Source organism: Hypanus sabinus, chromosome 16 (assembly GCF_030144855.1).
Source record: "Hypanus sabinus isolate sHypSab1 chromosome 16, sHypSab1.hap1, whole genome shotgun sequence".
Classification (NCBI taxonomy): domain Eukaryota; kingdom Metazoa; phylum Chordata; class Chondrichthyes; order Myliobatiformes; family Dasyatidae; genus Hypanus; species Hypanus sabinus.
In genome coordinates, this window is record NC_082721.1 from 30,074,287 (window position 1) to 30,218,465 (window position 144,179).

At 40.4% G+C, this 144,179-nt stretch overlaps 5 protein-coding genes across 6 annotated transcripts; 1 reads left to right on the plus strand and 4 right to left on the minus strand.

Moving 5' to 3' along the window:
• Nucleotides 1–56,346: 56,346 nt before the first annotated feature.
• ndufa11 (NADH:ubiquinone oxidoreductase subunit A11) lies at nt 56,347–68,233 on the minus strand. The gene is made up of 4 exons (XM_059991461.1): nt 68,047–68,233; nt 63,542–63,634; nt 62,244–62,366; nt 56,347–56,522 (listed from the first exon to the last, which is right to left on the minus strand). Exons 1-4 carry the CDS (start codon nt 68,216–68,218, stop codon nt 56,410–56,412), a joined length of 501 nt encoding a protein of 166 aa, XP_059847444.1. The 5' UTR covers nt 68,219–68,233; the 3' UTR covers nt 56,347–56,409.
• On the plus strand, nt 68,161–96,294 carry pole4 (polymerase (DNA-directed), epsilon 4, accessory subunit). Of its 2 annotated transcripts, XM_059991463.1 has the most exons (5): nt 68,161–68,272; nt 92,001–92,232; nt 93,566–93,650; nt 93,809–93,850; nt 96,107–96,294. In XM_059991463.1, exons 1-5 carry the CDS (start codon nt 68,268–68,270, stop codon nt 96,118–96,120), a joined length of 378 nt encoding a protein of 125 aa, XP_059847446.1. In that variant the 5' UTR covers nt 68,161–68,267; the 3' UTR covers nt 96,121–96,294. The 2 variants fall into 2 exon arrangements, with proteins under 2 accessions (XP_059847446.1, XP_059847445.1); XM_059991462.1 differs by lacking the exon at nt 96,107–96,294 and having other exon boundaries at nt 93,809–96,100.
• Nucleotides 81,260–87,589, minus strand: LOC132405808 (serine/threonine-protein kinase NIM1-like). The gene is made up of 3 exons (XM_059990807.1): nt 87,199–87,589; nt 83,569–83,837; nt 81,260–82,065 (listed from the first exon to the last, which is right to left on the minus strand). The coding sequence occupies exons 1-3, from the start codon at nt 87,485–87,487 to the stop codon at nt 81,316–81,318; spliced, it is 1,308 nt and encodes a 435-aa protein (XP_059846790.1). The 5' UTR covers nt 87,488–87,589; the 3' UTR covers nt 81,260–81,315.
• Nucleotides 96,295–104,541: 8,247 nt separating the features above from the next.
• On the minus strand, nt 104,542–114,603 carry admp (anti-dorsalizing morphogenic protein). The gene is made up of 5 exons (XM_059992406.1): nt 114,267–114,603; nt 114,024–114,166; nt 109,262–109,381; nt 107,247–107,450; nt 104,542–104,931 (listed from the first exon to the last, which is right to left on the minus strand). Exons 1-5 carry the CDS (start codon nt 114,601–114,603, stop codon nt 104,542–104,544), a joined length of 1,194 nt encoding a protein of 397 aa, XP_059848389.1.
• A 9,397-nt stretch (nt 114,604–124,000) lies between these two features.
• Nucleotides 124,001–138,532, minus strand: pnhd (pinhead). The gene is given in 5 exon segments (XM_059992407.1): nt 124,001–124,059; nt 124,062–124,159; nt 125,760–125,818; nt 125,927–126,120; nt 138,310–138,532. Coding segments are annotated over 5 exon segments (633 nt in total).
• Between the last annotated feature and the right edge of the window lie 5,647 nt (nt 138,533–144,179).

Sequence of the window (144,179 nt, forward strand, 5' to 3'; positions counted from 1 at the left end):
AGGGAAAGACACTCTCTGGCCTGCCAAACTGTGAAATCTCATTTGTGTGGTTGCTGCGTGATGGTTTCCCCTGTTACAAATCAGTACCACAAAATAACACAGTAAACCGTATGCAATTAAATGATTTAGCTTTATAATTCTTAATTTGACCAGAGGGTTAGTAAAGAAAACAAAAAGAAAAAGGGCCCATTTTAATGAAACTGTCTAATGTGCCCATTGGAGCTCATGATTTTCCCATCTGTTTGTTCTCCATCGATTTTCCCAGGGCATTGTCGACTCCTGACCCCATTCCACGTCCACTCAGTCCTGCAGTCTACGACCCCTCTGTTCTGGCATCTTCTCTCTCCATCTTCTGCTAAATGAAAGCCCATGAATTCCTTGCTCTCGACACACAGAAAGAAAAACATTCCCCTCATTGGACAGTCTAAAGCCCCCGTTATCTCTAGTCATAACCCAAACACTGCTGCTATAGAGCAACCATTACATTAACAGTGAAACCTTTCCCCATTACACCCATTTACATTTCACAATTATGGGGCCTATGATCAGCCAGGATTTTAAGCCACCATCTAGTGACATTAGGATATTAAGACAAAAAGCCACATACACCCATTTCCCAAGCTATTAATGAAGCAAAGCAACTAAATGAGAAACTGGAAACATCAAAGTCCTGATATGTTTTGCTAACATGGAATATAAAATACATCCACTGCCAGGATTGGCCAAGACTTACAGAAGTATGGTAGGATGCTGAAAGTTATAAAGAAGGCAAGACAGTAACTATACTTCATTAGGAGTTTGAAGAGATTTGGTATGTCAACAAGTACACTCAAAAACTTCTGTAGATGTACCGTGGACAGCATTTCGACAGGCTGCATCACTGTCTAGTATGGAGGAGCTACTGCACAGGAGCGAAAGAAGCTGCAGAGGGTTGTACATTTAGTCGGCTCCACCTTGGGAACTGGCCTAAAAAGTACCCAAGGCATCTTCAAGGAGCAGCATCTCAGAAAGGCAGCATTCATTATTATGGACCTCCAGCACCCAGGGCATGCCCTTTTCTCTCTGTTATCATCAGGTAGGAGGTACAGAAGCCTGAAGGCACACACTCAATGATTCAGTAACAGCTTCTTCCCCTCTGCCATCCAATTCCTAAATGGACATTGAATCCGTGAACATTACCTCACTTTTTAAATATATATTATTTCTGTTTTTGCATGATTTTAATCTATACAATATACGTATACTATAATTAATTGATTGATTTAATTATCTTCTTCTTCTTCTAGATTATGTATTGCATTGAACTGCTGCTGCTAAGTTAACAAATTTCACGGCACATGCCGGTGATAATAAACCTGATTCTGATTCTGAAGTTTGGTTAGTGGTGTTCAGAGGAAGGAATGACTTGGTTTAATTAAAATCTATTGAGTTTGTGCAGCCTTGATTCTGCTTCTAACTGTCTGAGGAAGAGTGAGGGGTGAGATCACTGGAAGATGTTAAGTAATTCCCCAACACCATACTAAAGACTCATAATGGATAGAAATTTCTTTACTTCTTATGCTAGTATCATACCAAATGAAAGCAGAGGCAAGAAGAGAGGTTGAATTGGATGTTTTTGAACAGATATTCCCTGATCCCCTGAGAAAATTTTAATGACTTCTATACTAGAACATAGTGAACATTTTATATTAAGGAAGGAATCAAAGTAATTTAAACATGTGTTTTTTAAATGATAGCAGAGATAATAAGAGAACAGTTCAAATATTCTCCCAAAATTTAGGATTCCTAGGGATATGGAAAGAATTAGAAATTACAGATGTGATGGCCATGATTTTCTAAACCCTTCCCAAGTCATGAAATGCACCCCAGGATGGAAAATTGCTATTTCCTTATTTAAAAGAGAGTGATCAAATAAGAAATGCCAATTTAACTTTACCCCATGCAATGTCTGCCTAACGTCAAGTGGGAAAACAGTGGCAGAAGGAGGTTCAGAGTGAAGGTATCTTCTTTGAATTCAATAAAGACAAAGCAGGGACTCTTTACTGGTATGCAATAGCTGGGATGGACACACCACCCAAGAAAAGGTCTGGACGTGATTACAGTTTGCAAGGGACAAACTGTTAAACATGGATGTGATGAAAGAACATGAGGAATACTCAGTTTCTCTAGTTAGTGTTGAGCTACAGCAAAATGTGGGTAGGTGGAAAGTATTATATTTGGTTGCATGCAGCATAAAAAGTAAAATAGACGATCTTGAACTTCAGCTACAGATTGGCAAATATGACGTTGTGGCCATCTCTGAAACTTGGCTAAAGGATGGCTGCCATTGGGAGCTGAACATCCAAGGATATACGGTGTATCAGAAAGATAGGTTAGTAGGCAGAAAGGGTGATGTGGCTCTGTGTATAAGAAATAATGTTAAATCATTAGAAAGGGATGACAGAAGATTTGAAGGTGTAGAGTGTCTATGAGTTGAGTTAAGAAATAGCAAGGGTAAAAGGACTCTAATGGCAGTTGTATACATGCCTCCAAACAGCAGCTGGGATGTGGATTACAAATTACAGCACGAGATAGAAAAGGCATGTCCGAAAGGCATGATAATCATTGGGATTTTAACATGAGAGAGGATTGGGAAAACCAGGCCAGTACTGGACCTCAAGAGAGAGAGTTTGTAGAATGTCCAATGGATGGCTTTTTAGAACAGCTTGTTTTTGAGCCCACTAGGGGATCAGCTGTGCTAGATTGGGTGTTGTGCAATGATCGGGAGGTGGTAAAAGAGCTTAAGGTTAAGGAACCCTTAGGGAACAATGATCACAAAATGATCAACAACTGCATTGGCGCTGCCTCCTGCACGTATGCTGAGCTCGTTGACTTCATTAACTTTGCCTACAACTTTCACCCTTTCTTGATCTTTCTGTCTCCATCTCTGGAGACGGCTTATCTACTGATATCTACTATAAGCCTACAGATTCTCACAGCTACCTGAACTATTCCTCTTCCCACCCTGTCTCTTGCAAAAATGCTATCCCCTTCTCACAATTCCTCTGTCTCTGCCGCATCTGCTCTCAGGATGAGGCTTTTCATTCCAGGACGAAGGAGATGTCTTCATTTTTTTAAAGAAAGGGGCTTCCCTTCTTCCACCATCAACTCTGCTCTCAAACGCATCTCTCCCATTTCCCGCACATCTGCCCACACCCCATCCGCCCACCACCCCACTCGGGATAGGGTTCCCCTTGTCCTCACCTACTACCCCACCAGCCTCCAGGTCCAACATATAATTCTCCGTAACTTCTGCCACCTCCAATGGGATCCCACTACCAAGCACATCTTTCCCTCCCCCCATTCTGCTTTCCACAGGGATTGCTCCCTACGCGACTCCCTTGTCTACTCGTCCCCCCCCATCCCTTCCCACTGATCTCCCTCCTGGCACTTATCCTTGTAAGTGGAACAAGTGCTACACCTGCCCTTACATTTCCTCCCTCACCACCATTCAGGGCCCCAGACAGTCCTTCCAGGTGAGGCGACACTTCACCTGTGAGTCGGCTGGTGTGGTATACTGCGTCCGGTGCTCCTGGTGTGACATTTTATATATTGGTGAGAACCGATGCAGACTGGGAGACTGTTTCACTGAACACCTACGCTCAGTCCGCCAGAGAAAGCAGGATCTCCCAATGGCCACACATTTTAATTCCATGTCCCATTCCCATTCTGATATGTCTATCCATGGCCTCCTCTACTGTCAAGATGAATCCACACTCAGGTTGGAGGAACAACACCTTATATACCGGCTGGGTAGCCTCCAACCTGATGGCATGAACATTGACTTCTCTAACTTCCGTTAATGCCCCTCCTCCCCTTCTTACCCCATCCCTTACATATTTAGTTGTTCTTTTTTTTCTCTCTCTCTCTGCCCATCACTCTGCCTGTTCTCCATCTCCCTCTGGTGCTCCTCTCCACCTTTCTTTCTCCCGAGGCCTCCTGTCCCATGATCCTTTCCCTTCTTCCAGCTCTCTATCACTTTCGCCAATCACCTTTCCAGCTCTTAGCTTCATCCCACCCCCTCCGGTCTTCTCCTATCATTTTCCCCCTCCCCCCACTACTTTCAAATCTCTTTGTATCTTTCCTTTCAGTTAGTCCTGATGAAGGGTCTCGGCCCGAAACATCAACAGTGCTTCTCCTTAAAGATGCTGCCTGGCCTGCTGTGTTCCACCAGCATTTTGTGTGTGTTGTTTGAATTTCCAGCATTTGCAGATTTCCTCGTGTTTGCACAATGTGATCAAGTTCACTTTGAAATTTGAGAAGGAGAAACTAAATTCCAATGTGTTGGTATTTCAGTGGAATAAAGGAAATTACAATGGCATGAGAGGGGAACTGGCCAAAGCTGACTGGAAAGGGACACTAGCAAGAAGGATAGTAGAGCTGGAGTTTCTGTGAAAAATGAGGGAAGTGCAAGACAGATATATTCCAAATAAGAAGAAATTTTCGAATGGAAGGAGGACTACTGTGGTCGACAAGTGAAGTCAAAGTCAAAGTAAAAGATAAAGAGAGGGCATACAAGGAAGCCAAAGCTAGTGGAGAGATAGAGGATTATAAAAACTTATAAAAGCTTATAAAAACTTGCAGAAGGAAACTAAGAAGGTTATTAGAAAGGAAAAGATGAATTATGAAAGAAAGCTGGCAACTAATATCAAAGAAGATACTAAAAGCTTTTTTTAAGCATATAAAGGGTAAAAGAGAGTTGAGGGTAGATATAGGACCAATAGAAAATGTGGAGATATTGTAATGAGAGACACAGAGATGGCAGAGGAACTGAATATGTATTTTGCATCAGTCTTCACAATGGAATTCATCTGCAGTATACCGGACATTCAAGAGTGTCAGGGAAGTGAAGTATGTGCAGTGAAAATTACAACTGAGAAGGTGCTCAGGAAGCTTAATGGTCAGAGGGTGGATAAATCTCCAGGACCTGATGGAATGCACCCTCGGGTTCTGAAGGAAGTAGCTGGAGAGATTGCAGAGGCATTAACAATGATCTTTCAAGAATCAATTAATTCTAGCATTGTACCGGATGACTGGAAAATTGCAAATGTTACTTAGCTATTTAAGAAGGGTGGGAGGTAGCAGAAAGGAAACTACAAACCTGTTAACCTAACATCAGTAGCTGGGAAGTTGTTGGAATCGATTGTTAGGGATGAGATTATGGAGTACCTGGAGGCAGATGACAAGATAGGCCAAAGCCAGCATGGTTTCCTGACAGGAAAATCCTGCCTGACAAACCTACTGCAATTTTTTGAGGAAGTTACAAGCAGTGTAGACAAAGGAGTTGTAGTAGATGTGGTGTACTTGGATTTTCAGAAGGCCTTTGACAAGGTGCCGCACGTGAGGCTGCTTAGCAAGATTGGAACCCATGGAATTACAAGGAAGTTACTAGCTTGGGTGGAGCATTGGCTGATTGGCAGAAAATGAAGAGTGGGAATAAAGGGATCCTCTTTTGGCTGGCTGCCAGTTATCAGTGGAGTTCCACAGGAGGCTGGTGTTGGGACTGCTGCTTTTTACGATGTATGTCAATGATTTGGACTATGGGATTAATGGTTTGTGGTTAAATTTGCCAATGATACAAAGATAGGTGGAGGAGCGGGTAGTGCTGAGGAAACAGAATCTCTGCAGGGGAATGGGCAAAGAAGTGGCAAATGAAATACATCGTTGAAAAGTGTATGGTCATGCACCTCAGTGGAAAAAATAAATGGACAGACTATTATTTAGATGGGGAAAGAATTCAAAATGCAGAGATGCAAAGGGACTTCGGAGTCCCTGTGCAGGATACCCTAAAGCAGGGGTAGACAACCTACGGCCTGCAAAGGTAATTGACCAGACCGCAAGCAAATATTGGGATACTATGCTTATCCGGCTTGCGAGCGATATTTCCTTATTCTGAGTGTTTCATGTGACCACACTGATGGACATGCATGGCATCTTGTTACACTGGCCCCAGGTTCCGTTTTGTTCCAAACCAACAGTGGTATATACGAATGGGAAGGCAGACTACTTTATTAATATGTGATAGATCCTCTCCATGCACGCACAGGTTTTCAGATGGGATCGTTCAAATTTGTAAACAGAAAAAGCGTCACTGTATTTTACAAGAAATCCACGCTAAATATCCAGGTATTTACATGTGCTACGATACTTGTTGAATAACTTGTGTTTCGAAATAAAATTGAAAAAAAATATTCCAAAGGCAATGAATACAAAATGCAGGAAGGTAGACACTGAGTGCTGAAATTTCCAAGACGCTTGGACACTAAATTACTTCTTCATCGAGCAAGCTGGGAAACTAGTTTGTCTCATTTGCCTAGAAAATGTTGCTGTGAAGAAGGTAGCAAGTATCAGGTGACATTACGAGACCCGCCATAGTGGAAATTTTAACAAGTTTACTGGGCAAGCAAGAAAAGGTGGCATCATTGTTTGGCAGCACTTATCTGTGTGAGCAATTATTTTCAAAAATGAAGCACACCAAGAAACATTTGAGAACAAGATTGACTGATGCCCATCTGGATAATGTCTGCTCTTGGGATCAACAAGTCTGACACCCAATATTGAGAAGCTTTCAAGCAACAAACAGCATCAGGTTTCACATTGACTTATCGACCGTTTGCATTAAAATTTTCTTTTTTTATTGTACTTAATTTATCACCATTCAATGCATCACGTTCATACATTTTATGTTTAAAGATTCTTTGTGTCCTGTTAATAGATTCAAAAGATGCCTTGATTGAAATAAATTGCAACTAAACTGAGTTCTTTGATCACTAATTGGCATCCTTGGTTAAGCACAAATGATTTTCTAGCATGTGTTATTCATTAATTTGAGGCAAAACATAACTGGATGTATTTAAATGGATAGTTCCCATATTTCAAGTTTTTTATGGCATTTATCTGGCCCACCATCCACTTATTAATATGCGATCTGGCCCACAGAAGCAAAAAGGTTGTCAACCCCTGCCCTAAAGGTTAACTTCCAGGTTGAGTCGAGGTGAAGAAGGTGAATGCAATGTTGCCATTCATTTCTAGAGGTATAGAATATAAGAGCAGGGATGTGATGTTGAGGCTCTATAAGGCACTCATGAGACCACACGGAGTATTGTGTGCAGTTTTAGGTTCCTTTTGTTAGAAAGGATATACTGACGTTGGAGAGGGTTCAGAGAAGATTCAGAAGAATGATTCCAGGAATGAAAGGGTTACTGTATGAGAAACATCTGGCAGTTCTTGGGCTGTATTCCCTGGAGTTCAGGAAAATGAGGGGGCATCTCATAGAAACATTCTGAATGTTAAAAGGCCTGAACAGATTAGATACAGTAAAGTTATTTCCCATGGTAGGGAAGTCTAGGACAAGAGGGCACGACTTCAGGATTGAAGGATGTCCATTTAGAACTGAGATACAGAGAAATTACTTTAGTCAGAGGGTGGCAAATCTGTGGAATTTGTTGCCACGAGTGGCTGTGGAGGCCAAGTCATTGGGTGTATTTAAGTCAGAGATAGATAGGTTCTTGATTAGCCAGGGCATTAAAGGGTACGGGGAGAAGACAGGGGAGTGGGAATGACTGGAAGAATTGGATCAGCCTATGATTGAGCAGACTCAATGGGCTGAATGGCCTACTGCTGCTCTTATATCCTATGGTCTTATGGAGGGATAGAAGTGCTAAGTCAAGTGAATTCAATGGCAGCAAAGAATTGTTATCTTCCAAACACTCCCCCCCCCCCCCCCAAATCAGCCCTACTCAAAGTACCAGTGTCTCTACTTCCTCAGGATGTTTGGCATGTCCTCTTTGACCCTCACCAATTTTTATTGATATACCACAGAAAGCATCGGATCTGGAATACATCACAACTGCTATACCCAAGACAGTTACAAACTGCAGAGAGATGTAGACATAACTCAGCACATCATGGAAGACAGTGTCCCTCCATGGCCTCTGCCTATACTTCTCACTGCCTTGGTAGAGCAACCAGCATAATCAAAGATCCCACACACCTCAGACAATCTTCTCTTCCCTTCCTATTGGGCAGAATATATAAAATCCAGAAAGCAACTCCCACCAGGCTCAAGGATAACTTCCATGCTGCTGTTGTGATATTGAACAGACCTCAGTAGGGTAAGATGGAATCTTGACCTCATGATCCATTTCGTTATGGCCGTGGACTTTATTGTGTGCCTGAACTGCACTTTCTCTGTAGCCATAACACTTCATTCTGCATTCTGTTATCGTTTTATCTTGTACTACCTCAGTGCACGGTGCAACAGGAAGATCTGTATGGATGGCATGCAAAACAAAGTTTTTCATGTACTTTAGTACATGTGCCAATAAATTAATTTACTAATTTACACTCCAACTCCCCAAAGCAGCCACAGCACAGACATGTGGGATGACCCCTGACACTGTCACCCTCACTAACTATAAAATATAAACAGAATTCTGCAGCAACATTTAAAGGCCAATACTCAATAGCAGGATGAGAAAATGACTCCTGATGAAGGGTTCTGCCAGCATTTTGTGTTTTTTGAGAAATTTATACTTGGCTCTTGCACTAATCAAGTGTGATGTTTTTTTCAGCCAGAAGTTATACTCATTTCCCACACACTGAGGTCAATAGAACCAAGAGTGGTTAGGTGACATACTGTAGCACACATTTAACACTAGCAATCAAAGAGTAACTTCTTCCCCAGCACCCAATAACAACACTGCAGTAAGCAAGTGCTACATTTTATTCTTTGAACAGTTTCCCCCTGAACTCAATTCAGTGGAAGCATGAATGAAACAGTCTCTGAATTAGATTAGGTTCAAATTTCCACAGCTGCATGTTTTACAGGAACAGTCATGAGCAGTTACCAGGAAAATTTATGCACAGCAATTTTCGAGATCAAAAGCCAAACGTCACTTTTGCTTTCCTCTCCACTCGACTTTCAGCCTACTTTGGAGCACTGTTTGGGACCACGGCAAAGGAAAATCAACCATTCTGAACAGAATCAGTTGACAATGAGAGCTAAATACGACCCATGATTAATAGACTAAGTTTCATTGAAACATTACAGTGAAATGCATCATTCACATTAACAACCAACACACCTGAGGGTGCGTTGGGGCAGCCTGCAAGTGTTACCACACATCCCGGCAGAAACTTAGCATGCCCACCATTCTTGGCAGAACAACACAGAATACCACAAGCAACAAAACAGCAACAGCCAAACAAGTCCAGTTCTTCCCTCCCACCCACACGGATACACTGTCCTTTAACCCCAAGACGGGCCTCCATCCTCCAGCAGACTCAGACTTGCAGACACTGGGCTTTGACTCCCCAGTGGAGGTTCACAGTCTCAGCTCTGGCCAATGGACCTCGACACTTGGACTTCCAATTCAACCTTCTGTCTTGACCTCTGTGCTGGCTTTAAGTGAATGTAATCAGGATGGTACTGAGGCACCAGATCCTCGCTGCTCTTCCACACCAAACATTACAGACTTCCGCACCCTCTGCACACAAGCAGACCACTTGGATGAAAACCAGCCTGCCTGCTTTTAATAAAGTTTGCTTGAACTGTACCTGGTGCAGAACTCTGCTGGAATGGGAAACTGATACAAGTTCATTGTTCTAACAACAAGCAGGTATATAAACTGAAAATTAAAGTACCTGAAATATTTTTCCACCAACTCCTGTGGTTCCTACACCTAACTTAAAAGCATCTACAAAGAGAGAAGTTCACCCTAGAAAGGTGTTACAGTATAAACTAGAATGCTTGGCTGAAATATCTGTTTCCATTATAAAAATGGAGCATTGCCAACTGAGTTGATCATGATTAAAAGAGTGTGGGATTTTTCCACTGAATGGCAACATTTCAATGTGTGATATGTGCTCAAGCTGCCATTTACATCGTGGTAATCAGTGACGCTACATTTTGAGTTAAGTTAGTTTGAGCAATTACAAGGAACCTGGCATACAATACCGACATATGCCTGAATCATTCCAAACCCCAGGCAGCTCCTTGGATGGGCTGAATAAACAAAGGAATGAACCAGTTGGTGCAGAGCTTGCACATCCGTCCCGTGACCACGTGGGATTCCTCCCACTTCTCTAAAGTACATTGGTTGCTAGGTTAATTGGTCACTGTATATTGCCCCTAGCAAGTAACCTGAGGGAATTTAGAACAATGTATGAAGAATAAAGACAGATGAGAATTTCTGTAAGACAAGGGTTCCCAACCTTTTTTATGCCGTGGACTCCCATCAGTAACCAAGGGATCTGTGGACCCCACTTTGGGAATTCTACTGTAAGATTAGTGTAAATAGTTGTCAGTCTGGACTCAGTGGGCTGAAGGACCTGTTTTGATGCTGTATCTCTCTCTGACTCAATAATTCTAATGTGGAAACCTTGGGATCCTCAGCCACAGCCGGAGTGACGTTGTGATTCTTAACCAGAGGGCTGAGGTCTACTTGGACATTAGTTACATCCTCGAACATGATAGAATCTTGTCCAAGCCATTTTGAATAAGGATCAGGTGCTGAACATTGCTGGCAATTGTTTCCACCCATTCTCTACTGCATGGTAAGGAAAAGGTCCTTCAAAGTACCACAGCTTGGCTGAGACACTTCTCAGAAGAAAATGGATAAATGAATGAAGGAAAAAAGGAAGAGACAGAGCAGCAGATATAATTGTATGATGGGAGGAAATGTGTAGAGCATAATTGAGTATGGATTATTTGAGTCAAATAGCTCTGGTCTGATCTACAAACCTGTATAATCAGTGTCTTTGCTGCACCGATGCATTACGTACCTCACTGCTCTGCTAGATGTTCCCTGTGGCATGTTGAAAGTTATCAATGCTGGTAACTTAATTGTTGACATAGCAGTGCTAATTGAGGAGGTGGTCTGTGAGTATGGCCTGCAAGAGAAGATTTAGCTCATTGGTTTCCCCTTTCGTAATCTTGGATCTTCAGTGACACCATTTCTGTGATATTCTAGAAGGCCAACTCCTTGGATACTCCATCCCATTTTGCCAATGCCTTTGCACTACTATATCACTTCCTCTTCAGTTGAAAGCTGATGAAGCTGTTATGCTTTGGATTGGATCTCACAGGCAAGGGAACAGGTGACTGGCAAGTAGTCTCAAAGAGTGGCTAAAAGCAGAACGTCTAATAAGTGCCATTGACTTGCTATAAAGCTAAGAACTTCATCTTTCATTACTTATTGCAAACAACAAATCAGACCTTTGCTCCTGAATTATGAAATATGAACCTTATTGGAAGGCTATGTTTCTGCATCGAGAGCTGTACAAATTTGACTCTTGCCTCTGTGAAGACCCAGTACCAAAATCAAGATCAAGGGATAGAATTGTCATAGGGAGCAAATTTTCCATATTCTGTTTTCTGTGTCTCCAGTTCAGGATTGAAACCAGGTCGATGGTAGTTTGAGACAGTGGCTCGACTAGCTCTGTCACTGTGCCAGTCTCTTTTAGGTATTTTCTATGATAAACAATTCCTTAAAACCACCCCACAACACCACTCCCACGTATCTCATCCCTTTTTTCCGGTTCCTTTGTCACAGGATCATTGAGCTTGGCTGAGTTGGGGAAAGGACATGGTGATCCAAAGTTCACGTGCCGTAGAATATCTGATCCTTACCTTCAGGAGTCTTCACTTCCAGTGGGCCAAGACAAGTGTAGCGCCCCTACAGACGGGGTGGCCAACCATGGAGAGATATCTTGAGAGGAGTTGTAAAAACTTCTACACCCAGTGAAAGATGATTCACTGAGGCCCGTCCTGCCACAAGACAACACAGAGCATCTCATCAGATCTACATCTGCAAACTTGCTGCCTCACACTAGTTTTACTACAGTCAGACACTGATACTTTCTAAATTTACGCATCATAATCCCCGTTGGCAATCTATACTGGAGCTTCCATCTAACATATGTCTTTCCATTTAGTCCCTTACAATCACACGGAATCTGGAAACATTTCTTGATTAAAGCATTTACACTGATGAATCTTGTCTGAGAATATGCCAAAACATCAAAAGTTTATGAACTTGCTCCCTTTCCATATGCCCTTTGCTTTGTGTCATTTTCCTGCAATCTGGTTGCCTGTCAATTGTGCACACTTCCTGCACATATCCCATGAGAGATTTCAGTAAACAGTTAAATCCCAAGATGTAAAAATCTGTCTTGGTGCAGGAGTATTGTCAGCCCGGTTAACTGTTAACCTTCCAATCCTGCTGCACAGCATCTCAGGCACTGAGTGCAAATGGGTTTGAAGGCAGGATCCAAGGATCAAATAGCCTCTGTTCTGCAAATGGAAAAGAAATAATGGTAACCCAGAGAATGTGGATGCAGAGTGAGCCCTATAATATCACATGGCATTCATTTCTGCTTACTTCATTAGAGGAAGGAAGTGAAAGCTTTAGAGAGGGTGCAGAGAAGATTTACCAGGATGCTGCCTGGATCAGAGAGCATCTCTTATGAGGATAGGTTGAGTGAACTAGGGTTGTCCTCTTTAGAGTGAAGGAAGATGTGAGGTGACTTGATAGAGGTGTACAAGGTAATAAGAGGCATACTGTAGATAGATCAAGTGGATGGCCAGAGACTTTTCCCGAGGGTGGAAATGGCTAACACCAAGGGGCATAATTTTGAGGTGACTGGAGGAAAGTAAATAGATAGTCAGGGGTAAGTTTTTTTAAACAGAGCTTAGTGGGTGCATGGAACACCCTGCCAGGGGTGATAGAGGCAGATACATTAGGGACATTTAAGGCTCTCAGATAGGCACATGGATGATAGAAAAATGGAGGGTTGTGTAGGAGGGAAGGGATAGATTGATCTTAGAATAGGTGAAAAGGTTGGCACAACTATGAACCAAAGGGCCTGTACTGTGCTTTTAAGTTCTGTGTTCTGTTTTTTATCTGAGCAACAAAATGGGAGATACAGTCAAGTGATGAGCACATGTATTGTGCTGTAGGTTTTCTATGGATTGTAATTACTGACTCATTATACACAGCCGTATGCTATGGGAGAACACGGGGTTGCTCGGAATTCCTGTGGCACGATTACTTAGAACGTGAATCCAACTCATGTGAGATCTGGAGGACAAACAAATCCCCACCCATAGGAAAGGAGTCATTTACAACTGCTTGTCCTTTTGCTCATGGTAAACAGCAGGTCATATCAGTTTCCTGAGAAACATCCACTGAGGTCATTGAATTGAAATAATAAACCTGCTTTCTTCTCTGCGGATGCTGCCTGACATGCAGGGAATCTGCCGCATCTGTAAATTTTAATTTTTCAATACTTGTTAATAAACATTTGTTTTCAACATTTGTTAATTTGTTAATGTCCATAGTATCCAGGACATCTTCAAGAAGTGGTGCCTCAAAAGGCAGCATCCATCTTTAAGGACCCCCATCACCCTGGACATGCCCTCTTCTCATTGTTACCATCTGGAAGGCAGTACAGAATCCTGAAGGCACACACTCAACAAGTCAGGAATAGCTTCTTCCCCTCTGCCATCCGGTTTCTGAATGGACATTGAACCAGTGAACATTATCTCACTACTTTTTATTTTATTTTTTGCACTTTATTTAATTTAACTATTTTATATATATATTTACTATAATTTATAGTACTTTTTCTCAATATTATCATGTATTGCATTATACTGCTGCCACAAAGTTAACATATTTTACGACACACACAGTAGTGATATTAAACCTGATTCTGAAATCCTGACAACCTCTTTGTATCGTCGTCATTTGTGGAAAAAAAATGTGCAAGAACATCAAGGAAGCACAGTGGAGGAGCTGCCAAAGACACAGATTCAATCCTGACTTCTGCCGCTGTCTGTGTGGAGTTTGCATGCCCTGCCTGTGATTGTGTGGGTTTCTTCGAGGTCTTTTACACATTCGCTGGCTGGTAGGTTCAGTGGACACGGTAGTTTGCCTCCAGAGTGATGGGTGAGTGGTAGAATCTTGGGAGAGTTGTGGGCAGTGTGGGGAGAATAAATAAATTGATTAATGTAGGATGGGTGTAAAGTAAATGTTTGATGCTTGGTGTGTACTTACTAAGCCAAAGAGCCTACTTTGGGATTTTATCCCTCTATGACTCGAACAGGAAGGACTTGTCTGAAATAAAGCGATGTGTGATGGCTGAGTGTTTTAAAGTCAGTGGTATAACATGACAGCAAACTCCTAATATAACTGATTGATTACCAGAATGGAACAATGAACAATATTATTATATGTTGACAAATGAATTTCTATCTTTTTATAGTGGGGAGCTTCTGCCTCAACTTTAACAAACTTCAGCTGGGATCTGTGAGCAGTTTGTAACAATGAAAAGTTAACATCTAGTAAGCTCACATTGCAAGAAGGACTGGAGCAGTAAAAGAACATATTCACGACATTGGGCTTTCAGGGTGGCCAAGTGGTTTAAGGCGCCAGACTCAAGGAATGAAAGTCCTTCTCTAAAAAAGTGCGTGCTCTGGTCCCTGACCTGGGGGTACGGATTCAAATCCTACTCCTGATATCTGTTGGTTTGGTAGTGTAGCTACTTTTCCAGCTTGGGCATCGGTGTTCAAAGTTCAATTCCGGGATGATTCTGGGATTGAAAGGCTTAACATATGAGGAGCGTTTGATGAGTCTGGCCTGTATTCACTGGAATTCAGAAGAATGAGAGAGGACCTTATTGAAACATATCAAATGTTGAATGGCCTCGATAGAGTGTATGTGGAGAAGACGTTTCTCATGGTAAGGGAGTCTAAGACCAGAGGACACCACCTCAAAAATAGAGGATTGTCTATTTAGTATGGAGAAGAGGAAAAATTTCTTTAGCCAGAGAGTGGTGCATCTGTGGAATTCATTGCCACAGGCGGCTGTGGAGAATAAGATATTGGGTATATTTAAAGAAGAGGTTGGTAGATTCTTGATTAGTCAGGGCACAGAGGGACACAGGGAGAAGGCAGGAGATTAGGGCTGAGAGGGAAAATGGATTAGTCACGATGAAATGGCAGAGCCAACTCGCTGGGCCAAATGGCCTAATTCTGCTCGTATATTTTATGATCTTGTGGTCATCTGTATGGAGTCTGTACATTCTCCCTGTGGAATACATGGGTTTTCTCTGTGTCCTCCAGTTTCCTCTCTTAGTCGAAAGGCATGCCAGTTAGTAGGTTAGCTGGTCATTGTAAATTGTCCCATGATTAGGCTGGGGTTAAATCTGGGTTGAAGCTTGAAGGGCCAGAAAGGCCAATATCCCGCTATATTTCTAAATAAAATAAAATTTAATTCAAAATCTTTTCTATTTGTCATTGAAACATACAGTGAAATACACCATTTTGCGCCAACAACCAGCGCAGTCCAGGATTATGCTGGGGGCAGCCCACAAAAGTCGCCACACTTCCAGAACCAAATAGCATGCCCACAACCATCAAATCCCAACCCCAACTGTCCCTCTTTGGAATATGGAAGGAAACTGGAGCACCCGGATGAAATCTACACGGTCACAATAAGAACACGCAAACGCCTTACTGACAGCAGCAGGAATTTGAACCCCAGTTGATGATCTCTGGTGCCGTCAAGTGATTGCACTAACCACTACACAGCACATATTGATAATAACATTGCATCCTCAGGGCAGAAGGTTATCTGCATGTAATAAATAAGTAGCTAAAATTATAAAATGATAACAGTAATTTGATTTTAAAATAAGATGATTTTTTTAAGTGAAATTGGTATTTCATTCAAAATTTAAACATAAAAATGTGTGCTCAGTTTTTACTGCCAAATCACTCTTCAGGCTTCATAAGTCACAGATCCATTAACAATACTGGAGAGTTCAGGCGCGTTTTAGATAAAACAAAACAGGCCCAATTTTCCAATCAGGGATGAATTCCATTCACAATTCTCATAAAGCACAAACGGCACCAATACTGAGCCATAGTTATTAGCACAGAAAACTCTAAATTGTGTGAGAAATGGTTCTGAATGGGAGTTCATCCATGGCTGAGCAGTGTTTAAACTGCAACAGTTTTAAAATGCGGCAGGCACCATCATGATTATTTTTGAGGCAAAAAAAAAGAATTTTGAGAAAAATGTCCCTCCCTCCCTTCACCAATCCTCATTCCTGTTTCCCTCTCTCACCTTATCTCCTTACCTGTCCATCACTTCCCCCTTCCCTTTCATAAGACATAGGAGCGATATAGTGATATCTAATCAGAGGAGCTCAGGAGATGACAGGCACATGAACAGTGGTCTTTGAAGAGTAAAATATTCAGATATTATCAACTATAGATCTATATTTGAGAAGTTCCAAGCATAAATGAACAGCCCTCATACTAAAATTCTCAACAGGTTTCTGTTTATCTTAAGTGCATTCTAGCTTATATTAAAATAAGTTCTACCTGAAACTATTATCAAATATACAGAAGCTTTGTTTTATTGTGCCAGTTTATTTGCCACATTTATCTGTTGCCTGTCCTACTTATCATTAATCTCTGATCCTTTCTGCAATAACATTGTAAGAAAAGACCCAAAAAAACACCTTCCTAATGAGAACAATTCTGAAAACGAGATAATATTTTGGACGTGGTTAGAGTTGTGAAAGGGTGAAATGAAGTGGAATGGCTTCCAGTGGTTGAAGAGTCAGTAACAAGACTAAATGTCAAATTAAGAAGAGGAGTGGGAGATGTTGTGGAATTTATTTCCGCAGTTAGTGTCTGAGCCAGCAATCATGTCAACAATTGCAGTCGCAATTGACATATGGGTAAAAGAGAAAAATATCTATGTGTACAGAGTACAGAATAAATAGATGTGATAACAGTGTGAAAACGCCAATCTGCACTGTTGTTAAGCCTACTTTTTTTCTTTTGTCTGAGCTCTTTCAGTCAAAGTCAATTCTGGCGACAGAGAAAAATCAGATAGAAGTACCTATTGCAATTATTCTTCTCAAAAATATCCAAATGCACTTTTCTAAAGTTCCTCACAGCCACAGCATTCTCACCACTCCACATACAAGTATCAGTGGCTGGGTGGAGACAATTCAGGGCCACCTTTGTTTTGGATACCACCCACTATTGCTGGTCTGTGATAATCCAAAACCAGAGGCTATCCAGGCACACAAAATCAACATCAATATTATTCAAAGTTGACATGAAGTATTTCAAGTTCACATGTTGTTTTTATAAAGGTTTTAAGATCCCTGAGTATTTCAAAAATAAAGTATCAATCTCAAGTTTGTTTCAGTATCTCTGATTTTCCCACATGCTGTCCGTTCATTTTATTTTCTTATGGGGAATAATACTCCTAACCTAGTCCAAGACATTTTACATGACCATGACCGCCTTCTCATTTTCCTCAGCTTTTGATAAGCCTAAGATAGTTTTAACCACCATGCTCCCTCAACAATAGTGGTGAGATTATTTATAAATGACAACACAGTTACCTGATTATAACCAAAGGATCTCCCTTCCGGCAACACAATGTCACTGCTGGAACAAATGCAAATCCACCACTCTCTTCCTTGTCTTTAGGTTTCTGCAGAAAAGTTCTGGACATTATGTAGCTCTCTGAAATCTAGGCTAGGCCATTCTTGTAATACGGTGCTGAGTTCTGGTCGCCTCATTATAGGACGGATGTAGAAGCTTCATAGAGAGTGCAGGGAATACTGCATGGATGAGAGAGCCTGTCTTGTGAGTATGTTTTAGTGAGCTGGGGCTTTTACTTTGGAGAGAAGGAAGATGAGAGCTGATTTGTACAAGATGATAAGAGGCATAGATTGAATGGATAGCCAGAGACCTTTTCCTAGAGCAGAAATAGCTGCTATTGGGGAACATAATTTTAAGGTAATTGAGGGAAAGTGTGTGTGTGTGTGTGTGTGGGGGGGGGGGATATCAGAGGTCAGTTTTTTACATATTAAGTAGTGAGTGTGTGAAATACCCTGCCAGACTGGTGGTAGAGGCAGATTCATTTAGGCATTTATGAAATTCTTAGATAGACACGTGGATGACAGAAAAATGAAGGGCTATCTAGGAGGGAAGGATTAGACTGATCTTAGAGTAGGTTAAATGGTTGACACAACATATTGGACCAAAGGACTTGTACTGTGCTATAGTGTTCTATGCTTTATGTTTCTATAATGGATACACAATGCAAAAGTATTGCAAAAATCAATCAGCCATCTTTTATACTTAACTTTAATGCCCTGTTATATATCAGCAAAATCCTCTTCCTTCCTCATCTAGTCTCCAGTTAAATACTAATGTACTATTACCTTAAATACTCCTTGGCTGTGATTTCCACATTCCCTCTGTTTTGGGTGAAGATCTCAATTTTTTAATTCTCTACTAGATTTTGTGGTAACTGTCCTCTACTGAAAGCCTCCAGCTATTCTTTTCCCCAAGACTGAAGGCATTCTCTGCATCTACTCAATCAAAACATTTCATAATTTTAAAGACAAAAGAAACTTCAGAAATAAAAGAAAGAGAAAAGACCAAGGACAAATTCTTTCTTCTTCTTCTAATGAAAATCTATGGCTCATACTGCAATGTCATACATGTACAGAATTGTCCCCTAATTAATTAAGCATGACATGCGTATTCATATTCTTTTCTATTGAAAATCATGATCTAGTGACAGCGCACTGATAGAATTCAAAGCATGAAGAGTTGTTGCAATTCTGTCAGATGCCCAGTCAGCTCATGTCCTGCATGGGTAGAGATGAGATGAAATTAAAAAAAAATTATGACTGTACGGGTCCTAGCTAATTGCAGAACTTAAGTGGCCTTTGCAAAACTTGTTAAGCTGGCTGAAATCACTTTCCAGGCAAGCGAATGGTATGTGTTAAGGGAAAGAATGTGTGCTACAAGGCTTTCTTACATCTGCTTGCTTGGCCTGCCTGTCTTAAGTTTAGAAACAGGGAAACCAGCAGAAAATGAAGGGAACAGTTAGCAGCACCTGTGGGCTGGGGGGTGGTGGGGGGGAAGGGAACAACTGATTCCACTCAATTTCAATCAAGTTCTCAGTGAAGAATTGCATCTGACAAATTTATGGAAAAAGCTGGATTAAACTGGTGCCTTTCCTTCTTGTAGTACTGAACATTTTTGCCTGAAAATGCTGTAACTGGTTGCCTGTTCTTTAGATGGTTCTATGGCATATTTGCAATGTGGACCATTAAGCTAAAAAAACCAAAACAATTATACTTTACCATCATAATCCTTTTGGTCTTTAAAATAAGGAAATAATAAGTAAAGGTTTCTCCAAAAGAAAATAGTGCTCCTTATTGTCTGAGCTGGTGTACATTTGCTCTTGGCTTCAATAAGGAGATGGAATAGCTCCTGTCAGGGGAGAAATCATATTACCTGGCAGCTACATGGCTGATAAATTAGCTTACCTCATCTACTAGACGTTTTGATTTGTTGACAGAGGTCAAATAGAAATTGTCCAAGAATTTTCCCTTTTGGCCTTGCATTTTTCCGCTATCTTAGTGGTTGTTATATAGCCCAGCATTGAGGAGGAATGAAAAGTACTTAATATTAATTTCCCTGAATATTAACCACTTGAGATGCGTAATGTATCACTTATTTTTTTCTCGCTACCAATTTCCCATGTTCATTGTCGCACAAGACAGTAATCACATCAGGATTTAGATGTGGAATAGTTCAACTGCATGAATTTCTCACAGGAAAATGTGCTTCTCTGTTAACTTGGAAAGACTTGTTGGATGGGGGTGTAAAATCATTTCCTTGTTGTTCAACTTTCTTATGGTTAATTGCATTTTTATGTAATCACCTACAGTATATACTGTACATATGATTGTTCAATGAATTTTTCAGGGGCTACAGTTGCCTCTGTATTTTTCTTAGTTTCAGCAGCAGGTGTCACATTACTTGAATCTGGCCATTTCATTGGTTAATACTGTCAATGGAATTCCAATAAAATTTACTGTTATCAGCAGTCTGCTATAAGAAGACCATGCTACTTTGAGTCTTTCTCATTGAGCCTCCAGCCTAATGGCATGAACATTCATTTCTCCTTCCAGAATTATTTTTCACTCCTATTCCTTCTTCTTTCAAACCTCTCTTGCCCTCTTACCTCTTGTCTTCACATGCCTATCACCTCCTCATGGTGACCCTGCTTCTTCCCTTTCTGCCATGGTCCACTCTCCTCACCTATCAGACTCCTCCTTCCCCAGCCCTCTACCTTTCCCACCCACCTGGCTTCACCTATTACCATCGAGCTTATCCTCCTTCCCCCGAACTTTTTATTCTGGCATCTTTCCCCTTTCTTTTCAGTTCTGATGAAGGCTCAGCTTGAAACATCAGCTGTTCATTCATTTTTACAGGTGCTGCCTGACCTGCTAAGTTCCTCCAGCACTTTGTGTGTGATGTTTCCCTTTCTCTGATCTTTATCCATCCTCTCATTTCCTCTTTGTCCCTCACCAGACTTTCTCCCCCTTTTTCTCCTTTGTTCTAACAATACTTCATAAAATAATTGTAAGTAACAAATTTTTTGCCTCATTCTTAACTTCCAAAGAACTGTTGGATCGCAAAAGCACCAGGATTCAACAGACCCACCTGTTGGAATTATTTTCTTAGGATCTGAATTTCCAACTCTTGGCTTTCTACAAAAGATAAAGTTACATGTAGTAGCAGCATCAGAGCTAGAAACACTGAAGGAAATTACACCTAAATGAAGCATTTCTGAATTGTTTTCAGAAATCTAGAAACCATGATATTAACCAATTGCATCATTGGTTACATTTTATTCACTTTCCTTTCAGGCCCAAGGACCTAATTTGCTAGCTTTAACTGCAGCATTCCTTTTTCATTGCAATCCATGGGATATAAAGTTAGTACTGGAAATCAGTGCAGAGGCACAATATCTTACAGGGTGGCAGAGCAAATACCAAGGGCTGACTGACCCGCTCCTGTTTTATTTCTTATGGTCCTTCGTACTTAACTAGTCAATGAGCCAACAACTTTAATAACTTCTCCAATATCTACTGAGTCCTAGTCTAGCTTATACCCTTTATTGGCATTCAAAGGCGTCCAAAAGGAATTCATTAGGCCAATTTTTGAATGAGAGGATTATCCTATCACAAGCACCAAAATTAATTAGATCAATATTCTTTAAAGTTTAGAAGAATCGGGAATTGGTTTATTATTGTCACATGTATTGAGGCACAGTGAAAAGATTGTTTTGCATGCTGTTCATACGGATCAATTCATTATACAGTGAATTGAGGTAAAACAAGGTAAAACAATAACAGAATTCAGAATAAAGATTGACAGCTACAGAAAAAGAGCTGTGCAGATAGAGGATAAGGTGCAAGATCATAACAAGGCTTATCAAAATGTATGATCCGCAGAATAGATTCCCAGCTATTTTGAATGAGGGACAGAACTGCAAGACAGGGGGTCAGTCATTAAAACTAAGTTGCTTACAGTGGTGAATCTCTGGAATTATCTACCCCAGGGTGTTTTCAAGGCTAGGGTTTCTGGGAGTATTTAAAAACAAAGTTGGTAAGTTTTTTGAAAGTTTGGAGATCTTTGGGCAATGGGGAACTGACCTGGAAGAGGAGATACAGCATATGGGCAAATCAGCCTTGATTGCATTGAATGGCAGGTCAAGCTTCAAGGACCAAGTGTCTTACTCCTGATCCCAGTTTCTTAAGCTCTTTTGATGCTGAATTCCTATCTTATATGATTCCTACTCCAGCCATAAAGCAGAAAAGAAACTAGAACAGCTAGAAAGCAGGAGACAGAGCAGGTAGCAGAGTGTGGAAAGTACAGCAAACAGAAGAACAGCCAGGTAGAGGCAGAAAACTAAGACACAAGAGACTGCAGATGCTAAAATCTGAAATATCAACAAATCCGGTAAAGGAACTGAATGGGTCGAGAAGCATCATTTTGGGGGCGGGAGGGAGGAAATACTGAAATCCTGCATCAGGTCTGGTCATCAATTCTTCCTCCAGATTCTGCTTGACACATTGAGTTCTGCCAGCAGGGATAGAATATTGATATAAGCAGCAATGATCAGCTCAAAGGTCAAAATTCAAAGTAAATTTATTATCATAGCATACATACATCACCCATACACCATCCTGAGATTTGTTTTCTTGCAGGCATACTCAGTAAATTTAAGAACCATAATAGGTTCAATGAAAGGTCGTACCCAACAGAGCAGACAAGCAACCAATGAGCAAAAGACAATAAGCTGTTGCAAATGCAAAAGGGATAATAATAATATAATAAGTAAGCAATAAATATCAAGAACATGAGATGAAGAGATCTTGAAAGTGAGCCCATTGCTTGCGGGAGGGGTAAATGAAGTTGAATGTAGTTACCCCCACTGGTTCAAGAGCCTGATGGTTGAGGGATGATAACTGTTCCAGAACATGGTAGTGAGAGTCCTGGGGCTCCTGACCCTTCTTCCCGATGGCAGCAGTGGGAAGAGAGCATGTTCTGGGTGGTGAGGATCCCTGATAGTGGATGCTGCTTTCCTGCAACAATGCTCCTGTAGATGTTCTCAATAGAGGGGAAGGCTTTACTTGCGATGGACTGGGCCATATCCACTATTTTTCATAGGATTTTCTGTTAATGTGTTCCCATACCAGGCTGTGATACAATCAGTCAATGTACTCTCCACCACACATCTATAGAGGTTTGCTAAAGTATTAGATGTTGTGCCAACTTTACACAAACTTTGAAGGAAGTAGAGGTGCTGCCATGCTTTATTCATAATTGCAATTATGTGCCAGGCTCAGGAAATGTCCTCTGAAATGAAAACACCAAGGAATTTAAAGTTGCTGACCCTCGCCACTTCTGATCACCCATTGAAGACTGGTTCATGGACCTCTAGTTTTCCCTCCTGAAATCATAATCAGCTCCTTGGTCTTGGTGACATTGAGTGCAAGGTTGCTGTTGTGGTACCACTCAGCCAGATTTTCACCTCTTTCCTATATGCAGATTTGCCACCATCTTTGATTCAGCCAACAACAGTGGTGTTGTCAGCAAACTTAAATATGGCATTGGAGCTATGTTTAGCCACAGTCATAGGTGGAAAGAAGGTAGAGCAGGGGGCTAAGCACACAGCCTTGTGGTGCACCTGTGCGGATGGAGGAAATGTTGTTGCCAATCCAAACTGACTGCGAGTGAGGAAATTGAGGATCCAATGGCATAAGGAGGTATTGAGGTCAAAGTATTGAAGCTTATTTATTAGTTTTGAGGGGATAATAGTATTGAAGGCTGAGCTATAGTCAATGACGAGCGTCTTGATGTATGCATCTTTGCTTCAGATATTCCAGGGTTGAGTGAAGAACCAATGAAATGTCTTCTGTTGTGCTTCTGTTATGAGTCTGTCTGAAGCCAGAGTTGATCATGGATATTATGTCCTAGCTGTCTAGATATGTAAGCCATGGCAGTACGAAATGGAGAGCAAGCTACTGTCCATGTAGCAAGCTCCCCCTCTCCACGCATCTGATGAACCTAAAGGAATGGCAGAGACCAATACAGTTTGGTTCCAGCAGTGTCACAGGAGTTGCCAGTCAGCATTGAACTCAACAAAGAACTGCCTTAGGACTCCAGTTCTGGATTTTTCTCTCGGGGTTTACGCCTGAAGCCTTCCTCATGAGTAAGTGTTGCCGAAAGGCAGCACAGGTTTGACATCAGAGTTTTCCTTCACCTAGATGAGCTGACAACCACGGCTGATGAGCCCCGTCTGCCCAAAGAACCTGCTCAGGTGATCCATCCTGGACACTGTGAGTTCATAGCCACTGGATGAAGATACAGCTGAGATCCTTTCTTGATAGGTGAAGAGTAGTCAGCTGGGTGAGGTTCCACAGTATGGTCAGTACTTGTGGAAACATAGCCCTGAGGTGTTCAGCATTGTAGAGTGCAGAGAAAGCATTAATTTACTTTATAATCTTTCACTGTTTCCTTAACAGCACGTGAGGTTGAACCAAGCATTGTAACTAACAGCGGCTTTAACAAGCTCTGATTAAATCAAATTTGTTTTGACTTTAGTACATATTCAATGTTTTTCTGTTAAGACAAACAGGCACTGAAGAATTCCTGGAATTTTGTGAGCTTTGTGTAAGTGCTTCCAGAGCACTGAATCATGGAGCACCTGGGCTTAATAATGGTTCCCTCTTTACCCTTCAACAATCTAATTTCCTGTTTCTCAGTTAGGCACAGGTCCGACTACACACATAACAGACACTGATCTCGGAGACTCATCCACCCCAAATGACACACATTACACGTACCAGCAACCTGTGCGGAAATCCTGGGCAGCAGTGAGAATATATTTTTGTTATTGAGAAACCAGTGAAAGCCAAGCAGCCTGATGTTGGGCAATTCAAAACAGAGAAAAATAAGACAAAGAACACATATGCACTGTATGTGAGGTGAAGGAGGGGCAGAGAAGGTTCTGCAGTTTTGTAGGTCTAAGAAGAAACGAGCTGGAATGCCAAATTGTGAAAGGATTTTAAGAGAGCAGGAAAGCCATATTGAAAGCATTATTTACAGATTAGGAAGGAGAAGAACTAGGATTTTTAAAGGAGTTGACTGATTCCTTATGATCATTTATGACCAATTGAAGTAACTCCTCCAGTTGGTCCACCAAATGCTTAGCTTGTAATTTTACCTGATCAATTAGTAACAGGAAACTAAACTTTTGTTGCTGGACTTTCAAATATCTAAAAACACTGAGATCCTTTTACTGGAGCAATGTTGCAAGACTTAAATTCCAGAACTGCATGGCAAGGATCAATTTTTCAAAAATTAGAATGTTCACAGAATTAGAGTCACAGAGTCTGACAGAATGGAAACAAACCCTTCGGCCCACAATGTCCAAGTTAACAGTCAAGCACCCATTTGTACTAAGCTAGTTTAATTCTCTCATGAAACCATTCCCAACCCCTTTGCAATTCTGCCATTTATATTTTTAATTAATAGTACTTTCATCTTTACTCTTATCTTCCATACACAATCTCTTTTCAAAGTGATGCACTGAAAGCAGTAGCAACCAAATGGACAGTTGAAGGGAGAAACATTACTTATCTGATACCTGCTGAGGTAAAATGCTACATATTACTGTGTGAGACAAGAGGACAAAGGAACAGGCTAGCTAGCATATAAACAGACAAAATCTTAAATCAAATAAACTCACTTTAATTAGAAAGATTACATAGCATAATATTTTCAATTACCCAAACCAATATTTTCTGTATATCTTAACTAATGTTCCCTTTGTATTAGACAATATTAGTAGAAGCATCTAATCTTCCACACTGAATCCATAATCTGACACACGAAGGAACAAGAAAAGTAAATGTGGGCTGCATGTGAACTAGAACCTCAACTTGTTCTGTGGTCCACCCAATCAAAACCAATCAAAGAGTCCAACCAAAATACGTGCAGAGGCTGCTTCAATCTTAAGTTCTCATTTCACGGCAGTTGCTTACCAGCAGCCCAATTATTGTCTGCAGGGATCATCTCAGCTTTTTGATCCATCAAGCATGTATTCCTGACTTTCACACAGTAATGGAATAGATGGTTGATATCTGTATCCAACAGTTCCCTTAGAAATGCCTATGAGTTACAAGAGACAATTTAAGATATTTGATTTTGTTAGGACACCATTTTTTGTGAAAATAACAGAGGAATCATTACCACACCATAAGCTTTCAACTCTCCATCCATTAACCCACCCTATCACCACTACTTTATCATTTCCTCTCAGTCACATTATATACAAATACTAGCATAACATTATGTTCATACAATCCGTCTATGTATATAAGGTAATCTTATGTATTTATACTTATTGTGATTTCCTTATTGTGTGTGTATGGAGTAACAATAATTACATTCTCCTTTACACTGGTGTCCTGAAGAATGACAACAAACAATCCTGAATATTAATCTTTCATTCTTGTAAGCTTCAATATGTTAACTTGTCCTAATGCCTCTTTTCTTGAGTTGTATTAATTTTTGTCTGTTGGCTCTTCTGCATCCTATGTATTACATGAAGTTTCATGGAGCATAACACAATCTTATATATATATATTTTTTTAACATTCTGAATCATTTAGCTTACATGTAATTATGAAATTAGGCATTAAAAAGCAAATTACGTGAAAACTGCTTCAAGCCAAAGAGACTATGATCAGACTCTTGTCTCAGAGGGCTATGAATCTTTGGAATTCTCAGCCACGGAAAGTCAAGGATACTGAGTCGTTAAATATATTCAAGGCTGAGACAGACAGATTTTTGGAATTCAGTGAGGGTCATGGGTTGTGGGAATCAGGCAAAAAAGTAGAGCTGAGCACAATTATCAAATCAATCATGGCGGTTTTGAATGATTGAACAGGTTTGAGGGTCTGAGTAGTTTCCTCCTCCGCCTATTTCTAATCCTCTTTTATTATTTAAGTGCCCAGTTTGTGATGGAATGTGGATGGAAGTTGGTTGCTGTGTGGTCAGTCATCAGTCTGAACATCACTCACAGTGAATGATTGCAAGGGTCAATTTTGGTCTTAGAACCAGTCTTATTTCACAGATTTTTTGCCAATTTGATGTGTAGATTCCCTCTCACAGAAAGCGGAGGGGTTAGATCATTGTTTCTTTAATTCCAGGTGTTGCTGCTTAATCCTGGGACAACTGTGATTGTTTATCTCAGTGTCCTGTACAGTAACAAAATAAACTTTCATGTGCACTGTTGGACAGTCTTTGGCACAATTTCTAAAGGTAAGTAGACCTACATATGCTTTAGATACAATTCATCCTTAAGAGTTGCAGCAGCGGGCAGAGCACTTGGAATTAACTAAAGTTGTTCTGGCTTACATTGGTCCAAATGCAGCACGTCAGGTGCAGCACATCTAAAAAGAGCCTTTCCTGACTCAACCAGGAGGCACTCCACTTTGAGGATGAAGCTCAACCTAACCACCCCAACTTTGCATGAGGTTGCACCTGATATCCAGATAGAATTCAAGTCACTGCTGGTCTAATGGGCTCAGACTCATGCCTACCAGCTGTAGGGCTTCTGGCCTCAGTCCAAAATCCACAGGTAGTAAGCCTTTGGTCTCAAAGATTGGTTGAAGTATCTGAGAAATAAATACCTTCAAGCTGGCTCCACGTCACCTCTGCTTTATCAGATGTTGCAAACCAAATGGAGCTGGGCACATTCCATTTCAACTCAGCACCCAGCTGGAGTACTTAAAGAAAATTGACGTGAAAGCTGGTTTTACCTATGCATAAAGATCTTTATTCTTAACCTTACTGCCATAAAATACCTCTTTCTCTTTACATCTTTCTTCTTTCTCTAGGGTGTTATTTTGACTCCCCCTCCTCCACCTTGAGCCTGGTGTTTAAATGCACTGGAGACATTGATTCTGCTCTCCTGGTCTAGAAGAGCTACAGACAAGGTGTCTTAGAGTAATACAACGGGGACATAGGTCCTTTGGCTAAACTTACCTATGCTGACCAAGATACCCATCTAAGGCTGCATTTGGCCCACATCTGTCTATGCCTTTCCTATCTACGTACCTGTCCGTGTCTCTTTTAAATGTCGTTATTATACCTGTCTCTACCATATAAAATTCACTGTAGCCCATAAGTAGATATTTACACTGAGCAATTGTTAGTCAAGCTCATAACATATTCAAAGAAGGTATGCATTGAATCATTTGACACAAAGGAAACTAAGTTCGACAACAGGTACCCAAGACATTGTTGATTAGAGTGTAGAATTGTTATTTTTATTGTATATTTTGTACTTTAACTTTCCTATGCTTGCTTGTATTGTTATATAATTACCTATATATGTATAATTTGTCAGTGAATTTTCCAGTAATTGTGGTATAGCTGCTTCAACATTTTTTCTAGAATCTTCTTAGCTTTTCTGTAGCAGGTGTTACACCATCTGAATCTGACTGCTTTATAGGTTAATTGTTATCACTGGAAGTCTAAGCATGAGACAATCACAATTTCTTTTTCTCTGTCTTTTGATGTTCATTCTTCATTCTTGTAATGCTTAATAAAAAGGCTGTAAGCAGCAGCTTTAGGCCTCATTCTTGACCTCTGAAGAACCTCTGGATCACAAAAGCACCAGGATCTGACAACATCTATATTGCTCAGTATATTAACTATGTCTCAAAATTATGCACAATCAGCATCTAAGTCTGATAGTTCACAGAAATACTTCCTATTAATTTTAAATTCTGTCTTCTGTCATTGTTATTAATTATTTTCCCTCTATAGATATCATCTGCCGTTCTTTGACTGCTGAGGATCAAATTCATCACCATAGAACTTTCTTTTAGCTTCTCAAAGATCTTTATTCCAAATGATCACTGAATGATTACCTTACTTACTACTTCCTACTCTCTCTGTTATTTGTCCTTTCTGGCTATTCTTCTCTCTTGCTGCTCTTTATTAACATCCTTCTCTGATTGCTGGTAGTAATCCTCATTTGTTATCTGTTAATCCCCCTTTCTCTTGGACCCAATGTCTTGGGGAACTCTTGTTATTCATTGAGCTTGTCTGTTCGGATTTTGAACTAGAAAAAAAATTGTTGCTCAGTATTTTTTCACCATTATATTCTGAAATATTTGCAAATTCTAGTACAGTCCATGCTAATAGTAATCATCAGAATTAAATTGTATACTTTAATAATCATCTCAACAAATAGACAACAATGTTGCCAAGGAATTGTCAACATTCCTACTGATAAACTGGGAAAAATATCAAGCTTGAAAATTTTAGCCAGAGACAAAACAATGCAAAACATTGAACAAACAAAATAATCTGGCTCAGTTTCTGCTGATACAAGTTATCTTGTGATAACAGCTGGCAGACAATCAGTGAATTATGAGTAATACCAGAAGAAATTGGAATCTTCCATTCTTTGTCAGGATTTGACCTATCAATATTATGCTTGGATCGATGATTCTCAAGAAGAGGATAATTGGGAAGTGATATTGATCTTTGGAATTAGCACTTGGTTCAAACCTTTGTTAATCTGGAAGCAGATGTAGTTGCTCTGCTGTTAACTTTGATTACCAACCAGAGATGTTCTGACATTGTGTTGCTTCAGAGAAACAAAAACCATGGCAACTATTTTTAAACTACAAAGCATCAAGACAAAGCTTAATCCAAAACTAGTCCAAGCTATAGAGCCAAGACTCAATGAATTTCTCTAGAACTTACTTATTTCAAACTCATGCTCTCTTAGTGAACATATTCTTCCTAATGATCAGACTTTCTGAAGAGCTGAAGTGTAAAGTATAACCCTACATAATGAATCAAGACCATTGATTGATACACATGTGATACACATGAAATGATCAAGTGATACACATGAAACACCTTTCCAGCAATCATGTTCTTTCTACCCATTTATAAGTTGATACTGGATGAAATATCCATACGAATGCTGACAAGTAGTAATTTTTATCTCAAGTATCTCAAGTGGAGAAATACAGTCTTCTCATGGATAGTCAACATGGCTTTGTGAAGGGAAGATCGTGCCTCTTGAGCCTGATTGAGTTTTTTGAAGAGGTAACAAAAAAAGTTGATGAGGGTAGGGCAGTGGATGTTGTCTACATGGACTTTTGCAAGGCATTTGACAAGGTTCTTCATGAGAGACTCATCCAGAAAGTCATGAGGCATGTGTTAAGTGGAACCTCGGCTGTTTGGACAAAAAAATTGGCTTAAAGGAAGAAAGCAGAGGGTAGTTGTGGAAGGGAAGTATTCTGCCTGGAGGTCGGTGACTAGTGGAGTGCCGCAGGGATCTGTCCTGGGACCCCTGCTACTTGTGATTTTTATAAATGACCTGGATGTAGAGGCAGAAGGATGGGTGAGTAAGTTTGCGGATGACACGAAGATCGGAGGAGTTGTGGATGGAGCTGCAGGTTGTTGAAGGTTACAAGAGGATATAGACAGGCTGTAGAGTTGGGCAGAAAAATGGCAGATGGAATTCAATCCGGATAAGTGTGAGGTGATGCATTTTGGAAGGACAAACCAGAAGACTGAGTACAGGATTAATGATCAGTTACTTAAGAATGTGGATGAACAAAGGGACCTTGGGGTTCAAATCCATACATCCCTCAAGGTCGCTGCGCAGGTTGATAGGGTAGTTAAGAAGGCCTATGGGATGCTAGGCTTCATTAACAGGGGGATTGAGTTGAAGAGTAGAGAGGTCATGTTGCAACTTTACAAATCTCTGGTGAGACCGCACTTAGATTATTGTGTTCAATTCTGGTCACTTCATTATAGGAAGGATGTGGAAGCTATGGACAGGGTGCAGAGGAGATTTACCAGGATGTTGCCTGGATTGGAGAACAAGTCATATGAAGGAAGGTTTGTAGAGCTGGGACTTTTCTCTTTGGAGTGTAGAAGAATGAGAGGGGACTTGATAGAGGTCTACAGGCATAGATACGGTGGATAGTCAGTACCTGTTTCCCAGGGCACCAATAGCAAACTCCAGAGGACATATGTACAAAATTAAGGGAGGGAAGTTTAGGGGAGACATCAGGGGTAAGTTTTTTTTTTTTACACAGAGGGTTGTGAGTGCCTGGAATGACTTGCCAGGGATGGTGGTGGAGGCTAAAACATTAGGGGTATTTAAGAGCCTCTCAGACAGGCACATGGATGAAAGAAAAATAGAGGGCTATGGGGTGGTGTGGGTTTAGTACTTTTTTTTTTAAGGATTATATGAGTCAGCACAACATGGAGGGCTGAAGGGCCTGTATTGTGCTGTAGTTTTCTATGGTTCTATGTTCTATGCACACTACTTGATGTAATTCTACTGGAAAGCTTTCATGCTGCAGTCTTCTCAAAGCCTGCCATTATCATCATGTTGAGCAGATAATTTAGTGCCTGGCTGCAACCTCCTGCTGGGGCATTTACTCTGCAGGGTAAAATTCATGTACTCATTCAACTGTCTCTCCTTTATCCTGGATGGGGGCTTGGCAGCTGCTCTTCTCCATCGGATGTTTACCAAAACAATTGTTTTCTGTCTCTAGCTTTTTGTGGTCTTCCTGTTCTTTGGTTGTTGTTCACTTTGCCCTCCTGCTGTATCTAGTCATCCACATAACTCCTGTGTTCCTATAAATGATTGCTCAACTTAAAACAGCTGTAACAGAATTGAAAAAGGTGAATAGCTGACCTCAGCATATTGGAGCTTATGGAATAGACTCTTAAAAATTCAAAAAAAATTTATTATCGAAGTACATAAATGTCACCACATACAACCCTGAGATTCACTTTCTTATGGGCATGCACAGTAAATTCAAGAAACACAACAGAATCAATGAAAAATTGCATTCAACAGGACAGACTAACAGCTAATGCGTGAAAGACAACAAATTGTGCAAGTACAAAAGGGAATAATAATAATATTAAAAATAAATAAGCAATAAATATCAAGAACATGAGATGAAAAGTCCTTAAAAGTGATTCCATAGGTTGTGGGAACAGTAGAGTGATGGGGTGAGGAACCGAGTAACACCTGGTGGTGTGGGTCCTGAGGCTCCTGTACTTTCTTCCTGATAGCAGCAGTGAGAATGTCTGGGTCGCAGAGGTCCTTGATGACAGATGCTGCTTTCCTATGACAGCATTCCATGTAGATGTGCTCAATTGTGAGGAGGGCTTTACCTGTGATGAACCAGGACGTATCCACTACTTTTTGTAGGATTATCCTGGTGTTTCCTTACCAGGCAAGTGATGCAACTTGTCAATATACTTGCCATCAAACATCTATTGTTGGTTAAAGCTTTATATGGCGTGCAAATCTTCAAAAACTTCCATGGAAGTAAAAGTGCTGCCGTGCTTCCTTTATGTGCGCTGGGCCCGGGACAGGACCTCTGAAATGATAACACTGAGGAATCTAACGTTGCTGACCCTCTCCACTTCAGATCCCCCAGTGAAGAACGGCTCATGGACCTCTGGTTTCCTCCTCCTGAAGTCAATAATCAGCTCCTTGGTCTTGCTGACATTGAATAAGAGGATGTTGTTGTGGCATCCCTCAGCCAATTTTTCAATCTCGCTCCTAAATGCTGACTTGTCACAACCTTTGATTCAGCCAACAACAGTGATGTCATCAGCAAACAAATATGGCATTGGAGCTGTGCTTAGCCTCAGACATAAGTATAAAGAGACTACATCACGGGGCTAAGCACATAGGCTTGTGGTGGTACTCCACACATTTTGAGTACTCCACAAATGATAGGTACTCCATTTTGAGTACTGCTGGGGGGAAATGACCAACTAGGAAAAGTAACAGTGGCCATGCCTCTGGCACTGAGTCTGGCCCTGTGGCTCAAAAGGGTAGGGAACGGAAGAGGATGGCGTCAGTAATAGGGGACTCCATGGTTAGAGGGACAGATAGGCCATTCTGGGGACGCATAAAAGAAACATGTAGTAGTTTGCCTCCTGAGTGCCAGGATCCGCGATGTTTCTGAACGCATCCACAATATCCTGAAAAGGGAGAGCAAGCAGACAGAAGTTGTACATATTGGTACCAATGACATAGATAGAAAAAGGGAGGAGATCCTGAAAAAAGAATACAGGGAGTTAGGAAGGAAGCTAAGAAGCAGGATCTCAAGGGTAGTAATCTCGGGAATGCTGTCTGTGCCATGTGACAGTGAGGACAGGAATAGATTGAGGTAACAGATAAACGTGTGGCTGAAGAATTGGAGCAGGGGGCAGGGATTTAGATTTCTGGATAATTGGGATCTCTTCTGGGGCAGTTGTGACCTGTACAAAAAGGAAGTGTTGCACTTGAATCTGAGGGGGCCCAATATTCTTGCAGGCAGGTTTACTATAGCTGTTTGGGGGGGGGGGGGTTTAAACTAATATGACAGGGGAATGGGAATCAGGATGATAGAGCTGAGGATAGATAATGGTTGTAACATGAATGTTAAGGAAGGACAAACCAATAATTGGGTACAAATGCAAACAGAACAAAGAGTTAAATTGTACAACAGAGGCAAAATTCAAAATGGCAAAGAATGCAGGACTGAAAGTGCTGTATTTAAATGCATGTAGCATTCAGAATAAGGTGGACAAACTCATGGCGCAGTTAGAGGATAACATTATGGGTCGTGGCAGAAAGAAGGCCATAGTTGGGAGCTTAACATCAAAGGATGTACTTTGTATCGAAAGGACAGGCAGGAGGGCATAGGCAGTGGTGTGGCTCTGTTGGTAAGAGATGGAATTACATCTTTAGAAAGAGATGACGTAGGGTCAGAGAATGTTGAATCTTTATGGGCAGAGTTAAGAAATTGCAAGGATAAAAAAAAAACCATTATGGGAATCATATATCAGCCTCCAAATAGTAGCCAAGATGCGAGGTTGAGATTGCAAGGGGAGTTGGAAAAATCATGTAATAAAGGTAATGTCACAATTGAAGTGGGGGATTTCAATATGCAAGGGGATTAGGAAAATCAGTATGGTGTTAGCTTGCAAGACAGGGAATTTGTTGAATGCCTATGAGGTGGTTTTTAGAGCAGCTTGTACTTGAGCCTACTCTGGGAAAGGCTATCTTAGACTGGGTGTTGTGTAATAATCCAGATCTTATTAGGGTGCTTAATGTAAAGGAACCTCCTAGGAGGCAGTGATCATAATGTGATTGAATTCATACTGTAATTTGAGAGGGAGAAGCACAAGTCACATGTTTCAGTATCACAAAGGGAATTACAGAGGCATGAGAGAGGAACTTGCCCAGGTGGATTGGTGGAAGATACTGGCAGGGATCACAGCAGAGCAGAGGTGGCTGAAGTTTCTGGGAATAGTTCAGAAGGCGCAGGATTGATAGCCCAATAGAAGTTGTTCTCAAATGGCAGGAATAGGTAACCGTGGTTGACAAGGGAAGTTAACGACTGCATCAAAGCCAAGGAAAGGGCTTAAAAGGTAGCAAAGGAGAGTGGGAAGTTGGATGATTGATAAACTTATAAAATCCAACAAAAGGCAACTTTAAAAAAAATAAGGAGGGAAAAGTTGAAATATGAGGGAAACTAGCTGACAATAGCAGGACACTAAAAGTTCTTTCAGTTACATGAAAGTAAAAGGGAGATGAGAGTTGATATTGGACCATTGACCATTGTCAGTGACTAGTGTTCTCCTTAGGGATCAGTATTGGGACCACTAGTTTTCACATTGTTTGTCAGTGATTTGGATAATGGAATTGATGGTTTTGTGGCAAAGTTTGCAAATGATACAAAGTTAAGTGGAGGGGTAGGTGGTGCTGAGGAAGCAATATGATTGCAACAGGACTTAGACAAAGTGGAAGAATGGGAAAAAAGTGGCGGATGGAATGGTGTTGGGAAATGTGCAATAAACGGAACAATAGTGCAGACTTATCTAAATGGGGAGAAGGTTCAAACATCAGAGGTTCGTAGGCACTTGGGAGACCTTGTGCAAGACTCCCAGAAGGTTAATTTACTGGTTGAGTCTGTGGAAAAGAAGGCAAATGCAATGTTGGCATTTATTTTAAGGGGATTAGAATATAAAAACCAAGGAGATAATGCTGAACCTTTATAAGACACTAGTCAGGCTGCACTTGGAGTATTATCAACAGGTTTGGGACCCATATCTCAGAAAGGATGCGTTGTCATTGGAGAGAGTCCAGCGAAGGTTTACAAGGATGATTCTGGGAATGAAGAGGTTAACATATAGGAGCATTTGGCAGCTTTGGACCTGTACTCAATGTTAATTAGAAGAATGTTGGAGGGGGGATCTCAATGAGCCCTACTGAATGTTGAAAGGAATAGATAGTGTGGACGTGGAGAGGATGTTTCCTATGGTGGGGTAGCCAGAACTAGAGGACACAGCCTCAAAACTGAGCGCTGACCTTTTAAAACAGAGGTAAGGAGGAATTTTTTTCAGCCAGATAGTAATAATCTGAAAAATGCTCTACCACAGATTGTGATAGAGGTCAAGTCCGTGCATATATTTAAGGCAGAACTTGATAGTTTCCTGATCAGTCAGGTTATCAAAGAATATGGCGACAAGACTGGTATACAATCAAAGAAAAGCAGAGATAAAAATATCCAGTGAATAGGATCAGCATGACAATTGAAAATATTTTCTCTTTACTTGAATTAGTAGGTTGAAAAGTGGGATCCTTTTGTATAAGAATGGAACTTATCCCTTTGGCTTCTTACTACCTTTCAACATTTACCACCAATTTGAATTGATGCTCAACACTCAGATTTACCGGGGGGGGGGGGGGTGCGTGGTGGATTTTGAGCAGCTTAAGGTATTTCAAAGCTGATAGCCTTGCAACAAATAGACTTCAGCCATAGTTCAGCCCTCCAACTATAGAGCCATGAACATTCCAATACATCTGCCAGAGATGTATTTTCCTTGGCTTTGCAGAGAAAAAAAAAATGCTCAGAAGAAAAAGATGACAAATTTCAAAGGAGAGTCAGGTCAACCAGCCAATTATTCACAGGGCACAAAGAATGAAAGATCATTCACTAAAGTTTTATCATGGCAGGGCCAATGCCCTGCATTTCACATTCGAGTCTGTGGCCTAGTTGCACTATGTGCTGAAATGAACTCTACAGGCAACATACAGGTTAGAGCAGCACACACACAAATGCTTCAGGAACTCCAGCATGTCAAGCATCATCCGTGGAAATGAATAAACAGATAATGTTTTCGGCTGTGACCTTTCATCAGGACTGGAAGCTGAGGGGGAAGATGCCTGAATAATAAGGTGGGGAAGGAGAAGGCAATAAGCTAGGTGATTAGTGAAACCCGGTGGGTGGGGTACCGGGGATAAAGTAAGAAGCTGGGAAATGATAGGTGGAAGAGGTAAAGGGCTGAAGAAGGAACCTGATAGGAGATGAGAATGGACAATGGGAAACGAGAAGGAGGAGGGACACCAGGGGGAGGTGATAGGCAGGTGAGGAGAAGGTGCAAGAAGCCACATTGGGGAATTGAAGAGGAGGGAAGGGGAAGGGGGGAAAAAGTACCAGAATTTGGAGAAACCAATTAGGTTGGAGGCCACCTAGACAGAATATGAGACATTGGTCCTCTAATCTGAGAGTGGTCCTAGCGTGGCAGAAAAGGTGACCGTGGACCAACCTGTCAGAATGAGAATGGGTTTAGGAATCTATGATGTGTCTCACCAATAAAGCGAAGACCACATCAGGAACACTGGATATAGTAGACGACCCCAACAGTTTCACAAAGTGGAGTGTTGTCTCACCTGGAAGGACTGCTCGGGGCCCTGGAGGTGAGGGAGGAGGTAAATAAGCAGGTGTTGCACTTCTACCATTTGCAGGGATAAGTGCCGAAAGGTAGATTAGTGGGTAGGGACGACCGGACAATTGAGTCATGGTGAGAGCAATCCCTGCGGAAGATGGACTGTGGGGAGTAGGGGGAAGGTAAAAATGTCCCGTTGAAGATGGTGGAAGTTTCGGAGAATGATGTGTTTAATGCAGAAGCTTGTGGTGTAGTGGGTGAGGAGGAACTCTATCCCTGTAAAGGAGGCAGGTAGAAGGGGAGAGCATGGATGTGGGTGAAGGCAAGTCAGAGAACACGTAATGTAGCTAAAGTCCCCATTAAACTGAAATCAGAATAACAGAATATTTATGGACTTTCTGTATCATTTTCTTTCTCTTTGCACAAGCATCCATTTGCCTCAGTCTGACTAGAGTGGATTTATTTTTTGCATTAGTTATGTCATCACATTATAAATTCATAACATCACTTTCAATTGGTCTCATAACTGGAGACTTGGGTTATGTTTTACAAGTGATATATTGCAGTAACTGAGAAAACCTTACAAGCTTTTGAACAATAAAGGATTAGCTTTATTTGTCACATTTGCATCAAAACAAAATGCATTGTTTTGCATCAAATCAAATCAGCAAGGATTGTGCTGGGCAGAATGCAAATATCAGACCAAGAGAGGAAGTTTGAAGAAGGCCTACAAGATGACTTTTTAGATCAGCTTGTGGCTGAGCCCACTAGGAGAAAGGCAACGCTGGACTGGGTGTTGTGTAATCACCAAATTTGTGTAGAGAGCTTAAGATAAAGAAATGCTTAGGAAGCAGTGATCACAATATGATTCACCTTCCAGTTTGAGAGGGAGAAGATGAAGTCAGATGTATCAGTATTACAGTGCAGTAAAGGGAATTACAGAGGCATGGGAGAGGTGCTGGCAAAATTTGATTGGAAGGGGACACTAGCAGGGATGATGACAGAACAGCAATGGCTGGAATTTCTGGGAATAATTAAGAAGGGGCAGGATAGGTACATCCCAAAGATGAAGAAATATTCTAAAGGGAGGATGAGGCAACTGTGGCTGACAAGGGAAGTCAAAGACAGCATAAAAGCAAAGAAGAGAGCACACAATGCAGTAAAAATTAGTGGGAAGCTAGTAGTAGCAAGTAGTAGTAAAAAAATTATCAAAGTACATACACATCACCACATACAATCCTGAGATTCTTTTTCTGTGGACATACTTAAATGAGAGGGAGGCAGAAGAAAGAAAATTACAGCTGACTGTTTACTCTTTTCCATAGATGCTGTCTGGCCTGCTGAGTTCCTCCAGCATTTTATGCATGTTACAAGTTTCGTATGTTAGCTTTTTCTCTTTTATGAATTGCAAAATTAAATCAGTGTTTATGGAAGCTCTGCATTTGTTTACTTCATAAACTAAATTTATATCTGTCTTGCTATTAAAATGCCTTGAGTACACCTACTGAAAAATAGTTAGAGCTTTATTGTCATTGCTGAGGACAATGAGATTGCAATATAAAACAACATACTAGCAATTCAATTACTGAAAACACAATGACTAACTTTAAAATAAAGTCTGAGTTTTTTAGAGTGACATCTAAGTTATAACTGAATTAAAAACAAACAACTCTAAAATGGAGCATCGTTCAGTTGCACAACAGTCTTAAGGGAAAAAGCTGTTTTCCAGTCTAGATGTCCATGCACAGTGGTTTCTGCATCTCCTGCCAGATGGTCGGAGATTGAACCGATGGGATGAGCCCACCGTGATTTTGCAAGTCCAACCTAGACATTGTGAGTTGTAGTTGGCACCTGTGTATGTAGTTGTGTCCAAAGATGTTCTGTGCAGTTCTGATCATTCATTGAAGTGCTCTTTGGTCAATCTTGTTGCAGCTAGTGTACATACAGTCATACAGTAGGTCAGTATGCACTCAGTTACATATTGATAAAGGTTTACCAGCAGCTTTTGGGGCAGGTTACCTCTCTTTAATCTAAGGTAGCCTTCCCCAAGATCAAGGAAGTGTTGGTGGTCCAAGAGAGCTCCTTTGTGATGCTCACTCCAAAGAACTAAAAGCTGGAGACCCTTTCCACTGCTTCACTGGTGAGTAGTGGAGCTTGTTCATTATTGATTTCAGAAAATTAAAAAGGTATAATTTCTTTGCTTTCTTTTGAGTGAAAGGTTATGGTTCTTGCATTATTCAAACAGTTCCTGCCCCTCCTCGCTGTATGCTGTTTCACTGTTATTTGTAATTAATTCAATCACTGCGGTGTCATCTGCAGATTTGTTGATGGAGTTGGTGGCATAGGCAGGGGCACGGTCATGGGTGAAAAGAGTGTGAAGGACTGGGCTCAGTACACATCCCTGCAGTGTACTGGGGTTCCGAGTCAGGGAGGTTGATGCATTCAGTTTGACTGTCTGCGTGCAATAGGGAAGAACGTCCAGAATCCAGTTGCAAATTGAAATATTCAGTCCCAGGTTGTGTAGTTTAACAGTCAACTTGTTGGGGAGTATGGTGTTGAAGGCAGAACTGTAGTCAATAAAAAGCATTCTGGCATAGGTGTCCTTATGCTTCAGGTATTCCATACAATGTGGAGAGCGACGGAGTTTGGCATTCTCAGTTGTCCTCGTCCTCATAAGCTAAATGGTGCTGGTCCAGAGTAGCGGGGATGGCTTTCTTGATGTGTGACAAAACCAGTTGCTCCAGGCTCTTGGCAGCTATGCAGATGAATGCAACCTGTCTGTGGTCATTAAGGTATATTACCACAAAATGCCTTGGATTGGTAGGATCCTTGATATTTTGAAGCATGCAGGGACCACAGCAAGGGACAGAGGGAGGTAATAGATTTCAATAAAAACCTCTGCCCACTAGTCGGCAATGTCCCTGAGGACCCACCCAGGTACCCAGTCTGGTCCAGCTGCCCTGTGTGTGCGGTTACTGCAGAGTGTACACCTCACCTTGTGGGTGCTCAGTGTCAGTGCTGTGTCTTCCTTGGGTCTCAGGCCTTCATCACTGGTTCGTCGCTGTCCCTGTCAAACAGAGCAAATAAGTAGTTTAGTTCCTCAGCTAGTGTGGTGTCACTGTTTGCAGGGCAGGATTCTTTCCCTCTGCTTGTCAGTGATGGACCTGTTGCCTTCCCATGTGCGTTGGGAGGTTTTTGACATTAACGAAGTGTGTATCAATCTGTTGTTTGTAAATGAGGTTTTAATGCCCCTTAAGTTTTGACCTGGCTCACTGCATGCTGCAGTGTCACTGGATCCAGAGTCCTGAGTCAGTTCTGGACTTCATTGTTCATCCATGGCTTCTAATTTGGGGATACACATAGGGTTTTATTGCTGGTGACACTGTCTGCACAGTATTTAATAAAGTGCATGACCAGGGTGGTGTATTCCTCCAAGTTAATTCCCGAATCATGCATTGCTTGGCATGCAAATAGATTCCAGTCTGTGCACTCAAAGCAGTCCTGAAGTTGAGAGCAACATACACAAAATGCTGGTGAAATGCAGTGGGCCAGGTAGCACCGACAGGGAGAAATACAGTTGACGTTTCGGGCTGTGACCCTTCGTCAGGACTCGGCCCGAAACGTCAACTGTACTTCTTCCTGCAGATGCTGCCTGGCCTGCTGCATTCCACCAGCATTTTGTATGTGTTGCTTGAATTTCCAGCATCTGCAGATTTCCTCCTGAAGCTGAGAGACAGCTCTCTCGGGCCATGCTGTTATTAATTGGGTTTGCCTTCCTTATCACTGGTCTGTAGGCTGGGGTTATGACAGCCAGACAGTCCCAGATGAAGGCCCTGTATGTGTCTGAAATATTGGTGTAAACCTGGTTCAGTGTATCATTGCCCCAATGGGGCTTTTCACTTTCCAGCAAAATTTAGGGAATACAGTCTTAAGGATGGCTTGACTGAAATCACAGGCTATGATGAAGGCACCATCAGGGTGGCCAGACGGTTGACAGAGACAGAACGTGAAGACACATGTGAAAGTCCCTAACTATAATCCTAATTTAGTTCAGATCACAAGGGGTTTAGTTGCTAAAATTTAGAAATAAAAAAGTCTGAGCCAAAAAAAATAAAATTTAAACCAAAGTTAAACAGAAAACAATCCCAAAGAACATAATTATACTTAAGGAAACCATGGAAACAAGCAGAAACAGAATAATAGGACTAGAGTGTGAGAGACATCACAGAATCTGCAAACTATCACAATGGAATGAAGTATAGGCAGTGTGCAGGAGACAATGAATCAATGACTGGCAATACAATAAAGGGGTTTACACCAAACTTACATACAAGGTCAGGATTTATTTGTGCATTCCATCTTTCTTAGTTACAACATTCAAAGAAGAAATGCATTTGAATGTTACTTCTTGTGAAAGTCTGCTGTCTGCAATCCACAAAGGAGTAAAAGGAAACAATCACAAAAAATTATACCTACTGCTCTTCTGAGTCCCGCCAGCACCAAGCAACTCATGCAGACATCACAATCTGATACCCAAATTCACTCTAACCCTGTATTGTCGCTCTGATCAAAGTTTGATACTACTCAGTCCAAGAATGCAATCTTCCACTCATAACTCCTCTTAGTTTATAATTGCTTTCTTCCAAAATGTGGTTTTGTAATCGGAAAATCCAGCAGAAATTATTGACAAGACCGAGACATTGACCACCAGAAGGTAACTTTCCACCCAGGAGTCCCAGAGATTGCAAAACAAGACTCTATCCTAAAAGGAATATTTTGAGTTTTCATTTTCACCCACGTTTTGTTTACATTATGAGGCCTGGGGCACTGAGGAGCAGAAGGGTTGTTGAAGATGTATTATTGGTTGTTCAATAGATGCCAGAAAACAGTTACAACATGTGTATATATTACAAGATGTGCACCTCTAATGCAATTAAGAGATATAACTGCCAAAATGTAACATTACACCCTGACCTAAGCCTTCATGCTCAGCTGTATGACAGTATGGGCTTAATTCAAACTAAATATACCAGATGAAGTTTAAACAGTTGGAGAAACTCAGCAAGTCAAGCAGCATATGCTGAAGCAAAGGGAGGGTCGATGTTTCAAGTCATGATTGTGCATCTGGACTGAGAGGATGGAGGGAAGACAGTCAGTTTAAAGAGGGAAGTTGGGGCATAGAGTGGTGAGAGAGGGCTTGGCAGATGATGAGATGGGGGATGGTGGGCAGTGTCAAGAGATAAGGGTTGGTAACTTAAACTCTTGCCACTCTGCTTTACAAATACAGCTTTCCAACATGATAAACAGCTACGAGGACTCGCTATACTCAGTGGCCACTTTATCAGAATCAGAATTAGTATTACCTGCATAGGTTGTGAAATTTGTTAACTTTACTTCAGCGGTACAATGAAATACATAATATAGAGAAAAAATTGAGTTACTTTAAGCATATATATGTCATTAAATAGTTGTGTTAAAATAAGCGGTGCAAAGTAACAGAAATAAAAAAAATAGTGAGGTATTGTTCATGGGTTCATTGTCCATTTAGAAATTGGATAGCAGAGGGGAAGAAGCTGAGTCAGTGAGTGTGCTACTTCAGGTTTCTGTATCTCCTTCCTGACAATAGCGGTGTGAGGATGGCATGTCCTAGGTGGTGCAGATCCTTAATGATGGATGTCGCCCTCCTAAGAAACCGCTCCTTGAAGTTGTCTTGGATACTATGGAGGCTGGTACCCCTGATGGAGCTGACTAATTCTACAAGTTCCTGCAACTTATTTCAGCTTTCTGCAGTAACCCCCTCATACCAAATGGCGATGCAGCCAGTCAGAATGCTCTCCTCAGGTCATTTAGATTAGATTATGAGGACACTCAGTCCTTGTTCATTGTTATTTAGTAATGCATGCATTAAGAAATGATACAATGTTCCTCCAGATTGATATCACAGAAACACAAGACAGACCAAAAACCACATAATTATAACATATAGTTCCAACAGTGCAAAGCAATACCGTAATTTGATAAGAGCAGACCACGGGCATGGTAAAAAAAAGTCTCAAAATCCTCGATAGCCCATCGTCTCACGCAGACGGTAGAAGGAAGAAAAACTCTTCCTGCCATGAACCTCCAGCGCCGCAAACTTGCCGATGCAGCCTCTGGAAGCACCCGACCACAGCCAACTCTGAATCCGTCCGAAAACTTCGAGTCTCCAACCAGCCCTCCGACACCGAGCACCATCTCTGCTGAGTGCTTTGACCCCAGCCCCGGCCGCCAAGCAACAGGCAAAGCCGAGGATTCGGGGCCTTCCTCCTGGAGATTTTTCGATCACACCGTAGCAGCGGCAGCGAAACAGGCGTTTCAGAAGTTTCACCAGATGTTCCTCCGTGCTTCTCACGTCCGTCTCCATCAAATCAGGATTGTACACGGCATCCTACTTGACAGATTACAGATATCCATCCTGAAGTGGCCACTGCGTGCTGCATCGTGCCGCCATCTTGTCCTTTTGTAGAAGTTTTTGAGTGTTTTAGTTGACAAACCAAACCTCTTCAAACTCCCAATGAAATATAGCTGCTGTCTTGCCTTCTTCATAGGTGCATCAATTTGTAGTGTCGAGGTTCGGTCCTCAGAGATATTGACCCTTAGTAACTTGAAATTGCTCACTCTCTCCACTTCTGATCTCTCGATGAGGATTGGTTTATGTTCCCTCTTCTCACCCTTCCTGAAGTCCACATTCAGCTCTTTGGTCTTGCTGACGTTGAGAGCAAGGATGCTACTGTGACACCAGTCAACTAACTGGTATATCTCATTCCTGTACACCCTTTCATCGCCATCTAAAATTCTGACAACAATGGCTATATCATCAGCAAATGTATAGATGGCATTTGAGCTGTGCCTAGTCACACAGTCATGGGCATAGAGAGAGTAGAGCAGTGGGTTAAGCACACATCCCTGTGGAGTGCCAGAGTAAATTGTCAGCGAGGTGGAGATGTCATATCCAATCCACACAGATTGTGGATTGTCTTCTGGTTAGGAAGTCAAGAATCCAGTTGCAGTGCGAAGTACAGAGCCCTGGGTTCTGTAGCTTTTCAATTAGGACAGTAGGAATGATGGTGTTAAGTGCTGAGCTATCGTTAATAAACAGCATCCTGACATAGATATTTGCATTGTCCAGGTAATCCAAGGCTGCTTGGAAAGCCATTGAAATCTTGTCTCAATTTAGAAGATTGAGGGGGGGGATCTTATTGAAATGTATAAAATTCTAAAGGGATTGGACAGGCTAGATGCAGGAAGATTGTTTCCGATGTTGGGGAAGTCCAGAACGAGGAGTCACAGTTTAAGGATAAAGGAGAAGCCTTTTAGGACTGAGATGAGGAAAAACTTCTTCACACAGTGAGTGGTGAATCTGTGGAATTCTCTGCCACAGGAAACAGTTGAGGCCAGTTCACTAGCTATATTTAGGAGGGCTTTAGATATGGCCCTTGTGGCTAAAGGGATCAGGGGGTATGGACAGAAAGCAGGTACAGGGTTCTGAATTGGATGATCTGCCATGATCATACTGAATGGCGGTGCAGGCTCAAGGAGCTGAATGGCCTATTCCTGCACCTATGTTTCTATGTGTCTACTGTAAACTTATTGTGGTGATTGGCAAATTGCAGTGGGTCCACATCTGTCCAGAGGGAGGTGTTGATTCTAGCCATGACCAACCTCTCAAAGCAATTCATCACCATACATTACACCATACCTGCTCCTTAATGCAAATATCTCATCAGCCAAATCATGTGGCAGCAGCTCAATTCATTAAAGTATGTGGACATGGTCAAAAGATTCAGAAACCCAGTTTCCCTCAGGATCAATAAAATATGTCTGTCTGTCTGTCTACCAAATGGGAAGAAATGTACTATAATCTAATTGACTTTGATTGTTGGGGTGGTTTGGGTATCTCAGAAACTGCTGATCTCCTGGGATTTTCATGCACAAGAGCCTCTAGTGTTTACAAAGAAACACAAGTGTGAGAAACAAAAGACACCCAGTGAGTGGCAGTCCTGTGGGCAAAAACACCTTGTTAATGAGAGAGGTCAGAGGACAATGGACAGACTGGTTCAAACTGACAGGAAGGTCACAGTAACGCAAATAACCATGTGTTACAACAGTGGTTTGCAGAGGAGCATCGCTGAACACAAAACATGTCAAACCTTGAAGTGGATGGGCTACAGCAGCAGAAGACCACACTGGGTTCCACTCCTGTAACTAATGGAGTAGCCACTGTGTATACTCTACAATAAAAAAAACAGGATGAAAATTCTTAATAAGCATCTCTGGAAGGAGAATTAAGAGTTTTGTTTCAGGTTGAAGATCCTTTGTCAAAACATTTTACTTTCTATCACATGTAACATGTTGCTTTTAAGCTGAATGTATTTGTCAGATGTACATGAAAATATTGAAACATACAGTGAAATACGTAATTTGCATCAATAACCAACACAGTCCGAGTTGTGCAGGGGCAGCCCACAAGTGTCGCTATGCTTCCTCTCTATTGTGTATCATTCTACTGTAACAAATGTAGCCTGTTGACAATTTGATACAAGAAATGGCATTCCAGGACTAGGAACTCAAGACCCATTCTCAATATTCATGACTCATTTTATGAACTCCATGAATTGAAAGAAGGAAGAGGGTTATGGATGTATAATTGATAAGCTGCACCTTGGCTCGGTAATTGTGTTCTTACCTTGGATTCAGCAGGCTAGGGATTCAATCCCCACTTCAAAGATATGATCACATAGCCAGCTCTACTTTGAAATGGTAGTAAATGAATTTCAGTGTAGATCAAGGAGGTGGTATTGTGCTGGGTCTTATATTTGCATTGGAAGAGTAAGGTTGCCTTATATTCCTTAGAAAATAGGTTTCTAAATAAGGGAGAAGACCAGAGGAACTGAGAATACAGGTTCACAAATTGTTACAGCAAATGGAAACGAACTAAGGTTCACGTTGGAGGGTGGAATTCTAAAGCAGACGAGTTGCATTGAATGCCTATGGAACCTTGCTATTCATATTAGTTGAAATAACCTATCATATGTGAATTTAAAGGAAGCTGGAATAAAGTCATGAAAGAAAAGGCACATTTTGATGAGGTTAGGCGAAGGAGGTGGGAAAAGATTTATAGAGAGCACTAATAATGACATACCGCTTAATGATCTGCTTCTGTTCTGAAGATAACGTATTTAATGAAAATACCACATATTCGATAAGGTATTTTGCATTCACCTCTCAGATAAATACAAAGGATCGTATGGTTCAATAAGAAGAGCGCAGTTGTTTTGGAACATTCCTGGATACAAATGAAAGCATATTCTAAAATAAATTGTGATTATATTTCAAACATATTTCATTGGCTGGAAGTACTTTGGTTATCTTTATGAGAAGGTTCTTTCTACCATTACAATGGTAGATGAGATAGCTGACCTGTTTTGGTGCAAACGTTACCGAGCGTCCACCCATGATTTTGCTTAAATTATTTTTGCCCATCTCTGGGTGACCTTCAAACTATAAATGTGCAAACCTACAACTTATTGAAAATGTTAGAGATTCACTCTTGGAAACTATCTTACCTATGTATTTTCTCAAAGAGTATCTTAACCATGAATTGTATTTAATTGCTGTAATCCAGTGAAAATAACCAGTAACTGGACTTTTTCCAATACTTATGATATTTCATTCCACTGAGTCTTAATTATAATATTACTGTATGACCCTAACATACTTGCAGAAATAATGTGTATAGAATTGTAAAGTTTCAGATATGGGTGCAATCAAAATGTTACAGTAAATCAACTCTTATTTTCTGTTTTCACAATCTTTCACTATCAATTATTTTACTTTCCTTTTAAACTGCATAAAATACCTGAGATACTTAATGGAGTTCCATATATCTTACATAGAACATAGAAATCTGCAGCACATTATAGGCCCTTCGGCCCACAATGTTGTGCCAACCGTGTAGTCTACACTAGAAACTGCTTGGAATTTCCCTACTGCATAGCCCACTATTTTTCTAAGCTCCATGTACCTATATAGGAGGCTCTTAACAGACCCTATTGTATCTGCTTCCACCACTGCTCCCAGCAGTGCATTCCATGCACCCATCACTCTGTGTGAAAAACTTACCCGACATCCTCTTGGTACCTGTTTCCAAACACCTTAAAACTATGCCCCCTTGTGTAGGCCATTTCAGCCCTGGGGGAAAAGCCTCTGACTATCCACATGATAAATGCTCCTCATGACCTTATACACCTCTATCAGGTCACCTCTCATCCTCCGTTGCTCCAAGGAGAAAAGGCCAAGTACACTCAACCTTTTCTCATAAGGTACACCTTCCAATCCAGACAACATCCTTGTAAATCTCTTTGAATCAATGCTTCATTTTTTTTTGTCCCGCTTGGTATCTATTTCCCAGTAACAAGTGTTTTAAAATGCAAAACTAGTACTAAATGTAAATTGCTTAACATAATGTTTTTTTAATGCTAATTGACAGGAAGAGAGAACATGCTTCACCCAATCAGAATGTCATTCTTAACGTGGTTTAAAAATATATACTTTTGTTATGCTAAAATTTCAAACTGACTTGGGATTATAGTTGAGATCAAAGATGGCAATAGGTTGTTCAATTTAATATCAAAGAATGTATATGGTATACCCGAAATTCTTGCTCTTTGCAGACATCCACAAAAACCGAAGAGAGCCCCAAAGAATGAATGACAAAAATACCTTAGAACCCCAAAACCCCTCTTCCCCAATTCCATGCACAAGCAGCAGCAAAGCATCAACCCTCTCCCTCCCCTCCTCCACTTACTGCAGGAAGCATCAGTGCCCAGCAAGCAATAGCAAAGCCCCCAAAGAGAGATCATGATCTGCAGATGTAAGAAGTTAGCAGGCCTGTCACAGAGTATAAGGATCCATAAAGAATAAAGAAGGATTTATACCATTAACCTTTGGAACAAGAAAAGCGATTGATAGATCAGGCAGAAAATTCCTCATCAGACAAAGGGTTTACTAGTTGAAACTTTAAATCTGTTTCTTTTTCCACAGATGCTGCCTAACCTGCTGAATGTTATTGGCAGTGTTATTTTATTTCAGATTTCCAGCATCTGCAGATTTTGCTTCGTTTTTCTTAGACCATTATTCTTCACAGGTTTCACTCAATGAACCAATCAAATGTAACTGAAAAGCTATAGAATAATTACCATAAGGCCATAAGATATAGGAGCAGAATTAGGTTGTTTGGCCAATCGAGTCTGCTCCATCACTTCATCATGGTCGATCCATTTTCCCTCAGCTCAATCTCCTGTCTTCTCCCAATATACCTTCATGATCTAATAAAGAACTTATCAACTTTGGCCTGAACATATCAAATGACTCAGCCTCAACAGCTGCCTGAGGCAGTGAATTTCCCAGATTCACCACTCTCTGGCTAAAGAAATTAATCCTCATCTTTGTTCTGAAAGGACACCTCTTTATTCTGAGGTTGTGTCCTCTGGTCTTAAGACTTTCCCACCATAGGAAACACCCTCTCCATATTCAATCTATAGAGACCTTTCAACATTTGATAGGTTTCAATCTCTTCAGCTACCTCTTTTAGAACCCAGTGGGGTATGCCATCAGTTTCAGGTGACTGGAACTTCGGACCTTTCAACTTCCCAATCATCTTCTCCCTACTAATGGCAACTTCACTCACTTCTGTTCCCTGACAGTCTCAAACTTCTGGCATACTGCTGGTGTCTTCCACAGTGAAGGTTAATGCAAAATGCTTATTCAGTTCGTCTGCCATTACTACCTCTCCAGTAGTCCAATATCCACACTTGCCTCTCTTTCACACTTCATGTGAAGAAACTTTTGGTATCTCTTTAATATTTAATATCCTCTTTAATATTATTGGTTAGCTTATCTTTGTATTCCATCTTTTCCTTCTTTGTGACTTTTTAATTGTCTTCTGTTGGCTTCTAAAAGCTCCCCAATCCTCTAACTTCACACTAATTTTTGATCTACTATATGTCCTCTCTTTGGCTTTGACTTCCCATCAGCCACGGTGGTGTCATCCTATCTTTAGAAAGCTTCTTGGGATGTTATATCCTGCCCCTTCTGAATTGTTACCAGGAATTTTAGCAATTGCTTCTCTGCCATCAGCCCCGTCAGTGCTCTTTTCCAATCATTTTTGGCCAGCTCTTCTCTCACGCCTCTGTAAGTCTCTTTACTCCACTGAAATACTGATACATCTGATTTTAGCTTCTTCCGAAATTGCAGAGTGAAGTCTATCATATTATAATCACTGTCCCCTAAGGATTCCTTTAGCTTAAGCTCTCTCTCATCAACTCCAGTTCATTGCACAACACCCAATCCAGAGTTGTGATCCGCTAGTGGAGACAACCATGAGTTTCTCTTAAAAAACCATCGCGCAGGCATTCTAGAAATTCAGCATCAATCTGATTTTCCCTATCTACCTGTACATTGAAATCCCCCATGAATATTGTAACATTGCCCTATTGGCATGCATTATCTACTTCTCGTTGTGATTTGTAGATCACATCCTTGTTACTGTTTGGGTGTCTGTATATAACTCCTATCAAGGTCTTTTTACTCTTGCAGTTCCTTAACTCTATCCACAATGATTCAACATTTTCTGGTCCTATGACACATCTTTCTAATGATTTTATTTCATTTTTTCAAACAGCCAATCTGCTCAACTTTTCAATACAATGTGTATCCTTGAATGTTAAGCTCCCAGCTATAATCTTCTTTCAACAATTCATTGAAGCCCACATTATACATGCCTATCTGTAACCATGCTACAAGTACAGTACATCCACCTTATTCTATATATTGCGCTCATTCAGATGTTACACCCTCAGCCCTGTATTCACCCTTTTTGATTTTGTCTGCATTTTACATTGCAACTCATCTTGTCAACTACAATTTTGCTTATTATTAGCCTCTGCTTGTTAGCTGTCTCACTATACACTGCCTGTCCTCCCGAACAGCTCTACAAACTTGCCTGCAAGGGTATTGGGTCCCCTCAGGTTCAGGTGTAACCAGTCCATTTTGTACAGGTTGTCCTCTCTGCAGAAGAGATCCCATGATCCATAAATCTGAACCACTGGCCTTGCATCAGTTCCCCAGCCACAAATTCATCTGTCAAATCATCCTATTCTTACCTTAACTGCCTTGTGGCATGGGCAGCAATCCAGAGATGCTACCCCATGGTCCTGATTTTCAGTTTTCTACCTGGCTTCCTAAAATCTCTGTTCAGGACCTCCTCAAGTTTTCTACCTATACCATTGGTGTCAATATGTACTAAGACTTCTTGCTGCTCACCCTCACTCTTTAGAATGCAGAGGACCCATTCCGAGACATCCCTGACCCTGGCACCTGGGAGGTAACATACCATCCAGGTGTATCTATCAGACCAACAGAATATAGTCTGTTTTCTATAAAACAGGAATCACCTATCACCACTGCAGTCCTCTTCACCTCTTCTCTTCTGAGCCACAGCACCAGACTCAGTGCCAGAGAGTGCCCAGTAGGTTGTTTCCCTCAACAGTATCCAAAGAGGTATACTTCATACTGAGGGGAACGGCCACAACGTACTCACACAGGCTGCCCATTTCCGTTCCTTCTCCCAGTCACCTGTCTCCTGCAACCTACATCCCTGTAGCTCCTATCAAATCCTCATTCTCCCACGAGCCAAAGGTCATCGAGCTGCCGCTCCAGTTTCTTAATATGTTCTCTGAGGTGCTGCAGTTCTATGCACCTGGTGCAGCTGTGGTTATCCAGGAGGCTAGAGGTCTCTCAGAATTCCCACATCTCACACACACAGAACACTGCCAATGGAGCCATTCTCACAGCACGAATTGTGCCCCATCAGTCCAGGAATGAAGAATACGGAAAACAAAGAAAAAGAAAATGAGAAACTTACCAGATACTGAACTTGCCCAAGCCTGATGAGCAAAAGCCATTTCAACGCTAGCTCATTCACGAGGGCCACTCCTCTTGTGCATGCCTTATTTTTATTCACCCTTTCTAATAAATCAGAAATTGGTCACAGTCCAACTCTGAGAAACCGCCACAAAGCACTGCCTAGTTAATCTTAAGTGCGAACCTAAGTGAAAAGGTAGCTCTCTTCTCATACTCCCACTCAGTGATAGGAAGTGTCACTGTCAGCTCAGCGATAGTCCGTTACTGCTAACATTCTTTGATCCTCTTTATAGGTACAAATGAAACAGAAATAAACTGTTTAGCCAACCGTGCTACTGTTAGCCATACAGCTGTAACAACACGGGATATTTTTTTACTTCTTGGTTTCACGTGAACAGATTGTGGCAGAAAATTAACATGGTCCAAGGAAAGAGTGTGATTCCACAGATGTGCCACAGACATTGCTCCTCCATCTTGTAGCCTCTGCAAACAATTAGGAGTGGTTGGTGGCTTGTAGCACACTTTGAGGGTTAAAATAACTTTTAGAAATTATTCATCTGAGCTTTATTTGCTGCAAAGCTAGCCTCTACAACCAGGATTAATAAATTACCCATAATGGAATGCTGGAGCAGACTTGATGGGCTGAATGGCCAAATTCTGCTACTATCTATTATGTTCAATTGACTCCCAACTTACAGAAACAAGAGAGGGAAGCATCTCAACTAATCAGGAGGGAAATTCATTTGATCATTTGGGCCCTATAAAACAAAATTAGCATGGCTTTGCTTCCTACCCTCACTAATGTTATTTCTGAACAATACTACACAGCAAAACTGCTTGGTAGAAGTCTCTCTGAACCATCAAGCAGAGAACCTCTACTAAAAGTCAGCCATGAGGAATGGTCAAGTTCAGCACCTTGATTCAATTTTTATTGTCTAGTCACCAACTATGTTTCCTAATTAACGATAACCATCCTTCATTGGAAACACACTGCTACCACCTTTGCATATTTGGGGAATCAGATCTCAATTCCAGTTAAATGATTTCAAATCCCCATTTGGTGTCAATGCCTGTTTCTGCTATCTACATACCTTTGAAATCCTCAACTACAGAAACACCAACCATGGAAAATCGTTATCTTCATTCAGGCAGAGTTCTACTCCAAGCAACACCATCCACATTCTTTAGCACAAAACCCAAGATAACCAGACCTCAACACTTCAACAGATTCTATCCAGTTGCAAAAGAGAATGCATCAAAATATTCTTACAGCATATTAAGAATCATCTTAAAATATTAAGAGACATTAGGTACTGCCTTAGATATGTTATTGTGTCATTTGGGTGTATGGGGTGTCCAGGGAGGTGAAGGAGCTTGTTGTGTCCATTCCAGGGCAGCCCACTCACCTTTGGTTCCCCACTGAACTCTCACCTGTGGCTCCAAGTAGTGGTTGCATCAACAGCGGCCACACTCCTGTACACCACTTCAGCAGGTGGACAAAACCAAGCGAGGGTAGCTGGCAATCTTGTACCCTGGTGAGATAGGTACACACCTGTCCCAGCATGGAAAGTCAGTTCTGGCAGACTGGGCAGATGAAATCTATAGTGAAACCCAGTGGCCAGGAAAGCCAATGCTCCGTGGCAAGCAAAGGGCACAATGAGGCACAGAAGTAGCCACAGTCATCCTCTGCAACCAAGGGAGACCCCAGATGGACCCCAGATGGAACTCTTATTTGTAACTCTGGATCCAAGGTCAAGAGTGGAACTATCCCAGCTTTTCCCCTTTAAAATCTCTCCTGCACAGGTTACCTGTCATCATTCGACAGCCACCACCATTATTAACAGATTCCAAAAATCATCTCCAGACACCATTGTTGTACAGTACCTATGCAAATTAAACTCAGTCGGCCCATTTTGGAATTAAGGAAGTCTATCCATGTATGCCATGTGTGTGAGAGGCAGTGCTGGTCAGGAAGGAGTGCAAAGATAAGCATGTTTCATAACCACAGCAATTATGAAGTTTCCTTCACTGACTTATTTGGCAGAGTCTGGCCGATACAACTCATTTCCAAACACTGCTGCACAATGCGGTCTTGTTTAGGGGAATGAGAAAATGTTGAAATCCAGATGGCCGTGAAAATTGACCAGCTATTAGAGAATTATGCATACAGATAAATTTCTGCCTGGCGATCAAAATGCACAGAATTCCATCAGCTGTTGACGTAGTTTGGTGATCCCCTGGCAAATACCCAATAAAGCAGCTAGAAAGTATGATGGCTGAGCTACTTATATGTTCATCCCCCAACAACGTAACCCTGCCCCTCCATTCCCATGCAGTCCATTGCATGAACGTGCACACATAGTGCAAAGTCAATTCCTCCCTCTTCTCTGGCATCTTCTATTTCATTTGTCATTAAATATCTCCTACAAACAGATTTTGCTAATCATTGATCTTTACCATGTTTTCAGTCAGCAGCATCACTACAATTTCTATTTCTCCTCATTTCTAACCAGTCTTTTATTTCCTCTTCCCTTCCCCAGTTTCTTTGCCACTTAAGGCTTGATATATTAAACTAAAGGTTCTACCGAAAGTTCACTGACCTGAAAATTTTACTTCCTTCTCCATAAATGCTGCCTGAATGGCTGAGGATCCAACTATTCTTTATTTCATATTTTCAACATCTGCAGAATTTCAATTTTGTATTGTGCCAATGAATTTGTTGACTTAAACATGCTAAATCTGACCATTGAATATCATGTAGAAAAAAATTAAATATAGTATTTGGATTGACAGTTATTAGTTTGCTTCAAATGGTTTTGTTTGTACAATGTTTATAGCTAAAAGAGTGATCATTTCACTAAAAAAGGTTAAATAATCAACTTTTAAGTAACATTGATCTCATTAATCAAACAACCTTTGATCATCTCTAATTATAATTTACCTGGTTTCTGAAATTAGATTGTTTAAATTGTATGTAATCTTCTTTTAAAATGGGTGATAATACACAAAATTTAAGTAAAAGCAAGATGCAAGGGGACTGCAATTACTTGTGGCCATAGAAAGACCCCTTATAAAATCTTGCAAACCAATCTGGTCTTAGAGTGAACACGAGGAAGTCTGCAGATGCTGGAAATTCAAGCAACACACACAAAATGCTGCTGGGACGCAGCCGGCCAGGCAGCATCTATAGGGAGAAGCGCTATTGACGTTTCGGGCCGAGACCCTGAATACTTACTTGTAAGTAAAGGGAATGAGCAGAAGTTAATAATAAGTTATGGAAAGATCATTTTCAATGAACAATTATACTGTCTAGGCATTCCAAGTTTAGTAGAATGACAGTTAACCTCATTAAAACATGCAATATCATAGCATAGATGCAGGGATAAACTTCCCCTAGTGGAAACTTCTAATATCAGAAGTCACAGACTCCTCAGTCTTGAATGTTCAATAGCCTAAGAGGAGAAGGAAATTCTTCACTCAGAGGCCAGTGACACAGCAGAACTGGCTAACCAATAAGGCTGAGCCTGCTCAGTTACTGATTACATTCGAGAGTGCACCCAAAAAACTTTCACCATAAGGAAATCAAGGGATGCGAGGCTTTTACAATAATGTGCCATTGAAGTAAAAGATCAACCATGAGAGGCCAAATAGCCCATTTCTGCTTTTTTTAAAACCCAATCAAGTTTACAATCCTACAATTCACGCTGAGCAGTAATTATACAATGATGGATATAGTAACTGGGTTCATATTATGTTCCGTGCAATAAACTCAAACATGTGAGGATCATTCCCCAGCTATATCCTCAAACATCATATTCTTCCACCAAATGTTTTTTGACTTCTCCAGTGCATTCAACACCATCCGCCCTGCTCTGTTGGGTGAGAAGCCGACAGTGATGCGGGTGGATGCTTCCCTGGTGTCATGGATTATTGATTACCTGACTGGCAGATCACAGTACGTGCACTTGCAACACTGTGTGTCAGACAGAGTGGTCAGCAGCACTGGGGCTCCACAGGAGACGGTCCTGTCTCCCTTTCTCTTCACCATCTACACCTCGGACTTCAACTACAATGCTTCAGCACTGTTTTCTGATAACTCTGCCATAGTTGGATACATCAGCAAGGGAGATGAGGCTGAGCACAGGGCTACGATGGGAAACTTTGTGACATGGTGTGAGCAGAATCATCTGCAGCTTAGTGTGAAAAAGACTAAGGAGCTGGTAGTGGACTTGAGGAGGGCTAAGGCACCAGTGACCCGTTTCCATCCAGGGGGTCAGTGTGGACATAGTGGAGGATTACAAATACCTGGGGATACAAATGGACAATAAACTGGACTGGTCAAAGAACACTGAGGCTGTCTACAAGAAGGGTCAGAGCCACCTCTATTTCCTGAGGAGACTGAGGTCCTTTAACATCTGTCAGAAGATGCTGAGGATGTTCTATGAGGCTGTGGTGGCCAGTGCTATCATGTTTGCTGTTGTATGCTGGGGCAGCAGGCTGAGCGTAGCAGACACCAACAGAATCAACAAACTCATTTGTAAGGCCAGTGATGCTGTGGGGGTGGAACTGGACTCTGACGGTGGTGGCTGAAAAAAGGATGCTGCCATCTTGGACAATGACTCCCATCCACTCCATAGTAACACTGAGCGTCATAGGAAGTCATTCCTACCTGTGGCCATCAAACTTTACAACTCCTCCTTCGGAGTGTCAGACACTCTGAGCCAATAGGCTGGTCCTGGACTTATTTCCACTTGGTATGATTAACTTATTATTATTTAATCATTTATGGTTTTTATATTGCTACATTTCTTCACTATTCTTGGTTGGTGCAGCTGTAACAAAACCCAATTTCCCTTGGGATCAATAAAATATGTCTGTCTGTCAAAACTGATCACAAAACTGGTCTCCAGAGATCTTGATAATTAAGGAAGGGGAAATTGTATGCAGACATCTTAAAAATAATTCCTAGTAAAGAACAAGAATGGCCTTGATTTCCATGCTTGCATTCAGCAAAATAGATAACGTCTGAGAAAATGGAAACTGAAAAATGAGAAATGCATTCCGTCCTAGAGGATTGAAATAACATACAGTCGGCCCTCCTTATCCACAAGTTCCGCATACGCAAGTTCAACCAATCGCAAAGCAAGAAAACCCAGAAGTGCTCTTCCAGCACTCATTGCTCGAGCATTGTTTGCCTCGCATCTCATTCGTTCACTACTTTGCGCCTGTGAGAAATGGCTCCTAAAAAGCAATTACGTGGTCAAAGCAATTCCTCAAAGGCTAAGAGGGAGCATAAAGTGCTATCTCTCACTGAGAAAGTAGAAATATTAGATCTTTTGAAAAGTGGCATGTAACTTTCCGAACAGGGCCGTAAGGTTGATAAGAACAAATTAAGCATTCGCACAATAAAGCAGAAAGAAGCTGCAATTCGTGGAAGGTTTAGTGCTGCCCCTACAACATCAAAAATGGTCTCTCTGGTTCATGATAAAGTGCTTGCGAAGACTGAGAAAGCATTAAGTGTGTGGCTAGAGGACATGTCACAGAAACATATGCCTGTCGATGGCCAAATTATATGTGAAAAGCTCTCAGTCTCCATGAGCACTACTGTGACAGGGTAGATGAGAGTGAGAAAAAAGTGTTTAAGGCTAGTAAGGGATGGCTGGCTGGCCATGTAAAGCGCTACAGCCTCAAGAACGTAAAGACCATGGGAGAATCGGCGTCTCGTTCGTTCGCTGCTTGTATTGTGAACGAGAGGAACATGTACAGGTTTTTTCTTGTCAATATTCCCTAAACATTACAGTATAACAACTATTTACATAGCATTTACATTGTATTAGGTATTATAAGTAATCTAGAGATGATTTTAAGTATATGGTAGGACATACATAGGTTATATTCAAATACTATGCCATTTTATATAAGGGACTTGAACATCTGCATTTCTTGGTATCCGTGGGAGGTCCCGAAACCAATTCCTCGTGGATAAGGAGGGCCGACTGTACAATCAGGTCACAACTCAAGAGGAAAATCGAAAGGGCCCAAGAATAGGAACAAAGTCATTTTCATATAATTACTAGGACTCTGCTTTAAATCCATCATGATTTAGATAAAATATGTATTACCAACATGAAGTGATACTGAAGCAGAATTTACATTCTTTTAATGGACAAGAAATATATTACAAGTTTGCAAAGCTTCAGCTGTTTTCAAAGTTTGGGAGGTCCGGATAAACGCCAGCCTTCCATTTTGCCCATCTTTGTGAGTGCTGCAATAGCACCCAGAGACAGACAGGCCAAGGTACCAGTCGAGTAGCTGTGAGCTGTGAGGGGAAGAAAAGACAAAGTACATTATAGAAACTACACCAATCCATTCCCTTACTAGAAATAATATTACTGATTCACAGAATAGTCATAGCACAGAAGGAGGGTATTAGGGACATCATTCTTTCATGTCTTTAGGTAGCAGCACTGATATACAGGATTAAATGTCTATTATGAGATTACATGACACCAAACTGTATACATGCAAAATATAGACAGCAGCACAAACAAGAAACTTGCAGATCCAAGAATTCAGAATAAACGAGGCAATTGCTTCAATGTGCACTAAACATATAAAAAAACTGGGATATTGAAATAAGTTTTAAATTTTACTATTTTAGTTCGCAAGAAAAACACAAATAAGCTGTCACATTTAAGCTTTAATACTTTTAGAAAAGCTTCTGGTGCTCTCTAGTGGTTAGCAGTAGAAACAGCAGACCCACTGGTCAGTCACTGAACACTGTTTAAAAACATGCCTTTATGCAGCAGTTTTTAAAAACTTCAGATTCCAATGGCCAACAAAATCAATTATATTTGAAGAACAGTCATTAATGCAAATTAGGAAATATCTCAACTAATATGCACCCAGCATGTTTCCAATTGCATTGATTATGCATTTTGGAAATGTTGATTAAAAAGTAAAAATGAGAACACAAGAACAGAACTTGTGTTTTTTCTTAAAACTGGCTAAGGCACCAGCAAAAACTTTTGGCTCTTTTTCAACACTGAGCTGGAAGCTATGGTTTAATGTCATATCTACTAGAAAGCATGGCGCCATGTAGCGTAATGGTTATCATGACACTATTACAGTTCGGGGCATTCTGGAATTCAATTCTGGCACTGTTCTGTAAGGAGTTCCTGTACATCCTCCCAGTGAAATGTGTGGGTTCTCCCACAGTCTATATACATACTAGGTAGATTAAATGGTCATTGCAAGTTGTCCAGTGATAATGTTAGGGTTAATTGGATTGTGGAATTGCTGGGGTGGTGTGGCTTGAAGGCCCAGAAGGGCCTACTCCTAACCATATCACTAAATAGATAGTGATTCTTTCAGTGCACAACATCAACAGAATCACATTAGAATTAAGGTTAAGATTTATGATCGTGTTTATCATCACTGACAAATGTCAAACTTGTTGTTTTGCAGCAGCAATACAGTGCAATACACAAAAAATACTATAAATTACAGTAAGAAACATATACAAATTAAATTAGTGCATAAAGAGAGCAAAAAGCAGAGAAGTAGTGTTCATGGGTTCATTGCTTGAACAATTACCATTATGTTTGTGCTACTTTGGGAAGAAACATGGTCACAAGTGGCGAAGATTTTGAATTACATAATTGCTTCGGGATATTTAACTTTTACAAGACATAGGTCAAATAGAAAATATGGAGAAGTATTCCTGATAATAGTGGATAGGATAAATGCAAAAGAGAAAAAAAATACAAGTTACAAAAAGACATAGAATCAGTTCACATGGAGCTAAGAAACATGAGACAATGAAGTATCAATGGATGGTGTTTCTGGCCTCCAAAGAGATCTGGAAATGTAATACAAACTATAAAACAAAATCAGGAGCAACTTAACAAAGGTAATACCAAAAAATAATCAGAAACTTTGTATATATGCAGGACAAACTATATTGCAATAAGGTCAAGGAGTATATGAGATTTTGTTTTAACATCAACGTGTTGAGACAATGAGAGATTAGGTTATTTTGCAATGAGAAAGAGTTAGTAAATAATCTTGTCATTGAGAGGTTTCAAGGGAAGAATAAGCATACTCTGATAGATTTAAAGTGACTTCACTCACATTAGTTCTTTATTTTCTTAGAAGGTTGACAGAGATTCAGTGTGTCACCGAACGCTAACAAACTTCTACAGATGTTCTGTTGAAATATCTTGACTGGTTGCATCATGGTCTAATACAGCAATTCAAAGGTGCAGAAATGCAAGAAATTGCATAAAGCAGTGAACTCAGCCCAATATCTCATGGGTACAGCCCTCCCCACCATTAATACCTACACAAAGGCAACATCTGTCAAAGATCCCCACTATCTGGGTCATGTCATGCAAATTCCATCCGGCAGGAGATACAGAAGTCTGAAATCCCACAGCAGCCGGTTCAAGAATAGCAACTTTCCCTCAACCATTCAATTCTTAAACCAACCCATCCCTAATTATAGAAAACCTGATCACTTTTTTTCTGCTCTGTTCTTTCCTGTAAAAATTGTGTATACTTATGTTTTTCTTGTGAATGCTGGGTATATGATGCTATGTGCCCATGATATGGCTGCAAGTTTATCACTGTACCTGTGCTTATGCATATGACAATAAACTTGGCTTTGTTGAAACTAGGATTTTAAAGCTAAACAATGGAAACCACAATGATATGAGCTATGCTGCTTATGATTATTTGGGATGACAAAAAAAATAAACAAGCAATATTTTAAAAAATCAATAGTTTACAACAAATATATACTACTTCTAGACACAAAAACTTAACAACAAAAAATAGAAACCAGAGAAAATTTACAGATGCTGGAAATCTGAGCAACACACACAAAATGGTGGAGGAACTCAGCAGGCCAGGAGACATCTATGGAAAAAAGTACACTCGACATTTCGGGCCAAAACCCTTCAATAAGAAAAATTAGCATCAGCTAAACTACAAGAGATGTTGAAAACACTATTACCTCAAGGGAAATAATCTACAATGTAGCAAAAAAGATCTGTTAGCCTCAGGACAGGCAAATGTGGCAGGCATTCAAACCATAACAGACTACAAATCTACCTTCCACTCCACCTTCCCCAAGGAGAAGGCACTCTGGCCACAGCTGATGTGAGGAAGACTCTACCCAAGGTCGACCCACATAAAGCTGTGGGGTCTGATAACATACCTAGTCAGGTGCTGAGAGACTCTGCAGTCCACTCTCCCCGCAGACTGCAATGCGGCCATCATCATCCCAACACAATAACCTGCCTCAATGACTACATCCAATGGCACTGGCCTCAATCATAATGAAGTGCTTTGAGTGGCTGGTTATGGATTGCATTAAATCCCATTTTGCTGCTATTCTTTCCAATTTACTTATTACTTAACTAGATCCACTGATGATGCCATAGCCCCTGCTCTCCACTCTGTCCTGTCCCACCTGGAAAATGGTGCCTCATATGCCAAGATGCTGTTTATTGACTTCAGTTCAGCTTTTAATATCATCATCCTTCAGAAGCTGGTGGATAAATTGTGCTCACTATTTCCTAACAGCTCTCTCTGTAACCTGATCCTGGACTTCTCGACAGAAATGCCAGTCAGTTCATGTTGATATAGAAGCATCACTAGCGCTATCTCTGGAAAGCTACCTAACGGGCAAAGTGGTAATTCCAGATCAATGAAGGATGCATAACAGCTGTGACAGGGCTCGAATGCTATCACCTTTTACAAAGTGATATCAAGTAACATAGCTGGACGACGCTGCTGTCTGCAACAGAGAAGTGTTGAAGGAGATGGGCAGTCTAACAGTGAGTGGTCAGCTTAGTTGCTTTTCTTGTAACAGCAGGACCTTTTGAACATTGATGTGGAATGCTGCAAGTCTGATTCACCGAGTAATTGGCAGACAATGGGGAGCTGTGTGGCCTCAGTTGTAGCAAGGACTAAGCCTCAAGCTGTGGTGTTGCCCGTTTTTGTATGACTGTTGGTACTGTGTTTTGCACCTTGGCCACAGTGCAATGCTGTTTTATTTAGCTGTATTCATGGATATTTGTGTATGATTGAATGACATTTAAACTTGAACAGGCTTTGCTTCCAGATGAGCTCAATGCCTTTTATGCTCGCTTTAACCATCAAAATATGAAGGTACCATTATGAATTCCTACAGTCCCTGATGATTCTGTAATTTCAGTCTCTGAGGCTGATGTGAGCGTATCCTTCAGGAGGGTGAACCCATGGAGGGCATCTGGCCCAGATAGGGTACCTGGCCGAATACTAAAGCTGATCAACTGGCTGGAGTGTTCACTGAGATCTCTTAACTTCTCACTTAAGCAGTCTAAGGTACCCACCTGCTTTAAGCAGGCTTCAATTACACTGGTGCCCAAGAAGAACATGATAACCTATCTCAATGAATATCACCCAGCTGCACTCACAAGCACAGTGATGAAGTGTTTTGAGAGGTTGGTGATGAATATCATCTCCTGCTTGAGAAGCAACTTAGATCCACTCCAATTTGCCTACCGGCACAACAGATCTCATATCATTGGCTCTTCGCTCAGCCCAAGGCGTGTACTTAGCCCTCTGCTCTGTTCACATTACACTTATGACTGTGTGGCTAGACACAGCTGTAATATCATATTTAAATTTGCTAACGACACCACTGTCATTGGCCAAATCAAAGGTGGTGACAAATCAACCCACTTTAGATTGAAACTCTAACTGAGTGGCGCCTCAACAACTTACTCATAGTCAGCAGGACTAAGGAGCAGTATATTGACTTCAAGAAGAGACAACCAGAGGTCCATCAGCTAGTCCTCATTGGAGGAATCAGAGGTGGAGGGGGGAGGTGTCATTATTTCAGAGTACCTGTCCTGGGCCCAGCATGCAAGTGCAATTACAAAGAAAACACAGCAGTGTCTGCATTTCCTTAGAGTTTGCGTGATATCTATGACTTTGACTAACTTCTATAGATATGTGGTGGACAGTATATTCACTGGCTGGATCACAGCCTGGTATGGAAAAACAAATACAACAGAAAATCCTATAAAAAGTAGTGCATACAGATCAGTTCACCACAGTAAAGCCCTGCACACCGTTGAGCACATTGACACAGAACAACGTCACAGGAAATCAGCATCCAACACCAGAGACTCACACCACCTAGGTCTTTCTTTCTTCTCATTGCTGCTATTAGGAAGCAGATACAGGAGCCTCAGGACTCACACCACCAAGGCATCGGACCACAGGTTCCTACAAAGAATGCAAGGCCTGCTGAGAGTGTCTTCGGGGTCTCTTTTCCACCCAGTAGAGATATTTATCAGGAGCACTGTGTATACGGACCCTTAGCATTGTCAATGATCCTTCCCATCTGTTCACCAATCTCTGTGACCCCCTGCCATCAGGCAGGAGGTGCCGTAGCATTAGGACAAGAAATGGTAGGATGAGAAACAGCTTCTTCCCCCAGGCTACCATCCAGGTCTCATCACGCATGAAGCGCCAGTAGCTTAATAATATTAACTTTTTAATTTATATGATATAGACACCTCATTAGTTAATTTATGGAAATATTAATTTATTTGTTATTTGTGTGAGTTATAAGTACTATGTTGTGCACCTGGATTGTTTTGCTTGGTAGTACAGTATACATGTGTACGGCTGAATGACAATAAGCTGAATTTGAACTTTGAATTTCTGCAATGGATCACTAAGAAATGGAGAAGGAAAAGTAGAATATACAAGTAATCCAGCAAAATAAAAGACTGGAAAAGCTTCCATACATGTATAAAGGGGAAAGCAAGAGTTAAAATGGGTTTTCAAAGAAATAAAAGAGAATAAGGAAATGGCAGAAATTAAACATACTTTGCGTCTATTTTCACAGAAGATACAAAGTGCTACTTGAAAATAGTAAAATTGTTAGAGTGAATGAGGGGTTAAAAGAATTTGCATTAATAACAAAAAGGGCTTTGCTAAAGTGGAAATTCTAGAAGAATGTAAGTATGATTGGACCCACCTCGTACTCCAAGGATCACTCCTGAAGCACAACCTCCAATGAAATAATTCAATGGATCATCATTGGTTCCTCGAAAATGTGCACTTAGACAGGTTGTTATTCCAAAAATTGCACCAAGTGCAGCTGAAAGGCAAGCAAATGGATTTGGAGTTATTACATTCTGCTATAAAGAGCCTTTAAAATAAGAGAACTAACTAGGTGGCTAATTTTCCATTAAACAGCACTTCAGAAAAATAGCCAGATTGATGGCTATTAAGAAGATTGAGCTGGATTCTTAACACACTGATTACACAAATTAAATTGCATCCTTGAAAATAGAAGCGTGTGTAAGGGAGTACAGGGCAAAATTGCATTATGATTACTCCTACCATAATCATGGATGATTATATTTTTTTGCAAAGGAAATCTTCCTCAGGGTTTAACCTAATAATTCTTTTTAAATCTTTATTGGTTTACTAAGCAATTCAATAATAGCACTTGATAGGCTTCATACTTTTTTTGCAACTTGCTCCAAATTTGACACTAATTAACATTCAACTAGACTTTTATGCAATAGTTTAATACTACATTATTTAACTAGGCTATCAAAGTTGACAAAAGTGACATCTCCTCCTTAACTTCCAATTGTGGTCCTTAATGGCATCCAATTTCTCTCTAACATTTTGATTCACATCTCTTCCATTAAACATTTCTGCCTGACCCGTTTTTGAACTTCTTCAGTGCATAACCACTGAACTCTTTCTGTAGAACCATCTGCCTTCATCTCCTTAGCTCTCATGTCATAATTACTTATGATATTTTCCTGATATCCTGTTAATGTTTATCAGTAATTCACTGGCCTAAGTAATTAACAGCGCTTAAACCTAACCTTACCTTCATCATGTCTGTATCACTATAAAAATTTACACCGATCTACAGAAACAAGCAGCCACATGCAATTTATAGTCCACATTCCAAGTGGACTACAAGTCAATATTACAAGTACAGTTTCTTTTAAAATCTTAACAGTTTAACTTCACATGGTAAACAATCCTTGGTACAGTAAAATTAGACTTTTATAATATAATAATGCCCTCATGAGTTCACAATGCACTTGGAATTCAAGCACCTTAAGAAACAGTATCTCATAGATTCATGCCCACCATCAGAACCACTTTCCCGAGGGTCATAGAACTCTAAAGTAAATACAAAACAGAAGTAATATATTATTGTTGTTTCTTGAGAAAGAATTTCCAACCTGAGCAAATATTCTTCTTGACAACTAATACTAGTGTATAGAAGGTCCAAAATGCCCTTACCCATTGTCATGGTCCCATTGACTCCTCGTTGCACAGCTTCCATGGCATTTTTAGGTGGTATTGCAACAATATGATAGGCAGAACCAACAAGACCTATAAAAATAAATTAAGCAATAATCAAAAGTTTTTTTTATTGTAAGACTGCATAGGAGTTTCAAATCCACTGGAGCAGTTCTCAAAAAGTTGAATTAAAGTTGTTCACCAAATGCCAGAGAATTCAAATGTCACTCTTTGTCCGTGATAATATTCAAACAACGGTTTGTTTTATTTGTCCTTCAGATACAACTATTTGAATTGCCCACTGAATCCTTTCAAGGATAAAATAAAACCTAGAGAATCAACACACACAAAATGCTGAGGGAACTTAGTAGGTCAGGCAGCATCTATGGAGGGAAAAGGGCAGTTGACATTTCAGGCCGAGACCCTTCATCAGGAATGGGCAGAAGCCAGAATAAAAGAGTAAGGGGAGGGGGAGCAATGCAAACTGGCAGATGATATGTTAATCCAGATAAAGGGGAAGGCATGAAGGTGGGGGTGGGGGCTAAAGGAATCTGATAGGAGAGGAAGTAGGCTATGATACACAGGGAAGGTGGGGAACCAGAGAGTGGAAGATGATGGTGATAGGCAGGTCATGAGTGCAGAGAAGGGGAAGGAGAAGTGATAAAGGGGCCAGAAAGATAAAGGAAAACAGTAGGGGTGAGAACAGACAGGAGTCATTGCCGGATGTTAGAAATACTGATGTTGATGTCCTGGGGTTGAACAGTAATAAGCCAAAATAAGAGGAGCTGGGCTTCCTATCTGAGTCTGGCACAACACAGTAGAAGAGGTGGCCATGAAGACATCAGTGTGGGAATAGGAAGTGAAATTAAAGTGGCTGGCCACCAGGAGATCCTGGCTGTTGCAGCACATGGAGCAAAAGTGTGTGCTGCACTAGGAGTACAGGAATATAAATAATGTCAATGGATTCACATGTGAAGGACTGCCTCACCTGTTTAGGTGAGGAAGGACGTACAGAAGCAGGTCTAACACTTTATATGCTTGCAAATATGTGCCTGGAAGGGAGTGATGGGGTGGGACAAGCAGACAAGGGAGCTGCAGAGAGAGCAATCCTTGTGTAAAGCCGAGAGGACAATGGAGGGAAAGGAATGCTGGTGGTAGAATCCCGTTGGAGATACCAAAAGTTATGATGAATAATGTGTTGAATGGGGAAGCCTGTGGAGTAGTATGGGAGGACAAGAGCATCCTTATACCTGTTAATTCAAACCAGGTGCTGGCTGATGTGTGGGAAGTGGAGGAGATGCAGGTGAAGGCTACATTAATACCAGTGGAGTGAAAACCATTTTTTCTGAGAAAAGAGGGAATCTCGTACGTCCTGGAATGGAATGTCACATCATGAGAACAGATGCAATGGAGACAATGGAAAGAGAAAAGGCAATAGCATCCTTGCAAATGATAGGTCAAGGTAACTGTGGGTCAGTTTGCAAAATATGTCATTGGATAATCTGTCTCCTACAATCTATAGAATGCATGCCATCTAATCAAAAGTATAGGAGTGTGTTTGCTTTCTGTAACCAGCACACACCATTTCTCAGTTCATTCAGGGCTAATGAAACATTGACTATACTCTTTTCCATAGATGCTACCTGACCTGCTGAGTTTCTCCAGCATTTTGTGTGTGTTGGTTGGCAACAGATCTTATCCCTTTTGTATAGCTGGTTATAATTAAAACTGGTACGAAATGACAACTGTTAAACTGTGTACACTGCCAGACACTGGTAAAACAAAGGCTTGAATCTGACCCCACTACCCCATCCAATTTCTGGACAGAGATATTGCTTCCACAAGATTCAACACCTCCTCCGCAAACTCAGTTTCTCACACTGCACCCTACTTTGCCCTATACCTCAGGGATTCAGTCTTTCGGAATGTTTCGAGTGAGATTGCAAATAAGATTTAAATTCTGAAGTTTGGAGCTATTGACTCATGCCCAATAGAGATTAACATCTTCATTGCAGGAAACTACCCCTGAAGCTTTGTTAGATTCCTTTTAACAGTCATAATACCAGAGTAAGAAGCTCAGGTAGCTGATGATGGTGAAAGTTAAGGAGATGTTACAGGATTGGATGCTCAGCAAGAAATGTTGACATCCATTATAAGTGAAGGAGGAATAACAGCTCAAACAGAATCAGTTCAAAAGAAGTAGTACAAATGCTTTGAAAATCATAAAATGTGAAATAAGTATTTGATAGGGTAGCAGAGATAAATGACTTGCTTTTCTTCAAATTAGTTCCATGGGATCTTTTAGGACCAGTTGGAAAGCAAATAAGCCTCATTTATCATCTTTTATTGGAAGATGGCACCATGCAGACACTGTGTTCCTTCTTATCTACACTAGATTACCAACCAAGATTTTTTGCACTGGAAATTTTTGCTTCCAGAATTGTGCAAAAAAAAACTGCCAAAAACTGACACGCAGTAGGCTGTTTAGAAAAAAAGTTACTATATATACACACACACACAGACACCATGGTTATATTCAATGCCAGAAAGCAGATTTGTTCACTATCACACTTGGACCTGTCAAATGAGTACAAAATCATCCTACTCTAGGAATTTGTTTCCCAGAAAAAGCTCAGGCATGCTCAATACACAAGAGATACTAAATGACATCCTTATTTGGAAAATAAAGCTAAAATTGTTTGTTTAAAAAAACAGGTAAAGAAAAAAATACAAAATGTTGGAAAGCAACATTCATGGAGGGGAAAAACATCAGCTCAATTAGCATTCATCAGAATTGGGTATAGTTAAAAGGGAAATTTTTAAGTGGCAAAGGATGTATAATGGCAGAATTGGAAATGAGAATAACAAATACACGTGCTGAAAATCTGCAATAAAAACAGTAAATGCTGGAAACATTCAGACAGTAAGGTAGTTTCTGTGTAAAGAGAAATAGTTAACACTTTATGTCCTAGTTCCTTCAGTTGAATTATATCTGTCAACTCTGATGATGGCAAACACGAGGAAATCTGCAGGTGCTGGAAATTCAAGCAACACACACAAAATGCTGGTGGAATGCAGCAGGCCAGGCAGCATCTATAGGGAGAAGCACTATCGACGTTTTGGGCCAAGACCATCAGGACTAACTGACAGAAAAGATAGTAAGAGATTTGAAAGTAGGAGGGGGAAATGCAAAATGATAGAAGACCTGAAGGGGACAGGTGAAGCTAAGAGCTGGAAAGGTGTTTGGCAAAAGGGATACAGAGCTGGAGAAGGGAAAGGATCATGGGACGGGAGACCTAGGAAGAAAGAAAGAGGGAGAGGAGCACCAGAGGGAGATGGAGAACAGGCAGAGTGATGAGCAGAGAGAAAAAAAAGGGGAGGGAGGAATTAAATAAATCAGGGATGGGGTAGGAAGGGCATTATCAGAAGTTAGAGAAGTCAATGTTCATGCCATCAGGTTGGACGCTACCCAGACGGTATATGAGGTGCTGTTCCTCCAACCTCAGTGTGGCACATCCCATTCTCATTCTAATATGTCTATCTATGGCCTCCTCTACTGTCAAGATGAAGCCACACTCAGGTGGAAAGAAATGGACAGCTTATACTTCTGGGTCAAACACCCTTCATCTTGACTGAAAGTGAAGGGAAAGGGTATAATATGAGCTGACAAGTAATAGGTGGGTTGCAAATGAGGAGATCTGATAGGAAAGTGGAGCATGGAACCAAATAAAGGAATCGGGGTGAACACATAGGAAATGTGGAGGGAGGGATGTGTGAGTGATGTGCAAATCAAGTAACTGCAGGTCAGGAAAGAATAATGTGATCAGGCAGAGTTTGGGGCTTATATAGGAAGAACTAGGTAGAGCAGAAAGATGAGGGAGAAAGGGGGGGGGGTTAGAAAATCCTGAAATTAGAGTATTTGATGTTCAGGCCGTCTGGCTGTAACTACCCAAGCAGAGCGAGGCGTCTTTCCTCTAGTTACATTTAGCTTTACCCTGGTAATGGAAGCGGTTGAGTACAGACAGGTTGGAGTGTGAAAGTGGAAAATGTCTTGTAACCAGGAGCTATGGATGACTACTGGCAGACAGAACAGGGGCTCATCCTGATCTCAACAATACAGAATGCAATTTAAAAAAACGTTTGAGAGGGTGACTGGCTTGCTGAATGTTTCCAGCATTTACTGTTTTAGGGCAGAAAAGGTGGTAATGCGAACCCCTGTATAATCCCATTACAAAGTCCTATGGCCTTCTCCGTAAGGCTCTGCAATAATTTTCTTTATCGATTTATCCCATTTCCTTGAAGGTTACTACTGAATCGTCTCACTACGTCCTTTCAAATCAGTGGACTCCAGACCATAACTTGTTCTGGAAAATAAATTCTCATCAGTCCTGCACTTTTCAGTCGTTCAAAGCTGCAGCCCTCCATCCCAATTCGGTGTGATTATCCATTGATTTTCCTCAGGCGGCCCCCAAGTTCAACGTGCCCCGAGTTAGAGCCACACCTACCTAGGCCTGCCCCGAGCCGCGTCGTCTCCCAGGCTTTACTCGGACACTCATCCCCATCCTCCGAGTCCCAGTAACCCATCGCCGCCACCTTCAAGGACACCGTCACTGGGGAAACGACCCAGACACCGCGAGACCACGGTACCTCCGCGAGATCAGGTCGGGTGGAGCGCATGCGCGGAGCCGTCCTGGCGCTTCGAGAGGATGTTGATCAGAACTAATATATGAAGTGAGTGTTAAGTTTTAGTACAAGGTAGATGCCCTTTGTCTTTCAAATAAGTGTTTCATAACAAGCAAACTTTGTGGATAATGAGACACAGGCGGACTGCGGCTGCTGGGATCTGGAGGAGCTCTGTGGGAGGGTGGGAACGAACGGTCAGTCGACGTTTGGGGTCGAGATCCAGGTGAAGGGTTTCGACCCCAGTCGTCGACTGAGCATTTCCCTCCACAAATGCTGCCTGGCCAGCTGAGTTCCTCCGGCGTCTTGTGAGGTGTGCATCGTCTTGACTGCTGCTTGTGTTGCCTACCTCAGTGTGCCAGTCGTGTCTCGCACTGGCTTTATTTGGGGATAATGTCAATTCCAAAATAGTGGTGCGCAGGAATGCGTGTGGCAGATAAGAAATAAAAGCCTTTCGCACCTGTTGTGATACTCATTAAGACCATGCTTATTTTACCTCGGCTTTATTTTTCTGCACGGATCCACATCCCTTGATTTCGTGACATCTAAAATTTTCCGCTATTTGTTTTAGGTGTACTTAGTGACTTGGCTCTCAGAGCCATCTCTTGTAAAGAGTTTCAAAGATTCGCCATCCTCTCTTTGAAATTAAATCTTAGCTCCGATCTGAGTGACTGGCCCTTAATTTGAAAGTTTGATCCTCAGTTATACACACTCAAGCCAGACAGGGTAAGGTGTTGCTCCATAAAACCTGTGGAAAATGTACATTTCAGTCTTTTGTACTCAGGATAAAGTGGGCTGAGTTGGGTCTGAAATTGTACTATCCTAGAAATCAATTTGTTGAACCATTTGCTTCAGTTCCTTAATTGCAATTTTGTCATTCCTTGGTTGGGAAAAATAAACCTGTACACCATATTTGAGAAAGTGTTGCCAAGCCTTAAATAATTTCGGTGAAATGTCTTTACTGTTATATTGAAATCCTTTTTATAGCAAAGACAGCATTTGCTCTCCAAATTGCCTTCTCTAGCCAACACATTACTTTGCAATGATTAGTGTGGTTATCTGGGCACTTCTGAACATTGAAATCTTTCCCCCTTTCTTTACTTAAGAAAAAATGTTGCTATTTTTTCTATCAAAGTGGATGACTTGGCATATTTCCATATTGTATTTCATCTCCTATGCCCCATAATTTGTTTCTCCCAAGGATTCATTTTCCTCCTAATTACTCATGCTGGTACCTAGCTTTGCATCATTGGCTTCATCATTGCATCCAGACCATTCTTATAGATCATAAAGAGTTAAAATTTGGCACTGATCCATCACAGGCTGCCAACCTGAAAATGATCTGTTCATTCCTAGTCTCCATTTTCTATTCAGTAAAGAGTTCCCCAATCTGAGGTTTCTAATTTAGTTTAATATCTCCTAATATGGTAGATCATCAAATGCTTTCTGAAAGTCCAATGGATCCAGGAGGTACATTGAAACCTCTTCCCCAACCCCCACTGATTCTGCTAGTAAGTTCCTCCAAACAGTGTGGAGCAGCAACTGCCTCACAAGTCCAGTAACTTGGGTTCAATCCTAACTTCTGGCTCTGTGTGGACATTGTATGTTCCCTCTGTAACTTTGTGGGTTTCTGCTGGGTGCTCCCATTTCCTGCCAGATCCCAAAGATGTGCAGGGTAATAGGTTAATTTATTATTGTAAATTACCCTGTGTGTGTATGTGAGTAGCTAATGGGAATGTGTAGAGAATAAAGTGTAATTAGAGTATGGTTAGTGTAGTTTAGTGTTCAATGTCAGCCGTGACTTGGCCAATGGGCATTTTTCCATGCAGTATGAATCTACAACTCTATTGGATTGATCAAACATGAGTTTTTTTTCATAATTCCCAATTCTATTATCACTTTCTCTTCTACTGATATTCAGCTAGCTAATCTGTGGCTCCCCATTTTCCCTCTCCCTCTTTTCCTAAATAACTGGGTTACATTTGTTATCTTCAAATTAGTGGGAACAATATGTACTAGAATTTTGGAAAGTATTAGTGTATCAACTGAATTCATGGGCACCGTATTCAAACTTGAATGCAGGTCTATTAGGTTCTTGGGATTTGTTCACTTTTAATCTGTTAATTTCCTTAGTGTTTTTGGTTTAAACTAATGCTGATATCTATCAGCTCTTCCTTCACTCTATTTATCATTTTTTAGTCCACTATGTCCAATGGTGTTTTTGTGACTTCTTCCAGAAAAACAGTGAACTTTGTTTAAATTCTATGTCAGTTCCTTATTGTCCCCTGACTCACAATATTTGGCCCACATTAACTTTTGCTACTTTTTTCCTCTTAAACACTTATATCAAAGCTTTTGCATTCCTGTTTTGAGAAGATTACTTTCCCTTTCCTTTTCCAATCATTGTAATTTTATCAATGGACTTGCTATTCTTTTTGGCAATATATAAGCCTATTCCTCTTGATTTAGCACAGTCTTTATTTTCTCTGATTACCACTTTCTAGCTAGATCTTTGTGTCTGAAGGGATAGGTGTGTATTTGTTATGACCAGTACATTCATTCTTTTGAGTATTACATTTTGCCATCATGCCTTTTAAATTTAGTTTCCATTCTGCTATAGATAGCTCATGCCTTATACCTTTGTAGTTCACTTTATTTTCTTTTAAAAGCCTGGTTTCAGATTAAACCAATTCATATTCAATTATTAGATAACATTCTGCATATTATGATCACTCTTACCTTAATTACAAGATTGTTACGCAGATTTCCATACTATGAACTCTAAATACTATGTCTATGTCAATTTACTTAGCTATCTAGATTATATGAAGCCTTTCCATATTCTCAAATTTCTCTTATTTCTAAAATCTTGTTTTCCCTTCAGACATGAGGGTTCATGAAAGGTGATTCAGAGGGTGATTAATGTGCCTTTTACACACATTCCATTCCTGAAATAAACTGCAGATATTATTTCTCCAGATGTACTCCAGTTTGTAGGTCAAAATTCTGGACATTAGTACAGCCAGCAGATCCAGCTGCATACCTACCCAGGTTCTTCACTCACGCAATGCATCTATCGTGTTTCTGTTTTCCTAATCCATGAACATCTACCCATATTCCATCCATTTTAATCATGTTAATGAAAGGCCTGAAATGGAGAGTAGATTGGAAGTAAATTTACTCTGAGCTGTTCAGGATTCTTCTAAATTTTTCTCCATTTACAATTTAAATTTGTGTCGCTTTACACTTTTCTTTAAAATATTGATTAACTACTTTTAATAACATCTCATTGGGCTGGACTAGTTTCTGAGAAGCATTGATCTTGCTTATTTTGTGAAAATGATCAGAAAATCTAATTACTGAATTGTTACCTGTTAAGTGTAAGTTCATTTAATAATAAATCAGAAATGAGGAGAAAGCCTTAAGAATACAATGGGCAACTCTCTTATATGTCGGGTGTTATCTATGTGGATGTGGTGGAGACAAGTACAATAATAGCTTTTAAAAGACATTTGATATGTATAATAATTGGAAAGGTTCAGAAGGCCATTCAAACACTGACAAATAGGACTAGATTGAATGGGGCATCTTGGTTGTCTTGGACCAGTTGGGCCACAGGACCTGTTTCTGTACCATTTAACTCTTAAGACTATGATTTTAAAACATTATATGCATGCCAAAGGATGGTAGCTGTACCATTTCCCCTTTCACTAGTTTCACATCAGGGCTTGAATGACTGTATGCTTTTAGTAATATTGTTTTATCAAGGTGAGCCCAAACACATCATAACCAGAATACTGCACAAATTCAATGATAAAGCTAAACAGAAGAAAGCACCAACACCAATTTAATTAATTAATTAAAAAATACACTTGATGACAATTCATGGACAAGCATGAAGAATTACATTGAAAAACAAAAGAAAATCTGCAGATGCTAGAAATCAAAGCAACACACAAAATGCTGGAGGAACTCAACAGGCCAGGCAGTATCTATGGGAAAAGTATATAATTGATGTTTTAGGCCAAGACCTATAGATGCTGCCTGGCCTGCTGAGTTCCTCCAGCATTTTGTGTGTGTTGCTAGAATTACATTGAAAGTACTTGATTCTTCAATGTTTCTCAGTTGTGGCTGAGTTTCAACTTACAGGGAACTTTCAACATCCAGGACTATAATAGATTTAGCAAGGTTAAACCTACAGTACTTATTCAGCTTGACATGAAATTCAGCTACTCCCTAAATGAAAAGTTAAATACAATATTTTCTAGACAAGGCTGATCCAAGTAATTTTGTTTTCCTCCTGGCAGACTGATGTTCTTGGCCACAGTCATCATTCACAGTTGTTTCTTCTTTTGTCATGCTCTTGGCCCACTTAAAAAAACTTGGCACAACTTTATCTCTCAATTGAATATTGTTGCTTTGCTCTTCTGGGGTTTGGAAAAATCTAAGAATTAATTTAGAGTTAAGTTTGATTCAATTAAAGGTTTAGCTTTTTCTGCCAAATTAAGAATTGCTTCAAAAATTATTTAACTTCTAGCTTTCTTACACTTCTCCTGTAATATCTTTTGCCTAGCAAATAAATGCCTAGGCCCAAATTTCCCTAGAATATATATACTGTAGAAGAAAGCCCTTAACTCCAAGTGGAGTCATTGGGACATCGTCGTGACGGTGTTTTTTAGCAGGCTTTCTTATTTTTATGATGCCAAGTTGCTAGTTCGATGCTCAACCCGGCACGGATGGAAAGAGTGCAAGGGAGCCGGCTGGATATACTATACTTCATTCCAAATTTCTCCAAAGCAAATTAATTATTAACAGAAGAAAGTCTGCAGGTGCTGGAAATCCAACGCAACATGTGCGTAACGCTGGAGGAGCTTAGCATGTTGGGCTGCATCTATGGAAATGAATAAAACAGTCAACGTTTCAGGCCGAGACCATTCTTCAGGACTGGGAAGGAAGAGGAAGACGCCAGTATAAAAAGGTGGGGGGAGAGGAAGGTGGGAGGTGAAACCAGGTGGGAGGAAATGGTCAAGGGCCGAAAAAGAAGGAATCTGATAGGAGAGGAGAATGAACTACAGGAGAAATGAGAAATTATTTCTATAACCCACTTTAATGCAGGAATGTTGTTGAAAATGTATCTAAATCTTTATTTGTGAGCAAGACGACGGCACTTGTAGGAGCAAACTCTGGCACTTATTGTCATGTGTAAACTTGTTTACAGAAATATGTTGTCATATCTGCTATGTTCAATGACACAGGTGATAGATAGAGACTGGACAATGAAGACCCAATATTCTGAGAAACAAATAACACACAGTGAGGTGCTACAAATCATAGAACTGTTGTGGCACAGAGAGAGACAATTTGACGTAGAAAGCTCCTTGTAGAATAATGTTACCAGTCTTATTCACCTTTTCTCTTCACCCTGAAATTTACATACACTGAACTTCCTCTCAAATTCTCTTTCAAAATCTACAAATAACTGTATGTACCATCTTTACAGGAAATGAGATTTTGTTGATTACCATTTTTTCACACCTGTCCTTGCATCTGTTACTTGATCATTGAATCTGTGATCCTCGGTACAGCTTCTTTCTATATTATCTAAAACAATATTTCTATCATATCTTCTCTTCACCTTCATTTCTCCAAGAACTCCAATTCTCAGTATAACATGTTAGCTGAAATTTTTTATCATTTGAACATCCTTGTATTTTTTCGGCACCTTCTTTGGAATTTTCATCTTTCCTAAAATGATGATCAAAATTGAATGCAATACTTCAGTTTTGTTGGCTAATCAGTATTTATATAAACGTTCTGCACTTGATGACACAATATACCCAAATTCCTTTATAGCAGCATACCCTTTAGTTACAAGCAATTTTGTCTATATTGTACTCAGTTATTCTTGTCATATTAAAATTCATCTCCCAGACTCTTGGTTGATTTGCAGGTCTAGCTATGTAACTTAACAGTCTACTCCTTTCACTTTACATCTCTAAATCTGATATTATACAAACATTTTAAAAGGTTACACTATATAGCCAAATCAATTGTAATATCAAATAAGCGTTAAGATGTTCCTTTCAATATTGCCTCAGACACATTTCGTTAACTTACACTTATTTTAAATTAACATTGATGCTGAAATATTGACCTTTAGAGAGAATAAGACCCTTTTGCGGGACACCTTGATTTGCTCCACAAGAATGGCCTTCAGCTTCTAGTCGACTATCAATTTAATTTTCCATATTATACCCATTCTGTGTCCTCAGCTTCTGACACAGCTACATTAAAGCTCAATTTAAACTTGAGAACAGCAGAATGTACCTTCCATATTCCAAAGTTCAACAGTTTCAGGCCACCGGGATTTTCAGCATTTTTATTTCAGATTTCCATCATCATAAACATTTGTGGTAATTTGCACAAATGATTCTGCATTGATATATCTCCCTAACTGACACCATTATCACCACCGTTCACCAAAAATTGTCTCTTTGTCATTTAATCTCTCCTTCCTCGCAATTGTTTTCTGTTCTCCTTCCCCTTTCCGAGCATCTTAAAACCGAACACATTTCAAAACTTAACGTTCAAAGTAAATTTATCGAAGTGAGTATACCATATAAAACCTTGAGATTAATTTTTTTGCAGGCATGCACAGGTAAATAAAGAAGTACAGCAGAATCCATGAAAAACCTTACATAACAAAGGCAGAGTCCCTGAATGTGAGACTACAGGCTGTGGACTCAATTCAGTGCTGAGGCGAGTGAAGCCACCCATGCCAGTCTAGGAGCCTGATGGTTGCAGAGGACCAACTGTTCCTGAACCTGGTGGCATGGGACCCAAGACTCCTGCACCGCTTACCTGATGATAGTAGCAAGAAGAGAAGGAGACATGTCAAATGCAGGCATGCAGAATGGGCTCAGGTGGGGGGATCTTTGCTGAACACCAGTTTGTTTTCTGCTCTCAGGTCTCAATGCTTTAATCTGGCTTGAAGTCCACCCTGGTGCCCTCTCTTCCAGTGATGGCCAACCTTCAAGGTGCCATACCTGCATTCTTGAGAGTCAAAGTCACTGATTCCTTTTCTAGCAGTCCCATATCCACTCTCATCTCATTTTTATTTTTTACATACTTGAAAAAGCTTTTACTATCCACTTTGATATTGTGTCAGCTTCCCAATCCTCTGTCTTCCAGCTAATTTTTGCTTTGTTATATCCCTCTCCTGCTTTTACATTCGCTTTGACTTCCCTTCTTATCCATGGTTGTTTTATTTAGCCATCTGGGTATTTCTTCAATTTTGGAATATATCTATCCTTCAACTGCTGCATTTTTCCCTGAAACTCATGCAATTGCTGCTTTGTCATCCCTGCCAGCATCTCCTTCCAATGTACTTTGACCAGCTCCTCTCTCATACCACTGTAATTTCCCTTACTCCACTGAAATATTTCACTTTCTCCCTATCAAACTTCAAGTTGAACTCAATCGTATTTTGATCACTGACTCCCAAGGGTTCTTTTACCTTCAGCTCCCTAATCACCTCTGGTTCATTACACAACACCCAATCCAGCATAGCTGATCCTCTAGTAGGCTCAATGAAAAAACTGCTTTAAAAAGCTATCATGTAGGCATTCAACAAACTTACTGTCTTGAGATCCATTTCCAAACTATTTTTCCCAATCGACCTGGTTGTTGAAATCTCCATGACTAACATAACATTGCCCTTTTGATACACCTTTTCTATTTCATGTTGTAATCTGTTGTCCACATCGCGGCTACTATTGAGAGGTCTGTATAAAACTACCATCAGGATCCTTTTATCCTTGCAGTTTCTTAACTCAACCCACAAGGATTCAACATCTTCCAATCCTAAATCACATCTTTCTACTGCTTTGATGCCATTCTTTATCAGCAGATCCACACCTCCCCCTCTGCTGACCTTCCTGTTCCACTGATACAACATGTAACCTTGGACATTTAGCTCTCAACTACAATCATCCTTCAGTCACAATTCAGTGATGGCCACAACATCATACCTGACAATCTGTAATAGTGCAAAAGATCATCCATCTTATCTGTTATACTCCGTGCATTGAGATGCAACACTTTTAAGTACTGTATTTGTTACCCTTTTTGATTCTGCATCCCTAATGCACTGGTACTCACCCTGCTAGCTGCAGTTATACCCTTTCATCTGCCTACCCACTATCAGACAGTCTGACTGCATGCTATCTTTGCTTTTTTACCATCCATCCTATCCTGAGTTCTTCACTCTGGTTCCCACCCCCCACCAATATCTAGGAGTAGAATATTAGTAGTAGAACTACTAGTTGAATATCTAGTAGTTTTATGAGCAGCATAGGAAAAAAGCTGCCATGTACCATCAGCACCATCTTTTCTAATGAAAGTCATTAGCCTGACTCACTGACTTTTTCTCTGTAAATATTATCTGATATTGCTGGGCCTGCTATCTCTGGCATTTTTTTTTTAATTTTGAGGTACAAATCTGGGTTTCATGCTATTCTTAATATACCTTGCCTGAAGGTAATGTCAAGTACTTGTTTTTTGTCAGATATCTGACTGCAGCGTCAATGTTAACCCTACTGGAACACACACAAAATGCTGGTGGAACACAGCAGGCCAGGCAGCATCTATAGGGAGAAGCGCTGTCGACGTTTCGGGCCGAGAAGAGTCCTGACGAAGGGTCTCGGCCCGAAACGTCGACAGCGCTTCTCCCTATAGATGCTGCTTGGCCTGCTGTGTTCCACCAGCATTTTGTGTGTGTTGTCTGAATTTCCAGCACCTGCAGATTTCCTCGTGTTAACCCTACTGGATACAGTTAATTGGCCCGGCTCTTAAAACATAAGCAATATTTGGGGCAATTCTACAATTTTGTTATGTGAGCAAATATAATCCATAAAAATGGATACTCCATTATCCAGAATGTCATTAGATATTATTGCAGTATTACACGTGAAATACAACAAGCACCAGGGGTAAGTGTACAGTTGAAGATCCCTGTATTACTCAGCTTTGCTGCTTTACAAGTCATCCACCTTAGCTGGCCTGCTAATCTCCATTTGGTTCTGCAAAAAAAAGACTGACCACTGCACAAGGACGCTTCAAGTAGAAGGGATTAGAATTAAACCTTTCTAATCCTCTTATTCTGACAGTAACAAATATTAAGCAATTGACAAGCTTTGGATAACACACAATCCTTGAAAATTTTCCAGTTCTTTAAGGCACTTAACACTGCTGCAGCTGCAGGCTAAGGGCCCAATAATCTCATGACAGTAAATTAGAGCCATCATTCTGAAATGATTAGATTGTGCTTGGGAAATATCCAGGCTTTGAATAATAGTATTACTTTAGGACCAGCAATACACATCTCATTTTGGGTTTTCACTATAATTCACATTGGTAAATATAATTTTATGGTGCATAAGCAAATTGAAGGAAATGTTTTACAATTGTCAAGTTTTATAAAATTATGTTATGCTTTTAAGAAACTATCACTTGAAAGTTATTTGTATGATACAGTGCTGAGTACAAGCTGTATTTATGGTATTCATTAATGTTACAGTGAGGGGGTGCTACATTGTTGTAAATGCCATTCTGTAATAATGTGTAACATAAAAGACTAGCGTGCTTATTCAGTTCAGATGCGTTGAAATTGCTTGAAGAAACAAAGAGTTATTCTTGTGTCCAATAGGATTAAATATTCATCCCTCAAGCAAAGTTTTAAAAACTAGTCAATCGTGTTACTATTGATAGTGAACTCTTGTTTGGTGCAAAAGAGTGATTCCACTTCTTATATAAAAATAGATATTCTACTTAATTCTCAAAAAATATTAAACTACAGATGCTGGAATCTGAAACAAAAACTGAACTGTTGGAAGAATTCAGTCAGTCTAGCAGCATCTTTGGATGTAACTAGTTAATATTTAGAGTCGGAACCCTTCCTCAGAATTCTGTCTGGTTAGAGGGCATTGGGGTGCTCTTGAGTGTTGAGTTCAGACTTGACTTTCATTTGATGCTTTGCAATTTAGATTGTAGCTAATGGTGCTGTGTATCCAGTTAAATGTGAACAGTTGAATTGGGGTCAGGTGGGAGCTACAGTGCCCCTGAAATCTGCTCTGCCATTTAAACAAATCGTGTCTGATCTGATTGTAACCTCAGTTACATATTAGCATCTACCCACAGTAATTTTCACCCCCTTGCATATTATGAACTTATCTACCCATGGTTAAAAATATTCAAAAAAGTTCCAAGACTTATGGCTGTCTGAGAAAAATAGTATCACTTCATCTCTGTCTGAAGTGGGCAACCCCTTATTTTAAACAGTCACTACCATTTTCAAAGTATCTCACAAGAGTAAGAATTCTCCCTGAGTCAGGATTCTTCAGGATATATTAGTAAGCCCCATCTTACTCTTTTAAACTCCACAAGATACAAATCTATCCTGTCCATTCCAGGGCTAGTGAACATTCTGTGAACTGCTTTAAATACTTTAAAATTCTTAAGATAAGGAGATCAGTGTTATAGTCATAGAGTACTAAATCACAGAAACAGACCCTTCAGCCCATCTAATGCTGACCTGATCTTTTACCTAGTTCCATCTACCCGCATCCTGACCATATCCTTCCAATTCATGTACCTATCCAAACTTCCCATAAGTATTACAATTGAACCTGTATCTATCACTTCTACTTACAGCTTGTTCTGCACTTATATCACGCCCTGAGCAAAGAAGTTTCCCCTTAAATGTTTCATCTTTCACCTTAAACCCATGACCTCTACTTCTAGTCTCACCCAAACTGAGGAACAAACACTTATTCAGCCTATCTGTACCCCTTATAATTCTGTTGATCTCTCCTCTTTCTCTTGCACTCCAGGGAATAGTCCTAACCTATCCAGCCTTTCCTTATAACTCGGGTCCACAAGTCTTGGCAACATCCTTGTACAGAGAACTCCTGATGTACTGTCACCATATGACTGAAGCGTAACTTCCCTACTTCAGAATTCATTTTCCCTAAGCAATAGATAATCAGATTCTGTTAACTTTCCAATTGCTGTACCTATGTAGTGGACTTTTACAAATCATATACTAGGACATTCAGATCCTTTTGTATCTCAGAACTCTATAGTTTCTCACCACTTAAATAAACGTTTTAATCTTTTTCTGCCAAAAATGAACTATTTCACATTTTGCCCACTCACTTAACCTATATGTTGCTTTGTCGCTTTCTTATGTTCTTAGTACAAATTATTTTCCTGCCTTTGTTTTTGTCCTCAGGGAATTTTAGTTTCTGGCAGAGATCTGTTGCATAAGGTAAAGTTCCAAGTTTCAAGTAAATGTATTATCAGAGTACATATATTTACTATATACAACCCTGAGATTCACGAGTCCATAGGTTGTGGTAACAGTTCAGTGATGGGGCAGGTGAAGTTATCCCCTCTCGTTCGACAGCCTGATGATTGAGGGGTATAACTGTTCCTGAACCTGGTGGTGTGCATCCTGAGGCTCCTGTACCTCCTTCCTGATGGCAGCAGTGAGAAGAGAGCATGACCCTTTGTGGTGGGGCTCCCCGATGATGGATACTGCTTTCCTGCGACAACTCTGTGTAGATATGCACTTGTACCCAGTTGTGTTTCATATAACCATATTTTTCTATCTAATTATCCATGAAGAATAGAAATATGCTTGCTTTAAGAAAAATATGCTCGAGCTAATGGGAAAATAACCATGCTTGGTCACATTTTAACTTGTAATTGAAACTTATTTATTCAATAATATATATATTCAGTCAAATCTTTATACGTATACAGGAATTTGTACTGAACATGAATCCTAATGAGAAAAACAAAACATTTGCTTGATCTCCCAGAGATTTATTAAGTACAATGCCTGCTCAGGCCACTGCTGAAATTTCAGAATTCCTGGGCTTCTAAGTATGTGAAACTGAGAGAGGTTTCTTTATGTTCACTGCCTCATTTGCCACTTTATCATTGGCTTTAGCAAAAGTTAAAGGTTCAAAATGAATTAATTATCAAAGTGCATATATGTCACCATATACAACCCTGGGATTCATTTTCTGGTAGACATACTCAGTAAATACAGGAAACTTGATAGAATCAATGAAAGACCGCACCCAACACTCAATGAAAGACAAACAACCAATGTGCAAAGGATGACAAAACATGCAATACAAAAGAAAAAAAAGGAGATAATATTTAAAAATTAAGCAATAAAAATTGAGAACATGTTATGAAAAGTCCTGAAAGTGAGTTCATAGGTTGTGGGAATAGTTCAGTGATGGGTGAGTGAAGTTATCCCCACTGGTTCAAGAGCTTGATCGCGGAAGGGTAATAGCTGTTCAGGAACCTGGTGTCCTGAACTTTCTTGCTAATGGCAGCAGTAAGAGAAGAGCATAACCTGGGTGGTGGAGATCTTTGAAGATGGACACTGCCTTCCTGTGTCAACGCTCCATGTAGATGTGCTCAATGGAGGGGAGGACTCTACCTGTCGTGGACTGGGCCATATCCACTACTTTTTGAGGATATTCCATTCAAGGACATTGGTGTTACCATACCAATCTGTGATGCAACCAGTCAATATACTCTCCACTGCACATCTATAGAAATTTGTCAATGTTTTAGATGTCATGCCGGATCTTTGCAAACTTCTACGGAAGTAAAGGCACTGTCGTGCTTTCTTCATAATTACAGTTATGTGCTGGGCCCAGGACAGGTCCTCTGAAATGATAACACTGAAGAATTTCAAGTTGCTAACTCTCTCCACCTCTCATCCCCTGCATGGATCTCTGGTTTCCTCCTCCTGAAGTCAATTATCAGCTCCTTGGTCTTGCTGATGTTGAGTGAAAGATAGTTGTTGTGGCATCACTCAACCAGATTTTCAATCTCCCACCATATGTTGATTTGTCACTACCTTTGATTCGGCAACGGCAGTGGTGTCGTCAACAAACTTAAATATGGCACTGGAGCTGTGCTTAGCCTCACAATCATAAGTGTAAAGCGAGTAAAGTAGGGGCCAAACATACAGCCCTGCTGGTGCTACAGTTTTGATATATTTACATGATTTATAGAAGCAAACACATTTTTGAGTTCTTTACACGTGCTCTGAAATTCCGGCATTTTCGTTGATTTGGCCTATTGGCACTCGAGAAGTTACTTATCATGGCACAGCCTCCTGGGTTATATCTTTTTTGGGTCCGGTGTAGAATAATGCGATAAGTCCCACTAATAGGATTGTGGGATTCCAAATCAAGGTTATTGTAGATATGTTCCTCTGTGATCCCCAAGTCACTTAATGTTTTCTTCACTTCCTTTTCCTCTTCACTTAGGGGCAGATGACCAGCTAAGTGATCTGGACTCAAGTGAAATGGTTGGTATGGTTCTGGAACTTGCATCTCTCTCAGCCATTGACTGTCCAGGATATTAGCTATGGTGTAGCGGTTTGTCGGAATGGGTTGCAGAATTCCATGGATTAGTTTCTTGCAGGGATCTGATACATAAGGTGGAACTGCATATGATCCCAATAAAATGCATTTTTTAAGCTTCTTGACAGTGTCTGCACGAAAAGGCAATGTCGCTGTCACCATGAAATATAATAGGATGCCTAAAGCCCAGATATCCACATGGATTCCGAAGTAGCCTTTCTCTCTAAACAGCTCTGGGGCCGCATATGGAGGAGAACCACAACACATATTTAGGGGTTCATTCACAGGACGCAGGATGCTGAATCCAAAATCACCCACCTTCATGTGGTTTGTGGCTGAATAAAATACATTTTCTGCTTTGAGATCCCGATGCACCACGTTGTTCTCATGCTGTTAAAGCAAATGGAAAAACAAGTTGGAAAAATATGAAGCAGTCAAGAAATGATGGAAGAAGTGGGGAATTAATAAACTGTTGAGTGAAAAACATGAACTGGGAACATGAAGACAACTAATGTTATGGCCACCACTAACAGCAGATCCATTACTCAGGTACAAAGATGAAATTTCCCCAAAATATGATCAGAATCATAGTAACACATACAAACTGCTGAAGGAACTCAGCAGGTCAGACTGTATCTATGGAAAGGAAAAAACGGTCAATCTTTCAGGCAGAGAACTGATGAGTTCTGGTAATAGTTCGCAAGTCACAGAAGTCATGTAATAAGGAGAGTGCACATAAATCAGTTAAGGTCAAGAAAATGGTGCTCTATTCTCTAGAACAAGGAATGTTTAAGGATAGACAAATACTGTCTTTAAAATTATGAAGGTTTTTCATAGAAGTACTTAATCTGTTGGAGAACATCAAACCTAGAGGCATTAATGTAAGAAAGTCACTACTAAATCCAATAAGGAATTCAGAAAAAATATTTTTACACAGAATTTTTAGAATGTAGAACTTGCCAACAAAAGGAGTAGATGAGGGATCATTCTGGACACCTTGAATAAGATGCAAGATATACTTCTAAGGAGCAAGGAATAAAAGGCTGTTTGGGATACGTGAAGGGGGAATAAATGGCCTTGTATGGACCAAAAGTATCAGCATTGACTTCTTTCCATCTCCATTTTTCTGCCTTTCTTCCTACAAATGCTCCCAACCTGCTGAGTATTTCATAAACTCTAGAAATTCTGCGGATGCTGGAAATCCAAAGCAACACGCACAAAATGCTGGAGGAACTCAGGAAGTCGGGCAGCATCTATGGAAATAAATAAACAGTCAATTTTTCAGGTCGACTGAGACCCTTCTTCAGGACTGGAAAGGAAGGGGGAAGATGACAAAATTAAAAGTTGGGGGAGGGGAAGAGGGATAGCTAGAATGTGATAGGTGCTTTTGTATCAGCATAGATCTGTTGTGACAGTATCTTTATTTGCCGTTAATCTGGAAATAACTGAAAGTACCTGGAAATGCATTAAAACTGCAGGGTTATTCCATTGTGGACAAATTATCTCAATCTCTGGATTACAAATCTCTAATTGTGGGTTAGGAGGTCTGAAAAGGTGATTAGGTTGAAAAAAAGGGAAGCTTAATCAAATCTTTCAAAATACACAGAAAACACACCCTGACGATAATGTACAGCTTCAATTTGTATGAGATAAGGAACTTACTGAAATGGCATGTCCTAAAACAACATAAGTGGGAGAATATGTCAATCAATTTAAAATACAAAAACAATTTTTTTTGTGCCAGGTGTAGGTAACATCATAGCAATTGTTAGGTTATATGGACAACCTACCTAAGTGATGATCACTCCAGTTCACTGGTGGTAGAAGTACAAATTTAAAGGTGACCCTAACACGATACGATCTTTATTAGCTAAGACTGTACTTCTCACTTACCATATGTTTGACAGCTGACACAATCTGAATAAATATGAATTTACTCTCATGCTCCGAGAGCCGACCCTGTGTGCAGATCTTGGTGAACAGATCCCCTCCTTCTGCGTACTCCAAGACCAAATAGAGCCGAGTTTGTGTCTCCAGCACCTCATATAACCGGATGATATTTGGATGATGAAGTTGCTCCATACACAGAACTTCATTTATGAACAGGTCTTGTCTCTTGTGTGTTATATGCTTTTTATCCATTATTTTAATTGCTACCCTTTCTACAAATAGGAAAGTAAGAAAATATATATAACTACTTTTTCTCATTAATGAACAATATACTAGATATCACGAGGAAGTCTGCAGATGCTGGAAATTCAAACAACACACATAAAATGCTGGTAGAACACAGCAGGCTAGCCAGCATCTGTGGGAGAAGCGCTGTCGACATTTCGGGCCGAGACCCTTCGTCAGGACTAACCGAAAGGAAAGATAGTAAGAGATTTGAAAGTAGTGGGGGGAGGGGGAAATGCGAAATGATAGGAGAAGACCGGAGGGGATGGGATGAAGCTAAGAGCTGGAGAAGGGCAAGGATCATGGGATGGGAGACCACAGGAGAAAGAAAGGGGGGATAGCACCAGAGGGAGATGGAGAACAGGCAAACAACTAAATATGTCAGGGATGAGGTAAGAAGGGGAGGAAAGGCATTAACGGAAGTTAGAAAAGTCAATGTTCATGCCATTAGGTTGCAGGCTACCCAGCCGGTATATAAGGTGTTGTTCCTCCAACCTGAGTTTGGATTCATTTTGACAATAGAGGAGGCCATGGATAGACATATCAGAATGGGAATGGGACATGGAATTGAAATGTGTGGCCATTGGGAGATCCTGCTTTTTCTGGGGGACCGAGCGTAGGTGTTCCGCGAAACAGTCTCCCAGTCTGCATCGGGTCTCACCAATATATAAGAGGCCACACCAGGAGCACCAGACACAGTATACCACACCAGCCAACTCACAGGTGAAGTGTCGCCTCACCTGGAAAGACTGTCTGGTGCCCTGAATGGTGGTGAGGGAGGAAGTGTAAGGGCAGGTGTAGCACTTGTACCGTTTACAAGGATAAGTGCCAGGAGGGAGATTGGTAGGAAGGGATGGTGGGGATGAGTGGACAAGGGAGTTGCGCAGGGAGCAATCCCTGCGAAAAGCAGAAGGGGGGGAGGGAAAAATGTGTTTGGTAGTGGGATCCCGTTGGAGGTGGCAGAGATTACGGAGAATTATATGTTGGACCTGGAGGCTGGTGGGGTGGTAGGTAAGGACAAGGGGAACCCTATCCCGAGTGGGGTGGCGGGTGGATGGGGTGAGGGCAGATGTGCGGGAAATGGGAGCAGAGTTGATGGTGGACGAAGGGAAGCCCCTTTGTTTAAAAAAGGAAGACATCTCCTTCGTCCTGGAATGAAAAGCCTCATCCTGAGAGCAGATGCGGTGGAGACGGAGGAATTGTGAGAAGGAGATAGCCTTTTTTACTAGATATGATTTTTACTAATATACTAGATATGATTTCTTAACGTTTAGAATGGAGTCAATGAAGCCGTAGACGATTAACTATCCAAAATTGTGTGTGTATTTTGTTTTTTGTTATTTAGGTTTGGCAAAAATTGGAGAAAAGGCTTGGGCAGGGGATCTGAAGACTGTGGAAGCATCAGCAGGGAGGATAGAGTGTGAGGCCAAATATAAAGGTTGAAAAATTGAAGAAGAAAACCACCATATTGGTTTCCTCTGTGTATCATGGTTTCCTCCTGCAGTCTAAAGTCATACCAGTTAGTAGGTTAATTAGTCATTGTACATGGTCCTGTGATTAGGCTTGCGTTAATAGGTGGGTTACTGGATGATGCAGCTCCTTGGCCGGAAGGGCCTGTTCCACGCTGTATCTCTAAATAAAATTTTAAAAATAAAAAGAGAGGTGCCTTAGAAACTCAGTTTTAACAAGTCTAGAAAGGTTGAACACTTTAATACTGAAATATGCCTCAATCCCAAATTAAAGTCTCCTTGAGTGTTCACAACTCATATCTTTTGCTTGTCTGTTGTATGTGGTAAAATTTTGCACAAGTGAAATCAATTGGATGCTGTATTGCAAAAAAAATTACAGTATTGTGTGTATTCACTGTTTTCATCAACCGAGTTATCTTGTGTTTCACATTATCAGTGTTGGACTCTATAACAGGATTTCTAGATTACTGCATGTTAATTTATACCAGAAACATAAATGACCTGGGAGACAGAAAAGTTTTAATTTGTGATTCTTCATTTATCTGTCATCTAAAATAATGAATATTTTGTTTGTTACATTGATACACAGATTCCTGTAAGTTAAATAATTTAGTACTGATATATCATCTTGTTGACTTTTTTATGCACCTCCCTTGAATCCCACTCAAGTTCGATTATTTGATTAGTTTAACAAGCTTGCATACAGGAAAGAATGCATGGCAGTTTGATATCATCTTGCACTGTTATTCCTCTAATTGCTAAGAAAAATTAATTTACATCTTTAATTTAAAATTTATTATTTTTAATTTTGGTGAATAAAAGTGTTCATTGTTCCAAAGTGACACTTCCAAGCAGAATCTATAAGATAAATGAGCAAAAATTAAATTAAAAACTAAACATGCTCAACCTGCAATTAACCAATTACATTATTAAATACCAACATGCCAGTCTCAATGAGTAAACCTTGGTAATGATAATTTCTTGGCTTTTTTTACCCATATTAGTTTATAATGTTTGAAACCATTTAACATCCTCAAGGGTAATTGTAACAAGACCAGGTTTCCTGTCGTTTTATAGTATCTAATCCCAAGATTTTGTTTTCAGATACATTAAATGTTGTTTTATTCCCTAATGGCTAGTTTCAAGTATAACATCTGTTGTGATGGTAGGCAAATTGGAGTGGATCCAAGTACAAGCAGAACTTGATATGTTTCTCAAAACATGTATGTGCTGCTGGATAATAGTCATTAAGTCAGGTTAACACGTTCTTCTCAGGCTCCAGTATAACTAAAGCAGCTGAGTGCAAAGTTTAACGGGAGTGTATAAGATGATGAGAGGCATTGATCATGTGGATAGTCAGAGGCTTTTTCCCAGGGCTGAAATGGCTAGCATGAGAGGGCACAGTTTCAAGGTGCTGGTGAGTAGGTACAGAGGAGATGTCAGGGGTAAGTTTTTTACACAGAGAGTGGTGAGTGCGTGGAATGGGCTGCTGGTGACGGTGGTGGAGGCTGATATGATAGGGTCTTTTAAGAGACTCCTGGACATGTACATGGAGCTCAGAAAAAACAGAAGGCTATGGGTAATCCTAGGTAATTTCTAAGGTAAGGACATGTTTGGCACAGCTTTGTGGGCCAAGGGGCCTGTATTGTGCTGTAGGTTTTTTATGTTTCTAATATCACTACTACATCATTATCTAAAATCAAAATCCAAGTCTAGTCAGCAGAATGGTGTTCTTATTTCAGTATAATTGTTCCCAATGTCTTGCATTGATGATTGCTGCAGCAGTAGACAACCTGCTTACATTACGTCAAGTAAAATATTCACAATATGAACCTGACTTCTTAAATACTCTAGATGGAATCTGGTACTTCAGACATACCTTTTGTCAAGCAATGTATTCCAAGCTTCACCTTTGAGAAGTTTCCAATGCCAATCTGTCCACGGAGTTGGTAAAATCCAACTCTCTTTCCAAGTATCAGTTCATTTTTCACTTTTTCATTGTTCCTCATATCATAAATGACTTTTTCTAAGGGTGTGAATACAGTGTTTTCCCTCTTGCTCAACTCATCCTTGTCCATTTTGCGTTGTATCTGTCGTTTAATCCCTTGAATTGGGCTGGAGTATTTATGCAGTCCTTCACTGTGAATAGAAAGTGCCACAGCCATCATTGAGGCTCGCAGCTTATATCTCCTAAACCATTTCCTTATAAACAATTCCTAATTAGAGCTCACAAGGAGGAACTTCTGCTTGAAGGATGAAACCCTTTACTAGAAAAGCTGCTCCAAATATGATCTTAGTTCAATTCAGCCTTATTCCGTAATAGTCTCAGTCTTCTCGGAGTCACTTTCCAGCCTGTGATGCAAGCAACGCTCTTTGCTTTCTGTGATTCAAAAAAACCCAAAACCTTAAGTTTCAGAAGATGTCCAATGACAATAAGACTGATATGGTACTTTCTAATAATAATCAGATCAAATAGCTTTCAGCTAAGCTTTTATTCATTGACTGCAGAGTCACTGGATGGTGGGAGCACCTTCCTCAGTTTCTAGATGAAAGCCGAAGATACTTTGAGATAACTGTTTGGGGAAAGATAAATTTAATTTCAGTAATGTTCAGTAAGCAGATTTGTGCAGAGTGCTTTAGTTGATATGGTATTGGGGATTGAGCATAGGAGTCTGATAGCAGCTGGATAGAAGCTGTCCTTGAGTCTGGTGATATACAATATGCTTTTTTCTATCTTCTACCTGATCAGAGAGGAGAGAAGAGAGAGTGTCTGGGGTGGGTGGTATTTTTGATTACACTGGCTGCTTTACTGAGGCAGTGAGAAGTATACAGCAGATATGAAAGGAGTCATGAAAATCTAACTTGCTGTTTATAAAAATCAAGTGATCAGGTGCAGCTAAAATTATTTCAAATATTGTCTGTTTATGTATTACTTAGTGGCAAACTATTTACCACAATTGCCACTGCAAAGTTCAGTTGTGTCCAGGCTCAAAGCCTTGGGCATCATTAACCAGCAATGAAATTTATTCTGCTTGGCAGCTAAGCTGGATCTGGTAGATTAGCTGGCAATCATAAACCCCACAGGGGCCTGGGAACAGGTTAGCAATCAGGTAAGAGTGGTGTTGGAGTAGCAGTTGATATCAGAACCTTGATCAGGAGTTGTAGGACATCATTGGATTGGAGCTGGGGTGAGGTTGGGGACAAGAAGAAATTGTAATGTTGAGGATGATTGGTTGGTGTGAATTTTTGGGATGAAGCAAATGGGTCATGAGGAGTGTTGGGAGTAATTTATAAGGCACCCAAGCAGTTCTACTTTTTGAGTAGGTTTGGTATGTCAGCAAATTTCTATAGCTGTACCATGGGGAGCATTCTGACTGGGTGCATCACATCCTGGAACGGAGGCACCAATGCACAGGATTGCAGGAGGCTGCTGAGGGTTGTAGACTCAGCCAGCTCAATCATTGGCACAACTTCCCCTACCACTGGGCATATGTTCAAGAGGCAACTCCTCAAGAAGGTAGCATCCATCACTAAGAATCCTCACCATCCGGACATGCCCTGTTGTTACCATCAGAAGGAGGTATAGCTCTCAACAATTTAGGTACAGCTTCCTTTCCCCCCCCCCCCCCCACAACTATCAGATTCCTGAAAGATCCAAGAACCCATGAATACTATCTCATTTTCCTTTTCTAGTGTTATTTATTTATTTTTGTAACTTATAATAATTTTTATATCTCTGGACTGGACTACTGTTGGAAAACAACAAACTTTGCGTTATATGAATCAGTGATCATAAATGATTCAGATTCTCTTGTTGAAGTCCCAGTACTGCATTACTCATACAAGGTTATCTGGGAGTACCAAACAATAGGGAATAAATTTTGCCTTTGCCTGCATCTGAAAAAAGAATTCCTTCCACAACGGGGTGGCATGGTAACGTAGTGATTAGCACAATGCTTTACAGTATCGGGAACCCAGGCTGCCTGTAAGGAGTTTGTGACTCCTGTGACTGTGTGGATTTTCTCCCACCATGCAAAGACGCACCAGTTGGTAGGTTAATTGGTTGTTGTAAATTGTCTGGTGATTAAATCAGGGTTTGCTGGGCAGTGCAGCTCAAAGGGTCGATTCCATGCTGTATCTCAATCAATCCCTAAAAGCAGCATTGCAGAAGAAATTCCGATTTGATGCATGTCTGATAGGTCCTTAGACACAACATGTTTGCAAGTGCCTTTTCAGCAAATGTACAAGTAGTTATTAATCCTCAGTCAGGTTTAAATCCAGTTGTCTACAACTAAATTATACTGAGCTATCAATCTAACTTTGAAATATCTGAATATTAGGTACATGTCAGGTAGAAGGAGCAAGACAGAGGAGTTAAAGGATCTGTCCAGGAGAGTTTTGGATGAGCTAAAGTTTAAGGGGATGGAGGTTGAGAAACCAGCAAGGAGAGCACTGAAGTAGCTAACTGGAGGTAACAAAAGCATTTTACAGCAAGCTGGATTTGACAGGAGTGGAAAAGTACAATATTATGGCTTACAGAGTTGCAAATTATCTCATAAAAACTAATAACCATACACATCTCATGTAAAAATGAACATAGATGCAATTAAATAAAATAGAAAGCCGCTGACTTATGTCATATGACCAGCATCAATAACAATCAGGCCTAATGGTGCAGGCCAGCAGAGTGGAATATCTGCTAATAGAAGGTCACCTGAGGAAATCTCCTTTTGTTCTGTATCCTTCCGCTATTTTTGGGTCTACTGTGTTTCCCATATCTGAGAGTGCTCAGGAGAGATTGCAAGTGTTCTTTCATTGATTGAACCTCAGAATAACCAGAGCCAGACTAAGCTGAACTTGGACCAAGGCAGTAGCATAGAACAGAATTAAAAGTAAACAATCAGCGGGAGCCCCGTTAAGGTAATGGTAATTAGCACTGACAAAGAAGGCCTTTGTGTCGTTAACTGGCGATTTGATGCTCAGGTAATCTTACCATGACCTCTATTAATGTAAATATTTGCAACTTTAAATCTAAATTAATAACTAACTAGTGATACATTGCAGTGCTGCAGATTTGCAGGTTTAGTTACCTACTTAGCTGACCATGATTTTCATCGGCTCCATCGGCTGTAGCTTATGTTAATCGGTTTGTTTTGTTCTTTTTTACAAGGTATCCACATCTATTGTTTCAGTATCTTCTGACTCCCTTTGTTCTTGTGTTGATTACTCATAGCAAGGTCCACAAATGGCTTCAGTCACTGGCAGATCCTGTGAAGGACTGGTAGCAGTGAAACTGAAGAGGGTCAATCTGATCCACACACTGATAGTCATCAGAAGGAGGATTAATGGAGTTACTTTTCCTTTTTATATCTGACCTGTTTGCTGTTAACTGGATTAAGAATTACTGTCTGACTTAAGATGACAACGCTGCCATTTATTAATTATTTATTTGTCAGAATTGATTCCTTTACCAACATGTAGCCAAGGACTTAAAATTGTTTGTTACTGGAAATGCCCAGCACCTCTCAGTTTAGGGTTGCGTACCAGAGCCTCATTTCTCAAAAATAGCAACGATCTACATTCTGTTGCATGAGGAACCTTTAAAAATATCCAAGGGGCTTCACCATGAGTGTTATAAAAATTATGCTAAGGGAAATATGAAGTAGAATCATTTGGTGTGTATTGAATTGAACTGACCTTATTTCTTACATCCTTCACATACACAAGGAGTAAAAATATTTACGTTACATCTCTGTCTAAATGTACAATGTGCAATTTATAGTAATTTGTAATAAATAGTATGTACAACAGGATAGTCAGTATAGCATTGAAATACAATTGTATCTGCACGAATTAATCAGTCTGATGGCCTGGTGGAAGAAGCTGTCCTGGAGCCTGTTGGTCCTGGCTTTTATGCTGCGGTACTGTTTCCTGAATGGTAGCAGCTGGAACAGTTTGTGGTTGGGGTGACTCGGGTTCCCAATGATCCTTTTCACTGTTATATAGTGAGAAGTTCACATCTACAGATGTACTGGTCTGTCTGAACCACTGTCTGCAGAGTCCTGCAACTGAGGGCAGTACAGTTCCCATACCAGGCAGTGATGCAGCCAGTCAGGATGCTCTCAATTGTGCCCCTGTAGAAAGTCCTTAGGATTGGGGGACTCATGCCAAACTTCTTCAAAAATTGGAGTAGAATGTTAAGAAGGAAAATTCATTGCCTGCTACTCAAAGCTACCAATGAAAGGTGAATAAAATTCGGGTCTTTAATGCAAGGGGATTTTAAGTTATAAAGGCTCTTATGAGTTAACACATTTTCTGAAATTCTGAGCAGCTTAACCTTAAAAATGGATCTATTTGCTATGGAGGGAAAGTGAGTGAAAATTCGCTTGACGGGTTTGTTATTTGAGAAGGGATTAGGCAAACTGAGCTTGTATTCTCGTGAATTTAGAAGAATAAAAAGTGATCTCTTTAAAACAAAATACTTTGATGGCTCAGTAGGGTAAACATAATGCAATGTTCTGTTCTGCTTCAAGGAAATGTCTAAGGAGAACTAATCTGATTGGATAAAGGCTTTTGTTATCTTCTGTGATTGGCAAAGAGGCAGTGTTTCTGATTGGTGGGAAGCAGGACGACCGACAGAATGGTGCTCTCTGATTGGATTCTCTTGGTTCTTTCCCAAAGGCGGGAAGGGCCGGCGATGGAGGATTTGGAGAGCGCGGTGGCGGACGAGCGTGATCAGGAGAACCGGCAAAGCGCGCAGCTCGACGCCGAGGCTGAGGCGGAGCGGCCGAACTCGGGCGCACAACAGAAACTGCTCCGCCTGCCGCTGAGCCGTATCAAGGGGCTGATAAAAGCGGATCCCGAGGTGACGCTGGCGAGTCAGGAGGCCGTATTCGCCATCGGCAAGGCCACGGTGAGTAATCCTGCTGGGTTTCGGGCATTGCCTCCAGCCTGGAAACATCTGCCTTGGTGTCCCCTGATCGGGGCTTGGACACCCTCGATTCTGCTCCTGCTTTGGCAGCCCTGGACCAGTCTCCTCAAGGTCTCTGGTCTATAGCACTCTAAAATTTCCTGTGGAAATATAATCAACGGCATCAGAGCAACGGAGGTTAGAAAACGGGGACACAGTCGGGGGCGTGCGGCTGGTGGCTTTAGGCCGCTTATAATTCATGATGTTGAAACTATAGTTAAGTGAGTGGTAATGTTACTTAAACAATTACATCCTTCTACTTTTGGGTGTTAATGTTAGTTAGGAGAGTAGCTGCTGTTACCACTTCTTTTTCTACTGGGGTAGGTGTACTTCAGCTGTGGGATTGCCGTTTGTATTCATTTTGTTGTTAGTTGTATCGGAAAGTAGAGTTCACCGTGTTGTCAGTTTCTTCAGCCAGAGTGGATGTGTGTAATGGTTGGCCAACACGGTGAGTGTGCGTGTGCTAGAGGATGGGTTATCCGATTTAGCCAGCGTTTGTAGAAGCGATGACTTCTGGCTCTTTGTCTTACATATTCATTTCTGATCACGATCCTGCAGACTATTCATTTCCAATAATTATTGATGAAGTACTTTTGTCAAGCATTGTAACCTTTTGTCCCACCATGGTTGGCAAATTTTTCAAAATGTTAGCTTGCTACAAGGACATTTATTTCATTTGCCATTTTCTTCTGATGCCTTTGTGTCCTCTGGTCCTTGAATGTTACGTTTAACAAACCAACATTCTGGATCCAAAAGCTTACATTTTCAAACAGTTGTCACATATCTGTCCATATTACAACTCATCCAACAGGTCTTGCTTTTCCTTTGGAATATTACCTTGGGGCAGATTTTAATTCAGCCTCTGCATGTTAGGATCAACTATTAAATATTGAAAACTTCTAGTTGGTACCTGGCAAATAGCAAATTTATTTATTTTTGAGCTTCCTTTCATTTGCCTTGCTGGGTCAGATCTAATGCATTAAATGACCTGAAACAATCTTCTCATGTTCATATAATTAAGTAATATCTAGTATTAAACAATGACATTGATCAAATACAAGGGAGAGTGGATTAGTGAAGCTTAGGACTTAACAAAACAGCTGTGATGAAGCTTTTCTTAGTGTGCTTAATGCTTCAAAGGTCTTCCCTGGGACATAACAGGCTACCTAAAGGGAAAAGATAAACATTTGCTGAGGGAAGAGGTGGGAAGTCTGCAGGAACTCCTGAACAACTTGTATCCCATGGGTGAAACAACCTGTTTGGTTTCTTCCACCAGGAGCTGTTTGTTGAGGTGATTGCAAAGGATGCATGCACATATGCACTGCAAGCAAAGCGTAAAACTATCCAGCGGAAAGACTTGGGTGAGTCTGACAGTCAGCTGTCATATCATGCTTCTTCTGAATGCCAGTGTACATGACAAACTAGCATTTCAGGTTGTGATATTGCCTTGGTCAGTTTTGCTTTTGATTTAAAATTGTCCTCTTTATTAAAATATGTTTTTTTTAAATTTCCCTTTCAGATAATGCAGTAGATGCTGCAGATGAATTCGCATTTTTAGAAGGCAAGTTTGTGTTGTAGCCATTTATTTTTGTCATACAAGTTTTTGTTATCTAGTTCTGGCTCCCTCATAATTCCTGGACTTTGATCCCTCTGTCAGAAATTTGAGAGATGAACTGAGGGTTTTGTCACTTGTTTCAAGTTTGCACAGTCGGAGGAGGCATTGATGCAAGTGACAATATTGCCTTGAGTTTCATCGCTGATGTAAAATGTTTTTGATTTACTGTTCACAGTGAGCAGAAAGCACTAGTATAACATCCCCATCCTGTTGCTTTTAACCACTTTTCTAATCTTAAAAGTTGACATGATTTCAATTTCAAATAGAATGGTAGTAAATGTCATAGTTTTATAAATGCACATTTTTGAATTTGTGGGTGTGGTATTTAATATATATCTAAATCAGACAGACAGACATACTTCATTGATCCAGAGGGAAATTGTGTTTCGTTACAGCCGCACCAACCAGGATTAGTGAAGAAATATAGCAATATAAAATCATAAATAATTAAATAATGATAAGTTAATCATGCCCAGTGGAAATAAGTCCAGGACCAGCCTATTGGCTCAGGATGTCTGACACTCCTAGGGAGGAGTTGTAAAGTTTGATGGCCACAGGCAGGAATGACTTCCTATGACGCTCAGTGTTACATCTCGGTGGAATGAGTCTCTGGCTGAATATACTCCTGTGCCTAACCAGTACATTATGGAGTGGATGGGAGTCATTGTCCAAAATGGCATGCAACTTGGACAGCATCCTCTTTTCAGACACCACCATCAGAGAGTCCAGTTCCACCCCCACAACATCACTGGCCTTACGAATAAGTTTATTTGATTTTGTTGGTGTCTGCTACCCTCAGCCTGCTGCCCCAGCACACAACAGCAAACATGATAGCACTGGCCAGCACAGCTTCGTAGAACATCCTCAGCATCGTCCGGCAGATGTTAAAGGACCTCAGTCTCTTCAGGAAATAGAGACGGCTGTGACCCTTCTTGTAGACAGCCTCAGTGGAATCCATCACTGAAAAAATGTTATTAAGTGTTTATTTCTTCAAAGCAGCCATTCTCATTACTTCGTTATATTTTGTATAGTATGTCCAAAAGTCTACTGATCCTAATTTGCATTCGTCTTGACTTTAATCTACATCCCTTGCCTTAGCCATAAAAAAGAAGCAATATAGTCTCAGCAAGACATCAAATGTATTCTTTTCCTTAGATGCTGCCTGGCCTGCTGAGTTCCTCCAGCATTTTGTGTGTGTTACAATATTCTGTTATTTTGTTTATGAAATCCTTCTAACAGCTTGTTTAAAATATTTTTTAATTGGTTTAACATTTACTGACAATTGAATCACTTTTTTGGTATTTTTTGTTAATCTTTGTATCTGTCCGCAATTTTGACTCTCTTGCAATATACCTAATGTCAACATTGCTTATAACATTGGATAGTGTGTACCATTGGAAAAAGCTCAGAAAATGTGTAGTTGATGGTTGGGTTGAATTGTTCTCTGATATTGGTGAGAAAATGTTTTCAAATGGATTGCCAAGATTGGAGAACAACTCATCCCAACCAGTCTATATTGTACACAGAAGTGATCCCTATACAGAGGTCTCCAGAACAATGCAACTTTGTTCAGCTCTGTGTTTCAGTTACACAAGAAGCGCTGTAGCACATTAATTATAACAAAATGTATGAGCTAAGTGTTAATCCAAGGTCCTAGCAGGTGAATGTAAAACACTGCATGATCTTTGAAAAAGTTTTGTGATACTTATTAGTGTACTGTCCTTCTGTGTCCTGTTTGCTGTTCACGGATTTTCCATATGAAGAACCTTGGAGCATCTGAAGTTGCTGACTTGAAATATTCCATCCAATGGGAAATGCTGCCCTAGTATATGTAGCTTTTTAGTTCAAGATTTCATTGTATTTTCTTATGATTTCACAGTCTTTGTGAATGGCAGTTTTGTGACTTTCATGTGCTTCTTTCCTTTGGATGGAAGATACAATTGATAGTGAAGCATTAGTGAGAGATTTATTGGTTATTATAGTGAAGCTAGATCATATGACTTAAAACTGATTAATCCATTTATTGCTCTTTTTAGAAAGACAATGGTGCCATTCATCAATATATGTCAAATGTTCATATTTTCCTGTGCCATTATAAAGACAGGGGAGGCAATAGCCTTTGTTACTTGGGTATATATTATTAGAATGTTTGCTGCAAGTTTGTATGTCTTGGGGTGTTTCATGCTCTTATTATTCTTCCAGGAACTTTGGAGTGAAATGGAGACAAGTTTGATGAGGCCAAAATAACTCCATAGAAGGAGAGCTGCCAGCAAATTTGCTCATTTTAGATGTATATTTGTATAATTTGTAAAAAGGAAGTTATACTTATTGTATGAATAAATGTATGATTCCAAGTGTGAGTGTTTTCAGATTAAATAACTTGCATCAAATGAAGTTTCAGTAATTTTTTTTCAATATTGCCTTTTAATCTCACAAGCCGGCATCACTGCTGGACTTTGGGGCAAGAGGTCCTGAGTTCGAATCCAACTGGCTCCCGGTAAGAGCTGGTGATCTCTTTTTTAAAAAACTCACCCGGCAAAAGGCAATGGCAAAGCACTGCTGTAACTTGCCTCTTACGCGATTTCCCAGTATGTCAGAACAGCGTCGAAGGAAATCGTCCACTAACTGGAAATAATTCCGGATGTGACATACCTTTTTAATCTCAAACCTTTCAGGAAATGTGGTTTATACAGCTTATTATCCCTTTATCCGAATTTTTTCAGATTTTGGAATTTTGAGTGGTGATAAGACGTCACAAATGGAAAATTCCACAAGGTGCTGTGAAGGTTCCCAGGTGATGTGCAGTGTCTGCACAACACAGACAGTTCTGAAAAATGACCTCACATATATAATGAACGGGTATTAATGAGAAACAGAAACACTGCATAAAGCTGAAAGTAGAGATCTCGATCGTGTATTGGAAGATGGATTCAATCGTGTCCGTGAGCAAATGTAGCTTAATGGTATCCTGATTATGAAACAAGCAAAGGTTTATCACAACAAACTGAAAATTGTAGGTGATTGTGAACATTCAGCAAGCAGGTTGCAGAAATTTAAGGCAAGACACAACATTAAATTTTTAAAGATTTAAACAAAAATTAAAGGTAAAGCATCTGCTGATCGAGAAATAGAGAAATTCATTGAGTTTGTGAAGATTGTCACTGATGAAAATCTAGCACAGAACAAGTCTACAATGCTGATTGTTTTTATACCGTACGTAAAACCTAAAAAATTAAATTGCAGTGTACAGTAGCCTTTTAATCAAAGCATGACATTGTCGATGGAGACTGAAAGCATGTTCATTGTTCTTCAACAGCTGATTCAGGTATTCTTCCGATGCTGCTGTGCTGTTTTGTTACCTTGAATACATTCTACAGTACATTAATGGTTATGTAATAATTCTTATTAAGTGCGGAACAAGTGTAAAGCAAAGACTGCTTACAGGTAGCACATAAATTCAGTTGGAAATATGGCAATCCTAAGCTATCATTATATATTCTGAAATATGAAATCTGAAACATTTTGGCAAGCATTTTAGACAAAGGCATTTTAGACTTGTCTCTGGAAAAGGAATCCTACTGCAATTATACTATCTCCAGGATCAGTGGTTTACATGCAACAGAAAACCCCTTTCACAATTTAACTGTCATACTCATCTAGTGCTCCCATCCTTTTACAAACATCTTAATACTTGTACCTTCTAATGTTACAATATGTACTACAACAGTGCTGCGGTGGTTCCTCTGGGCAATGACTTGGGCTCCATCATCTGCTGCTTTAAATGTAATCTATCACAAGGTCAGAGCGGAAAAGTATAGTTATTTGCGAACAATGTTCTATTCACAGCTCTGTTAAAAAGTGAAGTGGTAATGCCTGCATGCATAGAGTTCACTTCGCATTTGGGTATGTGCTGATATATGTCACAAATATCACAACACAAACGCCAATCAATAACCACATTCAACAAAGGCCTTCAATGCTATCATTCCTGAGTCTTTTACCATCAACCCCCCGGAGATAACCATTGTCCAGAAATGCAACTAGGCCTGCCACATATATTTTGTAATTGAGAATAGATTGTAACTAAGTATCCTGTGATGAGCCTCCTGACTTCCTAAGACTTGTACCACTGAGGAGCTGGAATCGATAGTGTTATGAAGCACTCTCCGACTGCCTTAGATGAGAGCAGTCTCAACAGCTTTCTAAGATGGGACATACCAATTCAATAGCACCCAATTAACAGCCTTGCTTGGGCTAATTCAATGACACTCCCAAACATACAAAACCGTCAAGAAAGTTTAGATTGGTATGCACCAAATGCAAGCAAGTAGGACTAGTGTGGATAAACATTTTGATTGGCACAGATGATTTGGACTAAATGATTTGCAACCATGCTGTATGACTCCCAACTACTGAGACAGCAGGCACATGAGAGCACTGCTATCTGCAGATCCTCTTCCCAAGATCTACCCAATACGGCTTTGAAAATAAATCACCATTGCTTCAGTGATTTTCTAAGTCCTAGAACTCCGTACCTAAGACAGCTGAAGCACTGTAGCAGTTCAGGAAGGTTGCTCACCATCACCTATTCAAGACCAATTAGGGAGAGACAATAAATACTAACTTTGCCAGTCTTGCCAATATTGGATATATAAATACAAAAAAAATGTATTTTGCTATTATTGCAAAGTATATCATTAAGGTTATGTGGAATTTGTGCTGCTCAAGAATATTGGAACATTTAGAAATTTAGCTTTACAGCACTTTCAACCTGAAATTGCTTCAAAGGGTTCATTATTGTATAGATATCATATTTGTTTGTTTTACTTACTAATTGTTGGGTAGCTGATTGCTTATTGTGTTTGAAATGAACAAAGGATTATCTTTCTTTTTCAATCTTTTTATTGAGTTTTATATATAAAAAAATAACAAAATAATATTGAATAGGTTATAAATACACTAGGCTGGAAGTTAAATTAGTAATAAGATATCAATATCATTAAAATATCAGCAAAAAAACATCATACAATAATCAGTCAAACCTGTATTGATTATACGTGAAAAAGGATAATCACAAAAAGAGAGAAAAAAAAACAAGAAAAAACATATTGAAAAAAAACAATAAACCTAAACTAACATGGGCAATAATAATAGTTTATATGTACATGATAGTGTCAAGAACTCCAGAACTCCATACCAGAACAAGGATAAAAAGAGAAAAAGAGAAAAGGTCCGGAAGAGATCAAATTAACTCATATGAAAATGTCGAATAAACGGTCCCCAAGTTTCTTCAAATTTAATTGATGGATCAAAAATAGTACTTCTAATTTTTTCTGCTCAAACAAGAAATAGTTTGAGAGAACCACTGAAACGTGGTAGGAGGGTTTACTTCTTTCCAATTTAGTAATATAGACCTTCTAGCCATTAGAGTTGCAAAGGCGATCATTCGTCTAATTGAAGGGGAAAATCGACTACCATCCTCAATTGGTATACCAAAAATTGCAGTGATAAAATGGGGTTGTAAATCAATATTCCAAACTGAGGAAATGATAGCAAATATGTCCTTCCAATAGTTATATAAGGTGGGACATGACCAAAACATGTGGGTCAATGTAGCAACTTCTGAGTGACATCTGTCACATTGAGGGTTAATAAGGGAGTAGAATCGAGCAAGCTTATCTTTAGACATGTGGACTCTATGTACCACCTTAAATTGTATTAAAGCATGTTTAGCACATATAGAAGAAGAATTAACCATTAACCAAATTTTTTTCCCATTTTTCAGTTGATATAGTATATTGAAGCTCTTTTTCCCACTCTTGTTTAATTCTGCCTGACATTTCTGGTTGTATCTTCATGATCATATTATAAATAAGGGCCACTAAACCCTTCTGACAAGGATTCAAGGTAAAAATCGTATCTAAAAAATCTGTTGGAGTTGAATTGGGAAAGGATGGTAAAACTTTATATAAAAAGTTTCTGATTTGTAAATATCTAAAAAAATAAGTTTTAGGTAACTTAAATTTGTTAGAAAGTTGGTCAAAGACATCAGACTACCTTCAAAAAAAAGATCACGAAAACAAGTTATAACTTTCCTTTTCCATATGCTAAAGGCTTGATCTATTAAGGAGGGTTTAAAAAAAAAGTTAAATAAGATAGGGCTATCAAGAACAAAATTTCTCAGAGTGAAAAACTTACGAAATTGAAACCAAATTCGTAATGTGTGTTTGACAATAGGGTTAGATATCTGTTTATTGAACTTGACTAAATCAATGGGAAGAGAAGAACCAAGAACGGAGAATAAAGAATATCCTCGTGCATCATTACATTCCAAATTTACCCACTGTGGGCATAATGGTGAATCCAAATCTTGTTTCCAATATATTAAGTTTCGAATATTATTTGCCCAATAGTAAAATCTAAAGTTAGGTAAAGCTAAACCACCATCTTTTTTAGGTTTCTGTAACTGTTTTTTACTTAACCTGGGGTTTTTATTTTGCCACACAAATGAGGAAATTTTTGAATCTATGTTGTCAAAAAAAGATTTAGGAATAAAAATTGGTAAAGCTTGAAATAAATATAAAAATTTCGGTAAAACCATCATTTTAATAGCATTAATCCGACCAACCAGTGATAAGGATAAAGGAGACCATCTAGTAGTAAGTTGTTGAATTTGATGAAGCAAAGGTAAAAAATTCAATCTGAATAAATCTTTATGTTTCTTGGTAATTTTTATACCTAAATAAGTGAAGTTATCAGTAACAACTTTAAATGGTACCCTGTTATTCAGTAAAGTTTGCGCATTTAAAGGGAATAATTCACTCGTATTCAAATTTAATTTATAACCAGAGAAGCTACCAAACTGAACCAACAAGGATAGAATAGCGGGAATAGACCTATCAGGATCAGAAATATATAACAACAAGTCATCAGCATATAGTGATAACTTATATAACTTCTCATTACGGGTAATACCAAAAATATTAGGTGATTCACGAATAGCAATAGCTAAAGGTTCTAATGCAATATTAAATAATAAAGGACAACCTTGTCTCGTACTGCGAGATAATTGAAAAAAAAGAGGATCTATGATTATTTGTAAGAACAGAAGCAACAGGTTTATAATATATTAGTTTAATCCATGATATAAATTTAAAACTAAAATTTAAATTTTTTAACGCATTAAATAAGTATGTCCATTCAACTCTATCAAAAGCTTTTTCAGTATCTAATGAAATGACACATTCTGGGGCTCTAGGTGAAGAGGTATAAATTATATTAATCAATTTTCTAACATTGAAGAAGGAGTACCGGTTCTTAATAAAACCAGTCTGATCTTCTGAAATAATCTGTGATTCTAACCTAATAGCTAAAATTTTTGTAAGAATCTTAGAGTCTGCATTTAATAGCGATATAGGGCAATAAGATGCACATAAGGTTGGATCCTTATCTTTTTTAAGAATTAGAGAGATAGTAGCTTCATAAAAAGACTGGGGTAATCTCTTCTTAATAAATGCATCATTGAAAATTTCACATAACCATGGGGAAAGCAAAGAAGAAAAGGTTTTAAAAAATTCCATAATATAACCATCAGGACCAGGAGCTTTCCCTGAATTCATTGATGAAATAGCCTCTCCTACTTCAGCCATAGAAATAGGAGCATCAAACAAACTCCGATCTTCATCTGTCAGTTTAGGAATATTCAAATTCTTAAAAAAATCATCCATCATGGACAGATCGCCATCAGATTCTGATTGATATAAAGATATATAAAAATCTTGGAAAGTATTATTAATTTCTTTATGATCAGTAGTCAAATTACCATCTTGTTTACAAATTTTAATAATTTGTCACTTAGTCGAAATAGCTTTTAATTGGTTAGCAAATAATTTACCAGTTCGATCACTATGAATATAAAATTGAGCCCTGGTCTTAATTAATTGATTTTCAATTGAAGAAGATAATAATAAGCTATGTTCCATTTGAAGCTCAACTCTCTTCTTATATTTGGTAGGAGTCACGGAATAAATCTTATCAATTTCTTTAATTCTATCCACCAACATAGCTATATAAAGATACCTTTGTTTTCTTTTACCAGAAAGGGTTATCTGATAGTGCAATTTTTATTTATGGTAACTTTAGAATACTAGTTTCTGACAAGATTCAATTACATCGTCTCCTGAATTCTTCAATCTATTTTGAATCAAATTCCACTGATATTCTCTCTTAGTTTCTGTTTTTTTTTCTAGGAAGAGACTTACTGCTTGCTCACATCAAATACATTCATGGCATTCAGTTAATCTTTGTTTGCAGACATCTTGAGCAATAGTAGTGCCTCGCTTGTCTATTCAGCACCAGATTTTTGTGCTGCTGCCTGGACTTGGTGATAGTGATAGAATATGTTGAAGAGCGTGGGCAGTAATGGGATGGATTTTCTTTTTAAGTAAAATCCTAATGCAATACATTCAACTGATGAGCATCTGTGTAATCATGCTTAATCTACCTTCATTAATTTAATATGGTCTGTCTGTATGCAGTGTATCCTCCTCATCGTCCACCCACTCCAAGTACTTAAACTGGGTAGAAATTGTTGCTCTGAACAATGAACATAAGCACCTGTGAGATTGTCAGACTTTGAAGGATAATATTGAACATGGACTGCTTGGGCTTTTCTGAAGGTTGGGTAGTTCTGGCTTATTTCTCACTGTTTAGATTGAATTGCACCTCAGACTGTATTTTATCTCCAAATGAATATAATACAATGAATACAATTTTGTTATACTCTTCTACATTCTTCCTCACTGCTTTAACCTCGGATGTTGAATGTCTTCTTAGATATTGTTTGCATTCTGAACAAGAAAGCTGAGAGTTCAGGCTCTCCGATAGGATGTTAGCATATAATCTACCTTCTTGTTTTAGCATGCTACTGCAACTTCTAGAAAAGTGTTGATGGGTTGATTAGAGGCAAGGAGAGATCTTGCAGTAAGAGCAAGACAAGTTTCTGTGCTTTAACATTATGAAGAGTTGAAAAATGGATGTACCAATAGGCTTAGCAAGGCAAGCACACTCTAAATGTTATAAATCGCCAACAAATTAAGCCTAAAAGAGACTGCAGGAATAGATGACATTTATGCTAAACTGGCAAAACCCAAATTATTATAATTTTAGGGACACTATGATCATCTTGTACTAAGATGGACATTTTTTAGTGTAATTGTTTTCATCATTGTAAAATTTGTGTATATATGTTTTTCTTGTGGCCTGCTGCAAGTAAGTTTTTCATTGCATATGTGCATACATGTACTTGTGCATGTGACAACTCAACTTTGACTTAGACTGTCATTGCAGGTGTTTCTGGACAATGACAAATCAGAAGATTAAGAATAGGTTTAATCTTATATTAAGACAGAGCAACAATTTGAAATCTCCACAGCCAAAACTTACCAGTTCTGCTAGTGTAAGGTTATGGAGAATGCCCTACATCTGGAAATGTAGGTGGTGGTATGATAAATCACATGATTTTTATGTGGAGTGATGGGCATATGTATAATCACTTAAATTGTATGTAACAGTAAGTAGTGGGAGAGGGTCAGGAATTACTGATTAAGGGTTTTAGAGCAAGAGAAATTAACTGGGGAAGGATGCAACTGGGCCTGTGTGTGAGAAAGGATGGAAGTGGGGCAGGTTCTGCTTGCTGCTCTGTGCTGACCTGAGGCTGAGGTCTACTCCAGGGCTTGTGTCTGTGGACGCACTCTTGTTCTGAATGTTACTTGCTTGTGTTTATTGTTTGCATGATTTGTTTTTTTCTCTACACATTGGGTGTTTGGCCATTTTTGTTCTTTTGTGTTGCCTTGTTTTGTGGCTGCCTATAAGAAGATGAATCTCAAGGTTGTATAATGGATACATACTTTGATAATAAATGTGCTTTGAAATAACTAAAGAAAAACAGTAAATAAGCCTAGAGGTGAATTAGAGAAAATTAATGAAATTAGCTTGAAGCGAGACTAAGCAAGAATGCAATGAGCCCTGGGAATAATAGCTGGGAAAGGATTATATTAAGTAGAAGGATGGAAGGAATAAGTGTCAGAAGTAACATTACAGGACAATAAATGAAAGCAAGAATTTAAAATAAGGCAGAGAAAAACAGACAGTATCAGAATAGTAATGAGTGAGAAGCAAGAATGAATAATTGAGGGGAAGATGAGGGTATGAATAAACTAATCCTTTTTTTAAAATTAATGCTCCATTATAAAATAATAAATCACTCAGGCTCTTAATATTGTGTTTATTACTCTGTAGAATCCATTTATATATTTATTAGATTTTTAAAAATTATACACTATCAACTCTCACAATACTTTTCACAATTCTGCATATATTAATACATCTGTATATTTAAACATATAAACATATTATACAATTGTCTGCTGTGCAGTACCACAGCTTGTGGAATGACTTTTGTAAAAAAAAAGTCATTCACTTGGACAAGCAGTTTACTTGCTTGTGTTAAAGAAATTCCAGATCTTCTGAAGATGCTTTTTTCCCCACTTCCATACATACTAACTCTATAAAATTACATCTGTTCTCTGCCTGACAGTCATAATTTTCTAGAGGCAGTGCTTGAAGAAGTCAATGAACTAATGACATCCACAACTGCCAGCAACCATATCATTGTACTGTTTCAGGACCACATTTTCATCATCATCAAAGTACAGCAGGTTGATGGAGAATAGTTTGTCTGGGATGCAGCAAGGAGTTGCAACACCATTAGTTAGCTTAAGGGCATTTATAATGGATTGGACAGTGGCGTGGTTGGTAGGCCTCATATTTTGGCCCAATGGGAAAATGCATGCTCCTTTGCAGTGGTAGGCGTTGTAACCCCGCGGGGAGATGATCCAACCAGACCAGCCAATCTCTTCAAAATCCACATAAAGAGGATACCTCTGGCAGCCTTGCAAGTTCAAGGATCTTGTGTTGCGACTCTGGCTTGCTTTATCGTGAAGTGTCACTTCAGAGAGAAATGGAGTCTCTATGGCAAAGCCAAAAGTTAACAATGTTAAAAACAAAATCAAATCAAAATTATTACAGATGTCAATATGTAAAGACATCAAGAACCTGAAGGCTGTTGTGGTTTTAAAGGCAACAGAACCTATTCTATGCATGTGGACCCACTGTACATCTGTCTTTGTGTGGGGATATAGTACCTTGCTGATTTTATATAATTTTATCATTTATTTACTTTTCAAGCAGATTGGAATTAGTTTTCCATTTAAACATTTGGATCGTGCTTTGCAGTATTTCATCAAGTTAAATACAAGGCATCAAACACACAAGTTAGAATAGTTATGGACTACATAATCTGTTGAAGCTTTTCTAATATTTTCTCTGCTGGAAGTTATTTGCTTATACACTCAATGTACACTTCACTCAATGCATAAAAGAATGTGGACATGGTCAAGAGGTTCAGTTTGTCATTCAGACCAAACACAGGATAAAAAAGAAATGTGATCTAAGTGACTTTGACTATGGAATGATTATTGGTGCCAGACCAATAATATCTCAGAAACAGCTGATCTCCTGGGATTTTCATGCATAGCAGTCTCTAGTGCAGGGGTTCCCAAGGTAGGATCCATTGATCCTTTGGTTAATGTTAATGTTCTCCATGTTTGGGCCCATGGAGAAAAAAGGGTTGGAGACCCCTGCTTTAGGATTACAGAGGATGGTGAAAAAAAAATATAGTGAGCTACAGTTCTGTGGTCAAAAATGCCTTGTTAATGAGAGCAGTCAGAGGAGAATGATCAAGCTGACAAGAAGGCAACAGTAACTCAAATAACCATGTGTTACAACAGTCTGAACGTACAGTACATTGAACCTTGAAGTGGATGGGCCACAGCAGGGAAGGGGCCATTTTATTAGGTACAGGAGATACAGTACCTAATAAGGTGGCCAGAGTATAGTGTCTGCTAATAACGCAGAGACTGGCAATATGATGTGGACTGTGAAGAATTGTTTTAGAGCAGACTGGCAGTAAAACTGCTAATGGGGAAAATCCAGTACACGGTCTGATTTGTCTGTTCAAATGAGAGACTGCAGTCATCCTGTCAAGCTCTCCAGTCTGTTGTATTGGGGATAACTTGCTTCTACTTAGGTTTTGTGGATTCTAAGACTAATGATGAGGCCAAAGTGGGAATCACAAACTGACATAGTGGGTGGAAGATTCCTGTCAGGCCAGGTGGGCAGGGCTAGTACACCACTTACACTGTGTTTGTGTGGGTTCAGTGAGCAGCAGCCTGAATTCAGATACTCCTCATCCCTCTCTTGCATTGGAATGTGGGCCACTGTTACGCAAGTGGTAATATCCCTTGATTTTAAACAGCTCCTTCTCAGTTACTGGTTTGGCAATGCCCTCTAGTGTTCATTGATATTGACTTTGTTTCTAATATAATCGCTAAATATTTGAATGTTAAACAAAATCAGTGTTACATTACCATTCACTACTGAAAGCTACAATTGTCTCCTCATCATTGTTATTTGCTTTTCCACAGGCTACATTAGTTCACCAGTGTATCACCTGACTGGTCTTTAATGTAAGTATATAATGAATATTAATCTCCTATTTGCTTCAAATTTCTGACTCACACATATAATTGAAGTTTAAAGACAGTAGTCTGGGGTATTACAGATTTATGAAAAAGTGAACTGAAAATATAAATGACTTCCAGGGGCAAGGCAGAAGACGGAGGAGACGGGAGGATCTATTCTGTCATTGCAATAGTTGTCAGGAGGACAACTAATGGCTAATTGCAGTGTCCTCAGGCTCGTGGTAGTTAGAGAAATTACTTTGCATGTCCAAACAAATAGTCCAGATTATGTTTCATCCTATAGAATCCAATCTGCAGTTATGCCTTAAGGCATTAAGACAGATAGTGTATGAACCGTGAACCACCAGGAGCTATGAATTAATCACAACAGTACGTAACTGAATGGGAATTTTATTCTCGAAAATGAATCTGAAGGAAGACAAGAGTGAACCTGTCTGACATAAGCTAACTCACTGATGTACAGATCCAATGACAGCTTTCTGTAAGAACATTTGACACAGTGCATCAGTGTGGTAGACTCTATACAAAATGCTGGAGGAACTCTTTGGAGAGGAATAAACAGTCAACATTTCAAGCTGGTACAGGACTGATGAACGGTCTCAGCCAAAACGTTAACTGTTTATTCCTCTTCGTAGATGCTGCCTGACCTGCTGAGCTCCTCCAGCATTTTGTGTCTGTTATTCTGGATATCCAGCATCTGCAGAATCTCTTGTGTTTGTGGTAGACTCTTTAGTTGTAACTGAAGAATTACCTATTGAAGAACTGGAGGTGGCAGTCCCTCTCCTTTCATCGTCTGTAAAGAGAACCACCATTGGCTTTTTGCTGCTGTGATGGTCTCTCCCGGTGGCAAAGTGGATGTAGTTGTTGAGTTGCTCTCCAGCCAGGCCCTGCACACTGACAAGCAAGCCTTTATTGCTATCTTTATCCTGTATCCAGTCATACACCTACATAAATAAACAAAACTCTCATCAATCAAGTTCAGCAAGTGTTTCTGGCAGAATGTGACTCCTTCTGTTGTGCCTCATAAACTGGTTTTAGTTTTTTGAATATTAAAGGAAATAAGAGATGGAGGGTTAGTATAGGAAAGCAGCCCTGAAGTCGAAAGTCAGCCATGATCATAATGCATGATAGAGCAGGTATGAAGGGCTGAATTACCTCCTAGCTCAATTTCTTGTGTTGTTATGTTACCAGAATGAGGCAGTGCTGAGTCTGATACAAAATAAATCTCCCTCAACCCAGTTAAAGTATGACTTAGTTCAAACTAACAGGTTTTTTATAAACTAGAGTATTTGGACATTTCTTGCAAACCTCTGTCAAAATTGATATTGGATGTAATTAAATGTTCTAATTTGCTGTGGCTCCATGGTGATTTATAATATATGGAACTGAATCCACCATTACTTCAAAAACCTAGTTTACATTTCATTGTTATGTAATCCTGCTCCAGTTACTGTCTACTTGTAAAATTCATAATCCATCCAAACTTGTCTCTAAGACCATGAATATGACATCCGATGAAGAGAGATCTTCTGCTGTGGAGCTATGGTTGTAACTAGATTTTATATTAATCTACTGTGGCTCCCAGTCAGCCTGGCCTGTTTGTTTTCATTCAGTTTCAGAGCACAAAATCCACCTTCTCACTTGGACCTACATACGTACCAATGCTTTGCTCGTTACGCAGATTAAGTCCAGGAGACATGTCAAACTTTAGCCCCGTTAATTTACTAGGTACATTTTATTTATTGGTAGGGATTGTTATGGATTGCTTCCTCCCTGTTGCCACTTGACTATTTCAATTGGGATGTTTTTGCTATCTTCTCCCATGAAGACAGATTATATTTTCCATTATTAACTCCCGAGTCTTACACTTTGGCTGACCAATACTTATTTCAGCTGCTCTCTTCCTTTTAATATACTGTCTGTTTTAAATTTATTTTCTACTTTACTCAAGAGCTCTATTTGCTCCTTCATAATTTCTTTATTTAGTCTCAGCTTATTTCTAAAGAAAAATTTCCAATTAGTTTACTACTAATCTTCCCAATGCATATCTTCCTTCAATTTAATGCCATTCTAAGCTTAATTAACTACATCCTTCTCACAGAGTCTCTCTTCCTCACTGGTATAAATCTTTATGCGATTTATCAAACATCTTAAATATCTATCAACGATAGACTACTGTACCATTTTATCCTTTCACGTGTTTTGTCCAATTCTACTTTAGCCAATTGCCTAGGACATCCTTGAATATTCACATTAATTAACCCTGTCTTATCAAGTAATACAAGAAAAACAGCCATTTCCCTGGTTAGCATGACAAGGTATTGCTCTAAATCAAGCATCCAGTACTGTAATTGGCAAGTGTTTAATGGTGAGGGCTGAAGCTGTGATGCAAGTACTCCCTGTAGTTCTAAAGTGGTTCTGTATAATCTCCTGCAGGTATATGGGTACTATGCAGTTATTCCTGCAGTTATAACAAGGATAAGTTCAATTATTGCTACAGGTATTACTATCTTTTAATGTATTTACAACCAAAGCTGTCCGGTTTTGTAACAAGAGTATTTTAAATGGCTAACACAGACATTATGGGCCAAATGACCTTCCGTACTGTATCATCCTTTGGTTTTTATCAAGAGCTGGTATGGATACTAAATTTGTTACAGCAGGAATTGTAGGCATTTGCCATCAGTAATGGAAACCATGCAGTTATATATGCCATACAGAAACTACAAATATTATTTCTGTTGAAGATACTTACAGCATTAGTGATTGTGAAGACCTCCCATGTGTTGTCGTGGACTGGAAGTAGTCTGGTTGACAATAATCTTTTCCCTTTTGCTGTAGATGTGCCATTGTCCAATATCTGGTAGACACTAACCTAAGAAAAGAGATTACAGCTCAGACAAGTTGCAACATCTAGTCCTTTGAAAATAAATTCACATGACTTTTGAGATGGACTGAGTGCATGGCACATTTCCTTCAGACCTAAATGGAGGAGAAACTTATCGGAGTAAAGTTTATTATCACCGATATATGTTGTGAAATTTGTTGTTTTGCGGCAACAGAACAGTACCAGACAAAAATAACTATATGTTACAAAAGTAAATAGAGTGCAAAAGATGGATAATAAGGTAGTGTTCATGGATCATTAAGAAATCTGGTGATAGAGGACAAGAAGCTGGTCCTAAAACACAGTGTCCAAATCATCTTGAACACTGAGGTGGCTTCAGGATTACTCCCTCCTACCTACCAATATTTTGAATTTCCAAACCATAATGTTTCATTGGATAATAAAATCTCAGAGTTGTGATTAATGCTGGGGCTGAGCGAAGGTATTCCTCAAAACCTAGTTTCTTGTTTCTGGCCTTTTACCTAAACTCCATGATAAGGAATTTCCTATGTGGGTACAAATGCGAAACTACACATGGTGATGTGCCTGATTCATTTTAACCTTGACAGGAAATTTGTGTACAGTAGTTATAGGCGATCTCATTGGTACACATTGTAATATGCATATAGCAAAAATCAGTTTAAACAGTTAGGATCCAAACAAGTGCCAATTTGTGTCCTATATTCCTCATGGTATGACAAAGACTAAACTATCCATCATTCACAAATATTAGACATATGGCATGTTTAACAATAAGAACATGATACTTTGGGACAAACTCAATTAACCTTAATGATATAAAATGGTTGATATCAAGTGGCCAGCTGATTTCTATTGCAAGTGATTGCTTGCCAGTTTTTTTAAACCACTTTTGTATTGTTATACAAAAATAAAATTACTACATTCCTGTACCTAAAAAATGAATTCAAAGGCACGGAAATATATAATACATGTTCCAGTATGGTTATTTTTAAATTACAATAAAGTGCCAGAGATATTATTCTTTCAAAGCATGGGCTTATTGTAATGTCTTTTAGAACCAGTGTGGCTGCATGGGAACAGAGTGTGGCTTTCTAACCTGGAGAGAAATTATTGGTCCATGGAGAAGGTATTCCCCAATCTAATGGCTTTCTTTATAAGTCTTATTGAAAGTGGCTGCAGTGTTAATGGGTACATTGGTTGTAATCTATCACAATCCCCTGGGTTCTGGAAAGAACTGGAGAACTGCAAAAGTAATGCCACTCTTCAAGGCCAGTTAGCCTACCTGTTGTAGTGTCATCACTAACTACAGCCACTTTGTTCAATTCAAAAGAGAATATCCCTAATTGGCTGAATTAATTTGATTAAAATGAAGATTCTTCCTAAATGTTTGTATCTTTTTCAGGCCTTACCTATTTTTATTCCTAAGACGTACTTTGATTCTTTAGATTCAATTTTAACCTCTTATATTTGGAATAATAAACGTTTAAGTAAAGTTTACTTACAAAGAAATAAAGAGATGGGTGGACTAGCCCTACCCAATTTTAGGTTTTACTATTGGGCTGCCAATATAAGGAATATTACTTTCTGGTCCTATTATATTTATCGTAAAGATTGCCCATCATGGGTCTCCTTAGAAGTTAATTCTGTAAAAATTTCCTCTATTATCTCTCTTCTTGGATCATACTCTTCTTTTTCAGCAAATGAAACAACAGATAACATAATTGTTAAGCAAACTTTAAGGATCTGGTCTCAATTTAGAAAATTTTTTTGGTTTAGCGAATTTTTCATTATCATCTCCCATTCTCCTTAATTATTTTTATATCCCTTCCATGACTGATAAAATCTTTAAAGATTGGGATGAATTAGGTATTAAGTGTTTTTGGGACCTGTTTATCTCAGGATCTCTTGTTTCATTTGACCAATTGTCAAATAAATTTGCACTCCCAGAATCACATTTTTACAGATACCTTCAAATTAGAGATTTTCTACATTTCCAGTTAGCTACTTTTCCTATAGGTCCTGATAAAAATTTACTGGACGATCTTTTAAATTTAAAACCTTTTGTTAATGGTTCTATTACCGGTATCTATACCTTGTTGATTGATTCTAGACAAGACTTTATAGATAAAATAAAAAAAGCTTGGGAGGATGACCTAAATTGTCAGATTTCTTATGATAGATGGAATAAAATTCTTATATGGGTTAATAAACCATCTTTCTGAGCTCGTCATTCTCTTCTACAATTTAAAGTGGTTCATAGAGCTTACATTTCTAAACAGAAGCTCTCCAGTTTTTACCCGAATGTTTCTCCACTTTGTAATAAATGCAACTCTGCTGATGCCTCTTTAATTCATATGTTTTGGTTTTGCCCTACAATTGAAAAGTTTTGGCGGGAAGTATTTCATACCATCTCTCAACTTTTTAGGGTCCAATTTGACCCAAATCCCCTTACTGCCTTGTTTGGTATTATGAAGATATAATTTTAAATACTCCTAACCTACAGGTTTTAGTTTTTACCTCTCTTTTAGCAAGAAGAGCAATCTTGCTTAAATGGAAGGAGTCTACCCCTCCTACACATCTTCAATGGCTACGTGATATTATGTCGTATTTAAATTTAGAAAAGTTCCGCTGCTCAGTCTTAAATTCGAAACAATCTTTTTGTGATATTTGGGGACCTTTCCTAAATTACTTTTACAATTTATAAAGTTTAACAGTGCACAGACTTTTATGTATATTTTTATCTTCTCTTCTTAAGTGAATATGTTTTTTTTCTAATTATCCATTGTCATCCATCAGCTTTTTTCTTTGATAGTTGGTAGGGGGTTGACTTTTTATATGTATAAAAAATTTATTTTATGATGTATGACCTACCTTTAATTTTTTGATTACAGAGTGGTATACCTTTATGTGTTATGCTATAACATTTTGATCAATTTTATTACAATATATGAATGTACACAAATTATGTTGAGATGTATCTATGTGTTGCACTCTGTAAATTTTTTTCTGAATAAAAATATTATAAAAAGAAAAAAAAGAGAGAAAATGCTGGAAAAACTCGGGTTGTTCAAGCAGCATCTGTGAAAAGAAAAAAATCAACGTTTTGTAACCTGCTAAGTTTTTCCAATATATTCTGCTTTTACTTCAGATTTCCAGCATCTGGAGTTTTTCCCCCCAAATCAAATCTGCAATACTCACAGGTCATTGGTCAGTTATTGTCATGGCTTGAGGATTAGTTGTTGCATGATTCAGTAAGACCAATACTTTGTGTCTTCCCTCTCTGAGTTTTCCCTCACCTGCATGGCAGTTATTTCTGCAGCTGTTCAGTAGCCACCATTGCCCTGCTGGCTCACTTCCCAGTGATCAGTGGGGCAAAGGTATGACAATTGTTACTGCAGCTCCCTCAGAGCTCCTGTTTTCTCTGATTGCCCACACACCAAATCTTTCACTTCTCCTTTTTTCCTTTCTGGGTTTCTTTGTAATGCAGTCTCTCCATCTGTGTGCAAAAGACCTTTTGATAGATTTTTGCCTAATTTCAATATTTTTGTGTAGAATTAGAGTGAGTCTAGCAGGACAGAGGAGAGGGTCCAACTTCTGGGCATAAACATCTGACATTCAAAAGACATATCGAAGCTAATAAAAATTAATCAAACAAAAATTGGTTATTTATTGCTTTTTAACAATTATTTAAACACATTCACACCATTTGAAACAGATCTAAGAGCAGGGACCACTTCATCAAGCACCTACCCGGTGTCCCTGCCCACTCAGGCCTTTTCCCTCTTCTCACCTGCCTCTCACTTCCCCCATGGCCCTCCTCCTATGGTCCACTCTTCTCTCCTATCACATTCCTTCCTTTCCAGCCCTTTATCTTTCCTACCCACCTGGTTTACCTATCAACCTTCCAACTATCCCCTTCCCCGCCCCTTTTATCCTGGCGTCTTCCCTCTTCCTTTCCAGTCCTCAGGAAGGGTCTCCGCCGGAACTGTCATTTCCATGCATGCTGCCTGACCTGCGGAGTTCCTCCAGCATGTTGTGGGTGTTGCTCTGGATTTTCAGCATCTGCCCAATTTCTTATGTTGACGTTTAACATTTGTTCTCCATGGATTTCAACCTCGGTACCAAGTCTCTGAGCGTATTTCCCAGTCTCAAGGTTGCAAAATGCAAAGAAATTCAGCTGCAAAATAATTACCTACAAGACCCATAACTAAACTTTACATAAGTTTGAAGTAGCTTTATGCTCGGATGCCCTGAGGAGAAACACACCGAGAAATTCACCCACCTGGGAAACATATTTAAAACCACGCTACCAAGACCTCTTCTCGACTTAGGCTTTTCCCTCCAATTCCTTACTTTTGCTTTTTTCCTGTTTATTCCTAAATGTGCTTTATCTTAATGTCTGCCATTCGCCTATTTGCTGGGATTCTTTTAGCGTTCTCTGTAGCAGAACCTCTGCCTCGGTTTTCAGCCCCTGCACCACCCACCTCTCTCACTGACCCGAAACATCCACTGAGCATCTCTCCACCACCTCCAACACACAGGGTCTGCCCGACCACTGAGTTCTTCCAGCAATTGCTTTTGCCCTCTCGCTCAGGTTTGCGGCGGGAAAGAGGCTGCGGGGTGGACGGAGCTAACAGACACCTCTTACCTGACAAAGGTGGTGCTTACGCTGCCCGAGATCCTGGGACGGGCGACCTCGCAGTTTGAAGAGATGCAGCTCGGCGGTCAAGATCGTCTCGCTCTTGGCCACACTGGACAGGTTGAAGAAGAACACGAACTGCTGGTTACGTGCTGAGGAAAGCAAGCATAGAAAGCGGAGAGGTCAGTGCAGCCGGTGGTGGCCAGGAACGGTCCCTGAGCACTGGGCATCAGTCGGGAGAAGGGCTCTCACCTCGATCCAGGAAGCTGCGCACCGTGTTTCCCACCAGCAGGTCGGGCTCTTTGGTCACCCCATCCGCATCTGCCACCGTGTTGTACAGGTCCAGCATGTACTGGGGAGGTTGGCGTAGCTTATGAGGCGACGGCGGCGCATCTTCCATCCCGAACACCTCCAACAACCTCTTAAGTGCCTTGGACCGTATCTGTCGGCTCTGGCCGGGTAGGCTGACGGTGTTACCCGGTCCCGAGGACACGAGCAGGAGAAGCAGCAAGGCAAGGGCACCCGGACACATGGCGAGAGACGGGGGAGCAGGATGGTGGTCACGGAGGGAGCCGCAATATATCCGCATCCTTCCCTCCCCGTGTAGCGCATCGCGGCCAATTAGTAGGTGAGAGGCTCGGGGCCTCCCTGCTAACGAGGTGTGAGCGACCCCCTAAAGCCAGGAAACACCTCGCTCCTGACCCTGCAATACACAAGTATCGAGTGACCCCGCAGAGACACCCCGCCGCTTCTCTCTATCCTGAGTGTACTCGCACAGTCGGGGCCGCTTGCTGACCCCTCGAGTGGCCAACTTCTACTAATTGGACCATTAGCTATACAAACAGAGAGCACCGGCGTTACCGAGATGGAGCGAATTAAAGAGATTGAGGCAGCGAAGAGTCGTGTATTCAGATAGAATCAGAACCAGGCTTATTATCCGAGACATAGGTATGCCCTGAAATGTGCTGTTTTGTGGCGGCAGTACCTTGCAAGGCATAATATTTACTGAAAGTTACGAATAGTGTAAGATACCAAGAAGGAGGTAGTATTCATGGACCATTCAGAGCCTGATGGTGGAGGGCAAGGAGATGTTCTTAAAGCGTTAAATGCATGTCCTCAGGCTCCTATATCACTTCCTCCTATGTGGTAAGGTGAATGTCCTGGGTGGAGAGGGTCTTAAATGATGGGTGCCCCATTCTTGAGGCACCAGCTCCTAGAGATGTCCTGGATAGCTGGGAGGGTTGTGGAAACGACGGAGCTGTGCAGCCAGTCAGAATCTCTCCACCAAACACCTGTAGAAATTTGCAATTGGCCTTGCAGCCCACTAAACTCACAACTCTCAAACACTAAATCCAAGGAAAAGGTTCATGGGGGGGGGGGGGCGGACTGCATGAAGTTGAATTTATTGTCATATGAATAAGTACAGTGAGATACAGGTACATTTGATAAGCATCAACATCACCGGTTCAGACAGCACATGGAATATAAATTACACCTGGCAGTGGGAATGAAAGGTTTAAAGAGTTTGGGTCAGAGAGGGATGCACAATACTCTCAGAAAGAGATTGGTTGTGAGTGAGAGAAGTTCTTGGTCTATCTTAAACACAAGAAATTCTGCAGATGTTGGAATGTAGAGTGGATGCTGGAGGCACTCAGCAGGTCGGGCTTATGGAAAGGAATAACGGTTGACATTTTGAGCTGACCCTTTGTCAGTGCTAATGAAGGTTTGGGACAGGTGGGACAGTCCTGATCTCTACCTGAAACGTTGACTCTTTATTCCTTTCCATAGATGCTACCTGAGTTCCTCTAGCTTTTTATCTGGGTTCTTATCAGAAGTTCCTGGGCTGGTGCAGGCTCTAACTGAGGGCTCTGGTATAAAGGCAATGAGCTGTTTGCCTCCTGACCTCTCTTCAGGTGGCTTTCACACTCTTAGCATGGTCCAAAGTCATTCTGCTTTACGAATGCATCTTTGCAGTTGATGTGCTGCGGAAAAGTCAATGGATAATTTTCACACCACCAGATCCCACAAGTGGAAATACTTGGGGTTAAGGAGTCAATAAAAGTATTGGTAATAACATGGAAAGGAACAGAGTTGGGAGTTACAATTAAGAGAAAGAGGCAACAGGAGCGCACAGTTGGTAAGGCTGCTCCAGTTACTCAACTTCTATCCTGACCTCTAGTGCTGACAATCTGGAAATTATATGTTCTTCCTAAAAACCACATTTGTTTTTGCTGGTGGTCCAGTTTCTTACACATCCTAAAGATGTGCTGGTTCCAGGTTAATATGCCATTGTAACTTGCCCCTAGTGTAGGTGTATGGCAAGACAATCCGCAGAGTAGAAGAGCGTAGATCAAGTTACTGTGAACCAGAGAACTTTACAACACAGTACAGGCCCTTCAGCCCACGATGTGGTGCTAATCTTTCAGCCTAGTCCAAGATCAATTTAACCCTTCCCTCCCACATAACCCTCCATTTTTCTTTCATCCATGTGCCTATGGAGTGAGAGAAAACCAGAGCACAGAGACAGGCCCTTCGGCCCATCTAGCCCATGCCAAGTTGTTATTCTGCCTGGTCCCATCAGCCTGCACCTGGACTATAGCCTTCCATTCGTGTACTTATCCAAATTTCTCTTAAATGTTGAAATCAGAGCACAATCCACCATTTCTGCTGGCAGCTCATTCCACGCTCTCACCATCTTCTGAGTAAAGATGTTTCCTTTCATGTTCCCCTTAAACATTTCACCATTCACCCTTAACTCATGATCTCTAATTCTATTCTCACCCATCCTCAATGAGGAAAAAACTGCTTGCATTTACCCTATCTATACCCCTCATAATTTTGTACATCTCTATCAAATCTTCCCCTAATCCTAAAGTCTTAACCTTTCCCTATAACTCAGCTCCTCAGGCTGAGACAACATCCTTGTAAATTTTCTCTGCACTCTTTCAGTCTTATAGACATCTTTACTACACACAGCACTCCAAATGATGCCTCACCAAAGTCTTAAAAATCTTCAAGATAACATCTCAACACTTATACTCAATACTTTGATTTCTGAAGGTTAATGTGCCAAAAGCTTTCTTTAACCACTCTATCTACCTTCACGGAATTATGCATTTGTATTCCCAAATCCCTCTGTTCTACTGCACTCCTCAGTGCTCTATCGCTCACCATGTAAGCTTTCCCTGGTGTGTGTTTGCCTCCCAAAGTGCAACAGCTCACACTTGTCTGCATTAAATTCCATAAGACCAGGAGCAGAATTAGGCCATTCAGCACATCAGGTCTGCTCTGTCATTCCATTATGGCCAATTTATTATCCCGCTCAACACCATTCTTCTGCCTTCTCCCTGTAACCGTTGACACCCTGATTAATGAAGAACCTATCAACCTCCCCCTTAAGTACACCCAATGACCTGACTTCCACAGCCGTCTGTAGCAATGAATTCCACAGATTCACCACCCTCTGGCTAAAGATATTTCTTCTCTTCTCCATTCTAATTCAATTCTGAGGCTCTGCCCTTTGGTCCTAGATTCCCCTACTATAGGAAACATCCTCTCCATATCCACTCTAACTGGACCTTTCAATATATTGATAGGTTTCAATGAGATCCCCCATCATTCTACTAAACTCCAGCCCAGAGCCATAAAATGCTCCTCACTTGTTAACCCTTTCATTACTGGGATCTTCCTCGTGAACCTCCTCTGGATTCTCTCCAATGCCAACATTTAGAATATGGGCTTCAAACTGCTCTCAATCCTCCAACTGCAGTTTGACTAATGCCTGATAAAGCCTCAACAGTACATTTTAGTTTTTAATATTCTAGTGCTCTCAACATGAACGCTAACATTTCATTTGCTACCAACTCAACCTGCAAGTTAACTTTTAGGGAATCTTGCAAGAGGACTCCCAAGTACCTTTGCACATCAGATTTTTGAATTTTCTTCCCCTTTTACAAAACAGTCTACAACTTTATTCCTTCCACCTAAGTGCATGACCATGCACTTCCCTACACTGTATTCCATCTGCCAGTTCGTTGCCCATTTCCCCAGTCTGTCTAAAGTCCTTCTGCAGACACCCTGCTTCCTCAACACTACCTGCTCTTCCACCTATTTACCTTTGTATTGTCCACAAACTTGCCCACAAAACCATCAATTCCTTTATCCAAATCATTGACATACAACGTGAAAAGAATTAGTCTCAACATTGACCACTGTGGCACAACACTAGTGGCTGGCAGCCAACCTGAAAAGGCCCTCTTTATTCACATGCTTTCCCTCCTGCCATTCAGCCAATCTTCTGTCCATTAAACCCACACAAAATGCTGGAGGAACTCAGCAGGCCAGGCAGCACCTATGGAAAAGAGTGAACAGTTAATGTTTCAGCCAAGACCTTTCATCAGGACTGGGGGAAGAAAAACCAGAGTAAGAAGATGGGGGTGGGGGGGGGGGAGAGAGGAAGTGCTTTTGTGCATTGAATTGCTGCCAGATGTTTGGCTGATTAGCTAATCTAATAAAGTGGCCACTGAGTATATTTGTCAGATAAATATCCACCTTCCTTTGCTTTTAACATTTCATCCAAATGACTGTGTTCATATTAGAGCAACTCTTCTTCACAGCGGGAACTGAACCCACAATCATCTTACGCAAAGGGCTATGGTGCAACCTCTGAGCCACTCAACCTCAGGTAGGTGTGGAGATGAGGTATCTGACACGAGAGTTAAGCTTTACAAAGGGTTAACCTGCTTGTGGGGTCATCACTGCAGAATTTTGTAATGATCAACAACCGGATTTATCTAAGCCCTAGTTTAAAAAGCTAACAGGACTTTGAAGAACTAAGTGCCAAAATCTGTGGAACAGATCAACATAGGAAACAAGGGCAAGAAAAGGGAAAGTTTGGAAACACTGGGAGAAGTAAAAATACATAGACGGACAGAAAGGCCACATAAAGGCATTGACGACTAGCTTATCTACATAACAATCTGCAATTCTTATATCTGTTTTGGTTCAAGTTTTGTAATTTTATATTTTGCAGTTTTTATTTCTGATTAGGATGAGAATTCTTGATCAACCTGGAACAAGATTAAATACAAAATTTAAATTAAAGCCACACTTTAATTTTATCATATGCATTTAATATCTTCAATATATCTCAACATTTTAACAAGTTGATTTGAATTCCTTTCACTTTCCCTGGGCCCTGAAATCACAACAATTTATAACCATTTATTAAATATGTAAATATTTTCATTAATGTTATTGGAAGTTCTGTCAGAAGTTTTATGTTATAAGATCAGAAATATAAAAGACAAGAAATGACTACAGGATAAATAAGAAAAAGATGAATTCTTACAGGTTTATGTAAAATGCTTGTTGAATTTCGGAACAGTTTCAATTGAGGCCAGGGTTGACCAAGGATATTCCATGCCAGCTGTCTATCTATGTGTCCCAGGCAGTAAGATACGAAGAGTAAGCTGTTGCCCATGTAACAGACTACCCCCTTCCTCACAGCTGATGAATCCAAAGTAACAGCGGAGACTGATACTGTTTGGCACCAGCGGCATTGCTGCAGTTGCCAATCAGTATTGGATTTTTTCCCTCAGGGTTTACTTCTGAAGCTTTTCCCATGAGTGGTAGAGCCACTAGGCAGTGAAGGTTTGAGATCAGAGCTTTCCTTCTCCTAGATGAGCTGCCTACCATGGCTAATGAGCTCCATCTGCCTGAAGTGACTGGTTTTAAGGTGCCGGTAACCCACTTTTGCCGCTTCTCCTGTCAGTAGAAACGGTTCTGCCAGGCTTAGTAGCTAAGCTACACATGAAGGCCAAGAGCTTGACTTGGTTGTCAGAAGCTATTTGAGATACACAACATTGGGAGCATTTAATAGGTAGTGGGAGCTTATTCCTAATGCCACCCACTGACTAGAACAACATTAATGAACCCAACAGTTTCAATAAAGATCAGCATTTAGATCAGTCTTTTTTTTTGCATTACTTTAAAAATTGGTAAGTTTTCTCAGGTACAGTTTGAAAATTTCGTTGACATAACCTTGAAAGATTTCTTCAAACAGACCTGGAATAACTGAGAGGATGAAGTATCATGGCTTTATACAAATAAATCAATGTGTAAACCATAACCTAACAAATAGCTTAAAAAGTAAAAATCTACCTCTGTCATTCTTGGTCTTGAAAAATTCAATTGGTCCATCACCCTTCTGGGTAAATCCTATGTTTCCACTAATCTTTCCACAGAAACCTTGCTTCCTGATTTCACTTTGGAATGGCATAAATCTAAATTAATGGTCATGTTTATAGTCTCAGACCTGAGATATTAATTTTGCTTCTGCCTCCACAGATGATCTGCCGAGTATTTCTAGCTTTTTCACCTTTTGTTATGGATTCCCATTATAGAAAAACCTTGTCAAATTATTTTATTACAGCAAACAGCTCAACAAAGTCAGCCTCAACTTTTATACTCAAAGGAATAGAAAGCAACTAGTTATCATAAATGAACACTTGAGCTCCCAGTATCTTGTAAATTAATACTGAAGGCTGGTATCTCCTGAGATACAAAGGTTGGAATATAAAGCAAGTACTCCAGATGCCATCTGTTGAAGTCACTGTAACAAAACTTCTCCCCATTGTACCTTAGCTCCTTTGAGGCCCTCATTTTTAATAGCACCATTGATTAAATTTTATACTTGCCTGTTAAATTAGAAAGTTTTTGTCAAAAATATAAACATGCCAAAATGAATATAGATTTTATTGTGTTTCAACTTTGCAGATGAAAGGATAGAGAATTTGTGGTTTGCAGCAGTGTCACATCATAAAACAAAATGTTTATGCCTCGATACAATGGGTAATTATGTCCTTTATAAGTTTAGTCCCATGAAGATATTTACAATCTTATCACAGCTGATTTGTTATGAAGGTCTCTGTTATGTTCCTGGAGTACATGATGCAGTTGAATACTGAAATTGACAAGAAATCCCCCAAGGTCAGTGCTAGAATCTATGTAGTTCTTTTTAATAATTAAGTAAATTGGATATTAGAATAAAAATCACAACTTGCAAATAATATTCAACTTAGCAAATTGAAAGAAAAACAATAAGTTGGCTGCAACAGGACAAGAGTAGATAACAAGAATAGGCAGACATGGCTGGTGGAATGTTACACAGGACATGCATTTTGGCAGGAGTTGAAGAACAGTAATATATGTAATGGCAAGAAGTGAAGGGATGGGGATTCAAATGCATAGATCTTTGAAGGTGGTGGGACTTTAAGGAAAGCAGTTAGCAAAGCATGCGAGAAGTTCATTTTCATTTTGAGTATAAACGCCGAGAAGTTACGGTAATTTTTTTTTCATAAAACTCCAGGTAGACCTCAACCAGTTAATTGCATTCATTTCTGATCAACATACTTTAAGGAATGATGCAAAGAACTGTCAATGGGTGGGAAGACATTAGCCAAAATTCCTTCCAGAAGTGAAGGATTTTAGATAAAAAGTCAGGTGAGAAAAGCTAAGGCCATGGTCCCCATGGCAAAGAGGATGGAGAGATTTGCTGGAAGCACAAGATTCTGACAGTTTAGATAAAGAAAAGTGGTTTCCAATGTGACTGTGCAAGGAGCTAAGGGTGTAAGTTGAAGGTTTTGGACGGATGGCCTCTTGTACTGGAACGACTTATCACTTCATATTGTGTCAGTAAACAAAAATCTCAGAAGAGCAAAACTACCAAAATTCCAAACAAAAACAACCAGTAAACAAGAGTGAAATTCAGCAGGTGATTCTACAGCAGTTTGTTCTCTACGGACATTAAAATTTAATTGTGACTGTCACCTGATTCCCCAGGACTTGTAATAGCTGCCCACTTGTAGTTCCAGTGTGACAAGGTGGCTCAATTTGTAATCTTGCTGATGGAAATCAAGCTGAGAAGTACAAGGAGGAGGCTTCATAAAAGGCAGCTTTGAAAGGCTGAGGTTAAGGATTAATAGAAGTAATTCAAAAACTTCTACCTATGAACCAACTTCCGTTACCTTAGACATTCCAAAGCTTTGTCACTGGAAATATCAGTTCTGCAGGAGGTATAACCATATCTTAAAAGCATCCTTTGGAAATGGGTGTACGGGTTTGCTATAGAATGTTTATATATCCCAGGCACTTTCACTTCTGTTTAAAATGGAAATGTTATTCAATTTTTCAAGATAAGCTGAAAAGCCAAGCCATATGGGGATGAAGTGGAACAGAGATAATTTGTCAAAGCACATCACAGAGACAGAGCAAAAGAAGTCCATAAAAAATGGTGGGAACATTTCAGACAACAGATCTACGGATAAGCTTAATTACAAAAGATTACACAGGTGCAGATATAAATGTTATAAATAGAGTATTTATTGCAGGTCACCATGACATGTTCATTTGAATTGCCTCCTTGTTTAAATGTTGCATTACTGAAACACTTAAGGACAATCTTATCAGCCTGTTGTTTATAGACAGGTTTAGAAGCCATCCAGCTGTGTGTTAGCCGACAGCTTCCAACACCAATTTGGCCAGCAACAGGGGCAATTGTTGCAGTTTCACCCCACTCAATTAGTGTTATCTTCTTATATCCTTGGATTAATCTATGGTATGGTGTTGTGTTTAATTTGAGCAAATTAAAAATAAATGACTATGACTAAACATTAGTCACCTCACACTTAACATGACCAGGGGGGTACTTCTAACATTAGAATTTCAGTCTGGCAATGTTTTTGGCTGTAAAATGTCATTATTTATTTGCACAAGAGTAATCGTTTTACATTTAATATATCCATATAGAAATAAATTATTCAGAGTTACTGCAGCTCATTAGCCAGCCTTGGTTGTTCACTTGAAGAACTATGACGTACAGGATTGCAGACCCAATACCAGCAGTCAGGATGAGTCTGGATAGATCTCCTCTAGGGGCAAGGACATTATGGGCTGAATCACTTCTTGTTGGGATTTTCTTTTGACTCAATGATAAAATGTGAGCAGCCATCAAGAACAACCCTGGGCATTCTTCACTGGATTAGTTCAAATGACGTGAGAGTGAAGTCAATCCAATGCATTTGGCTCTGGCCGGTTTAACAAATCGCTGTCGTCACAAGGTGCAGGACCCGAAAACGCCAGTTGTGCTTGGAGCTTAAGCCTTGATTTGCAGGAACCACAAAAAGAATCAGAATCTGGTTCTGTGAGGAAGTAGTCCATTAAGGAACTTGCCAAGGAAAGAAAATGTGTCTGAATTTTACTCCTGTTTCCCCATTCCTCCCACGTCAATGGAGTACTAAAGAGGACTCAGAAAAAATAAAATTGTGTGAAAGTTCACATATTATCATAGGAAGGGTTCTAGGACTTGTGAGGAGATAAACCTTGTGTGACTACTTGTGGCAATCATGCTCAAACAGAATAAGTAGACAAGGTCTACATTGAAGCAATCGGAGCTCATGTGGGTAAGAACATGGAATATAGCTGAGGACGGATTTACAAGCCAATTGACCTTTCCCTGATTTCTCCTTTTTCCAGACAGCATCATGGAATGGTCACTGCTGAACTGTCCCCTAAGTTTGGACTTCCCTCTTTAAATCTGAAGCCGATCTTATTTGATCAATAGTTAATCTATGCTGAGTTGATGATATTAATTGAACTCAGTGCTTGCACCATGGGAGCGAGGGCTAGATGAGGGGTCACCACACATCTAGTATGACAATTGTCATCAGGTCAGAGGCAAATGAATCTTGGTCAATGTAAATCCCGAATGGCCAAGTGGAAGAGATGCAGATGCAGCCATATCTCAATGTCTTCAGGAGGGGGGAAATGAATAACTGATGTTCTGGCAGTGCATTATGCAAACCAGCCTCATGATGTCCAAGACTTTTGGAAGGGATTACTTTTTCTGCGCTGCATTATCAGTCTAGGCATCTTACATCGGGTACTGTTTTTGTAGCTGGTGTGCTCCTGCATCATTTCCTTGCTCATCATGAAGTTGTCCAGTCGCACTTACAGGATTTGATGGTGTAGATGTTCCTGATTTTCTATGTCTGTTCATGATTGCATGAATTTCATACTCCTGAGGAGAGCAGCCATTGGATGAGTCGCCTTCCCAAGCCACACATTGACCTTTATTACGACTGTCCCTGTAAAAATTAAAGATAAGAAACAAATAAATACGTAGCATTGTGCCTTAAAATGCAGACAGTGTTATTATTACAATATATCTTGATTGTTTTAAATCCAAACCCAAAGTAGCCTTGAGTTTCCATATCCTAGTTCTGACAGCATAGGCACCCTTTTAAATTGTGCCTTTTAAACCGGCTATCTGTGACAATGAAACTGAAAATGCGTCGACAAGTTCCATGTTGAAGCAAGCAGAATTCCAAAGCAGATGGATAGTATAGGGAAATAAGGAATGCAGAATCTATGGATTTGACACTATCTTAATGGTATAATCCTGCATCTATGATTTTGTAAACAGACTATTAAAAATAACCCTCTCAGAAAATATGTTATTAAAAGACGTATAAATAATAAAGCAATATGCCTGGTTTCTGCATTGCATGAATGCTATTTGTATGTCTGGATTTGTGTAGTTTGTGAACACAGGTCACATAAATATCAGAAGAATTGTGAATGGAACCATACATTGTCCATTCATCAGAAAACATAGGACACCTGATATGTGTACAGTATATACATATAAATTAGACAACTTTCATCTCATCTATAATATGCATTGCCATGCACATATCTTTGAACAAGGATATAAGAGTATCTGTAACTTGCAAGTGGAACAGGTTCATTTTTAAAATTTATACTGTGTATTTAAACAAGCATAACAAAAATGTTCAGAGTGTCAAAGATCTCCCTTGTTTGGGATTAAACCATGTGTAAACCTTGATATGATAACTGATGTTATCAATGGGTCATCACTTAACAATATAAAGTGTCTCTCTGTTCTCTATTTTAACAATTCCCCTGAAACTAAGATCAAATAAGTACTTGATGTTTTTAAATCCAAGCTCAAGCAACTCAATCCAAGCAATAAAAAGATTATGTATAATGGTTTGTTAATAATTCTATGGTGCAGAAATCATCAAGCTTAACTTGAAAACTTTCAGGGTCATTTCAGTAGATCTCAATGGAAGGAATGAGATTTAAAATAGTGGTGCTAAAATAATGAGTGATCCTTAACTCCAAACATGAGACAGTGTGCAGATGCTGATAATCCAAGCAACATGCACAAAATGCTGGAGGAACTCAGCGGGCCAGGCAGCATCTATGGAGAAGAGTAAACAGTTGACTTTATGAGCCGGAAAGTTTGGCCTCCAAGCCTCTGAAGATTGCAATAATGTTTCTCAACCTCTGAGTGTGACCTTGGCTGAACAAAGGAGGACTTTTAGTTTTAGACTACGCTGATCCAAAGAGCATTCTTACCCTCAGCCATTAAACTCTATAATGAGTCGGCCTATAGCCAGGGAAGCAATGACCCCCTCCTATTAGACTATTTGAGGTAACTTGCTTTTTTATTCTTTCTTACTTCTCTGCTAATATTTGTATATCTGTGCACTTGTAATGCTACCGTGACACTGTAATTTCCTTTGTGATCAATAAAGTATCTATCTAATGCCAAGTGGTTTGAGTTCTAGATCTGACACAGAAGCTGCAGTCTGCATCCTTAGAAAGCAAATCCTAGCAGGAGTGGATGAGTGGGGGATTCCATGGGCCATGTGTGCTTACCTTCGGAGACGTCCACTTCCTGCAGTACACACTCCCGAACATCTGCCAACATCGATTTCCTGCAACATTAGCACAACAAAGAGGCACAGTCTCTTCAGAAACCCGAGTAGAACAGCAGCCAAGCTCTGAGCAAACGGTCGCAGCTGAGTAATTAACACCTGCAGCACCTTGAGCTCCTCTTCCTTCTCACCCCTGGAGTTAGTGGTGATCACATAGTAATACTCCACATGGGGCGGTCTGTAGCAATTCTCTCGCACCTCGCATGATTGCACGGTCTGAATAAACTCCAAACCATGTGGGCTGTCCAGCACAACTGATTCAAATTCAGTGGGTACACATCTCAAACTCCACCCACAGGGAGCTAAACAGAACAAGGCTATAAAAATGGCTTCTCTCAGTGACACTTTATGAAACTCTGTCCATGAAGTTTCACAGAGGACAATTGCTCAGACACCAATCTCAGACTGCAGCCCCGTTGTTCTTAAAAACAATGAGCACAAAATGGCCTTTAACCATATCTTAGGGTTGATGATACAAGTTATATGGGAGGGCTTGCAAGTGTTGAATCATTTATTCTTTAATTTGTACAATTTATCTTCTTTTGCATTTTGGCTGTTTGTCAATCTTAGTTTATGCATACTTTTTAAAAATAAAATCTATTGGATTTCTTTCTCTTCATGTAAATGCCTGCAAGAAAATAAATCTCAAGATGTGTATCACAGAAAATGCTGGAGGAACTCAGCAGGCCAGGCAGCATCTGTGGAAAAAGTACAGACAAAGCTTTGGGCCGACAATAGGACTGTGCTTTTTCTCCATAGATGCTGCCTGGCCTGCTGAGTTCCTCCAGCATTGTGTGTGTTGCTTTGACTTCTGGCATCTGCAGATTTTCTCTTCCTCAAGGTAGTAGATGATAACATTTATGTTGTTTGATAATAAATTTGCTTTGACCTCTACTTTCTCTGCATACACCAACAGGCAGTCCAAACACATATGTCATTTTTATTTTTGCCAGGAACAATATTTGCCATTGCTTTAATCATTTTCTAGAAGTTAGACAGCTTAGTCTTGACTGTAGGACTAACCGTCACCTCCCTACCCTTCCCAACTGACTTGGCCACCCCCCCCCCCCCCCCGTACTCTCGCTGATTCCCTGATTTTAGACATGTGCGGAATCCCAGTGGTAAGGTATTAGGCTGTATTAGGCACAATACAGGAAGAGATGTAGTGCTTTCTGCTGTTGATCTCCTGTGCTTCATGTTGCCATATAATCAACCCTCCGCCCTCAGGCCCGAGATCACACACGGGCATGTAACAATACTCTGTGCTAATTTCTGAAGAAATCCACAATGTGGGCCGCTGATGCCCTAGCATCACCTCCCCCCACAGCGACAAATGCTGCTCTAGGTCTTGCTCTATGCAGACATGAGCTAGAGTTCAACCCATGGCCAACTTTGGTGATTAGACCAAGGGTTAAGTTCTACCTACTGAGCCTGTATGCAGATTATGTGATGAAACTACACACAAGAACTTCACAGTGGTGTTTTGGTATTGGTATTTTCTATGTGATGTCTGGGTTACATCTCTTTGCAACGTATTGGAATGCTTCCATGTAATATTTCAATGGAAAAGTCTCAGTGTGCCAATGTGGTATTTCCATAGTAGCGTAGTGGTTAGCACAACCCTTTACAGTACCAGGGTCCTGGGTTCAATTCCCACTGCTGCCTGTAAGGAGTTTGTATGTTCTTGCCGTGATGGTGTGGGTTTCCTCGGGGTGCTCTGGTTTCCTCCCACAGTCCGAAGTTAATTGGTCATTGTAAATTATCCCGTGATTAAATTAGGATTAAATTGGGGGCTGTGGGGGGGGGGGTGTTGCTGGGCAGCACTGATCAAAGGGCCAGAAGAGCCTATTCCACTGTGTATCTTAATCTCAATCAATCAGTCAATAAATAGATAAATCAACACTTCCATGTGGTGTATTGTGTGGTTCTGCCTTGTAGTATTTCCAGTATTGCCTCACGTTCCCTCAGTGTGTAACCATGATACATCTCTGGATAATGTGCTCTGTTTATGTAGAGGTTTCGCCTGGTTTCGCAGAGTGAACTTCCATGTGGTACCCCCTTGTCTTCAACATGTATCTGAGGGTTTGTACAATGCCTTGGTAAGTGGACAGGGAGATATCTGGAGCAAAAGTCTAAATAATAATGGGGATACTAAATAAAGGAGCAGCTTTTCAGCTAGTTTTTCTGTTGGTTAAATACAGAATCTCACCATTTGCCTCGTTATAAACTTGCACCTTATTATTTACCTGCACTTTTACAGTTACACTTTATTCCGCATTGTTATATTTCACCTTATTCTACCTCAATGCGTTGTGTAATGATTTGATCTGAATGCAAAACAAACCTTTCACTGTATCTCAGTACACGTGACAACAATAAGCCAATTCCATATGACACATGAGCAGCATTCGGCTTTTCAGCCCATCGAGCCTGCTACTCCATTCGATCATGGATGATTCTTTCAGAACCTACTTTATATTTTCCCCTTCAGCCTCCCATCCTCATGCCTTCTCCCCATAACCTCCGACACCCTTACTAATCAAGAGCTATCAACCTCTGCTTTAAATATCCCCAATGACCTGACCTCCATAGCTGTCTGTGGCAATGAATTCCAACTGAAAATTTAATTTTATATTTTCTGTAACATCTTTTCTCTTTACAACTGAATAATGAAATAGCTGTTTACTGTGAAGCATGGAAGTCTCAGAAATTAACCAGGATGAAGCATTTTTAATGCAGAACATAAAACCTGTGAGAAAGGGACCCCCTGGGAAATGCACCCTGCTCAGCAACACAGCAAGGCTGTAAAGGAATAACCCAAATCTGCACCTGCAGATTCTTTCTCGTTAGCCAAAATTCCATATTTATCGACCACAGAGCATAACAAAAGCCAGCATTGTTAGGCAGTGGAAGATAAGAGGATGAGGGCGGATGGTGGTCTGTGACCAACAGAAAGAAAAGTAGATGTAAGAACATTTCATGAGGGTGAGGAGTGTCACTGAAATTGGTGGAATGGGGTGGGGCTCTGATGAGTGATCAAGACTGCCCTGTGTCAGATCTTCTAAGCAGTGTGGGAAACAGTCACAGACATGCTTAACACGGCAATTTTGTTACCGTCTTCATTGGCTAGATGAGTAACTATTAACCTGCCCAAACTGACCCTGAAGTAATTGGCTCTCTGGGGCTTTGCAGAGGTCAGAGAACCACATTGATGTGAGTCTGGAGTCACATAAAGCCCCCAAACTAGTTAGGGCAGCGGATTCCTATTTCTGAAAACACTGGGGACCAGGGCAGGGTTTTTACAATAATCTATCAACTTTGTGGTCACCGTTGCAACAACAGATTTTTTTAAAATTCCGGACTTATTTAATATTTGAATTTGACTCCCTTGGCTGCCATCTTGAATTTGGACTCCATCCTCCAAGCCTCCAGATCTCTGGACAAGAGTGCAGTAACTTAGCCTCTGTGTCCTATATTGGGTGCAACAATCACCATTGCTGGTTCTGAAACATTGTAAAGTCTAGGAATTGGGAATATATCTCCCTCAACCCATTGCCCATCTCCTCATTATGCAGGGAATAAATCTCCCTCAACCCACTGCCCATCATCTCATTATGCAGTGTCTAGGTGCTGGGTAATGGAGGTGCTTATTTCCTTTCCTCGTATAGAAGGTAGTGAGATCTTTACAACTTGTTAGATGCAATCACAGGCAATCAGTATTCTCCTTGTGAAACCCTGGGCAATTAGCACTGACCAGATCGAATCACAGAGGTATACTACACAGGGACAGGCTCTGCGGAGGAAATGATTTTGTTATCAGTACATCAAAAATTAGGGTTTATAAATTACTTTCCACTGGGGAACCCAGGAGAGTTTTTGCTTGCACAGAGGGTGGTGTGAACGTGGATCGTGTTACCATAAGGAATCATTGAGGTGAGGAGCATATTTGTATCCAAACGGAAACTGGACAAGTTGCAGTGAGATGGTTACACACGTGGTGTTCGATCAGGTGGGCGGGAGGAGCTTCATGTGTTGTCTAAATACTCAATGCACCAATCGAGTGGAGACACAACGGCTGATGCTCACATCTGGAGCAACAATCAAAAGGAACTGAACAGCATCTCTGAAATGAAATGGGCATTTCAGGCCGAGCTCCCAATGGATAGTCTTGACCTGAAACGTTGAGGTCCTCCAGCAGGCAGATTACCGCACCAGTTGAAGGATGAGTTCATTCCTGAAAAGTTCCATATAAATCTCATTCTCTTGATCTAAATAAATACCAATCTAGTGCAGAATGTTAGACTTTATTATCATTGTTTTCGCCCCTCTAGTTGTGTGGAGTTGCCACCTCCACACTAATATTCAGCTAGGGATAGGTCTGTACAGATTCACACTTAAGATTCCTGAATGGACTACAGTCTTGCAATCTCAGTTTTTTCATTTGTTCCTAACAGAGGCCACAACTATGTGAAATTTCTCTGTCTCTCCAGACCCAATAGGTGCCATAGCATCCCATCCAGAATGAAAATGAAATTTGTTGAAATCATTTAAATAATGGAGCTTGGTTATGTCTGTAAGAATGGTTAAGCTGCACAGAGCCTTGCTGATTATTACGTCATCTCGCCCCACTCTGCCCGGTCCCCGCCCCCACCACTCTCAGCACCATGTCAGGTTTTCAAATGGGGTGTTATAAGACCAACAGATATAGGTGCAGAATTAGGTTATCTGGCCCATCGAGTCTGTCCGCTATTTTATCATGGCTGATCCATTTCCTTCTCAGCCCCAGTCTCCTGCCTTCTCCGTATATCCCTTCCTGCCATGACTAATCAAGAATCGATCAACCTCTGCCTTAAATATGTCCAATGACTTGGCCTCCCCAGCCACACGTGGCAACAAATTCCACAGACCTACCTAATCCCAGAGAAGGGGCTAAAATATCCTCTGGAAATGGGAGTTAAACTTGACCCCACATAATTAAAAACAGATCATTTTATTCTCACATAATTGTTGAGGGAGGTACTGTAGGTTTCTCTATTTTTTGCATTAAACAGTAGCAGGTTTATAGGCTGAGAAGTATTTGGGATCTCCTTAGACCACCTTTGTACTATGTCAATGCACACGTCCTTTTTCATCCACCAGGACTGCCAATCCATTATTAAACGAGCTGAACATCACAACTGTCCATCAAGATTCAGTGAACCCTGAGGCCATCACCAAAACGTGCGTCAAGTGCCTAGTATAGCTCAGTTTGAGCATCTGCCTACATCCACAGTGACCTCCAATGGACTGTCAGGGAAGTATGTTTTCAGAATGGCTGATCGAACACATCCTGTAGGGGTTTTCGTTGCACTGGCATGCCTCAACCGCCCCCAGCTCTCTAACTCCATCCAAAAAGTGCTCGAACCTCACCCAAATTGACTGGCACACAGCCTCACCTGGACACAACAGGCTTGTCAGCATCCCAGCAACGTCCAGAGCCTACCCTGCCTCCTGCTCTAGATTAAGGTAAGCAAATAACATGACGGAGCGATGAGAGACAGTTCCAACTAAACCCTATCAACATCCTACAGATTCCTTTAAAGACAAGTGTCATCTTGCCCGTTCAGAGGTAAAAACAGAGTGCTGGAAACACTCAGTGAATCAGGCAGCATTTGAGGAAATGGAAACAGTCAAAAAACTCTTCCCCAGAAACGATATGTGGTATTACCATTACCAGTGGTAATGGCTCAGAAATATTAAGTCTGCTTCTCTTCTTGACAATGTTGCCCAAACTGTTGAGTTTGTTTTCTCTTGGCATCATCTGTTTCATTTCTGTCTTCCATAAGACGATAACCTACAGGAGCAGAATCAAGCCATTCAGCCCAGTCAAGTCTGCTCCTCCATTTGGTCATGGCTAATCCAGTTTCTCTCTCAACCCTTTTCATCTACCTGCTAATGAGCAAACAAAAAGCTAACAGGACAATTCCCATCATCAATAACGAGCACTTGAGCATCAAAACAAGTTGCTGAAGCATTTACAGCTATTTTAAGGTTGAAGTGCTAATCCATCTTGACTTCCTTTCAAAGCTCCCCCACCACAGAAGTGGATATGCAACCAATTGATCTAATTACTTAACATGACATTAAAAAATGTAATCAAAAGCTACCGGACAGGACAACTATTAGATGGAAAAGCAATGCTCCAGAAGAAGCCATATCTCTAGCCAAACTGTTCAAACTCAGTTAATCACACTATTTTAATTTACACAGAAGCATGGAAAATTATCCAGGCTTATCCTATTCCAACACCTGACTTTCACCATATTCAGAAGATAAATCCAGGGGAATCGATAGAGTTAGGGAAGAATTCTTATTTCCTGTGTAATACTTTCATACTTAAGCAAAAATTTCAACCCTGTTCATCCTGCAATCCGCTTTCATACTTCAGGCAGCTACAAAGTTAAATTATGCAGGAAATCTGAAATTAATGTGTAAAATGCCAGGAAGATTCAGCTGGTCAGGAAATAGGTAGGGAGAAAAGAGTTAGCATTTAAGTCATTGAATTTCAGAGGAGAACTAGGTTCAAGCTGTGGAAACAAATACCTGCCAGTCAATTCTCTGAAGTATTTACATTTCTCCTTTCCTTAGTGACACCTGGGAAAGAAAGTCTGAGCAGCCCAAGGAAGGAGGAAGAGATCCATGTTTTAACTATTTAAAAAGGGAATTCTGTCCTGCTGGACGTGGGTCAGCAGAAAGTCTAAAGCATCCTTCTCCTTGCTCCAAGCACCATGTATTGAAGGTGGGCTGGCCGAGGTCCAACATGCTCATGCTGAAAGCTACCCTCCTCCCTCCACCAACCTCCTATCCGCTCATCTATAATTCTCAAAATTTGTGAATGTGGGAAGCTTTTCCTTGAGGCCGGAACATAAATAAAAGGTTTTCCTGGGGTTCTGCACAAGGTCTTGTTCTTTCAGCCCATCAAGTGCATAAAGGTTCTGACTGAAGTGATCCCATCAATCCTGTAGAGTTATAGAGCACAGAAGCAGGCCATTCAGCCCATCTAGTACATGCTATACTATTATTCTGCCTTCAATTTCCACCTGGACCATTGCCCTCCAAACACCTCAAATCCAAGTACTTATCCAAACTTCCCTTAAATATTACCATTGAACTCATATCCACCACTCCTGCTGGCAGCTCATTCCACTCTCTCACTGTCCTCTGAGTAAAGAAGATCCCCTTCAGGTTCCCTTTTAAAAAAATCACCCTTTACCTTTAACCTATGACTTCTATATTGGTCTCACCCAAGTTCAGTGGTAAAAGCTTGTTTGCATTTACCCTATCACCCCTCATCATTTTGTATATTGCAAACCTATCCAGTCTCCCCTCACTCGCCTACGCTCCCCAGAATAAAGACCTGACATTCAAACTTTCAGCTCCTTAACTTCCAGCAATTTTCTCTGTACTCTTTCAATCTTATTGATATTTTTCCTGTAGGTAGGTGACCAGATTGGGCACACAATATTCCAAATTTGGCCTCACCAATGTCTTATAACAACTTCACAATAACATCCCAGCTCCTGTACTCAATAGTCCAACTTATGAAGGCCAATGTGCCAAAAGTTCTCTTTGTGACCCTACCTACCTTCAAGGAATATTGGATCTGTATTCCTCAATCCCTCTGCTCTACCCCACTCCTCAGTGTCCTACCATTCTCTGTGAATGTCCTACCCTGGTCTGTCCTCCCAAAGTGCAACCCAATCCTTCCCTCATTACAACTTAATCTCTCTTGCATATGTCCATTAACTCCCTTTTGACTATCTTAAGGAATAACTTACAGTAGCCAATTACCCTACTGGGGATGGAAATAGGACACCTAAGCCCCAGGAGGGGAAACCCATGTGGTCATGGGCAAACTCAACCAGGACTGAACCAGGATCAACACGTTGACAGCGCTTCTCCTTATAGATGCTGCCTGGCCTGCTGTGTTTCACCAGCATTTTGTGTGTGTTGCTTGAATTTCCAGCATCTACAGATTTCCTCGTGTTTGCAGGATCAACACTCTGTCTATGTTATACTCTTGTTGGCCCATCTCCTTCCATTTATCTGGATTAATGTTAAAGGCTAGATGGGTAAATTGAGTTAAAAATGTGGATCATTCAGAACGGCAGCACAGTATTGAGGAAATTGAATAACCTAATTTCATCCTTATTACACCCTGAAAATATTTACATGCATTCTCCACTGTTTAAGGATTGCAACTCTAAACTTAGAGTATTTGAACAAGAGGGTTCTCCTGATGCCAAATTTCATCTAACACTCCACAGAAATTGTTATGTTACTTCTGTTTAAACATGCTGTGGGTTAACAGTAAAGAATCATATTCTGGAAGAATTAGAGAACTTTTATTTACAGTAATAAACAAACGTGTCTTAACCCCCGCCATGTGCTGAAACATTCTGGCAAACCCCGTGCAGGCTCAGTGCTCTCCAATCAGACACATCATTGCACGTGATACCACCACAGAAATGTTCCCCAGGTTTCCTTACAAAATACCCATTAGTTTGAGTATTAAATATTTTTTGTTAAAATAATAAATCACCTTATGTGTCTGGAGTTGTTCCAGCACTGAGAGATGTTTGGAGAATCCAACAATTTCAGAGTTGTAACTTGCTGATCGCCGGGAGCTACACTTTCCAAAGTCCATACTGATTGGACTGCGGGAGATATCTGCCAGGAAAATACAGTCTCTTTTCAAAAGAACGAGGCAGCAACAGTTACATTTTAATCAAAGGAGAACTCAGAAGTCTGTAAATAAAAGCTCCATTGCAAACAAACTCGAGTCACTGTAAAAGCTTAACAACATACAAGAAGTCTGAGGTAGAAGGAGTAATAGGCTAGACCAGAGAACCAGGGATAGTGTCAGAAACAAGACTCTTGACCAGGGGAGAAAATGTACAGTATAAAACAGAGTTAGAGCAAGATAGTGTGAAAGAGGCAGGATGAGAGAGGGTGAAGGATGAGACAGCATCAAGCAAAGAGACTCAACCAAAGAGAAGGAAACAGGGAGAGGGAGGGAGAGAGAAAGAGAGATGGGGAGGGGGTAGCATTTACAGAGAAACAGCACAAAGCAGTAGCACGGCATCAAATGAGAATGCAGTGTTCTGGAATATGTGTATATAGAACCAGGCTTATCATTGGAGGACTCTGGCCCTGTCACTGGTGGTTTATCCAATCCTATGCAGTTTTTATATGCTGTTTACTCAGCCTTCACAACCTATCCCAAAGACCTCTGACTGCTCAACCCAATTTTTGGTCCTGATGTTATGATTCTTGACTGTCAACCAGAATCTTCCCTTCCTTTGGCCCTAAGGCTTTAATTTCCTTCAGGGACTCCACAAAGACAGGCCTCACACTACTGAATTTACAACTGATCATTAATGTAAAAGCATAATTCATAAGCAAGTCATCTAAAACCAATAAATTACCAAGCAATTGGTTTCACTCCCTCATATTAGGAATAAACTACTCCTAAGGAGAGTTATGAGAGAGCGATCTCACTAGGGGCCACTTCAGCCACTTAGCACTAAAATGGACTTTGTTTTCTTTCAAATTGTCTTTTCTTAAAAAATGTGTATAATTTATGGGTTTTTTTTTTGTGAATGCTGCTTATATGAGGCTATATGCCTGTGATGCTGGTGCAGGCAAGCTTTTTATTGCACCCATATAAATATTCTTATGTATTTGACAAATGACAATATGTTCAACTTTGTACATGCCCACTTAACCGTCATAACAGAGAAATTGCTGATAATCATAGGGAGTATGGGGAAAGGTTAACCAGCTCTAATCTAATTTCAAAGTCCAAAGTCTATTTATTATTGAAGTATATGAGATTTGTCTCCCTACAGGCAACCACAAAACAAGAAACCTGAAAAAACCCATACAATTAAATACTGACAGACACTCAGTATGAGAGAGAGAGAGAGAGAGAGAGAGAGAGAGAGAGAGAGAGAGAGAGAGAGAGAGAGAGAGAGAGAATCATGCAAACAATAAAAGCAAGTGACAGCATTCAGAACGAAATTGAGTCCATAGATATAAAGCCCAGAGAAGGCCCACAGCCTCAGTTCATCTCACATTGAGACAAATTTGAATGGCGGAGCAAGCTCTACTGAGCCAAATGACCTGCTCTTGGTCCTAGTTCCTGGGTTTAATTTTTTTTCTATGTATTCCCACCATTTATTATACCCCCTCCCCCAATCTGAGGAGGCGGCTAAAAATTACCCACCCAGGGTGGGTCCACCATCACACATTGGCCAAGGGCATATTTCCTCCTTGAAGGCAAGTGGGCTTTATGGTTCCCATTACTGGGATTAGCTTCTTTCTTCATACTTCATTCAAGATCCGCAGCTGCCACAGTGAGATATGAGGCCATGTCCAGATCAGTGGTCCATAAAGCCGGCTGTTAGTCTAGTAACTTAACCACAGCATTAACATATCCTCTCCTTCCCATGAATGGCCTGAACACTATAACTGTCCTAACATCTGCCTTTCATTGTTCTGTGCTGCTGCTACCCAGGAAGCAAAATGCTTGAGGAAACATAGTATAAGAATTTCATTAGCATAAGAAGTCACACCAGAACAGCTTTTACAATATAGAACATAGAAACCTACAGCACATTACAGGCCCTTCAGCCCACAATGTTGTGCCGACCATGTAACCTACTCTAGAAACTGCCTAGAATTTCCCTAATGCATAGCCCTCTATTTTTCTAAGCTCTAGGTACCTATCTAAGAATCTCTTAAAAGACCTTATTGTATCCACCTCCACCACCATCGCTGGCAGTGCATTCCACATTTTAGATTAAGGAGATTCATTAAGATGTGCAAGGTGAGTTTTTTCATAAATCTGGTTTAGGATTTCACTGAATTTATACTCCAGCCATCCTCTGTCCAGGCCTCAGGATAGACCCTGACTCCAGGTTTATACTGTGAGGTTGTCTTTGGGAAGAATCAAAACAGTAAGCTTGCACCTATACACGTTTCACTGGATGGGATGGAGAGACACAGGATTTCCAGATTGCAATTAGCTAGTGTATGTATAGAAAGGGATTATAAAGCGGGTGGATGGAAAGGCCTTTGTTTCTCCTCTAACCTTTTCCAATGAAGACAAAGTGAGGGAGTCTGCTGCAGCAGGGCCTCTCTTTAAGCACGAAGCTCGGGTGGTCTGTCAGAACTCCAGCACCTGCAGAAGGAACAAGGGTCAGAATCAAGTTTCGTATCTCCGGCATTTGAATCAGAGAACATAGAAAAGTACGGCACAGCAACCGTGCCTTCAGTCCGCAGTCTGTGCCAAGCACGATGCTAATCCCTTTTACATACATGCGATGCTTTTGCCTTCCGTTCTATGTATATTCACGTGCCTGTCAAAAAGCCTCTTGAATTCTTGTATCCGCTTCCACCACAATCCCTTGCACTGAGTAAAAGATCCTGTCTGTCTTCTCATAATCTTATAAATTTCTATCATGTCTCCTCTTAGCTTCTGATGCTCCAGAGAAAACAGCCATATACATTGGAGCAGAATGAGACCATTCAGCCCACTGAGTCTGCTCCACCATTCCATCATGGATGATTTATTTTCCCTCTCAACCACATTCTCCTGAAACCACTTACACCCTTACTAATCAAGAACGTATCAACCTTGCTTGGTTTGTCCAACCTCTCCTCATTGCTCACATGCTCTAATCCAGTCAATATCCTGGTAATTCCCTTCTGAACCCTCTCCGAAGCCTTCACACCCTTTTTGTACTTGCATAACCAGAAGTGCATGCTAGTCTGGTGTAACCAAAGTTTTATACATGTATACCATGACTTCCTGACTCGCATACTCTGTGCCCCTAGTGAGGAAGACAAGTATGACATTTGCTTTCTTTACCACCCTATTGCTAATTGTAAAATGATAATTAAGTAAAAAATTAATAGGCAAAAAGTCATCCTTACCCTCTCCTAAAGACAGTAATGCAGTAACCTGTGGATTCCCATGGTTATCTTGACCATATCTCTTCCCACCCATCTCCTGTTAAATTCTATCCCCTTTTCTCAGTTCTGTAGCCTCTGCAGCATCTGTTCCTAGGGGTGGCCTTGCTTTCAAGGACGTCAGAGATATCCTTCTCCAAAGAAAGGGTTTTGAAGTTGCCCTCACCCGCATCTCCTGCATTCCCTAGACATCCACGCTCCCACCGCCTTCACAGTGAAAGAGTTCCTCTTGTCCTTACCTACCAATCCATGAGCCTCCACATCCAACACATCATCCTCTGCAGCTTCCGCCTTCTCCAAAGGGATCATACCACTAAACATATCTTTACCTCCCCACCCCCACCATCCACTGTCCACAGTGGTCACTCCCTCTGCGATTCCTCTGACCATTTGACCCCGCCCCCCCACTAATCTCCTGGCACTTATCCCTGCAAGTGGCCTAAGTGCTACACCTGCCCACACACCTCCTCCCTCACCTCCATTCAGGGCCCCTAACAGTCTTTCCAAGTGGGGCAACTCTTTATGTGCAAATCTGCTGGGATCAGCTCCTGTTGCAGCCTCCTCTGCATTGGTGAGACCCATTGTAAATTGGGGTACCACTTTGTCAGGCACCTCTACACCATTCACCACAAGCGAGGTTTCCCGGTGGCAAACCGTTTTAGTTCGGATTCCCACTCCCGTTCTGACATATTGGTCCATGGCCTCCTCTTGTGCCAAGATGAGGCCACCCTCAAGATGGCGGAACAACAGCTTATATTTCATCTTGGTATCCTCTAATCTGATGGCATGAATATCAATTTCTCCCCCCTCCCCTCTCTGACCTTTAACTTCTTCTCACCTACCTATTACTTCTCCCTGGGTCCTATCCTCCTTCCCTTTCTCCTATTGTCCACTCTTCTCTCCTATCAGATTCCTTCTCCAGCCCTCAATCTTTCTCACCCACCTGGCCTCACCTATCACCTTCCAGCTGGCCTCGTTCCCCTCCCCCCAGCTTTTTATTCTGGTGTCTTCCTCCTCCCTTTTCAATTCTGAAAAAGGGTGTCGGCCCGAAATGTTGACCATTTATTCATTTCCGTAGATGCTGCCTGACCTGCTGAGCTCCTCCAGCATTTTGTGTGTGTTGCTTCGGATTTCCAGCATCCGCAGACTTTCTTGTGTTTATAATTTAGAAAGGTCTGTTCTGATCTTAAAAAAGTTTAAAAGATGGAGCCAGGTGCTACATGCATCAACTCCATCAAATATCATCCAGACCAGTCCATTTCCATGTATTTCTGCATATACTTTTCTCTTCAACTCTAACTTTACAGTGGACATATGATGCCAGCAGCAAGAACAGAGGTGGGCACTCCGAGATTGAATTTACCTGTGGGAGCAGCGTAGTAGATACTGAGGACAGTAAACAGACAGGTGGCTCTTTCAGTCGAGGCACCTTCCAACGTGACCTCTTAGCTGTGTCGGGAGCTTTTATGTTTGGGGACACAGAAGAGGTGGAGTGTGTGCCGCTGGCTTGGTCTCTGCCCCAGTTTCATTGTGTCAAAGCTGACCAGCCACTTCCAGACAATCACTTCAAAGACACTCTGAAATGAGAAGGGTCTGCTGGCTCCCAGATTGTTTATTACAGGTCGGGGTGAGGTTACTGTTTAACACGCTCTTTAGCTAAAAGCTTGTTGCAGCCGCTTTAAAATGAGGAGACATGAAAGAATTCTCCCAGTGGCTTAGCGGAGGTCATGCTAGGGGGCGAGAGAGCAGGTGACAAACACAGCAGGGGGGACAGGGAGGCAAAACCCACCCACAAAAATCAAAGACCTGCTCTTATCAGTTATAGTCTGCAGCAAAGTCTACATCTGCAATCCAAACAATGCACGCGGACTGAGGGTCCGCCGGAAGGTCTAGGCTATCAGTGATGGTATCTTTCTGATTGTCCTGTGTAGACCATGTCCAGTCTGTTTGCCACTCCTGGTGCATGTCAGAATCAGAATTAGTAGCATTTACATACCGTGTGTAAAAAAAAATTGGGTAGGTACATGGATAGGAAAGGAATGGAAGGTGAGAGTAAGCGTTCGGCACGGACTAGAAGGGCCGAGATGGCCTGTTTCCGTACTGTAATTGTTATATGGTTATACATGTTGTAAAATTTGTCTTGCAGCAGCAGTACAGTGCAATATGTAAAATATTACTACAAGTTACAATAAGAAATATAATCAAATAAATAGTGCGAGAAAAGAGCGAAGTAGCGAGGCAGGGTTCATGGGTTGGTGGCAGAGGGGAAGAAGCTTCTCTTAAACTGATGAGTGCGCGTTCTTAGGCTCGTTTACATTTTTCCTGTTGGTATTAATGAGGAGAGGGCATGCCCTGGGTGGTGAGGGTCCTTAATGGTGGATACTGTGCATTCTTGAGGCAGCACCCTTTAAAGTACATCCAGGTGACGAGTGACTCTGTTGGGTAGCTCCAGGGTATGAAGCTGAGAAATTGCTGCAATTGCCCACAAGTTTAATATTCAGTAGTTTTGGATGTTTAAACATGTTTAACTTCTACTAAACAGCAAACTTCCCAGTAATTCCTCTGTTTCCCCATTAGGAAACAGCAAACACGAGACTCATGGGATATCTATCCTTCGGGCACATTTAGTTTGTAATAATCCGTCCTTCCAGAAACACAGAGTTTGCTGTTAGAGACAATAGACAATAGACAATAGGTGCAGAAGTAGACCATTCAGCCCTTCGAGCCTGCACTGCCATTTTGAGATCATGGCTGATCATCTACTATCAATACCCGGTTCCTGCCTTATCCCCATGTCGCTTGATTCCCCTATCCATATCTAGCTATGCTGTGTTTCTTTTTATGAGGTTGTTTTCCCCTTTGAGGGAAGAATTTCCTGAACTCGATCTCACAGTGAAATTGCACAGTAACACAGCAGCTAGTATAATGCTTCACAGCGCCAGTGATTGGGGCTCAATTCCTGCCACTTTCTGTAAGGAGTTTGTACGTTCTCCCTGTGACCATGTGCGTTTCCTCCAGGTGCTCTGGTTTCCTCCCACAGTCCAAAATGGCATGGGTTAGTAAGTTGTAGACATGCTACTTTGGCACCAGAAGCCTGGCAGCTCTTGCAGGATACCCCTCAGGATATCATCCGACTGTGTTGGTTATTGAAGCAAACGGCATATTATGTTTCAATTTTGTGTGTGACAAATGAAGCTCATCTTTGACCCTCGTGACAAGTGTACTGTATATTAGTTTCAACCTCTGACCTGCAATTCCTTCTCTTTCATAACCCATCGTGGCACTGGGAAATAGTTTGACCTTTCTCGTACCATTGAACAGAGATGTGCTCCACGCATGATGGATAGGTGTATGAGCTGTCTTACAGAGCACGATCACAGAAATTAGCTGCTTAGTAAAGCCATCAATGATCTGGCAGTGAATATGCTTCACTGACCAGTGCACCTTCATAAATATTACACCAAGTCCACTGCAGATGCCCAGGGGGAGATAACAACCGGAACAAAGTGCCAGAATAAACACGAGAGAGAAAACCCATAGGTCATTAACCCAGAATCAGAATCAAGCTTATTACCATTGGCATGTGTCATGGAATTTGTTGTTTTGTGGCAGCTGAACAGAGCAAAATATAAAAATTACCGTAAGTCACAATGCATGGACAGACAGATAGCTGGATAGATTGGATAGATAAATTATACGAAAAAGAGGAATAACGAGGTGGTGTTCATAGACAGTTCAGAAGTCCGATGGCTGTTCCTCAAACACTGAGTGTGTGTCTTCAGTCTCCTGTATCTCCTCCTTGATAGTAGAAATGACAAGAAGACATTTTTCAGGTGGAAAGGGTCCTTACCAATAAGTGCTGTCTTGAGGCACTGCCTTTTGAAGACATCCTCAATGGTGGGGACAGTTAAAAGAAAACAAACAGAAGTTGGTCAAAGTCTCTGTTGGTAGTATTTTAGTTTAATTCTCCTGTCCTCCAGTGATGGTCTGTTGCCTCCAGACACACAATGTACAGAAAGGAGGCACTAGACCCATGGAGTCCGTGCTGACTCAACAAGGAGCAAACTCATTATCCTCTTTCCCCTCTCCCACATATGCTGCGAATTGTTTTCACTCAAACACCCTCTCCTTTCCAAAAACCCCGGGGTGCTTTTGTACATACAATTCAGACATACGAGGGGTGATTGATAAGTTCGTGGCCTAGGGTAGAAGGAGATGAGTTATACAGGCACATGCAGTTCAACTCTTTGAGTGATTATGCAGAAAGTTTAAAGTTAATAACTCATTTTCTTCTACCTTAGGCCATGAACCTATTAATCACTCCTGATGAGTTACTAACTTCAAACTTAATGCAAGCCCTGGATGATGAGGGTCTTTGATGATGTATGCTGCTGTCTTGTGGCAGCACTTCTTGTAGATGTGTTCAGTGGAGGGGAGGGCTTTTCCTGTGGTGGACTGGGCTGTGTCCATCACTTTCTGAAGGCTTTTCCATTCTTGGGCATTGGTGCTTCCATACCAGGCCATGAAGCAATCAGGAAGTTTGTCAACGTTTTCGGTGATATGCTAAATCTATGTAAACTCCTAAGAAAATAAAGGCACTTGATGCACCATACCATCAATAACTCACTCTGAGACGTAAGGCGACATATCGGCTGTAAGTTATTGATGGTGCATCAATTTTATTGACTGGAAGAAGGAACAAGCAGTGAGTGACCACCATACTACATCCTGGAGACAGAGAGGCCGGGCTCAGGCCTTGATCGCCTTTATACAGGGGTCTGTGGGAGGAGCCACAGGAGCAGTCAGCAGGGGGCGTGTCCAGACAGGTATATGTAGTTCACCACAGCACTGTCAAGATTTATTTGTGATGATACTTAAGTGCAGGTCCCAGGACAGATCCTTTGATAAGCTGATCCCGAGAAATTTAATGCTATCAGCCCTCTCCATCTCCGATGAGGTCTGGTTCATGGAGCTTCATCTTCTTCCTTTTGTAGTCACCAATCAGCTCTTTGGTTTCACTGACATTGACTGAAAGGCTGTGGTGGCACCACTCAACCAGGTTTTCGATCTTCCTCCTATGTGCTGATTTTTCACCACCTTTGATTCAGCTAACAACAGCGTTGTTGTCAGCAAACTTAAATTTGTTTAACTAAAGAATCAGAATCAGGTTTAATATCACTGGGACGTGTCCTGAAATGCGTTGTTATGCGGCGGCAGTACAATGCATGATAATAAAACTGTAAATTTTATATATATATGTGTAAAATTATGTTAAATAAGCAGTGTGAAAAGAAAAAAAATAGTGAGGTATGTTCATGGGTACAATTTCAATTCAAAATCCTGATGGCAGAGGGGAAGAAGTTGCTGCTGAATCGTTGGGTGTTTGCCTTCAAGCTTCTGAATCTCCTCCTTGACGGTAGCAATGAGAAGAAGGCATGTCCTGGGTGACACCGGTCTGCTCTCTCGATAAAACCCTTTTCAGTGTGATGGTCTAGAATGTAGACAATATTTTGTGGCAGTTGTAACAACGTTCAAGCACCCAAAGGACCTGGACCAGTTTTTGTTTGTACAATCCCAACACAAATGGTCAGGTTGTGCGCTATTGTCTAATTCTGGATACATACCATTTGCAGAAAGACCTTCTGCTGCATGTTCTTAATTTTTTACCTGTAAACAGCTATAAATCTACTTTCCAAAGACTTTGCCATAACTATTTAATAGAACAGCGTAAAACCTTAAAAGGATTTCATAATATTTCATTAAAGGATTTCATAATATTTTTTGTCTCTTCTTGAATGCGGCTGTTATTGTGTTAATCAATCTCTTACAAAGCTATCCAAAGACATAAATCAGAGCAAAACCCCTTCAAGACTGAATGAACAGGACGATCTTTTACCTCATCTCCACTTTTCAACCTATTTCCCTTTCCACCCAGTTACACTTATTATTCCAACTTCAAAATGCTCTGTCTTGATTCAGACTAGTATTGTGTTTGTCTGTCACTAGAGTCACAGCCCAGTGTTGTGTAGTGAGGCCATTTGTTTGCGTTGGCAACCTCTTCAAAGAAATCCCAACCAACATGACTCCAGATTTGTAGGCAGCTCTGAAAAAAAACCTTCCAAAGGTTCACCTTTGTGACAGGAATTCAAAAGTATTTCTTTAACTGTGCCGTGTCTTGCTACTGCCCCAAGTCACACTTGATGTTACATGAATAAAACACTTTTACCAACATCGTTGAATTCAATTTCATTATTTTATTTGTTGGATTATAAACTCACTATTTCTGGAATAGAGTGTTAATATTACAACATATATAATATTGTATTGTATTGTACACTGCTCAATG

Bases quoted from the DNA above. Each gene is read 5' to 3' on its own strand.
- ndufa11 (XM_059991461.1), bottom strand. From the start codon at position 68,218: ATGCGCTCCACCCGACCTGATCTCGCGGAGGTACCGTGGTCTCGCGGT. The intron at 62,367-63,541 runs GTAAGGGCATTT...CTTGCCTTTCAG, and splicing joins CAATGGGACCATGACAATGG to CTGCACTTGGTGCAATTTTT. The intron at 56,523-62,243 runs GTGGGTCCAATC...TTCCCCTCACAG, and splicing joins AGTGATCCTTGGAGTACGAG to CTCACAGCTACTCGACTGGT.
- pole4 (XM_059991462.1), top strand. The intron at 92,233-93,565 runs GTGAGTAATCCT...TTCTTCCACCAG, and splicing joins TCGCCATCGGCAAGGCCACG to GAGCTGTTTGTTGAGGTGAT. The intron at 93,651-93,808 runs GTGAGTCTGACA...TTTCCCTTTCAG, and splicing joins TATCCAGCGGAAAGACTTGG to ATAATGCAGTAGATGCTGCA.
- admp (XM_059992406.1), bottom strand. From the start codon at position 114,603: ATGCGGATATATTGCGGCTCCCTCCGTGACCACCATCCTGCTCCCCCG. The intron at 114,167-114,266 runs GTGAGAGCCCTT...TGCTTTCCTCAG, and splicing joins GCGCAGCTTCCTGGATCGAG to CACGTAACCAGCAGTTCGTG. The intron at 104,932-107,246 runs GTTACAACTAAA...TTTGCCATAGAG, and splicing joins CTTCAATAGGTAATTCTTCA to ACTCCATTTCTCTCTGAAGT.
- LOC132405808 (XM_059990807.1), bottom strand. From the start codon at position 87,487: ATGATGGCTGTGGCACTTTCTATTCACAGTGAAGGACTGCATAAATAC. The intron at 83,838-87,198 runs GTATGTCTGAAG...TCCTATTTGTAG, and splicing joins AATACATTGCTTGACAAAAG to AAAGGGTAGCAATTAAAATA. The intron at 82,066-83,568 runs GTAAGTGAGAAG...TTGCTTTAACAG, and splicing joins TGTCAGCTGTCAAACATATG to CATGAGAACAACGTGGTGCA.